Source organism: Bos taurus, chromosome 28 (genome assembly GCF_002263795.3).
Source record: "Bos taurus isolate L1 Dominette 01449 registration number 42190680 breed Hereford chromosome 28, ARS-UCD2.0, whole genome shotgun sequence".
NCBI classification, from domain to species: domain Eukaryota; kingdom Metazoa; phylum Chordata; class Mammalia; order Artiodactyla; family Bovidae; genus Bos; species Bos taurus.
Window position 1 is genome coordinate 9,043,082 of NC_037355.1, and position 109,478 is coordinate 9,152,559.

General features: G+C 42.8%; 1 protein-coding gene and 1 long non-coding RNA gene across 3 annotated transcripts; one reads left to right on the forward strand and one right to left on the reverse strand.

The window, feature by feature from the left end:
- Window positions 1-21,563: 21,563 nt before the first annotated feature.
- EDARADD (EDAR associated death domain) lies at window positions 21,564-104,390 on the forward strand. 2 transcript variants are annotated; one of them, XM_059882646.1, is made up of 7 exons: window positions 21,564-22,002; window positions 30,586-30,687; window positions 52,349-52,407; window positions 57,185-57,224; window positions 64,215-64,273; window positions 89,380-89,425; window positions 103,555-104,390. In XM_059882646.1, the coding sequence occupies exons 2-7, from the start codon at window positions 30,672-30,674 to the stop codon at window positions 103,935-103,937; spliced, it is 603 nt and encodes a 200-aa protein (XP_059738629.1). In that variant the 5' UTR covers window positions 21,564-22,002; window positions 30,586-30,671; the 3' UTR covers window positions 103,938-104,390. The 2 variants fall into 2 exon arrangements, with proteins under 2 accessions (XP_059738629.1, XP_010818747.1); XM_010820445.4 differs by lacking the exons at window positions 21,564-22,002; window positions 30,586-30,687 and adding an exon at window positions 37,657-38,554.
- On the reverse strand, window positions 72,017-86,670 carry LOC112444739 (uncharacterized). Its single transcript, XR_009493238.1, has 3 exons — window positions 85,669-86,670; window positions 82,802-82,896; window positions 72,017-72,994 (listed from the first exon to the last, which is right to left on the reverse strand). It is a non-coding gene; the product is annotated as an uncharacterized lncRNA (long non-coding RNA).
- Window positions 104,391-109,478: the final 5,088 nt, after the last annotated feature.

Consider the following 109,478-nt stretch of genomic DNA (forward strand, 5'->3'; position numbering starts at 1 on the left):
GACAAGTATAAATTGCAATTTGTGCTTTGTAATAAGACTTTTGATACTTACTATCTCCTTTCTTTGGCATATCAACAGGATTAAAAAGTAACTAGAATGAATCTATTGTTTTTCTTAAATGTTTATGGAGTTATAAAACTCTCAAGTTTTCTTTACTAGACAGTATTAGGTATTTGGAGATAAAGCTAGAATGATTCACACTGCTCAAAGAGGTTACAAATGATAAATACCAGTTAGAAGAAAGCTTATTTTTATAACCAACAGATTGACTGGACTAGAGATTAATGAGCGCTGAGCCCAGGATGGAAAGATGCAATAAATTCAATGACTGGTAAAACTTCCTTTCTAAAGCTGCCCCTCTGTCCCACACATTGTCTTCTGCTAGCACAAGGCGCTTCCCATAAATGCACTCAGAAAATCAGGTCATAGAACCGGGCTGTTAGTGCTGTCTCTTATCTCCCACCCACTCCACATAGCACACCTGCCATCCTCAGGTCACTGATCAAGTTCCTGGAATCTACTTCTCTCCCGTGAGTGCAAGGGACCCCTCATGGACTGCTCTTCTTCCACAATATCTATCTTCCAACACTCTTATCTTGCACTTAAAAACGTGACCACACCAGATAATGTCCCCATCTTGCAGCAACCAGAAACCACCACCAGATGATAAAATCACTAACAAACATGAGGAAGAAATGCCCTGCATCTTCTCCCATGGTTCAAAGGCAGAGCCATCCTGGGACTTCCCTGGTAGTCCAGTGGTTATGATTCCATACTTCCAATACAGGGGGGCACAGGTTCAATCCCTGATTGGCGAACTATGATCCTGCATGCCTCAGGGTGCAGTCGGAAAAAAAAAAAAAAAAAAAAGAACCAAGGCAGAGCCATCCTTGTGAACACACTCGGGACAGTGAAATCCTTTTGCAGAATCAGGCACTTCACCCCTGTAAGTGCTTAGTGGGGCTACACAGTGCCCACAGAAGACCAGGAGAGAATGGACAGTAAAAAATAAAAATAAAAAAACAGATGGGTTTCAGCTTCACTGGGAGCAGAGCCCACATCTATTTTTATTTCTGCTTTTATTTCACCTCTATAAACCCAGGTCATAGCACAGTGCCTGGAAAAGAGGACTTGTTGTCGTTGTTCAGTCACTCAGTCGTGTCTGACTCCTTGCGAACCATGTGCTGCAGCATGCCGGGCTTCCCTGTCCTTTACCATTTCCTGGAGCTTGCTCAAACTCATGTCCATTGAGTCCATGATGCCATCCAACCATCTCATCCTCTGTCATCCCCTTCTCCTCCTGCCTTCAATCTTTCCCAGCATCAGGGTCTTTTCTAATGAGTCAGTCTCTTCAGATCAGGTGGCCAAAGTATTGGAGCTTCAGCTTCATCATCAGTTCTTCCAATGAATATTCAGGGTTGATTTCCTTTAGGTCATAGAAAACATCCTCTTCCAACAACACAAGAGACGACTCTACACATGGACATCACCAGACGGTCAATACCGAAATCAGATTGATTATATTCTTTGCAGCTGAAGATAGAGAAGCTCTATACAGTCAGCAAAAACAAGATCAGGAGCTGACTGGGGCTCATATCATGAACTCCTTATTATAAAATTCAGACTTAAGTTGAAGAAAGTAGGGAAAACCACTAGACCATTCAGGTATGACTTAAATCAAATCCCTTATGATTATACAGTGCCGTGCTTAGTTGCTCACTGTGTCCGACACTTTGAGACCCCATGGACTATTGCCCACCAGGCTCCCCTGTCTATGGGGATTATCCAGGCAAGAATACTGGAATGCGTTGCCACACCCTTCTTCAGGGGATCTTCCCAACCCAGGTTTAAAACCCAGGTCTCCACCATTGCAGGCAGAGTCTTTACTTTGAGCCACCAGGGATTATACAATGGAAGTTACAAATAGATTCAAGGGATTAGATCTGATAGAGTGCCTAAAGAACTATAAACAGAGGTGATGATCAAAATCATCCCCAAGAAGAAGAAATGCAACAAGGCAAAATGGTTGTCTGAGTAGCCCTTTCAGATAGCTAAGAGAAGAAGAGAAGTGAAAGGCAAAGGAGAAGGAAAAATATACCCACCTGAATGTAGAGTTCCAAAGAATAGAAAGGAGCGATAAGAAAGCCTTCCTCAGTGATCAATGCAAAGAAACAGAGGAAAACAACAGAATGGGAAAGACTAGAGATCTCTTCAAGAAAATTAGAGATACCAAGGGAACATTTCATGCAAAGATGGGCACAATAAAGGACAGAAATGGTTATGGACCTAACAGAAGCAGAAGATATTAAGAAGAGGTGGCAAGAATACACAGAAGAACTATACAAAAAAGATCTCAAAAGCCCAGAAACCACGATGGTGTGATCACTTACCTAGAGTCAGACATCTTGGAGTGTGAAGTCAAGTGGGCCTCAGGAAGTACCACAACAAACAAAGCTACTGGAGGTGATGGAATTCCAGCTGAGCTATTTCAAATCCTGAAAGATGATGCTGTGAAAGTGCTGCACTCAATACGCCAGCAAATTTGGAAAACTCAGCAGTGGCCATAGGACTGAAAAGTTCACTTTTCATTCCAATCCCAAAGAAAGGCAGTGCAAAAGGAAAAGAGGAGAGTACCTCCAAAACTGATAATGCTGCTGTTTGTATTATAAAGTATTTTCCACAAAGGTCTCTGTGGCACAGCTGCCCCTGGTTCCCTCACTCCACTGCAGCAAGGTCCGTTATACTTAACACAATGAAGAATGATATGCTTAGATTAGAAACAGCCAGACCTGTGTAACAAGGTCCAGATGACATCAGTCATGTAGGACCTCTGATCTTACTGTGACTAGCGTTTACCTCTCTTATTAAGAGAACGGCTCTCTAGATATATATATAAATTAGGTAAACAACAGGGACCTACTGTAAAGCATGGGGAACTCCAATATTTTGTAATAACCTATGAGGGAAAAGCAAAGAAGGCAATGGCCCCCCACTCCAGAGCTCTTGCCTGGAAAATCCCATGGATGGAGGAGCCTGGTAGGCTGCAGTCCATGGGATCGCAAAGAGTCGGACACGACTGAACGACTTCACTTTCACTTTTCACTTTCATGCACTGGAGAAGGAAATGGCAACCCACTCCAGTGTTCTTGCCTGGAGAATCCCAGGGATGGGGGAGTCTGGTGGGCTGCCGTCTATGGGGTCGCACAGAGTCGGACACGACTGACACGACTTGGCAGCAGCAGCAGTGGCAGCAGGGAACTATGATCCCACGTGCTGTATTAAAAATAAAAATCAAAATAAAACAAAACTAAAATTTTTAAAGAAGAGAATGACTCCCCAGATGTCCCTCTTCCAACTCTGAAACTGTGAATGAGGTCCAGCACCAGCACTCCACTTACAGTCATATGAATTTCTTATTATCACAGAAAAGATCTTAGCAGAAACAAAAGTAAATATCACCTATCTCTCTTGTTTAAAACGTAACACATTCTCCTCTCGCTCACACACACATATTCATACTCATAAAATCAAAAATGATAACAAGACATTTCCCTTCTAATTACTCAGCTAAGTCATTCTGCATGCCTGATGCTGTTCCATCCCCTCACTCCTCCCCGTTCTGCCCCCAACCCCCGTTCTGTGACTGCAGTGAAACCAGTGGTGTTCCTTCCTGCCCTCCTTCCTGTGTTTATTGTCAGCACACCCTTCCCTGTGCCCCCAGGAGCTGGCTGGATTTCCCCTTGTGGTCTGACCTCTCTTTGAGCTTGTCCACTCTCCTCAAGGGGAAGTGAACCATTTCTTCTCACCCGCACCTTCTGCACAGAGATGGTCAGTCCAGTTAACAGATTAGGGACCAAAGGACTGCACTGGGTTACAGATAAAATGGACCCTGGGGCTTGGGACACAGGACCTTATCATATTGTGATAGAATCAGGGGTCGAGGAATCGCCTGAGGTCTCACGTTTGGTTGAGAGCAGAACAAAGTCCAGACATGAGGAAGGTTGGAAGTGGAATCTGTAACCATCCAACACAGCACCCTCAGCTATGAAGAGTTAACACATAGACACACCCTGCAAATGGGATTCTCTGGCTAAATTACTTTGATGTTTTCTTTTCTCTTTTTTCTCTTTAATCTTTTAGGCCTTTCCTCACAGCCAGTGGGACTTCAGTTCCCTCACAAGGATCGAATCTGCACCCCCTGCATTGGAAACTCAAAGTGTTAACCACTGGGCAGCCCAGGGAAGTTTCTTTTGTTTCTTTTTACTTTTCTTCTTTGATTGTTTCTTGATACCAAACCCAAATGGTGATTCCCCTGTGTAGTTACTTCACCATCTCCCCATGGTCGACTCACTTTAATGCAGCCCCAGGACACTCTTATACCTCAACTCCTGCCAAGACAACAGCAAAAGTTCATGATTCCAAGCCTACCTCTCGTGTTTTATTCATTACCTCCTAAATCTGGTAATCCTACTCTCATCTTCTTTCCCCCTAAACCATTACTTCCTGAGAACCTTCCAGATGTTTCTCACCCCTACAATCTAGTGGACAACAACTTACTGAAACCACTGAGCGAATTCTAATGTCATTTTTTCACATAATGTATGCTACATAATACCCTGTTCTATGTTCTTAACAGCCAGGACTGTACCTGGTTTCAAAGGTCTCTGAAGGTCCAGTGCCTGTAATAATTTGTAAATAGCTGGTGGCGGATTTTAACTAGAGTCTATCGTGCAAAGGTAAGTCTCATTCACTACTGAATGAGATAGGCACACCTCCAGAGTCTTGGATCTCCTTGAGGGAAAGGATGGCCATCCAGAATCAGAATGTGACCTCAGAAGGTTGCTGCTACACTCTGCAGGCAGTATTAAGGAACCCGTTTCCTCGCCCTCACTCAATGCCAAAAACCATCCTATTCTATACACTAGCTTCCTTTCAAAATTCCAACCGATGGCAAGTGGATAATTTTCTATATGATAACAAAAGTTCAAGGGTATTCATTTGGGAACAAATAAATCTGTACTCTATTGGTTTTGCTATTTTAATATAATTATTTATAAGAGGCATTTAGAAAGGGCTTTTGATTTTCCAACATAAGTTTGAACTTATTCTAAGTTGGTCATTTATTCTCTCTCCTCTCTCTCTCACATCAGAATAATCTAACCTCAAAGAAATTCCTTCTGAATGGGAAATTTGATGGCATTTTCTCTTCTCTCATTGTTCATTGAAAGAAAGTGAAAGTGAAGTCGCTTAGTCCTGTCCGACTCTTTGTGACCCCATGGACTATAGTCCACCAGGCTCCTCTGTCCATGGGATTCTCCAGGCAAGAATATTGGAGTGGGTTGCCATTTCCTTCTCCAGGGAATCTTCCCAACCCAGGGATCGAACCCAGGTCTCCCTCATTGCAGGCAGACGCTTTAACCTCTGAGCCACCAGGGAGGCCCCATTAATTTTACATTAATGAACAACTTCTCAGTAATTAGTTTAAATAGAATAATTTCAAGAGAAGTTTCACCTGCAAAGCAATATACTTTTGATTTTCTACTCTTAGATTGACAACAAAAATTTTAGAAAGAGAGCATAAGTTAGTGGACAGTTCTCAAATTCAACTACAAGTAAAACTACATAAATCATATAATATGAATGTGGAATCTAGAAAGAAAACGCCAATTACCTGAAACAAGAGTTTAATTTGTTTGCAGAATGTTAGGGCAACTTTTACCTTTTTAAGACTTCTGTTAATGTGGCCATATAATCTGTAAAATAAAAATGCAATAAAATCTAAAATCAGGGTTTCTGCTTGATATCTGTGAGCTAGAGAGATGAGGAAGCTTGTAGGTGAGGGAGTGTGTGGTGGGCTATATTACCAAACTCTGCTCCTTAGAACATGATCTGTTCGGGAATGAAGCATTCTTATCACCATTTGTGCTTTCTTTCATCCCCACTCTAGGAAGTGTGCTAACAAATTGCTAGGATGAAATCCTAAATTTAGGCTTTTCTAAAATAATATTCAGAAAAGAGCACATTATGCAAAATGCTCGACTGGATGAAGCACAAGCTGGAATCAAGATTGCCCAGAGAAATATCAATGACCTCAGATATGCAAATGACACCACCCTAATGGCAGAAAGGGAAGAGGAATTAAACAGCCCCTCGATGAAGGTGAAAGAGGAGAGTGATCTGGTTTAAAGCTCAACATTTAAAAAACTAAGATTATGTTTTTAACATTTAAAAACTAAGATCATGGCATCCAGTCCCATCACTTCATGGCAAATAGATGAGGAAACAATGGAAACAGTGACAGACTTTATTTTCTTGGACTCCAAAATCACTAAGGACAGTGACTACATCCATAAAATTAAAAGACGCTTGCTCCTTGGAAGAAAAGCTATGACAAACCTAGACAGCATATTAAAAAGCAGAGACATTACTTTGCCAACAAAGGTCCATCTAGTCAAAGCTATGATTTTTCCAGGAGTCATGTACAGATGTGAGATCTAGACAATAAAAAAGGCTGAGTACTGAAGAATTGATGCCTTCACACTGTAGTTTTGATGCCTTCAAACAGTCCCTTGGACAGCAAGGAAATCAAACCAGCCAAACCTGAATATTCATTGGAAGGACTGTTGCTGAAGCTGAGGCTCCAATGTTTTGGCCACCTGATGTGAAGAACTGACTCATTGGAAAAGACCCTGACGCTGGGAAAGACTGAAGGCAGGACGAGAAGGGGATGACAGAAGATGAGATGGTTGGATGGCATCACCAACTCAATGGACATGAGTTTGAGCAAGCTCCAGGAGATACTAATGATACTATGCATAAAATAGGTCTTTCCTCATGGCTCAGACGGTAAATGCAATGCAATGCAGGCGACCTGGGTTCAGTCCCTGGTTTGGGAAGATCCTCTGGAGAAGGGTGTGCCAATCCACTCCAGTATTCTTGCCTGGAAAATTCCATGGACAGAGGAGCCTGGAGCGATACAGTCCATGGGGTTGCAAAGAGTTGGACATGACTGAGTGACTAACATGAACATGATAAAATAGATAACTAATGAGAACCTACTGTTTAGCTTGGGCTTCCCTTGTGGTTCAGATGGTAAAGAGTCCCTTTAGAAGCTCTAAATACTGTACTTCTGCCCTGAACTTGCACAGCCCTGAGGGCCCAGGATTTGGCCTGATCTTTTGGAAAATAGGATTGTCCTCCGGTCCTTTGTCTTACTGTAAACAGAGGCTGCTTTCAGAAACCGGGCACCTGCGTAGTCCATATTTGCAAGCCCAAGGACCAAGACCTACTTACAAGTTGCCTGGCTCACACGACTGCCGGATCTAACTGCCACACGTGAACCTCCTGTAAGGAAGCTGTCTGCCCCGTTCTGTAGTCTTTCACTTGATAACATCCTTGAATGAACCGAGTTCAAGTTTAGGTTGTGACAAAGTATTCCAATTTCAAGTTCTGGTTGCTGACAACTTTCTACTGATTTTGTTAAGGCGCCAAACTTGGTCCCCTAGCCTGCAGGAGCTTAGCAGTAAAGTCAATCTACTGACACCTAGTGGTGATGAAGGAAAGTGCAGTGTTTATATAAGGTGCTTATTAGGAAGGATGTGAGAGTTGGACTGTGAAGAAGGCTGAGCGCCGAAGAATGGATGCTTTTGAACTGTGGTATTGGAGAAGACTCTTGAGAGTCCCTTGGACTGCAAGGAGATCCAACCAGTCCATTCTGAAGGAGATCAGCCCTGTGATTTCTTTGGAAGGAATGATGCTAAAGCTGAAACTTCAGTACTTTGGCCACCTCATGTGAAGAGTTGACTCATTGGAAAAGACTCTGATGCTGGGAGGGATTGGGGGCAGGAGGAGAAGGGGACGACAGAGGATGAGATGGCTGGATGGCATCACCGACTCGATGGACTTGAGTCTGAGTGAACTCCGGGAGTTGATGATGGACAGGGAGGCCTGGCGTGCTGCGATTCATGGGCTCGCAGAGAGTCGGACACGACTGAGCGACTTATCTGATCTGATCTGATCTGATTAGGAAGGAGTCCGGGACCTCTAGTGCTTAAAAGACCCAAACTCCCTGCAGGCTTTTGGCCAAAGGTTTTTAAAGACTGGGTGAGGGAGAGGGGTTGTGGGGTTTGTGATTGGCTCCTGTACATTCTTCTGATTGGTTGATAGTGAGGAAACTGGGAGTTACCGTCATCAGCCTTCTGGTTCCAACCAGTCTGGGGTCTATGTGCTTGTTGGCAGCATATGGTTAACTTCTACCTGGTAAGGATTTCAGTATCCGCAAGATAAAGTGTATGGCTCAGGATAGTATCTGTAGCCCTTGACCTTGACTTTATTTAATGGCTAAACTATTATTATTTTGTCTTGTTTGACTGTTTTCCTTTTTCTGTATTTTCTCACTTCTCTGATTAAATTCACTCTTTGAAACTTAGGGAAGGCCTAGGAAGCTAAAGTTTCTCTACAGATAAGAAGTAGGCAGAGGACATGGGGGAGTGGGCGGTCCTCTTCCAGGAGGGTCCCACAGGGTCCTGCTAGGTTACAAGTTTGGCAGGAGTATTTAAAAAGAACCCAGAATTTTCTCCTTAATAGGTGAGCCCAACAAATACTTTATTTCAAGCAGACCATACAGGAGGCAAAACCTTTTTCTTCTACCCAGCTAGGTTCTCCAGCTGTGTGTGTGTGTGTGTGTGTGTTAAGTTGCTCAGTCATGTCTACCTCTTTGTGACCCTATGGACTATAGCCTGCCAGGCTCCTCTGTCCACAGGATTCTCCAGGCAAGAGTACTGGAGTGGGTTGCCATTTCCTATTCCAGGGGATTTTCCCAGCCCAGGGATCAAACCTATGACTTTTGGGTCTCCTGCATTGGCAGGTGAATTCTTTACCTCTGTGCTACCTGAGAAGGGCCTTGGGAATTAAACTGACAAAAGACTTGTAGGAATTAAGATGTGTTTGAGTTTCACAAGGAAAATATACTCGAGATTGTGGCCAAGTGTTGTTGCTGCTGCTGCTAAGTCGCTTCAGCCATGGCCAAGTGATTGAGGCTTAAATACTGTTTTAGACTAAAGTTAGGAAAAAAGTTCAGCACTTCTGGGAGAGTAAAGGCAAACTAGGAGAAGTTGAAGGGAGAAAATATATTGTGCAGTTAAAGGTCTCAGATGATCAGAGTTGTGTCTGGGGGTGGACATCTTCCTGACACTGAAGCAACTTTACAAATGGAAATTTCCTCTTTTATTTTTTAATTAATTAATTAATTAATTTTAATTGTAGGCTAATTACTTTACAGTATTGTGGTGGGTTTTCCATACATTGACGTGAATCAGCCATGGGTTAACATGGGTCCCCCATCCTGAACCCCTCTCCCATCTTCCTCCCCATCCCATCCTTCTGGATTGTCCCAGTGCACTGGCTTTGAGCGTCCTGTCTCATGCATTGAACTTGGACTGGTCATCTATTTCACATATGGTAATATACACGTTTCAGTGCTATTCTCTCAAATCATCCCACCATCACCTTCTCCCACAGAGTCCAAAAGTCTATTATTTATATCTGCATCTCTTTTGCTGTCTTGCATATAGAGTCGTCATTACCATCTTTCTAAATTCCATATATATGTATTTTTCTCTTTTCTTTTTATTTTTTTGCCCCACCACGTGGCATGTGGGATCTTAGTTCCCTAACCAGGGATGGAACACTTTTGCCCTGCATTTGAATTGTAGAGTCTTAAGCACTGGACTGAAAAGAAGTCCCAGAAATTTCCTTTATGAAGAAATGTATACTCTATTTTAGTCAGTTAAGGGGAGGTAAGGAACTTTTCCTACATCTGTTGGCTCTTAAGTCCCTGTGAAAGTTTCTCGTGTCCGACACTTTGTGACCCGATGGACTATACAGTTCATGGAATTCTTCAGGCCAGAATACTGGAGTGGGTAGCCGTTCCCTTCTCCAGGGGATCTTCCCAACCCAGGGATTGAACCCAGGTCTCCCGCATTGCAGGTGGATTCTTTACAAGCTGAGCCACAAGGGCAGCCCAAGAATACTAGAGTGGGTAGCCTATCCCTTCTTCAGTGGATCTTCCTGACCCAGGAATTGAACCAGGGTCTCCTGCATTGCAGGTGGATTCTTTACCACCTGAGCTGTGAGGGAAGCCCCCTGTAGTTCAAAATAATCCATGTGCCAAATAGTCATACTTTGGAGTGGCTAGTCTGGTAGCCTTCAAGACATTATTGAAAGAGCTGTCATGGGACTTCCCCGGTGGTCCGGTGGTAAAGGCCTCACCTTTCAATGCAAGGGGTGCAGGTTCAATCCTGAGTCAGGGAGCTAAGATCCCACACGCCTTGAAGCTAAAAAACCAGAGCGTAAAAAAAAAAAAAAAAAAAACAGAAGCAATATTGTAACAAATTCAGTAAAGACTTTAAAAATCATCCACATAAAACAAAAAAAAAAAATCTGTAAAAAAAGAAAGAGCTGTCAAGCTGTGTGGAGCTGTCAAGCTGTGTGGCAGAGGGTGCTCAGAGAATCTGGTCAGTAATAATGGCATTAAGGGTAGTGAATTTACAGAGAGCTCATGTACCACGTGGCTAGTCTTTCCTTTGTATTATCACAGGACCCTTCACTATAACTCTATACGTCAGGCATGATCAAGTACACTGGCCTGGGTAACTATCACTAAATGTAAGAGCTGAACCCTCAACTCTTAAATTTGCCTCAATTGATTGAGGCAGTCTGACTTCGGAGTCCAGGGTTGTTACCTACCACAGACCTAGGCTGTTTCAGCTCTACTGAAAAGAACTGCGTAACCTCGGGCCAGTTGTTCATCTCTTGGCCTTGCTTTCTCATCTGTATTTGTACACAGCTATGTTAGGTGGTGATAAAAATTATTCTGAGACTGTGGGTCTGTTAGCACCCAGCATGCATGAGACACTTGATGTTCAACTAAGATTAGTGTTTAAAATGGAGACTATTTTAGGTAAAGTAGCATGTGTGATTAAGCTTTAAGTGCCTGTTAAATGAGGTGGTATCTTTTCATCACTTGGTTTTTCTGCCTTTTGCCCAGAGAGAAAGCACTAAATAATCAGCTTTTGGTGTTGCTAAGCAAAAGGACAGGCTCTTTCCTTTGGAGCTCATTAGTTGGAAACATTTTTTCTCTTCTGCTGTCTGTGTTCTGAGGCTTAAAGATTCTAAGACACTAAGCTCTGCACTGATAATCCTGTTTTACAAGGCTGTTATTTTTCCCCTTTGAAGACAAACTCTCAGTCATTTAGATACTTAAAAGCCTAGACACAAGCACAATTTATTCCTACAATGTACTGACCTCAAATGCCAAGTAAGTTTTGCATTTCCTACCCAGGAAACACATCCTGGATTGTGCACAAATGACTCACACACATTAAAGTGTCATGAGAAACCCAGGGATTTTTAGTTGAAAATGTCAGAGTAAGAGAGAAGGCTAGAATGTTGGAAGCCATACTTAGGGCCAAACCCCAGCATTATCACTTGTTGGGTGTGTGACCTTGGACAAATTAATTAACCCCTTTAAGCCCAAGTTCCCCATCTATAAAATTATAATAAATTATACAGTTTTTTTTAAGGACCAAGTGAAGAACAATGCAATATACATTTAGTGTAATACATTGCCAATTGGAGACTGTCACTCACCATTCAGCTCTATAAGGACCAGGTCATTAGTCACTGACCTTCAACACCCCTGGATCGGGAATGAGGCTCTCTTGTGCACTGGGAAAAGTATCAGAAAAGGCTACAGATAGTCAGATATTTTCAAGAGAAAATGTTACGAACCCAATTTTTTTTTTTTTATATTCCCATACTTAGAAAGCACTAAAATCATTAACTGAGATCTTTGTGCCCCATGACTAGCAGTAGTGTTTACTGAGACATGTGTTTAATTGCATATACCCCTTCTCCAAAATCACGAATATACTAACCTCTCCCCTTACCTCTTCGGAGCAGTGCCTGAAACCTATCTGAGAGGCTGTATCCTGGGCTATATCCCTCAGTAAGTTCCTCAATGAAACTGAAACTCGCAGCTTCATGTTGTGCATTTTTATTTCAGTTGACAAGTTTCGGCAACTGTGAAGGGACCTAGAGCAGACTTCTCTCCTTTGCCTGAACTCTACAAGGTACCAGTAGGCTCTTTCGCCCATCTGACTCCTTGGCAAGTCCAGATGAACTTGGATGAGTCTTCCCTGGTTCTCTGATCTCCCAACTATTGTTCATGATCTTATTTGGTGATGTAACACAAGTACTTGACTCCCCAGTTGAAAGATACTGGGAGAACCCAGTTGAAAGACACTAGGGAAAAATGCCTCCCATTTCAGTTGACAAGTTTCGGCAACTGTGAAGGGACCTAGAGCAGACTTCTCTCCTTTGCCTGAACTCTACAAGGTACCAGTAGGCTCTTTCGCCCATCTGACTCCTTGGCAAGTCCAGATGAACTTGGATGAGTCTTCCCTGGTTCTCTGATCTCCCAACTATTGTTCATGATCTTATTTGGTGATGTAACACAAGTACTTGACTCCCCAGTTGAAAGATACTGGGAGAACCCAGTTGAAAGACACTAGGGAAAAATGCCTCCCAGTTGAAAAAAATACTGAGGGAACCTGGTTGGAATACTCTGGGATTTGCTCAACTGAAACACAATGAGAGGTCTGGACTGGGTTGATTAGGTGGGAGGCTGGCCTAATATCTTTCATAAACAGTTCAGTTCAGTTCAGTCTCTCAGTTGTGTCTGACTCTTTGCGACTCCATGAACCACAGCACGCCAGGCCTCCCTGTCCATCACCAACTCTCGGAGTCTACCCAAACCTATGTCCATTGAGTCGGTAATGCCATCCAACCATCTCATCCTCCGTCGTCCCCTTCTCCTCATACCCTCGATCTTTCCCAGCATCAGGGTCTTTTCAATGAGTCGGCTCTTCACATCAGGTGGCCAAAGTATTGGAGTTTCAGCTTCAACATCAGTCCTTCCAATGAACACCCAGGACTGATCTCCTTTAGGATGGACTGGTTGGATCTCCTTGCAGTCCAAGGGACTCTCAAGAGTCTTCTCCAACACCACAGTTCAAAAGCATCAATTCTTCAGTGCTCAGCTTTCTTTATAGTCCAACTCTCACATCCATACATGACCACTGGAAAAACCATAGCCTTGACTAGATGGACCTTTGTTGGCAAAGTAATGTTTCTGCTTTTTAATATGCTGTCTAGGTTGGGAAGCGTCTTTTAATTTCATGGCTGAAATCACCATCTGCAGTGATTTTGGAGCCCCCAAAAATAAAGTCAGCCACTGTTTCCCCATCTATTTGCCATGAAGTGATGGGACCAGATGCCACGATTTTAGTTTTCTGAATGTTGAGCTTTGGGACATCAGAAAGCCAGTCTCCAACTAACACCCCTGCCAGGTTCATGTACAAGGGAAACTTATACTTATAAGTACTTAATTAGGAGTTAAAGAAAATCTTGCTCTGAAAGTGGCTAAAATAGGGATCTTTTGACATTCCAATACCAGTTTTTTGTATATGCAGTTAGAATTAGAAAGCCAGCTTGTTATAACATTTTTTCAGAACTCTGACCCTAAGAGAACAAGTCCTTTTAGTGGAGCTTGCATTTTTCTTTCTATGCCTTGAGATGTAAATGTTCTACTAGGGTTCTCAGGAATTTTTATCCTGTCTAGACCATCTCTAATTCCTGAGACTGGGGGAAAAAAAAAAAAAGGAAAAAGAATTCCTTTTGGAACTCAAATGAGTAAACTGAACTTATTCCAACTGTTATAAACTAGTGAGTTTTATATTGTAATACCTGATTCATGACAGTTTTAGAAATGAAGCTAATGAGATCTCTGATTGTGTCTGTCTATATGTCTATGTGTACATTATAGGCCTGATATATATTTACCTATGAATGGTATTACCAAAATTTATTTATAAATGAACATGGTTTAATTAATGTAAAGGAATATATAAATTCTCAGAAATATAAAAGAAATTAACCCCAATACATTTCAGGTTCACATAAACTGGGAAATATTCAACATTAAATTAATATTTGATATTAAAGTTCAGTTCAGTTCAGTCGCTCGGTCGTGTCTGACTCTTTGCAACTCCATGGACTGCAGCATGCTAGGCTTCCCTGTCCATCACCAACTCTCAGAGTTTACCCAAACTCATGTCCACTGAGTTGGTAATGCCATCCAACCATCTCATCCTCTGTCATTCCCTTCTCCTCCTGACTTCAATCTTTCCCAGCATCAGTACCTTTTCCAATGAGTCAGTTCTTCACACCAGGTGGCCAAAGTATCAGCTTCAGCATCAGTCCTTCCAATGAATATTCAGGACTGATCTCCTTTAGGATGGACTGGTTTGATCTCCTTGCAGTCTAAGGGACTCTCAAGCGTCTTCTTCAACACCACAGTTCAAAAGCATCAATTCGTTGGTGCAATTGGTGCTCACCTTTCTTTATAGTCCAACTCTCACATCCATACATGACTATTGGAAAAACCATAGCTTTGACTAGATGGAACTTTGGTAGTAAAGTTATGTCTCTGCTTTTTAATATGCTGTCTAGGTTGGTCATAGTTTTTCTTCCAAGGAGTAAGTGTCTTTTAATTTCATGGCTGCAGTCATTGTCATCAATGATTTTGGAGCCCCACAAAATAAAGTCTCTCACTGTTTCCATTGTTTCCACATCAGTTTGTCATGAAGTGATGGGACTGGATGCCATGATCTTAGTTTTCTGAATGTTCAGTTTTAAGCCAACTTTTTCACTCTCCTCTTTCACTTTCAACAAGAGGCTCTTCGGTTCTTCTTCCCTTTCTGCCATAAGGGTGGTGTCATAAGGGTGCGTATCTGAGGTTATTGATATTTCTCCCAGCAGTCTTTATTCTGGATTATGCTTCATCCAGCCTGGCATTTTGCATGATGTACTCTGCGTAGAAGTTAAATAAGCAGGGTGATAATATACAGCCTTGACGTACTCCTTTCCTGACTTGGAACCAGTCTGTTGTTCCATGTCCAATTCAAACTGTTGCTTCTTGACCGGCATATAGTTTTCTCAGGAGGCAGGTAAGGTGGTCTGGTATTCCCATTTCTTCCAGAATTTTCCACAGTTTGTTGTGATCCACACAGTTAAAGGCATTGGCATAGTCAATAAAACAGAAGTAGATGTTTTTCTGGAACTCTCTTGCTTTTTCTATGATCCAGCTGATGTTGGCAATTTAATCCCTGGTCCCTCTGCCTTTTCCAAATCCAGGTTGAACATCTGGAGCTTCACGATTCACGTACTGTTGAAGTCTGGCTTGGAGAATTTTGAGCATTACTTTGCTAGTGTGTGAGATGAATGCAATTGTGCAGTAATTTGAGCATTCTTTGGTATTGCCTTTCTTTCAGATTGGACGGAAAACTGATCTTTTCCAGTCTTGTGGACACTGCTGAGTTTTCCAGATTTGCTGGCATATTGATGGATGATTTCTGGATGATTCACAGCATCATCTTTTAGGATTTAAAATAGCTCAGCTGCAATTCCATCACCTCTACCAGCTTTGTTCGTAGTGATGCTTCCTAAGGCACACTTGACTTCACATTCCAGGATGTCTGGCTCTAGGTGAGTGATCACACCATCGTGATTATCTGGATCATGAAGATCTTTTTTGTATAGTTCTGTGTATTCTTGCCCCCTTTTCTTAATATCTTCTGCTTCTGTTAGGTCTGTACCATTTCTGTGCTTTATTGTTCCTATCTTTGCATGAAATTTTCCCTTGGTATCTCTAATTTTCTTGAAGCGATCTCTGGTCTTTCCCATTATATTGTTTTCCTCTATTTGTTTGCATTGATCACTGAGGAATTCTTCCTTATTTCTCCGTGCTATTCTTTGGAACTCTGATTCAAAAGGGTATTCCTTTCCTTTCCTCCTTTGCCTTTCACTTCTCTTCTTTTCTCAGCTATTTGTGAGGCCTCCTCAGACAACCATTTTGCCTTTTTGCATTTCTTTTTCTTGGGGATGGTCTTGATCACTGCCTCCTGAACAATGTCACCAACCTCCATTCATAGTTCTTCAGGGGCTCTATCAGATCTAATCCCTTGAATCTATTTGTCACTTCCACTGCATAATCATAAGGGATTTGATTTAGGTCATACCTGAATGGTCTAGTGCTTTTCCCTACTTTCTTCAGTTTGAGTCTGAATTTGGCAATAAGGAGTTGATGACCTGAGCCACAGTCAACTCCCAGTCTCATTTTTGCTGACTAATAGAGCTTCTCCCTCTTTGGCTGCAAAGAATACAATCAATCTGATTTCGGTATTGATCGTTTGGTGATGTCCTTGTGTAGAGTCTTCTCTTGTGTTGTTGGAAGAGGGTGTTTGCTATGACCAGTGCCTTCTCTTGGCAAAACTCTGTTTTAGCCTTTGTCTGCTTCATTTTGTACACCAAGGTCAAATTTTCCTGTTACTCCAGGTATCTCTTGACTTCCTACTTTTGCATTCCTGTCCCCTATGATGAAGAAGACATCTTTTTTGGTTGTTATTTCCAGAAGGTCTTGCAGGTCTTCATAGAACTGTTCAACTTCAGCTTCTTCAGCATTACTGATCAGGGCATAGATTTGGATAACCGTGATATTGAATGGTTTGCCTTGGAAACAAACAGAGATCATACTGCCGTTTTTGAGATTGCGCCCAAGTACTGCATTTCAGACTCTTTTGTTGACTCTGAAGGCTACTCCATTTCTTCTAAGGAATTCTTGCCCACAGTAGTAGATAAAATGGTCATCTGAGTTAAATTCACCCATTCCAGTCCATTTTAGTTCACTGATTCCTAAAATGTCGATGCTCACTCTTGCCATCTCCTGTTTGACCACTTCCAATTTACATTGATTCATCGACCTAACATTTGAGGTTCCTTTGCAATATTGCTCTTTACAGCATCAGACTTTACTTCCATCACCAGTCACATCCACAACTGGGTGTTGTTTTTGCTTCAGCTCTGTCTCTTCATTTTTTCTGTAGTTATTTCTCTACTCTTCTCCAGTAGCATATTGGGCACCTACCGATCTGGGGAGTTCATCTTTCAGTGTCTTTTCTTTTTGCCTTTCATACTGTTCATGGGGTTCTCAAGGCAATAATACTGTAGTGGTTTGCCATTCCCTTCTCCAGTGGACCACATTTTGTCAGAACCTTCTGCCATGACCTGTCCATCTTGGGCGGCCCTATATGGCATGGCTCATAGTTTTGTTGAGCTAGACAAGGCTGTGGTCCACGTGATCAGTTTGGTTAGTTTTCTGTGATTGTAGTTTTCATTCTGTCTGCCCTCTGATGGAGAAGGATAAGAGTCTTATGGAAGCTTTCTGATGGGAGAGACTGACTGAGGGGGAAACTGGGTCTTGTTCCGATGGGGGGGCCATGTTTAGTATTAAAGTTAGTTTAAGTTTGTTGCTTTAATTATTACAGACATTAAGCATAATACTTTTAGGTTCTAGAAGCCAAATAAGATCTTATTATATCTGTTGCAAAATTTGTCAGCAAGAAAAATAACTTATATAGGTGAATGGAAGCACAAAATGTGTGTATACATACAATGGAATATTATTCACCCCTTAAAAGGAATGAAATTATGACATATATTACAACTTGGGTAAACCTTGAGGACTTTATACTAAGTGAAATAAGCTAGTTACAAAAAAGACACTTGTATGATTCTACTTATGTGAGAAACTTATAGAGTCACTTACAGTCAAGATCACGAGGCATAAAGTATCAATATGGTGGTTGCCAGGGGCTGGAGGGAGGACAGAATAAACAGTTATTGTTTAATGAGCATAGAATTTCAATTTTGCAAGATGAAAAGGCTTCTGTAGATGAATGGTAGTGGTGACTACCCATCAATATGAATGTACCATTGAATTGTACACTTATAAGTGGTTATAATGGTAAAATTTAATGTTACTTGTAGTTTACTACAATAAAAAAAAATGATTGGTCTTAAACAAAGAAAAAAATTGGTATAATGAAATTTTTATAAGTAAATTAATATAAATGACATAAAAGCTTTTAGGTAAACTGGTTGGGAATAATTATGTTTTAGGAATATCTACTTAAAAATAGTCTCTCCAGGGAATTCTGTGGGGTCCAGAGATTAGGACTCAGTGCTCTCATTGCCAGGGCCTGGTGTTCAATTCCTAGTCAGGGAACTATAATCCCACAAGCCACATGGCCAAAAATAAAAATTAAAAAATCATCTCTCCAGATTTTGATAGCTTGAAACTTTAGAGTTCACTAAATTCTAAAGGAGATCAGTCCTGGGTGTTCTTTGGAAGGAATGATGCTAAAGCTGAAACTCCAGTACTTTGGCCACCTCATGTGAAGAGTTGACTCATTGGAAAAGACTCTGATGCTGGGAGGGATTGGGGGCAGGAGAAGGGGATGACAGAGGATGAGATGGCTGGATGGCATCACTGACTCGATGGACGTGAGTTTGAGTGAAATCCAGGAGTTGGTGATGGACAGGGAGGGCTGGCGTGCTGCAGTTCATGGGGTCGCAGAGTTGGACACGACCGAGCAACTGAACTGAACTGAACTGAAATTAAGCTAAATGGTAGAAGTTTATTAAATAGCTAGGTCATTCCCAAATAAAATAAGATACTGTAACATTAATTACTGAACATAGGCTTCTTTTTACAAGTTCTGATCTGGTATCAAAAAAGAGTATTCAAAACTGTTTTAGAATACAATTAAAATAACCCTTCATTTTGCTACCATACATCTATGTGAAGCTGGGTTTTCCTCATAAATTTACATTGAAACATATCACAAGAGATTAAATACACGGGCAAATACAAGAATTCTGCTGTCTTAAGCCAGGCACAAGGAGATTTGTAAACATTTAAAACATTGCTACACTTCTACGACTTCTTTTGTTTTAGAAAAAAGTAGTTGTTTTTTGCAAAATGTATATTATTTATGTTAACACGCAGGAATTTATTTTTCATTTTTAAAAATGAGTTAATAAATGGCTCTGAGCCATTTAAACTGTTGAACTTATTGGCATAAAATTATTCACATTTTCCTTTTACTATATGTGGAATCTGTAATGATGTCACTTCTGTCATTCCTGATACTGGCAATTTATATCTTCAGAGAGAAGATAATTTTTCCTAGTTATTCAGCCTACAGGTTTGTCAATTTTATTGATCTTCTCAAAGAACCAGCTTTTGGTTTCACTGATTTTCTCTGCTGTTTTTTTTTTTTTTTTCTATTTCATTAATTTCATTAATTTCCATTCCAATCTTTATTATTTCCTTTTTCTGCTTATTTATTTTATTTGTTCCTTTTTTCTGGTTTTTAAAGTCATAGATTTGAGACATTTTTCTTTTCTGATTTAGGTGTTAGTAGTATAAAACTCTCCCTAACAACTGCTTTAATGGCATCCCATAAATTTTGATACGTTACATTTTCAATTTAACTTAGTTCAAAATGTTTTAATTTTCCCCTTTTGATGTCTGTTTTGTACCTTAGGTTATTTAGGAGTATGTTCTTTAATGTCTAAGTATTTGGCGACTTTCCAGTGATGTCTTTGTTGTTTTTTAGTCATGTCTGACTCTTTTGCGACCCTATGGATTGTAGCCTGCCAGGCTCCTTTGTCCATGGGATTTTCCAGGCAAGAATACTGGAGTGGGTTGCCATTTCCTTCTCCAGGGAATCTTCCTGACCCAGGGATTACACCTGAGTCTCCCTGCTGCATAGGCAGGCAGATTCTTTACTACTGAGCCACCAGGTAAGCCTGATGTTTTTCGTTTTGATTTGTAACTTAATCTAATTGTTGTCAAAGCATCTGCTTCATATGACTTGAATCTTTTAAAATTTATTTTATGGGACACAATGTGATCCACTTGGGAAAATATTCTGTGTGGATTTGAGAGGACTGTGTGTTCTGCTGTCAGGAAGTGGAGTGTTCTATAAATGTCAGTTAGGTCAAGATGGTGAGTAGTGCTGTTCCAGTCTACAGGATTGTTGCTGATATTCTGCTTGCTTTAACTTACCACAGTCTTCCTTCAAGTGATACACCATTTTATGCACAGTATATTTTACAGTAATGTATTTCCACTTTCCTCCTGGCCTACATGACAAGAGACATCGTTGTCATTTATTTTACTTATCCATATTTGTACATTGTATTATCATAATGTGCTCGGTTACGTCTGACTCTTTTGCAGCCCCGTGGACTGTAGCTGCCAGGCTCCTTTGTCCACAGGATTTCCCGGGCAAGAGTGGGTTGCCATTTCCTTCTCCAGGGGAACTCCCCAACCTGAGGACCGAACCCACACCTCCTGTGTCTCCTGCATTGTCAAGTGGGTTCTTTACTGCTGTGCCACCATTATCATAATACTTTGTTGTAAGTTTTATTTAACAGCCAATTATATTTTTAAAGGATTTAAATCATAAGGAAAAGGTTTTATATATTTACCCATGTAGTTGTCATTTCCACTGATTTTCATTCTTTGTATAGATCTAAATTTCCAACCATAGTTGCTTTCCTTCTATGTAAAGGATTTCTTTTAACATTCCTTAGAGTATGGGTCTCTTGCTACTGATTTCTTTCAACTTTTTGTACGACTGAAAATGTCTTTATTTCATTTTCATTTTTGAAAGATATTTTCCCGGACATAGAATTTTAATTATAAAGCATTCATAATCCAAACAAAATTAATTTCTGTCACATTAAAACTTTATCATATAACCCATAATATTTACCATCTTCAAAAAGACAAACAAGTCTCCAGCTGACATTTAAAGTCTTCTCGGACTCTTCCACTCCTTTCCAACCTTACCTCCTATAAAAATCTTTACTTGTTATTAATTTTTACAAGCATTTATTTGCTTGTCTCTGCTAGGTTCTAGTTGCAGCAGGCAGGATCTTTGATCTTTATGGTGGCATGTGGGACCTCTTAAGTATGGCATGGAAACTCTTTGGTTGTGACATGTGGAATCTAGTTCCTTGACCAGGCATCAAACCCCGGCCCCCCACACTGGGAGTGCAGAATCTTAGCCACTGAACCACCAGGGAAGTCCCGAGAACCTTTACTTTAATAGGCATCTGCCCTCATTGTTTGATTTCTCACTATATGATGATCCACACTGTATTCTCGTCTGTATATTTGCTCCCACCTCTCCTCACCCCAGCTCCCATTCATTTAAGGGCTAACAATACTTTTGTTAGTTTTGTGAACTTTACAACTCAAAAGGATCTCTTCCTGTCATATTTCTATTTTCTCTAAACTTTTTATAGCACTTACTGTCTGTATCAATCATTTGACAATCCATTATCCAGCTTTATATATTTTTCACTTCACCATCTGTACATATCTTCCCAAGAATATGTTAGTTTTTTGAGGTAAGGGATATGCCTCTTTAATGAAATGATATTTAAATTTAAAATTATCACTCATTTTATAAACAAAAAGATTTGCTAATTAATTTCTTAGGCATTGTCATCATCATCATGCTTAGTTCATATGGCCTTCCATCATTAAGATTTTGATAGCAAGAAGCAGCTCTGGTGGATTTTGTTGATAGTTTGGAGTTGGGTATTTCCTTTCCCTCATGTGGAAGGTTAGAGGCAGCCTGACTTGGGCATTTCTTCTCCCAGGCTGGTGAGGCTCTCATAAAACCCCAGTAGTTTAGGCTTTCTAAATAGTTTCTCTGGAGGGCAGGTCTTGCTAAAAACAGAATGTTCAGGGCTTCCCTGGTGGCTCAGCTGGTAAAGAATCTGCCTGCAATTCAGGAGACCTATGTTTGATCCCTGGGTTGGAAAGATCCTCTGGAGAAGGGAACGGCTACCCACTCCAGTATTCTGGCCTGGAGAATTCCATGGATTGTATAGTCCACGAGGTCACAAAGAGTCAGACACAACCGAGTGACTTTTACTCACTCACTCTGGGTATCTCAAATCATTCCTTTTCCTGCTTCCCCTGCTTATATTCATTGTAAGAACCTGGCCAAAATCCTGAAGGTAAGGTAATTCCCTGATGGTCCGGTGGTTAGGACTCGGTACCCTCACTGCCGAGGATCTGGTTTCAACCCCTGAATGGGGAACTAAGTTCTTGCAATCTGTGAAGTGCAGCAAAAAGAAAAAAAAATCTTGGAGGTAAAACTCATAAATGTGCCCCCTGACCACCTCCCCAGAGTTTTTATCTCTCAGACTGGTCTACACTGAGACCTTCAGGATTTTTGTCAGTTGCGGTTCAGGTTTTCCTGTCCTGGTACTGGCTTATGGAGGTGTCTGCTTATGTGCTTCTGTTCTGGTAAATTGTGATTCTCTGTATTGACCCATTGGTCTCTCCAGTTGCTCCCTGACATCACTCCTTTGATCAATTAAAGGATAATTGTTGATGTTTCAGTTTGTTGCACTCTCTGTTAGGAAAGAGTGGTGACTTCCAAGTTCTTTACATGCTCGCCATTATAAAGTTTTACATAACTGAAGGCAAAATAACTATTTTATTGTTGTATTGACCTACTTTTGTGGTCATCATTGATGGATCATAATTCAACCACTCTCTTATCATTGAACATTTAGGTGCTATGCCTGGAGAATCCCAGGGACGGGGTGGAGGGGGTGGGGTGGGGAGGGGGTGGGGCCTCGGGCGGGGAGAGGGGGGAAGTGGGGGAGCGGGGGTGTGGGGGGTGTGGGGGGGCCTCGTGGGCTGCCTTCTCTGGGGTCGCATAGAGTCGGACACAACTGAAGCGACTTAGCAGCAGCAGCATTTTCCTTTATCTCTTTTTTATACTTCAGCTGAAATGATTATCTTCCTGCACTGAAAATTACTTTTTTGTATAGTTTTCTTCTTAGATTCAAAATTCACATCCATAATCCTCAATCCCAAACTCTATTTTTAAAAAATGACTAAAGTATTCATAATCGATTGGATCCGGGGTGGGGGTGGGGGGCGGCGTGGAGAGAGATGGGTACTGGTCTCTTTCGGCAGTTGCACGAATTAAGATGAAAAATCTCTGAACATCACAAGAAGTTGCCTTTTCAACAACTCTCTCTACAAAAAAAAAAAAAAAAAAAGAGAAGGTGTGAAACTGAGAGAGCTTTTATTAAATTACTGGTGATGGGCATCTCCAAGATGCAAGCAAGGTCCATCCATTTCTATTAACCTATGAGAAATTCTATTCTGTAGTGTTCAACCTAAACTTCCCCTTCTGTTTTAACCGATTTAAACCTCTCTTCATGCTGATGGTGCCCAGTGTCATTTACTGATGAGGAAGTACCGGTTTTTTCCACTGAGACTGCTATGTCCCGGCGTTGGTTCTGGTAATTTACACAGAGGTCCTCTGCACTTGTGTTTGCCTCTGGCGCCCCCTGCCTTCCCTCTCTATGAACTTCCATCTCCTGACTCCTCTTCAGTCTTTGCTCCTTTCACAATGTTCCCATTATCCCCAGAGAAAAACCTGGTTGGATAAAACTAATCGGTAACAGCATAAAACTGTTTGCCTTTGAAAAGGGATAAAAATAATATAACACAAAGGAACAAAATGCCAATGGTGTAACTGAAGGAAGGAAGAATCTAAAGTCGAATATGCTGCTGCTGCTGCTGCTAAGTCGCTTCAGTCGTGTCCGACTCTGTGCGACCCCATAGATGGCAGCCCACCAGGCTCCCCTGTCCCTGGGATTCTCCAGGCAAGAACACTGGAGTGGGTTGCCATTTCCTTCTCCATCAAATATGCTAACCACCACTTATTCTGTAAAATGGATTTAAAAAATCAACTACTACTTATTTATTTGAACATTTCATAGTCTGGAAAATGAGAAGAATGAGAACCTTTCAGGTGACTGAAGCTTAGCAAATAGATCAGCCTGTGGAACAGTGTGTGGAGGGGCAAGAGTATCAGGGGGCTTTCCAGGTGGTGCTAGTAGTAAGCAACCTGCCTGCCAATGCAGGAGAAGTAAGAGATGTGCGTTTGAGGAAGCCCAGGTTTCCCTGGGTTGGGAAGATCCCCTAGAGGAGGGCATGGCAGCCCACTCCAGTATCCTTGCCTGGAGAATCCCATGGACAGAGGAGCCTGGGGGGCTACAGCCCATAAGATCGCAAAGAGTCAGAAACAACTGAAGTAACTGAACATTCCCTTGGATCAAAATTGATTTTGTTAAGCAGGTACCTTTATGAAAATCATTTCCAAATTTTCTATTTAAAATTTTTAATTAAATGAGGTATATATAAATTAATATTTATACTATAAAATTAGAACATTACAGGCAAAGCTAAAATCTCCTTTTAATTATTACTTTTTCTCATGCCTGGTCATTTTCCTGTTGCCCAGATATAGTCATTATCAGCCATTGTTATGAGTTTGACACATATCCATTCTTTAAATAAAAACCAGCTTTACTGAGGAATAATTGCCTGATAATCAAGTGTACAAATTTAAAATATACAATTTTATAAGTTTTGACATATGCATATACCTATGAAACCATCACCACAAATACCATGATGCAAGCATATCCATCATGCCCAAAGTCAACTCATTTTCCTTTATAATCTATTCTTCCTTCCCATCCTTAGGCCCAGTAATCCATTGGTCAGCTTTCTGTCACTATAGATAGATTGAATTTCAATAGGTTTATATAAATGGAGTCATATAGCATATACTCTTTTCTTTTTTTTTCCTGGCCTCTCTCACTGAGCATGACCATTTGAAGGTGCATCCATGTTGTTATGTGTATCAAGAGTCCATTCCTTTTATTGCTGAATAGTATTTCATTATGGTGGCACCTGGAGAATCCCAGGGACAGGGGAGCCTGGTGGGCTGCCGTCTATGAGGTCACACAGAGTCGGACACAACTGAAGTGACTTAGCAGCAGCAACAGTGGTAAAGAATCCCCCTGCCAATGCAGGAGATGCCAGAGATTTGGGTTCAGTCCTGGGTCGGGAAGATCCCCCGGGGTATGAAGTGGCAACCCACTCCAGTATTCTTGCCTGGAAAATTCAATGGACAGAGGAGCCAAGTGGGCTACAGTCCATGGGATCACAAAGAACTGAGCATGCACATACATATTTCATTATAAAGATAAGCCTCAATATTTTTACCCATTCACTTGTTAATGAACCTTTGAGTTGTTTCCAGTTTAGAGCTATTACAAATAAAGCTGCAGTAAACATTTGTATTCAAGTTGTTGTCTAGACATGTACTTCTTAAAAACTTGGGTAAATATCATACATGGAACAGCAAGATCATGTGGTAGGTGTATATGTAAAATTTTAAGAAACTGCCAGATGGTTTTCTGAAGAGATCGTACCCCTTAACATGGCAGCCATCAGGGAAGGATGGTTCCAGTTTCTCCCCATCCTTGCCACCACATGATATCGTCAGTCTTTTAAATTTTAGCCATTCTAGCAAGGGTTAAGTCGTATCTCATTATGCATTTAATTAGAATTTCTCAAAAGACTAGTGACGTGACCATCTATTCATGTACTTACTTGCCATCTTCTTTGGTGAAGTATTTCTTTGTATGTCTTGTCCAGTCTCTTTTTTGTTTTGGGGTTGTATGTTTCCTTATGTGTTGAGGGTTCTTTTTATTTTTGAATAAAAGCCCTTTGTCAACTACGTTCTTGAAAATATTTTCTCCCAGAAGTTGCTGGTCTTTGCATTATTCTAACTTTCTATAGAAGAGCAAAAGTTCTGAAATTGGATGAAGCTCAATAATTCAGTTTTTTAATTGATGTTGTATTTTTGGTATTGTACTTAAGAAATCTTTGCTTAACCCAAAGCCACAAAAATTTCTTCTGCTTTCTTCTAGACATTTTACAGTTAGCTTTTATATTTATGAACACCTCTTTTAAATATGCTTTAATTAGGTGAATAACTAAAGGTGGAATAACTGGATCATATAGTAGTGGATCATATGGTAGATGTACATTTAATTTTTAGGAAACTGCAAAACTATATTATATCTGAACTTCATTTTACCTCCTTTATTGGCTTTATTAGCCATAAATCTTATCTGTGTTATTTTGGTGGTTGCTTTAGAGTTTATTGTACACATCTTTAACATGTCACAGTATATCTTTAAATGACATAACAATTCTAAGAACCTTAGAAGAATATACTTCTACTTATTTCTTCCAGGTTTTTGAGCCATTGTTGATATTAATTTTACCTCTACACATGGTATAAATTCCACATACATTGTTACTTTTTTGCTTTAAAAATCTATAAACCTTTAAATACTCTTAATAAGATGAAAATTCCTTTTCTTATTAACCATATATTCATCACGTCTGGTGCTCGTCACTCTTTGCATAGATCCAAATTCCCATCTAGTGCCATTCTGTCTGCCTGAGGGATTTTCTTTAACAATTTCTGTAATGCAGGTCTGCCAGAGATAAACTAACTTAACTTTTGTATGTCTGAAAAAGTTTATTTTGTCTTCATTTTTGAAAAGCATTTCTACTGGGTATAAACTTCTATTGGCAATTTTTTCTTTCAATTATTTAAAGATGTTCCACTGTCTCCTGGGTTGCATGGATGAGAAATATGTTGTTATCCTTATTTTTATCTCTCTGTAATGCATATTGTTTTCCTGTGTCTGCTTTAAGATTTTTATCTTTGTCAGGGGCTTTGAGTAAGTTGATTATGCTGTGCCTTGGTGAAGTCATGTTTATATTTCTGGGGCTTGGGATTCCCTGAGATTTAGTTTAAGATTTTCATCAGATTTGGGAAACATTCAGCCGTTATTTCTTAAACATTTTTGGTCCCCCTTCTTCTTTCCATTTCAGGTATTTCAGTTATATATTTACTAGGTGACTTGAAGCTGTCCCATAGTTAATTTTCACTTTTTAAAAGAATTATTTTTTCTCTCTGAGTTTCATTTTCAGTATTTTCAGTTGCTATGTTTTCAAGTCACTAAGGGCTTCCCAGGTAGCTCAGTGGTAAAGAACCCGCTTGTCAATGCAGGAGACATAGATTTGACATCTGGGTCAGGAATATACCTTGGAGGAGGAAATGGCAACCTACTCTGGTATTGTTGCCTGAAAAATCCCATGGACAGAGGAGCCTGGCAGGCTACAGTCCATGAGATTGCAAGGAGTCAGACACAAATCATTGACTGAGCACATACATAAGTCACTAATCTTTCTTTTGCAATGTCTTATCTGCTGTTAATCCCAGTCAGTGTATACTTCATTTTAGGTATTACAGCTTTAATCTCTGAAAGTTCTATTTTGGGTTTTTAATATTTTCTGTGCACCACCACATCTGATTAGCTTGTTGAACCTGTAGAATACAGTTATGATAAAAGTACTAATGCCCTTCTCTGTGAATTCTAACATCTGTGTCAATTTTGGTTCTGTTGCAATTGACTAATTTTTCTTCTGGGTATGAGCCTGTATTTTCCTTCTTCTTGCAAACCTGGCCATCTGTGTACTCCAGATATCATGCACATACCTGTCTGGGTATAAAACCCTTCATGGCTATAAAACCACCACATAACCCAGCAATCCCACTCCTAGGCATATACCCTGAGGAAATCAAAACTGAAAAAGACACATGTACCTCAATGTTCACTGAGCACTATTTACAATAGCTAGAACATGGAAGCAACCTAGATGTCCATTGACAGATGAATGGATAAGAAGCTGTGGTACATATACAGAATGGAATACTACTCAGCCATAAAAAGGAACACATTTGAATCTGTTCTAATGAGGTAGATGAAACTAGAGCCTATTTTACAGAGTGAAGTAAGTCTAAAAGAGAAAAATGAATGTTGTATGCTGACACATATAATACGGAATCTGAAGAGAGGGCACTGATGAATTTATTTTCAGGGCAGCAATGGAGAAACAGACATACAGAACACACCTATGGACACGGTGGCAGGAGAGGAGGCAGAAGGGGAGATGTATGGAGAGAGTAACATAGAAATTTACAATACCATATGTAAAAGACATAGCCAATGGGAATTTGCTGTGTGACTCGGGGAACTCAAACAGGGGCTCTGTGACAGGCTGAAGGGTGGGATGTGGGGGAGATGGGAGGGAGGTTTTGGAGGGAGGGGACATGGGTGTACCTATGGCTGATTCTTATTGATGTATGACAGAAAGCCACAAAATTCTGTAAAGAAATTATCCTTCAATTAAATTTTTTTTTTAAGTTTTATCCTTTTGGGTCTTACTTTTAAGCTCTGTTAGCTGAACTGAGACCGTGTTTGCTTAGTCTAGGGACTAGGTTTTGCCCTGCTACTGAAGCAAAACATCTGTGCACTCTACCAAACGCCCATGAAATGTAAGGTTTTTTCTCAGTCTCACTGGTACGAACAGCACTATTACTGGCCCTGGGTGAGCACCAGGTACTGCTCCCTCTAATCCTCTCACATATTCCCTCTAACGGTCCTTTCCTGAGTTTGGGGTCACTTCCAACACGATTGTACCTACCATCAGTCAATGTTAAGGAGTCAAGGGGGACTTGCCATGATCTCCCAGCATCTTTCTGTGCAGTCTCTATAGAACTCTGTTCTGTGAGTTAGACAGGACAGCCTTGGTCTCCTCAGACTTCTAGCTGCATCTCTTCAAATCAGGGAGTCCACTGGGCTCTGCCTGGGTTCCCTTTCTCTGCACTGCAACCTGGAAATCCTCTCAAGGCAGTAAGCTGTGGCAGTCTTAGGAATCACCATGTTTATATGCCAGCTCCTGTGGATCACTTTCCTTCTTTGTCTGATGTGCAGTACCTTAAAAACCTGTCATTTCATATATTTTGTCTGTTTTGTTGCTGTTGTTGTTGCTTCAGACAAGAAGGTAAATCAGCATCCTCTTACTCTATCTTGGCTGTAAGGCAAAGGTGGTGTGTATCCGTTTAAAAATTTTTATCTGTTGTTATAGAAAACGAGATTGCTTTGCGTCTACCCCTCATCATTCTGCGAGTTGTTGTTTTCATTTTTTAAAAAAATTAAGCTTATTTTTGGTAACTTCTGTAAAATATTCATTGCACGATTATATCGTATTTATCCATTCTCCTGTTGATGGACATTTAGGTTGTTTCTGATCTTTGCTATTACAAACAATGCTGCAACCAGCAATCTCATGCATGTCTCCTTGCATCATGTGTAAGAGTGCCTTTAGGGAATGTACAGAGGTCAAATTGCTCTCCAGTGTGATCATATGAATTTACATTCCTACAGTGTATGAAGACTTGTTTCTCTACAGTCTTACCAATAATTTATATTAGCAGCCTTTTAAGTTTAAGCCAACCTGCTAGTGCATTATTGTTTTCTTTTGTATTTCTCTTATTTTTAGAAAGTTGAGTCCCTTTTCATAGTTTTACTGACCATTTTTGTTTCTTCTAGGAATTTTCTATTTAGTCTTTGCTTAACCTTACATTGTATTTTATTTTATTGTATTGTATTGTAACTTGTTTGAATAAATTCTTAAAATTTTAGATAATAATCTTATTTTATATGTGACATTATATATTATATAATATTCTATTTTATAATTACAAATAAAATATTTTATAATTACATTTTATTTTGTATCTTATAATTTTAAAATAGAACATTATTTATAGAATTAGCTTCTCTGAGTTTATACCCTGTTTTATGATTTTCTATTGTCTTAATGGCACAGAATTTGAATTTTATGTGTTCAGGTTTATCAGAATTTTATGTCTTATGATTTTTCTCCTTAAAGAAAGCTTTTTCTGTTACAAAAGTTATTCAGAGATTCTCACATATTCTGTCTTAATAATTTTAAAAATGTTTTAAAGTGAGATATTTAATCTATTTGAATTTTACTTTTGTATATACAGTGAGGCAGGAATACAAATTGTATTGTCCCTATAAATAGCAAAATATCCTCCTAATACTGTTTCTTGAACTGTCCATCTTTTCACCATTTAACTGTCTCTATCATATAGCAGGTTTCATTAATCCACTGTTAGTATTGATGTATAAGATCTTGCCATCTTTGAAGGACATTCCCTCTCTTTGCTATTCTTTTTCAATGTGATCTTGACTTTACCTTTCCATATGAATTTGCAATCAGGGTCATGTTCCAGGAAAAGGTCTTGTTAGTGTGATTCAGTTTATATAGAACCTTTAGATTCCTTGCAGGCATGCTAAATCCCTTCAGTCATGAATTTGTTCCTAGTTATTCTATAGCTTTCATTTCTGCTGTAAATGAGATCATTCCTGCCTGGCTGGTTATCCTTGGTGTACAAGAAAGCTGTTGTGGAACTTTCTCTCTCCTCTGACCTAGATTGACTTATTAGTTCTGAAAGTTCTCAACTGACTCACTTGGATCCACCTTTGTGTTTTAGCTTAGAATAAATTCTAAAGTACAAGTTGTTACATTAATTTTTAAAATGATTGGTGATTTTGTAGATTCCAGAGTCACCAATTTGAGCCTGTGTTCTATATTCTCAGGGCACAAAACACAGGAAATTATGCACTCAGGTGCTGACTGTGCAATTTTTAGTTGATCTCTGATAATGCTCATTTGCCCTTCTCACAGCAAAAACAAAACAAAATCTCCTCTAGCTGATTTTTGTTAGTTGGGTTTGAGGTTTTAACATATCTGTTCATCTCTTTGTATAGACTTTCTCTCAAAATCTGGAGCATGAAATACATTGTTATATATAAAGATAAGAAACCAGCTGGAAATCATACCATGTCAAGGCACCATGACACATGTGTGTGGTGAGTAAGGATTTCTAGAACAAATTTTAGTGCTCGCTGCCCAGTCTCAGCTTTTCTCCTTGTCCCTCTTTTTCTCTTCCCATCTCTCATACCCCACCCATGGCATTCTAAATGTTTTAGCTAAATACCATACTAAGAATCACCCACACTGTGTTGTTCCCTTTTGGGGAAACCAAACACAGCACAAAAACTGTGGTTTTCTAGCTCAAGCATCTTGATGTATAGATAATTCAAAGTAAGCTTATAGGTGTAGATAAGAGAGATTTAATCTTGTGTATGTAGAAGGGCAGGCATTGCATAAGGGAAAAGTAGAAGAACCTTTAAAAATGATTCATGCATAAATCAAAGCTACAGTGAGGTAGCACCTCACATTGGTCAGAATGGTCATCATTAAAAAGTCTACAGACAAGAAATGCTGGAGAGGGTGTGGAGAAAATGGAACCCCCTTATACTGTTGGTGGGGATGTAAGCTGGTACAGTCACTATGGAGAACAGTAGATAGGTTCCTTAAAAAATTAAAAATAGAAATATAGGATCCAGCAATCCCACTCCTGGGCATATATCTGGACAAAACTATAATTCAAAGGGAATTCCAGCAAAACATCTACTTCTGCTTCACTGACTACACTAAAGCCTTTGATTACGTGGATCACAACAAACTGTGGAAAATTCTTAGAGATGGGAATACCAGAGCACCTCACCTGTCTGCTGAGGAACCTGTATGCAGGTCAAGAAGCAACAGTTAGAACCTGACATAGAACAACAGACTGTTTCAAAATTGGGAAAGGACTACAACAAACTGGTATATTTTCACCCTGATTATTTAACTTCTATGGAGAATACATCATATGAGATGCTGAGCTGGATGACGCACAAGCTGGAATTAAGATTTCTGGGAGAAATATTAACAACCTCAGATACGCAGATGATATTATGATTGGCAGGAAGCTAAGAGGGGCTAAAGAGCCTCTTGATGAAGGTAAAAGAGGAGAGTGAAAAAGCTGGCTTAAAACTCAACATTCAAAAGATGAAGATCATGGCATCTGGTCCCATCACTTCATGGAAAATAAAAGGGGAAAAAGTAGAAGCAATGACAGACTTTATTTCCTTGGGCTCCAAAATCATTGCTGACAGTGACTGCAGCCATGAAATTAAAAGATGCTTTCTCCTTGGAAGGAAAACTATGACTAACCTAGACAGCGTATTAAAAAGCAGAGACATCACTTTGCCAACAAAGGTCCACATAGTCAAACCTATGGTTTTTCCATTAGTCATGTATGGATGTGAGAGTTGGACCATAAAGAATGTTGAACTCCAAAGAATTGATGCTTTTGAATTGTGGTGCTGGAGAAGACTCTTGAGAGTCCCTTGGGACTGCAAGGAGATCAAATCATTCAATCCTAAAGGAAATCAACCCTGGATATTCATTGGAAGGACTGATGCTGAAGCTTCAATACTTTGACGCACCTGATGCGAAGAGCCAACTCCTTGGAAAAGACCTTGAGGCTGGGAGAGATTGAAGGCAAAAGAAGAGGGTGGCAGAGGATGAGATGGTTAGATAGCATTACTAACTCAATGGACAGACAGGAATTTGAGCAAACTCAAGGAGATGGTGAAGGACAGGGGAGCCTGGTGTGCTGCAGTCCATAGAGTCAAAATGAGTTGGACACAACTTAGTGACTGAACAACAACAACATAATTCAAAAAGATACACGCAGCTGTATGTTAATAGCAGCATTATTCACAATAGCCAAGACATGGAAACAACCTAAATGTCCATTGACAGAGGAATGGATAAAGCAGAGGTGGCACATATATACAATGGCATACTAACTACTCAGCCATAAAAAGAAGAAAATGCCATTTGCAGCAACATGGATGCACCAGAGATTATTATACTAAGTGAAATAAGTCAGAAAAAGAAAGGTAAATACCACATGGTATCCCTTATATGTAGAATCTAAAATATGACACAAATGAATCTAACTATGAAACAGAAACTGACTCATAGACAATAGAACAGACCTGTGGTCGCCAAGAGGGAGGGTTTAGGGGAGGGACGGACTAGGAGCTTGGCGTTGGTAGATACAAACTATTACATACAGAATGGATAAACAAAGTCCTGCTGAATAGCACGGGCTTCCCTGATGGTTCAGACAGCAAAGAAGCTGCCTGCAATGTAGGAGACCTGGGTTCTATCCCTGGATTGGGAAGATTGCCTGGAGAAGGGAATGGCTACCAACTACAGCGTTCTTGCCTGGAGAATTCCATGGACAGAGGAGCCTGGCTATGGTTCATAGGGTTGCAAAGAGTCAGATACAACTGAGGGACTAACACACACCTACACTGTATAGCACAGGGAACTATATTTAGTATCCTGAGATAAACCATAATGGAAAAGAATATAAAAAAGAGTATATATGTGTATAACTGAATCACTTTGCTGTACAGCAGAAGTTAACACAACATTGTACATAACTGTATTCCAATAAAAAAGAACTATTTCTGCTTTAACATATGCAGCAGGACATTGCGTCCCTGTCAAACAGTATTCACATCAGCAAAAATGATAATATTGTCCTTATTTAAGTTTTTCAGTCCCTCTGTTAACATTTTGGAATACATCATTTTTATGCATATATGCAAACCTACAAGGGAATCAAATGGTGTGAGACAATGAATGTTTAAAAAGGTCACCAAAAATAAAGGGCCATTTTAAAATTTCAAATGTAAATTTCACTCACATTTGGACAAGGATGTAAATTCACCACTGTAGTAAATTACAGTGTATTGTAAAGATGAAATGGTTCTTGGCCTGCATTCTCTCCTCACCCCATCCTATCCTCCACACAGCTGCCAGACTAATCCTCTAAAAACACCAATTTTCACATGCAACTTTTTTTTTTTTTTAATCATTTATTTATTTTAATTTGGCTGCACTGGGTCTTAGTTGCTGCATGTGGGATCTAGCTCCGTGTCCAGGGATCGAACTCAGGCCCCCTGCATTGGGAGCGGAGTCTTAGCCACTGGACCACCAAGGAAGTCCCACACATGCAACTTTTCAAAAACTAGCTTCCTGGCTTCCTGTTGCTGAAAAATAGTTTCAGGTGCTTTTGTCTGGCATTCAAGGCTCTCTCCCTCCCAAACATTTCACTCCTGCTTATTTCTTCCACTGCATACAGGCTCTGTGATCTTGGGGTATGTAAAGACCCATCTTGAGAATTCCATGGAGGTCCAGTGGTGAAGACTCTGTACTTCCAGTGAACGGGGCTGGGGTTTGATTCCTCGTCTGAGAACTAAGGTTCCACATGCTGTGTGGCCAAAAAAAAAAAACAAAACCCGTCTCCCAGCTGTCCCACTGAGGGCCCCATGCATCTTCCAGGCTTGTTGGCTCATTCAGCAATGCTTAGAAAGGCTATTCCTGGGTCATGTGCCAACCCTTAGAGTCAGGAGGCAGGGCTGATGGTGCCATTGCCTGATCACATGGATTGACTGTGGAATGATGGTTCTCCAGGAGAAAACTGACATTCCTATGAGAAGTTTTATAGCAAAAACAACAGAGACCCATTACCACTGCCTTAACATACTCTAGTCAAACACCAGCAAATACCTGTTCAAATGAACTTACTAACACTCATTTGGGCCTCTTCCACCACACATACAAATATCAAATCAATTCAACTGAGGGATTGTCCCATTCTGGAATGTAAGGAGTCTCCTATGGTCCTAAATCCACATGCTGTCATTGCAGGTCTAACCAGTTTACTGGGTTCATTTGTTCACAATATGCATACCTTTTGAAATAAGGAAGTATAACTTTTTATCTCAGGTTGCATAAATTTAATAACATCCAAAATAATGTAAAATGAGAAAAAGCAACATATTTCAGTGATGAATCAAATAAGCTATATTTTGAATTGCTGTTTTCCCCTTTTGAAGATAACATTTCTGATCACTGTCATTGTCTGTGCAAAGACACAAGACCAGCAGTTTTCCCTCCACTCAAAGCTTTATAAATGAAAGTCTCAAAATTTGCCTGAAAGCTTCCATGGCAAACTGTCAGTCTGAGGGTGGTAACCACCAAGCCACTTGGGCTTACATATGTCTTCAGTCCCTTTTTTTATACACATGTCATTTCCTGTTTTAAACTTTCATCATCTCAGTTCTAATGTGGATGAGTATTTGCAAATCTGACTCCTAAAATTTCAGGGCTTTCTTACTTTGGTTTCCCAGGGCTTGGCATTTTCTTTGGTGCATACAGAGCTATCAATCAATCCATTGATCCATGTTATGTGTGAACACTATAACAAATATTGGTTCATTTCTTGTAACAAAGGGAATAGGAGCTTCTCACAGTAAAGTTAAATTCCAAGGAAAGAATGAAGGCGGGAAGGTAGCTGGTTTATTTGTACCTACTATAAGCAAGGCACTTTTAGGTATTTTTATGTATTTGTTTGTTATTCTTGTTCAGTTGCTAAGTTGTGTCTGACTCTTGGCAACTCCATGAACTGCAGCACGCCAGGCTCCTCTGTCCTCCACCATCTCCTGGAGTTTGCTCAAATTCTGTCCATTGAGTTGGTGATGCTGTCTAATTATCTTATACTCTGCCACCCCCTTCTCCTTTTCCCTTCAGGGTCTTTTCCAATGAGTTGGCTCTTCGAATCAAGTGGCCAAAGTATTGGAGCTTCAGCAACAGTCCTTCCAATGAATATCCAAGGTTGATTTCCTTTAGAATTGACTGGTTTGATCTCCTTGCACTCTAAGGGACTCCCAAGAGTCTTCTCCAGCACCACAGTTTGAAGGCATCAATTCTTTGGTACTCAGCCTTCTTCATAGTCCATCTTGGGTGGATTTATAACTTCACTGAGTTACAAATTATAATTACAAGCCATGAAATTAAAAGACGATTACTCCTTGGAAGGAAAGTTATGACCAACCTAGATAGCATATTCAAAAGCAGAGGCATTACTTTGCCAACAAAGGTTCGTCTAGTCAAGGCTATGGTTTTTCCTGTGGTCATGTATGGATGTGAGAGTTGGACTGTGAAGAAGGCTGAGCACCGAAGAATTAATGCTTTTGAACTGCGGTGTTGGAGAAGACTCTTGAGAGTCCCTTGGACTGCAAGGAGATCCAACCAGTCCATTCTGAAGGAGATCAGCCCTGGGATTTCTTTGGAAGGAATGATGCTAAAGCTGAAACTCCAGTACTTTGGCCACCTCATGTGAAGAGTTGACTCATTGGAAAAGACTCTGATGCTGGGAGGGATTGGGGGCAGAAGGAGAAGGGGACAACAGAGGATGAGATGGCTGGATGGCATCACTGACTCAATGGACGTGAGTCGGAGTGAACTCCGGGAGTTGGTGATGGACGGGGAGGGCTGGCATGCTATGATTCATGGGGTCGCAAAGAGTAGGACATGACTGAGCGACTGATCTGATCTGATCTGATCTGAGTTACAAAAGCCCTTTCACCATGACAAGGCTGTGATCCATGGCGGGGATTTTTATATATACATGATTTCATTTCACTTTCACAAGCCTACACATTCTTACAGATTTGGAGTTTCGATTACTTGCTAAAGTAACACAAACTCTTGGTGAGAGACCCATGAGTCAAACCCAGCATGTCTGACTCTTCGTGATTTATTGTGATTCTGAGATTCATGAGTTAATTTAGGTGCTATTAAGAAAAGTAAAAAATGTCTATTTTAAAGAATGTTTTAAAACACTCTGCAGGCATCAGTAGAAGCCAAAGCAGGACAGTGTGACAACAAATAGATTGTATGGGAGCACTTTGGGAACTCTGGTGGATGATAGTTATTCTTTAGTTAGTTTTTTGTAAATTAAAAAAAATAGTTCCATTTGCATTAGCCTTTAGAGTTCACAAAACACATGGGAAAAATAAGGTAATGAGGGGTTATGGTTGCAATTCATAAGATCAGGTACAAGGAAATAGAATGAAAAGGAATAATAACCTTTATTACATATAGTGCATTTTCTTTTAAAAAATTAACCTTAAAGTGTGTTTCTGCGACCCGTCTTCTATTTGATATAATAAGACTGGGAGTAATAAAACAATGAATTCAGAGTTTTGAAAAGCAAACCAGCTTTAGAGCAACGCTTGAGGTTGTGTTCCTGACTTGATATGTGGTTGTTGACAACCAACCTCAGAAATAATTCCACCTTCATGAGAAGTAAAGAACCACAAACCAAACCTCAGAATGGATGCTAAAACACCCTTTAAAAAAATTTCCCTTCCTATCAGAAGGCAGACCAAAAGGAAGTTCATCCTCCCACCCACAAATTCCCCAGCAAGCTCTCCATCAGAAGGTCCACATTCAGCTTGACCCTCTTCTCTGAGCCTCTAGTTCCGCCCATGGCATATTCTAGAGAATAAGGCAACGATCTGGAGAGTGCCATGGGCCTCAGGACCACTAAACAGATGGGGAGAGGCACTAAGCAGGCCTCTGGTCGCCAAGAGGGTATGTATGATAGATACTTTCTGCTTTCCCACATTTTTAGAGCTGGGTTTTAGCTAGATGCTACTCCTTTCTGATAAATTGACTAAAAGCTATTAGTTATCTCTTTCCAGTTAATTTCTACCTTTCAATTCTTACCTGTGAAGAAAGACAGAGATTATTTTAAACCCTTAAGAGATTCCTTTTAAATTACCTGTAACCACTGTATAATAAAAGATTTATGATTGATGCTAAATTTAGTTAAAATATAACCATCATATATATTCTGAGTAAGCGATTCCAGTCGTGCGCACGTAACTGGAATAAAATGAAATGAAAATTAAAATTTTAAAAGACCTTTTTTTTTTTTGCTTTTAAATATTTTTTAATACAAAAATACCCATACACAATCTTCCAAACACAAAGGCCACTCTCGGCCTTTGGGGTACCATGTGCTACCGCCAGTTTTGAGACAAAAACGTGAAATTCACTTCTGGGGGGATATACTGAAATGTAGATTTAAGAGCTGCCGGTCGGGGGCGAGGGGGGCGGGGGTGGAAATAGCATTTAAGTTCAGAAGTTGTATTTAGACTTTGGTTTACTAAAGAACCGATTCGGCATTTCTAAGGGAGTGCTAAGCTATTTTTCTAGCGAGGCTGTGCGACCGTGTATCAGGCTTCTTTTCACTCCTTTTGTGTTGCACTTAACCTGGAGGTCACGCAATAACCAATGCCAAAGAAAAATCAAAACAGAAATTATTAGCGTGTGCCATCATGCAGCGGCGTTCTCTGCCTAAAGATCAGGAAATGGTTTAAATATCAGATCGCCGCCAGGCATCTCAGCCCAGGCCTGTGCGCGGAGGGAAAGTTGCGTCCCGATTCAGGGCGAGATGAGGAGCCCGTAGGGCTACCTGTGACTGCAGCCAGGTTTTAAGGCTAATTAATAATTGCTTCGCCGCCGGTGCCGGGCAGCAGACACGCGAGCTCCGCGGCGGGACCTGCCGGGGGGACCTGGACGCGGGACTGGAAGGGAGCCCGTGGCGGGCGCTGGGAGTCCCGGGCAGCCGGGGACTCCTCCCCACGCCCGGCCTGTGGGACCCGGGTTCCCTCCTGCGCCTCCGGAGGGTTGCGGGGGGGGATCGGGACGCGCGGGCAGGGGCTTTGCTAATTGCCAAGCAGGAAGTGAGCGCGGGGAAGAGCTGCGGAGAGAGGGAGGAGGAGACGCAGGAGGCGCTGGAGGAGGAGGGGCGCGCGGAGTCACTGAGATTTGCTCCCCGCGCGTCGGGACTGCAGGGCTCCCTGGCTCAGCACCCGGCTCTCCTCCCCAGTCCCGGAGGCCGCCCAGGCCCCTCGGGAGCCCGTCGGCCCCACCCCGCCCCCATGGCTTCTCCGGACGACCCTCTGCGCGCAGGTAAGGTGACATCGCGCCGCGCCCTCACCTGGAGCGGGGACCGCGGGTCGCGAGATCTGGAGGTGCCAGCGGCTGCGGCAGGGTTGTCGGGGCCGAGCTCCCTGCGAGCCCTGAGGGGCGACCTGGGACCACCCTGGACCGCGGCGCCCCACCCAGGGTCGTTCAGGTCGGATCAGGAGACGCCGGAGGCGCCCGGGCCCCGAGAGAGCGGCTGCTGGTGGCACCCGCCTCCTGCGCCCCCCGCAGCCCCCGCCAATCCCTCGGATGCCTGAGACTCCCCTTTCCTCTTCCCACTCTGTGGCCCCAGCCGCTTTGTTCTGGACCCAGGGTGCCAGGTTGAAACAAGCCTCTCAAACCTCTCAGGCAGAGGAGAGCGCAAGGGGTGGGTGGGGGTGCTTTTCTTCCTCCCGAGCTCGTTCTTTCTCCCCACTCACGTGCTTTTTCATTTCTCCTCCTCTCTCCTCGTTTCACTTTTATTAAATGCTTTGAGTTCTAAATTTTGGCTCTTGGAGCTATTTCGTAAACCGCAAAACCAAGAGGTGGCTCCCACCTGTGGGATCCCACCTGTAGAGGCCTTGGATTAGAACGGCCGCTAGTTCTGTCCTTATCGTTAAACATTGTTTGTACCTGAAGCCAGAATCCATCCTTTTCTTCCATCTGACTTGAAGTTAAGAACCGTAAAACACTGTGTTGTACCTGAGGTCAAGATCTAGCTGTTAATCTCACTTGAATTTAGAATCTTTCTCAGACTTCACCTTCGAGAATTATCTGACCTTCCTCTCCCATAACCTTGGCTAATCCTCAATGAATGTTTGTTGAACACCCAAATGAATGAATGATGTATTCCCCAGAGCACACTGGGGCTGTTTCTAGTCTCCTTGAGGCAGGAAAGGTTAGAGAGAAACCCAGGTATATGGAACTGCTTAAAGACGTGTTTCCTGTTTTATTTCTTGGGCAGCATGGGCGCTTGACTGTTTCATTGTTCACTTGGGGCTTGAGCAGTTAGGAGGAGACAGACAGTACCTGGAGGTGAGTCAGAAGATCACTAAATTGGCATTGTGATGTGCTAGATCTGGGAGGGCTTCCTGGAGATCTTGAAGGAAGATCTAAATTCTTCTTCAAGTGGGGAATGGTAAACATTTTATCCATAAGAAATGGAAAATAAATGTTTGGATATCCTTCTCCTCCCTCATTTTCATTGTTTGAAAAAACAAGAGAAAATTGAGGGAGAAATTCTGCCCTTGTCCCCCAGCTCTCGCCTCCACATCCACCTCCTCTTCTGAAAACCTGACTAGGTATAAGAGATGTTAAGCTAGATTTTATGAATGGTGGTTTCAGATCTTATTAAATGATGATGGTGAGGGAGATTAAAAAATATCTTTATAGGAACCCGTTGAATGGGGATATATAGGAAGTCTGCTTGGGCCCCCCACTCCCCCCCAGTCAGTGGCACCGGAGAAGGTGGGGGCTGGGACACAGCATCACGTATAAAAGCGTCAGTGAGTCAAAAGTATGATGAGGCCACCGGGGCAACTAGTGGGATCTTAGATGGCAGCAATAGCATCGCAGGATCTAGAGTTTCAGTCATGGTATTTAGTCTGTGTGGCCCAGCCAAGATGGAAGCATACAACCGGAAACAAAGGGGCTTGGAAATCCCAGCACACGTGGTAGGACGAGAGAGCCAAGGATGTCGTTCGGTATGAACCTGTCTCTTTTAAAAGGTAGAACCTAAACTTATAGTGGACTCTTTTTGGCTTCCTACAAGGGATGGGGAGCCCTCCTAAGTAGAGATGTCTCTGTCACTTGCAGAGATGCTTGAGAACATCTTCAGGCATCTGAATATACCCTCATGTCCATTCCCACTCTGGAATTCTACCAATTAGATAGAGTTCTTCCATTAAAAAGAAAGATTAAAAAATGACTTCTTTCTGACATCTCATTTCATTTCTATAACCACCAGGACACACCCACTTGCCCCTTTCATTTCTGTAGTGAAGCCACAAGTGGTGATAATGTGGAACTTGTTAAATGGAATTTTCCCGTCTCTACCCCAAACCTAGTTACCATGCTCTCTCACCTGATTTCCTGCACTGACCTCCCAACTTGTGTTTCCACACCCACTCTTGCTTTCCATCAACCTGATCACCTGAAAGTGGCTAGAGTGACGCTTTAATATCAACTCAGACCTGTCCTTCCTCTACTTAGAAACCTGAGCTGACTTTCCCATCTATCTCAGTCCTTTAACAGTGTACTCTGTACATGGACCTCTAGGTCTCACTTCTGTTGGTGAGCCTGCTCTGTCTCTCTGCGTTGCAGCCATGCCACCTCCTCTGTTTCCTCGAGAGCCCTGGACCACCTGCCTCCTGGCCTTTGCACATAGAAGTGAAAGTGAAAGTGAAGTGGCTCAGTCGTGTCCGACTCTTTGCGATCGGTGTACTGTAGCCCACAAAGCTCCTCCGTCCATGGGATTCTCCAGGCAAGAATCTGGAGTGGGTTGCCATTTCCTTCTCCTGTCCGCTCATCACCCGACTCCAGTTATCTCCTGCTTACCATTCAGATTTCAGATCAAAATGGATATAGATCTGGCTCCATGTTACACACTCTTGGTGCACCCTTCCAGCGCTTGTCACCATTTCTAGCCGTGAAATTTCACCATTGTCTTTCTCCCCCATTAAACTATGAGTTCTTAGACAGAAGGCTCGACAGTTTATCTCCAACACCCGGGCCCATACACAGCACATAGTAAGCCTTGGCTAAACACTTATCATCTCAGTAAATGAATTGTTGTTCAGTCGCTCAGTCATGTCCGACTCTGCAACCCCATGAACTGCAGCACACCAGGCTTCCCTGTCCTTCAACGTCTCCCAGAGTTTGATCACACTCATGTCCATTGAGTTGGTGATGCCATCCTACCATCTCACCATCTCATCTTCTGTCATCTCCTTCTCCTCCTGCCTTCAATCTTTCCCAGCATCAGGGTCTTTTCCAATGATTTGGTTCTTTCCATCAAGTGGTGAAAGTATTGGAGCTTCAGCTTCAGCATCAGTCCTTCCAGTGAATATTCAGGGTTGATTTTCTTTAGGATTGACTGGTTTGATCTCCCTGCAGTTCAAGGGACTCTTAGGAGTCTTCTCCCGAACCACAGTTTGTGGGGATCAATTCTTTGGTGCTCAACCTTTTTTATTGTACAGTTTTTAACATCCATACATGACTACTGGAAAAACCATAGCTTTGGCTATACGGACCTTTGTAGGCAAATGAGTGGAAAATATAAAATGTCACTACCTATGCCTCAAACAGTGACAAACTTAGCATATTAAAAAGCAGAGACGTTACTTTGCCAACAAAGGTCCCTATAGTCAAAGTTATGGTTTTTCCAGTAGTCATGTATGGATGTGAGAGTTGGACCATAAAGAAGGCTGAGTGCTGAAGAATTGATGCATTTGAACTGTAGTGTTGGAGAAGACTCTTGAGAGTCCCTTGGACTGCAGGGAGATCAAACCAGTCAATGCTAAAGAAAATCAACCCTGAATATTCACTGGAAGGATTGATGCTGAAGCTGAAGCTCCAATACTTGGGCTACCTCATGCGAAGAGCCGACTCATTGGAAAAGACCCCAATGCTGGGAAAGATTGAAGGCAGGAGGATAAGGGGATGACAGAGGATGAGATGGATAGATGGCATCACCGACTCAATGGACATGAGTTTGAGCAAACTCTGGAAGATGTTGAAGGACAGGGAAGCCTGGCGTGATACAATCTGTAGGATTTCAAAGAATCATGCACAACTTAGCAACTGCACAATGCCTCAAACTGTGGGCAGCAAAAGCTCTTCCCATGTTGGCATCTTAGAAACTGATTCATCGAGTTAGATATATTAACTGGGTCACCTTGTAAAGTTGAAAAATAATAAAAATCTTTGTATATCCACATGCATATAACAAAGGTGAATAGTATTATACTGTATGATCTTAATTTAAAAAACAACTCTTTACACTAAAAAAATTTACATTGGAAGGAAAATAGTCATGCTGGTTACAGTGTAGTCAGTCTCTATCTCTACCACTAATAAACCATCCAACGTGGAATGAGTCAGAATTGCCTGCCAAATGTGAATAAAATCTGGTTTGCGTTCATACAGATATTAAGGAGAGAAAGAAGGAGGCTTTGAAAGTCAAGGGAGTTGGGGAGGTAGAAGAGTTCATTGCTTCGTTGCAGTGAGTTAAGTGCCCTGGGCCACAGCACACCAGGGTACGTTCTACCTTTGCTCGTTCTCTGGATCTTGTTTGCACTGCACAGTGGAGCTGCTCTCTGGGAGCCCTGGCCCTAGAGACTGGCTCAGCACAGCCCTGTAGGTGGCCTCTCACCTCTCTTGCACCCCTCTGAGCCTTCCTGGCTTGGATGGGTCTGAGGTGGCACCCTGTCCTTCTGGCAAACACCAGTAGCACTAAACCAGGGCTAAAGTGGGAGCATCCTTGTTATCAAAGCTAGGCCAGTCGGTTCCTCCACATCCACCAGAAAGTGGTGACAGGCTGCGATTTTCCTTCCTTCTTCTTTTTTCCTTCCCCTTCCTATGGGTTTTTCCAATGCCCACTTCATTTCTTTCCCTTTCTCACCATGCCTCTAAGTTTTCTTCTCTCTACCCAAGTGTTTTCCCCTCGTCTGTGTCTCCTTTCCGTCCCTTGGTTCATCTCTTCCTCTCCTCTCGCTTCCCTTGCCCTCTTCGATTGGACCCCCTCAGCTTGGCCACCATCCAGAGGCACACCTTCTTGATCCCTGGCTCTTTCTCAGCTTGTTCAGCCCCTGCTCTGAGGCCCAAGGATGACAGAGCAGGGCTGCCTAAGACGGGGAAGAAGATTACACAGCTCTCCTACCCTGAGAGCTTCTGTAATCCCGAATACGGTTAGGGCTCTAGGGCTCCTTTAGACTCAGGAGTGAAAACAGCTGTAGGTCAAAAGAAAAGCTTAGGTACGAAAATAATAACAAAGGAAAAATAAATTAACTCTGATATCACAGGTTCAAAGAATTGCCTTTAATTCTTCCCTAAGAAGTGTAAGAGGCCCCACTGTCTTGGCTCCTGAGAATTGAGAAAGCCAGTAAGCTGTGACACGCTTTCCTCTTTGTTTCCCTGAAAGAACATCTTTAGAGGAGATCTTTGAACTTCCTCTGAAAATCTGTCTCGAGGAACTTTTGGCCCTTATCTAATGTGATTCATAAGGGGAGATGTCTGGACATGACCGGGCTGCTCTTGGGCAACTCACCCGTGTCTGTGTTTCTGTGTTGGGCAGCTCTCCTCCATCATTCCTGGTGGAGAGGCTGCCAGCTGCAGTCCACAGGCTCCAGGGCTCCTGGGAATTCTCATCTGGAAGCTGATGAGAGCTGGGTCTTTGAGTGGATGATGGGTAGATGGGATTTTGCATTTAGAGTTGATGCTGGAATGATGACCGCTTTGGGGAATGTTGGGTGAGTGTATTTTGCACATGGGAAGGACATGAATTTGAGGGCCCGAGAGTGAATCGTTACAGGTTGAACTCTTCCCTGCACCCCGCAAATTTTGTTGGCATCCAAACCCCCAATAACTTAGAGTGTGACTTTATTTGGGAATAGAGTCTTTACAGAAGCAGTCAAAATGAAGTCATTAGAGTGGGCTCTCATGGAATGTGACTGGTACCCTTATAAGAAGGGAAATTCTGGGCACAGAGATCACCCTCCCCCTCCCCCCAGGAAAGCGTGTCATCAGGTGGTCAGTGCATGGACCACTTCTGGTACCCTGAAGGTAGTGGAAAACAGGCAGATTTTGAAGTCAGAAAGTCCCAGATCCAAATTCTGGCTTTTCCTTTGCCCTGTGACTTTGGGCACTGAGTATGGATAAAGGAGAGGCATGGTCCTTTCTCAGAGTGGCTCTGAGAATGAACTGGGACTCTGTGTAAACCAGGCAGCCTCAGGGGGCACTGTATAAGAGGGAGCTGTAATTGTAACTGGGCTTCCTGTGACCGTCACCTGAAGATGCTCCTTTTCCTGTGGGGCCTGTACTTCTCACTACTCATGGACTTAAAAAAAAATTATATACATATATGTAGAATATTTATTTATTAGCATGCAGGATCCTAGTTCCCCAACTAGAGATCGAACCCATGCCCCCTACATTGGGAATGTGGAGTCTTAACCCCTGGGCCACCAGGGAAGTCCCCACTCATGGACTCAGAAAGCTGGAAGAGCATATGGAGGCTCTCTGTTCACCCCTGAATAGTGAAGATTGGGATTTTGAGGCTCAGAGAAGTAAGTGACAGCCTCACTTGCTCTCATGTGGGGCTCTGGGAGCCAGGCTGGGTGTCCCTCCAGCTGCCCAGTGACATCAGTTCACCATTGGGTTTCGCTCATACCTTTTGAGGAGCTCCCCAGGAGATGCTCATATGAATGAAACATCTTCTCACTGCCAGCAGTGAAATCCACTTTGGTCAGTTACCAGCTCATTTGGGGTGATCTCTGCTTTGTGTGGGGTGCTAGTGGTAAAGAACCTGCCTGCAGGAGATGTAAGAGATGGGGTTCAATCCTTAGGTTGGAGAGATCCCCTGGAGGAGGAAATGGCAACCCACTGCAGTATTCTTGCCTGAAGAATCCCACTGACAGAGGAGCCTCATGGGCTATGGTCCATAAGGGTTGCAAAGAATTGGACATGACTGAAGCGACTTAGCATGCACTGCCTCGTGTAGAGTCACCGATCCAGGAGAGTGGAGGCAACTTTGGGAGAGTATAGTGACAGCCAGGAGCAGCAGAAAGGTCCCACCAGCCCCTACTGACCTGCTGGCCTTGCACCTTGGAGCTCATGTGGTCCTTCTTTTTGTGTCAACTCCTTTGTGCTCTTGTCTTGTCTGATATCAGAACCGTGTCTGGGGGCCCAGCCTGCTGTTACCTGGGGCCTGTAAAAATAAACATTTTAAAGCTTCAAAGTAAACTATTTTATTTTATACTTAATAATATTGTCAACATGTGGGTCCAAGAGCTCTAAGAAAATACTTTAGGACAAACGCTTACTGCTAGACTGGTCTCAAATAACCAGGATCAGTCCTCCTCCAGATAATCTTTGGGCACACAACACGGGCCTGGGAGAACAAGCACAAAGGGGGCCCCCTCGGGCCGGGTTCTGGGTCTGTGGGCAGATTTGACACTAACACTTTAGGAAGAACTTGGACCCAGCCTGGTCCAAGTCAGAGGCTGGTATAGTTACCACCATTTGAGTGAAAATAATAAAAAACAGAAACAAAAATGGAACTTCCCTGGTGGTCCAGTGGTTAAGAATCTGCTTTCCAATGTAGGGGGTGCAATTTTGACCCCTGGCTGGGGAACTAAGATCCCACATGCCAAGAGGCACTTAAGCCCACTTGCTGTAACTGTTGAGCCCATGTACTGCAACTGGAGAACCCCCAGCCCACAATGAAAGACCCCGTGTGCCACAACTAAGACCTGAGGCAGCCAAATAAATAAATTAAAATAATAATAATAATAAAAGACCTCAAAGGGCTTCAAAGACTAGTTCTAAACCCGTTGTGGATGTGACTGCTGATAGAAGCAAGGTCCGATGCTGTAAAGAGCAATATTGCAAAGGAACCTGGAATGTTAGGTCCATGATTCAAGGCAAATTGGAAGTGGTCAAACAGGAGATGGCGAGAGTGAATGTCGACATTCAGCGAACTAAAATGGACTGGAATGGGTGACTTTAACTCAGATGACATCTGCTACTGTGGGCAGGAATCCCTTAGAAGAAATAGAGTAGCCATCACAGTGAACAAAAGAGTCCAAAATGCAGTACTTGGGTGCAATCTCAAAAACAACAGAATGATCTCTGTTTGTTTCCAAGGCAAACCATTCAATATCACAGTAATCCAAGTCTATGCCCCAACCAGTAATGCTGAAGAAGCTGAAGTTGAATGGTTCTATGAACGCCTACAAGACCTTTTAGAACTAACACCCGAAAAAGATGTCCTTTTCATTATAGGGGACTGGAATGCAAAAGTAGGAAGTCAAGAAACACCTGGAGTAACAGGCAAATTTGGCCTTGGAGTACGGAATGAAGCAGGGCAAAGGCTAATAGAGTTTTGCCAAGAGAACGCACTGGTCAGAGCAAACACCTTCTTCTAACAACGCAAGGGAAGACTCTACACATGGACATCACCAGATGGTCAACACCAAAATCAGATTGATTATATTATTTGCAGCCAAAGATGGAGAAGCTCTATACAGTCTGCAAAAACAAGACCAGAAGCTGACTGTGGCTCAGATCATGAACTTTTTATTGCCAAATTCAGACTTAAATTGAAGAAAGTGGGAAAAACCACTAGACCATTCAGGTATGACCTAAATCAAATCCCTTATGATTATACAGTGGAAGTGAGAGATAGATTTAAGGGCCTAGATCTGATAGATAGAGTGCCTGATAAACTATGGATGGAGGTTCGTGACATTGTACAGGAGACAAGGAGCAAGACCATCCCCAAGAAAAAGAAATGCAAAAAAGCAAAATGGCTGTCTGGGGAGGCCTTACAAATAGCTGTGAAAAGAAGAGAAGGGAAAAGCAAAGAAGAAAAGGAAAGATATACCCATTTGAATGCAGAGTTCCAAAGAATAGCAAGGAGAGATAAGAAAGCCTTCCTCAGTGATCAGTGCAAAGAAATAGAGGAAAATAATAGAATATGAAAGACTAGAGATCTCTTCAAGACTATTAGAGATATTAAGGGAACATTTCTTGCACAGATGGGCTCAATAAAGGACAGAAATGGTATGGACCTAACAGAAGCAGAAGATATTAAGAAGAGGTGGCAAGAATACACAGGAGAACTACACAAAAAAGATCTTCATGATCCAAAAAATCATGATGGTGTGATCACTCACCTACAGCCAAACATCCTGGAATGTGAAGTCAAGTGGGCCTTAGGAAGCATCACTATGAACAATGCTAGTGGAGGTGATGGAATTCCAGCTGAGCTATTTCAAATCCTGAAAGATGATGCTGTGAAAGTGCTGCACTCAATATGCCAGCAAATTTGGAAAACTCAGCATTCACCACCTGACTGGAAAAGTCAGTTTTCATTCCAATCCTAAAGAAAGGCAATGCCAAAGAATGCTCAAACTACTGCACATTTGCACCCATCTCAGACACTAGCAAAGTAATGCTCAAAATTCTCCAAGCCAAGCTTCAGTAATACGTGAACCGTGAACTTCCAGGTGTTCAAGCTGATGTTAGAAAAGGCAGAGGAACTAGAGATCAAATAGCCAACATCTGCTGGATCATCGAAAAAGCAAGAGAGTTCCAGAAAAACATCTATTTCTGCTTTATTGACTATGCCGAAGCCTTTGACTGTGTGGATCACAGTAAACTGTGGAAAATTCTGAAAGAGAAGAGAATACCAGACCACCTGACCTGCCTCTTGAGAAATCTGTATGCAGGTCAAGAAGCAACAGTTAGAACTGGACATGGAACAGACTGGTTCCAAATAGGAATAGGAGTACGTCAAAGCTGTACATTGTCACCCTGCTTATTTAACTTATATGCAGAGTACATCTTAAGAAATGCTGGGCTGGAGGAAGCACAAGCTGGAATCAAGATTGCCGGGAGAAATATCAATAACCTCAGATATGCAGATGACACCACCCTTATGGCAGAAAGTGAAGAGGAACTAAAAAGCCTCTTGATGAAAGTGAAAGAGGAGAGTGAAAAAGTTGGCTTGAAGCTCAACATTCAGAAAACTAAGATCACGGCATCCAGTCCCATTACTTCATGGGAAATAGATGGGGAAACAGCGAAAACAGTGGCTGACTTTATATTTTTGGGCTCCAAAATCACTGCAGATGGTGACTGCAGCCATGAAATTAAAAGATGCTTGTTCCTTGGAAGCAAAGTTATGACCAACCTAGACAGCATATTGAAAAGCAGAGACATTACTTTGCCAACAAAGGTCCATCTAGTCAAGGCTATGGTTTTTCCAGTAGTCATGTATGGATGTGAGAGTTCAGTTCATTTCAGTCGCTCAGTCATGTCCAACTCTTTGTGACCCCATGAATCGCAGCACGCCAGGCCTCCCTGTCCATCGCCAACTCCTGTAAAGAAAGGTGAGCACTGAAGAATTGATGCTTTTGAACTGTGGAGTTGGAGAAGACTCTTGAGAGTCTGTTGGACAGCAAGGAGATGCAACCGGTCCATCTTAAAGGAGATCAGTTCTGGGTGTTCATTGGAAGGACTGATATTGAAGCTGAAACTCCAATACTTTGGCCACCTGATGGGAAGAGCTGACTCATTGGAAAAGACCCTGATGCTGGGAAAGATTGAGGGCAAGAGAAGGGGACAACAGAGGATGAGATGGTTGGATGGTATCACCAACACAATGGACATGGGTCTGGGTGTACTCTGGGGGTTGGTGATGGACAGGGAGGCCTGGCGTGCAGCGGTTCATAGAGTTGCAAAGAGTCAGACATGACCAAGTGAGTGAACTGAACTGAACTGAAACCCATTGCCTTGCTGGATTGCCCTCTCGCTCTGCTGTTGTCCTTCCGAAAACAACAACGACAAAAATTAAATTCTCCTTGCCCTTCTCATCTTAAATTTCATTTATTCTCAGAGATTTCAGACCAAAGCAAGAGCCTTTGGGCTTCCAAACACTTGTTGTTGGCAATCCATATTTTCCTGTTCACCCCATCACCCTCTGAGGCGCAGATTCTCAAGGGGAATCATTCCCAAACCTGGACCAGAGTAATGCTGATCAGCTGGGTGTGGAAACCAGCTACCTGGACCCCCTCGTGTTACAGGGGAAGAGCCTGAGGCTGAGAACAATTATGCGAGTCATGCAGGGTCACCGTGTTACTCAGATTACTAGGTCTCAGTGGTGTGGTGGCGAGACCCATGCCTTCTCCCAGAGCTCTGTGCGCCTTCCCTTTAACTGTTTCACTTGCATCCTCACTGCTGCTTTGTGGGTATTTCTGCCTTTTCCCAGCTGTCTCCTCCATTTTCTTCTTTATTTTTTTCCTTTTACTTCCTCTCACATTAATGTCTCTATAGGAAAGAAACCCTACGTGTCATAGGATACCTGCACAGGATACCTGCTAAAATTCCACACCCGTGGTGGAGATAATCATTTAAAGTATTATCATCCAAGGACTTCCCTGGCCATCCAGTGGTTGAGACTCTGTGCTCCCACTGCAGGGGGCACAGATTTGATCTCTGATCAGGGAACTAAGATCCCACAAGCCACTCAGCCAAAAAAAAAAAAAAAGGTATTGTCATTCAGATACACTTTAGGGAAAATGAAATGGTTGAGACTAGGCTGTGATTGGAGGAGGGAAGAAGGGACTTGAGGCTCCTCAGTGTGCCTTCTGCTACCCACTCCCTATCCAAGAGCCAGAACATGAGAAGGATGGAAAAACAAAACTGGAAAAGCAAATTCAAGTGTCTGGCTAGACCTAGTTGAAGTCCACTAATGTGTCATGTTCTGTTTCATCTCTAAGCCTTCGCCTATGCTTCGCCCTCTAGACAAGAATGCTTTCCCCTCCCTGACTCTTTCTCCTGGCTAGCTTCAACTCAACCTTCCAGACTCTGGAATCACTTCCTGTGCAGGCTCTTCTCTCTCCACCGGGCACCCCAGGTCAGGCTTGTGTTCCTCCCACGTGTTTCCATGTCCTTCTGCATTTCTACTGTCTTCACACCATGTGCTCTGTGTTGTAACTATCTGTTGTTTGGGCAGCAGGAGTCCTGTAAACTCAGACGGAGTTAGCAACACAGTTTCTTCTTACTGTCTTTATATCCATTTAAACACAAGTCTGAGTCTGTCTGCTGGGCTTGCAGGAAATTCCATTTCAGTCTGAACTGGGCACCTTCCTTAGTGTAACACAGGACTCTAAGAGGATGATATGGCGCTTGGAAAAGGAGGGGCCTTTAATTTTTTGTGCATCAGAGTCCAAGCCTGAGAAGACTCTGAGATCTAGGAACGCTCTGTTTCTGTGCCAGACCCACATCACGGGATTTCTTTGCTGGGGCTGGAAGCCCTGGGACCCAGGGGCTAGCCCCCTCTGTGCATTCTGTGATGTGATCTTGCCAGGGACAAGGGCACAGTCCCTACTTGTGGAGTTGCAGGGGTCTGTCCCCTGCTCCATGGGGGGACACTGGGAAAAGCTCTCTCCGTCTGCACCCACTCCTCTGGGCCACCTCCTTTAATCTCTTCATTGACTGTAGCCTATCATAAAACAGGTAAAGAGATGTTCCCTTCACATGACTTTTCCTTTGGGCATTGTCAACACCCACAGGGAGAAGAATGTGAAAAGTACAGACACATTCTCAATGAAAGACATCTAGGGAGAAGGAGCAAACCTCCACAGGTTGTCCAGTCCTGTTTGGATGCCCCAAGGCGTTCCCAGGACCTAGGACCTGGGCCACATTATGTACTTCATGATGATTTGGGAGAAAAATGAAAGTTGAATCTGGACTGGTCTAAGGCTGCCGCTTAGGGTTTTGCAGCTTGTGTGCTGACTGCACCAATACTGAGTATCCCACTCAGATATGGTTATTGAGCAAGATAGTTTCCAGGCAGATGCTTCCTGAAGTGTCTAGTAAAGGGGGAGCTTTTCTCTCTCTAATTTTCTTTCTCAAAGTTATAAGCAAATCGTTGCTGACCTGGGTCCTCGGACTCTTTAATCAGTTGTTGTTATTCAGTCACTCAGTCGTGTCTGGAGTCTCTGGGACCACGTGGACTGCAGCGCGCAAGGCTTCCTTGTCTTTTAATCAATAGAAACTGGTAAGAGACCAGATGAGGAATTCAGGCAAGGCTTTCTTTACTTGGAGTGAAAACAAGAAAACAGGTGCCCTTGCTCTCTACAGAGGGCAGGCTAGTTCCTTAAGTGGGGCGAGGGTGGGGATGGACCAGAGGGCTGGCTTCAGTGATCTGCCCGCCCCCGTGGTGGTGCTGTGTGCAGGGATCATATGCAGTTCCCTGCCTTGTTCCCAGCGCCTCAGAAATGGCCGTTGGTTTCTGCCCTTTTTGTGTTCCTTATTGTATGCTGTTCATAATTTGCCCCAACTGCACATACACACAGTTATTTTCAGGCCCTTATAGTTTCTTTGTATTTGTTGCTCAAGGAGATATTTGTCAGGTGTGAGCACTGCAGTAAAGAGTCCTAGGTCCCAGCCTGTCTCAAAATCCAAAGTGTAAAAGAGTCATTAATTAATATCATGTGTGCATCATCTGTAGTTATTTGTACCTCTGAGTGTTTGTAGACATTTGTAAGTAAACTGTTACAAAATATGTTTTTTTTACTATTATTTATTTTTGGCTGTGCTGGATCTTCACTGCTGCTGGTGGGCTTTCAGTGGATACAGTGGATTGTGGCAAGCAGTGGATACTCTCTAGTTGCGGTGTCCCGGCTACTCATTGCAGTGGCCTCTCTTGTTCTAGAGCGCAGGCTCTAGGGCACGTGGGCTCAGCAGTTGTGGCTCACAAGCTTAGGTGCCCTGCGGCATGTGAGATCTTCCAGGACCAGCGATCAAACCTGTGTTCTCTGCATTGGCAGATGGACTCTTCACCACTGGACCACCAACGAAATCCAAATTTTTTTTTTTAATGTAGTTTGTCTTAATCACTTTCTTGATGCAGACTGAACCCATTCTTTCTTATTTTGTCTCTACTAATGATCGAAAGTAAGTTTCTCTCCAAACTGACGGGGGGTAGCTTGCATTTATATGAAGACAGTTATCAAAGGATACATTTGTGCTTTATAAGTTATAGAAAATTCTCTCACTGTGTTTTGTTTACAGATCATTTGGCAAAGGAACCAGTGGAAGACACGGACCCTAGCACTACATCCCTTAATACGGTAGGTTACGCATTTTACATTAATGGTGATGACTTTGATCCCCCCACCGCCCCCCCCGCTTTGTTATTGGTGTTAGACTCTGTTCTTGTTTTGCACATGTCAGGAATGTTCTTCTTAGATTATGTGAGGTCTTTATCTACTTGTCTTTTTAAATATGTATTTTTATTTATTTTAAATTTATAATTTTTTTTGGCCACACCATGTGGCATGTGAATTCTTAGTTCCCCCACCAGGGATGGAACCTGTGTCCCCTGCAATGGAAGGCGAGTTCTTAACCACTGGACCACCAGAGAAGTCTCTGCTTGTCTAATTTTAATACTATTTTTAATGACCCCCTTCTTCAGAAATCAAAATATATAGCTTGAGATTGAAAGAAAAAATATGAACACCTTACAGTAATGGAGAGCTGCCCATATGTAGGTGGGCATACATTGTCAATTACCTCTTTTACCCCTGAAACAGTCCTGAAAGGTAAGCATTGCCTGCTTCGTAGATGAAAAACTGAGACTCAAGGGGTGAGGCAGTTGCCAAACTTGGAAGCAGGCCAGGTGGGATTCGAACCCGTCAGCTGGCTTCGGATCCCTGCCCCACCATCCCATAACCACTCTGTGGTGTGTCTGCTGTGATAAAAGATTTTATTATTCTACTGGAGATGAGGATATGGCAATTAGCTGATTTGTAGAAAGTCAGCCAGACTGAAGAAGCCCTGCTCCCCTACTCGATATTGCCTCCTACTTATGACCAAATAAATGCCTTTGACAGCATCACGTGTGTTACTGTGCATGCAGTGTGAGATACATTCCTGTTTTTCAAAGTATCCGGAGGATGCGATCTGTTGAGTCATGAAGAATTTGTATTAATTTAGTTAGAATGGCATAAAATGCTCTCAAGATATTTCAGTTCAGTGTCTTTAAGTCTTTGGTGGAGACTTCCCTGGTGGTGCAGTGGCTAAGACTCCGTGCTCCCAATGCACGCGGGCTGGGTTCAAGCCTTGATCAGGGAACTAGATCCTGCACTCCTCTGCTAAGACCCAGCACAGCCAAAAAACAGGGGTGATTCACAAGGCACCTTAATGCCTTAGAGACCTGAAATGTTTGTCTTCATGGCCTTATATTATAACTACAGCCCAGTTTAATAAGTGTGGACAGCGTAGGGAATCAAACTTTGAGACACTGCAATTATGAACTCCTGTAAAAGCAGAGTACACAATGACCCCGTGGCCAGGTCTTATGATCCTCTCAGGCGTAGCCTGTTACTAAAGCCATGGGTTCTATAGAGCAGTGGTCCCCAACTTTTTTGGCACCAGGGATCGGTTTCATTGCAGACAAATTTTCCACAGACCAGGTGGGGATGGGTGGTGTGGGGATGATTCAAGTGCATTATATTTATTGTGCACTTTATTTCTGTTATTATTACATCAGCTCCACTTCAGATCATCAGGCATCAGATCCCAGAGGTTGGGGACCCCTGCCAAAGGGTTACTTAATCCACCCTTCACAGTGCCTGACCTGTGGTTGTCTTGCTGTCCACTCGATCCCCTGACACCAGGGTCTGCCTTCCTTGGGGGCCCCCTCCTTATGGCTCACCTTGAGTCCTGGCTGCCTCTCCTCACTCCTCTTTGACTCCAGGACAAATTACCTTTACTGCAGCTTCCCTGTATTCGTTTGTTGGGGCTGCCTGACAAGGTCCTGCAAATGGACTAAAAATCAAGGGCTGTGCTCCCTCTGAAAGCTGCAGGGAAGAATCCTGCCTTGTGTCTCTGGCTTCTGGCGGTTGTCAGAAGTTCGTGGTGTCCCTGGGCTTGTAGATGCTCCCCTCCTCTCTCTTCCTTCAGTGGCACGTGGCCATCTTCTCGCTGTGTGTCTGTGTCTCTTCTCTTCTTGCAAGAATGTCTGTCCTGTTAGATGAAGGGCCCACCCTACACCAGTGTGACCTCATCTTAACTAATTCTGTCTACATTGACTCTGTTTCCAATAAGGTCACAGTCTGAGGGACTAGGGGTTAGGACTTCGACATATACGGGGTGTGCACAGATTTCAGCCACAACATTCCTGCTGCTTTCAGGATTAAATTTATAGTCCTTGACATGGCACATGAGGTCCTCTTGTCTCAGCATCCCAGTCGTGTGCAGCTATTTGCTGCTCCTCAGATGCCCCACGTCCTCTTGCCATCCTGGGATACCCCTAATGCTGGCCCTTGCCTGCTTCCTCATGTAGTGAGCTCCTATGCACCCTGCTACTCAACTTAAGCATTCCTTACCTGGAAAGCCTTCTCTGCCTTATCCTGGGGCATTCAGCTATTGTCTTCTCTATTTTTTTATGCTATTGTGTGGGGATGATTTGCTTGCCTGGCTTTCTGCAAGGCTGTGCCGACCATGTTCTTGTATGCAGATGTGGGCACCAAGCAGGCAGCAGTGTTTGGTGAGTCAAGCTTCCTGAGATCCTAGAATGGCACCTCAGTCCCTTCACCTCACTTCCAGGGTCTTCCATGGAAACCAGCTCCATTATTTCATATCCACCTGTGTCTTCCTTTTCCACCCCCAGCCTCGTCTCTGCTGCAGGCTGACCAGTCTTCCAACCACCTGGCCTTGATCCTCTATGTCCACCATCTGCAATGGCCATGCTGAGTCCTGAGCACCCTCTAGGCCCGCTCAACTGTCAGTCTGTCTGGGGAACCCACACTTGTTTGTTCTTGTAGACTGAACTTAGTCAAAACCTTGGGATGGTCCCTTCTCTTGAAACACTCACAGTCTGAGACAGATACTTTGAAAAGAGTCTGAGAAGTACTACAGTATAGGTGTGTTTTCCACGTTGTAGGGGGCAGAGTACGGGGAAGGATTTAGTCTTTTAAGTTCTTTCTGACTGATGTTTATTTTTTCTCCACTCAAGATTGTGGTGTATTATAGCAAAAGGATTCAGATTAAAGTCAGCCAAAGGAGGAGGAGCATAGGTCAGGGCCCAGGAGAGTTGTAAGCAGGTGGCTTTCAGTTCCCCTCTCAGCTGTATGGACAGTGTTTACAGGTCTCAGTAAGGGTGTGTGATGATACACACAGAGTACTGAAAGCCAGGGAAGCTTATCCTGCCTTTGGTGTCCAAAGTGTTCTTGGGGCTCAGTTGTATAGACATGCTTGACCACCAGTGTGTCTGACCTTAAACCCCAGGCCCTTCAAAGGTTGAATTGATAACATAAAGATTAATTTCTTTTGTGGAAAGAGGTTGGAGGCTTCTGCTCCAAAGAAACTCCAAAGAAAGGCATTTAAAACAGAGTCTCTGGATGCCCAAGTCCCTTCCATAAAATGGAATAGGACTTTTCTGGTGGTCCAGTGGTTAAGACTGCTGCTGCTAAGTCATTCAGTCGTGTCCGACTCTGTGCAACCCCATAGATGGCAGCCCACCAGGCTCCCCCATCCCTGGGATTCTCCAGGCAAGAACACTGGAGTGGGTTGCCATTTCCTTCTCCAATGCATGAAAGTGAAAAGTGAAAGTGAAGTCGCTCAGTCGTATCCGACTCTTAGCGACCCTATAGACTGCAGCCTTCCAGGCTCCTCCATCCATGGGATTTTCCAGGCAAGAGTACTGGAGTGGGGTACAATTGCCTTCTCCATGGTTAAGACTACACGATCCCAATACAAGGGGCACAGGTTCCATCCCTGGTCGGGGAACTAAAATCCCACTCGGGCATCCAAAGTTTGGTATTCATGGAAGGTCTTAGAATCAGCCCCTCAAGGATACTGAGTGACGACTGTATGTCAGCCTTCTTTTAACTCCTGATCAATAAGCAAAATTAAATACATAGATGACAACCATGTAAACTCGAACATCCATAGAATATTGGACTATGTTAAGGAAGTCATGTTAATTTTAAAGCTTAATAATGTTAATAAACTCAGTTTGTTTGTTTGTTTTTTTTCCATTAAAAAAATAATCCCTGGTTCTGCATTTCTCTTCTTCCTCTGTCCAAGGAAGACAGTGGTGAGACCTACAGGAGAGTTGGGAGGTGCAGCTTTGTTTAAGCTGGAGAGCCGTGGACCCAAAGGCCCAGAGGAGATGATGGTGGAACTGAGGCAGGGTCAGAGGCAGGCTAGGGAAATTGGGTACATTCAAGCTTCTCTCATAGAAATCTACAGAAAACAACTATATTGTGTAATCTGAAGTAGAAGTTTCCAGAAGCTTAGATACCTGCATATTTATCAGTACCAACAAAGACATACGTGATTGCAAGAGCATTTGCTCTTTTGAATTCCCTGTGACAGTACTGCCGTCAACGAAAGCATTGAGGAACTGTGCATAATTGTGCATAATAGGTGACTGATCTTCGTGCAACTTACGGGATACTTACCTTTTCGATCCTGTCAACCCAGGACAGAGTTCTCCAGCTGTGAGAGCTGCCCAGAATACATGCTTGTTGACCCAAATGCATGTCACACAAATGGTGAGAAAAGATATGACAGTCCCTCAATTTTGAGCTGCAGGAAGTAAAATAACACTGCAGACAAGAGAGGAAGTGTGGTTTAGTGGTCAGAGCTGAAGGCTTGTTCTGTTTCATGTTCTACCACTGACATCTCATCAAATTTGATTTCATCTCTATAAAATTGAGAATCAAAACAAGCCATGGGTCAGGCTTGATATGGATATGGATAAATTCAAGGCTAAAAACTTGCAAGGTTTTAAATGAAAATCATGATTTTCCCAAGACAAAGCTTTCTTTTCACTTTGATCTTATAATTGACTATGGTGTTTAAAAAAAATAACTTTCCCCTTTTGTTGGTTTTCTACAGTCAGACAAGTATCCCATTCAAGACACAGGACTCCCTAAAGGTATGTACAGTGAATGCAACAACTTGTGCTTGTGATTATTCTCCTTTCCTGAACAAAGCACTAGTCAGAGTTAAGTTTTCATTTGTTAAAATTGTGGAACAGAAACATACGGATAATTTAGTGCCTGATTTGATCATCTGTAGTATGGATTTTTTAATTAAAATCTAGAAGTGATTTTAGATCAAATGATACCTCAAGTTCCTACGGTGTTTTTAGCATGCTTAAAATGAAGACAACCAGGACTGTGGGTTGCAAGTGACAGAAATATAACTCAAATTAGTTTAAAAAGGTGGCGGAGCAGGGACTTCCCTGGTGGTTAAGACCCTGAACTTCCAATGCAGGGGACACAGGTTTGATCCCTGGTTGGGGAACTAAGGTTCTGCATGCTGCATGGTGCGGCCCCAAACCAATAAAAACGAAAAAGGGGAGAGGAAGGATTTGGTGGTTTAGTGTCTTTGAGTCTGTTAAATCCAAACATTTAAAATGGTATCTCAGGCTCTCTCTCTTTTTCTTTTCCTCATCTCCTGCTTCTTCTTCTTTCTCTCCCCACCCCTCTCTCTGACTCTCATGGCTCAGTCTTCTGTGTTGACTCAATTCTCGGGCCAGTTTTCCCCACGTGGTGGGAAAGATGGTCTCTGCCACCTCCAGCTTCAGCTGGTGCTGCTTACGACAGTGGAACAAGAGGGGGCCTTTCCCCCGGCACACACGGCTCAGTTTTAGGGGCAGTTGAGACAGGAGCAGCTTCGTCACGTGGCGATCATATTGATTGTGGTCCAGGAGGGTGGAGGGCTGACCAGGTCTGAGCCTTGAGGTGAGATGGTGGGTGTGGAGGGCATGGAGACAGTTCTACTCAAACCACAGGTTCCACTACCAGACAAGGGGAAGGGGATGCTTGTCAGGTCCCAAAGCAAGAAGAGCTTTCTTTCATGATCCACAGAGTAACATCTCAGGTGTGGTGCAGACGCATCTGAAAGGCGCCTGAGCCTGTCCAAGGCTATAGTCTGCAAGGCTGTATCCAGTAAGGAGAACGGGCTGGTGGCCATCACACTGGAGCACTTACCTTATGTTCTGCTGACAACCCAGGGTGAAGGGGTGGGGTGGGGAGCAAGCAGACCTGACCAGCGTCAGAGTTGGCAGGGCCTCCCCAGCTTCCTGGAGAGAGAGGACTTCCCAGCACAGCCTGCTGTGGGTTTCCGCAGCCTCCTTGCGGTGATGGGTATCACAAGACTGCCAGATTGCAGGTCGGAAGGGAGTTCCCTGCCAGGGCCCATCTGTGGTCAAGTCTGTGGTTCTGCTGAGTCCCCTTCTCTCATTCTCTACTCACCAGACTCGTCCCCCTGCTTCCTGAAATGACATCAACACAATTTCACCCAGGAATGGCAGTGGTATAAGGAAAAGAGCCTGAAGGCCACCTTTGAGCCCAATTCCTGCTTGTTCTAGGGGAGGCTGGCTCCCTGCCTGTTTCCTTTCCCTGCCTCTTCTCCCTGAATGACTTCTCAGCATCCTGAGTTCCCCACCCTGTGACTGTCTAGTTCAGCAAGAAAGTGAGAGGTTCAGGCCAAGACACCAGCATAGATAGGAAACTGTCCTGGGCAGTAAGTATTCATTGGACTTCAGGGAGGGTGCAGTGAAGAATTATCTGGGGAACTAGTTTAAAAGGCAGATTCTGAGCCCTGCTTCTCCAAAATCATCGTGTGGTGGGTCTAGGATCAGGCCCAGAAATCTGTAGGGTTTTTTTTTGTTTTTCACGTGTTTGTTGTTTTTTTAATTGGAAGATAATTGCTTTACAATGTTGGATTAGTTTCTGCTGTACAACGGATCAAATCAGCTATATGTATACATATATCCTCTCCCTCTTGAACCTCCCTCCCAAACCACCCCAATCCCACCCATCTAGGCCATCACAAAGCACTGAGCTGTCTTCCCTATGCTATACTGCAGCTTCCCCACTAGCTAGCTATTTTACACATGGGTGTGGGGTAGGGGAGGGTGAGACACGTGGGAGATTAGGGTTAAAACCTGTGTTTTAATGCATACCTGAGTGAGTGGGTCTCAGACCTCCCTTTGAGAGCCTGCCTAAGAAGCTTCAAGAATGTGGTGTACCCTCCAATGGGACGTGTAGGAGAGAACTGTCTGGTAAAACTCGCCAGCTCTGAGAGGACTTAGCAGGTGACTTCACAGCTTAGGATATGATAGATCCCACCTCCCAGGGTGCTCATGAGAATTAAACACAAGAATAGCGCCTGGCACCCAGGAGCTTCAGACAGGGTGGAGGGAAGTCTGGCAAGAGGACTGTGATCAATCAGGGTTGAGGACTGTGGAAAGCTCTCAGAGCAGAGGTGAGAGTGGAACCACTGTTTTAAGCACAAACCGAGCCACAGGGACTCTGGGAATGCATTGCCATGGTTTGATCCATCTGAAATCTTTTTTTTTGTTTTTATCATCTTGAGTGTGATTTCCTGTTTTAAAAGAAAAAGATTGTTGCTTAGCAGCCTGATAATACAGTAACTGTACTATAACTGTTTCTTCAATAATTTAAGTTTTACAAAACCTCAGTTAAAACAATGGTGAGTTGACAAGTAACATGACTATTAAAAACCATACTCTAGACCTTTCCTCTGTCTTTATTCATGGGGTCGAAGAGCATTATTAAGCACATAATTTTTCTCCAAGAAATACATGATCTTAAATGTAATGAACCATGTCTGGAAGTTTGATAACTTACTCCAACATTTGCATTTGATAATACAACAATTTAATATCTGCAGTATTTTGTTAAAGATATCTTTTGTTAAAGATAATGGAGCCAATATCAGTGTTAAATGATTATGGTAATGTTCTTGTTGTTTTTAGGAACACAAAGCCCACATAAATTAGTGAAGAGGCTAGTTTATAGATTAAAAGTAAATGTAATCGAATTATATTAAGTACAGATTCAGATTCTGACACATAAGTGAATTCTAGGGGGCTACTATATTTAAAGAGATCCAACCAGTTCATTCTAAAGGAAATCAGTCCTGGGTGTTCATTGGAAGGACTGATGCTAAAGCTGAAACTCCAATACTTTGGCCACCTCATGCGAAGAGTTGACTCATTGGAAAAGACTCTGATGCTGGGAGGGATTGGGGGCAGAAGGAGAAGGGGACGACAGAGGATGAGATGGCTGGATGGCATCACGGACTCGATGCACATGAGTTTGAGTGAATTCCGGGAGTTGGTGAAAGACAGGGAGGCCTGGCGTGCTGCGATTCATGGGGTCACAAAGAGTCGGACACGACTGAGCAACTGAACTGAACTATATTTAATAGAGGAGTCATTTGTAATTAGCTTGAACCATTTCCGTATGATTAAAAAGTCCTCAAAATATATTTTCTTAAGAAAAGAAGCATGTTTCACAAAATCTTCATCCTAATTCTAGTATATTCCTAGTTTCCCTACGGACAATATAACACTGTTCCTCAACATGGTCCAAACAAAAATGGGTCTGAATTTTGTGCTTTTTACCGTAAGTCAACTGTAGGCATCCAGTGTAATTTCAGTGATCAGCATATTTTTGAGGTAAAACATGTGATAATACTTGTTTTCTTGGGAACAAATGTGTAGCTTCTGCCTCCCCTGATTTTAGAGATTTCAGGCGGTTCATTATGTCAAGTGTCTGCTATAGGTTCTCTGTGAGAGTCTTTGGAGAAGGCAATGGCACCCCACTCCAGTACTCTTGCCTGGAAAATCCTATGGACAGAGGAGCCTGGTGGGCTTCAGTCCATGGGGTCGCTACAAGTAGGACATGACTGAGCGACTTCACTTTCACTTTTCACTTTCATGCATTGGAGAAGGAAATGGCAACCCACTCCAGTGTTCTTGCCTGGAGAATCCCAGGAACGGGGGGGCCTGGTGGGCTGCCGTCTGTGGGGTCGCACAGAGTCGGACATGACTGAAGTGACTTAGCAGCATGAGACTCTTTAGGCACTAAATTCAGGACTCATTTAAGATTGGGGTTCAGTTTATTTCATGAATTCCTATATCTTATAGAAACTACTGGCTTGAGAATTCTAGAAGGAATGTGGCTCTTCACATTTTGAAAGAAAAATGTCTTTTGAAAAAAAATTCTGATATTTCAGCGGCTATTCCTAGTGAGGGGAAATTGCACAAAAATATATTTGATTTAATCAAAATTTTATCACCTTCATTTTTCTCTGAGTTTCATTGTTCAAAAAAAATTATATAGCGAATGTAAAGTGAAAGAGAAATAGACTGATTTTATTGTTAATAATTTTGTGTAATTTGAACTTCTACATGGGTGATATTTGGAAATTTTTGTTAACAAAATGTAGCAGTTCAGTTTGGAAAAGTTAGGAGAAAATATACAAGTACTGAGGAAATCATTAAAATAATTGGAAGTGTTGGGTTGGCCAGTAAGTTTGTTCGGGTTTGTCCATAGCCTGTAACAAAAAAAATCCAAACGAACTTTATGGCCAACCCAATAAAAATGTCTGCCCCGAAACCAGCAAGCCAATGTATTGTATTTTATGATTTCTCATTTTGCCGATTAATTGATGGTATTTTGCTATTAAGTTTGTTTTAAAATGAAACTAAAAACCTCTCTCGTCTGCGTGATATGATGTTACCTGGTCCCACTCATCCCACCAGCTCACTGCCTCCCACCCAACCTTGACCCAGACTCTTGGCAGTCTCCTGTTACAGCAAACCAACAGTTAAAGCCCCTCCCCCAAATTATAATCCCCTCCCCCAGTACAAAGGTGGCCATTCTAGAAACTTCTTTACTGGAGGGTGGATGGGAGTGAGAAGGATACGACCACAGGAGTGTTTGGGAGGCCATGTAAGAAAAGTTGCCTTTTAATTTCAAGTTAACATTGTGTTGGGAAATAAAAAGCCCTGCCTTTTCAAAAGTGCTCGGGTAACAGTGATGACACTGGCCGTTGTGAGGGGCTTCCCAGGTGGCGCTAGTGGTAGAGAACCCACCTGCCAATGCAGGAGATATAAGAGACCTGGGTTTGATCACTGGGTTGGGAAGATCTCCTGGAGAAGGGCATGGCAATCCACTCCAGTATTCTTGCCTGGAGAATCCCATGGACCTGGCAGGCTACAGTGCATAGGGTCACGTAGAGTTGGACACAACTGAAGCAACTGAGCATGCCCAGCACGCACGGCCATTGCAAGAATTAATATGACTGAAATCAAATGTCTGTCACTGTGAAAAATCACTTTAGTAGGATGCATCTGAATTCTATGGGGTGCTTGTTAGGTGTCAGATTTCTGGACTCCCCGAAGTTCCAAACCAGAAAGTCTGGAGGTAGAGCCCAGGAATCTGTATTGTTAACAGACAGTCAAGTGATTCTCATGCAAGAGAACTGGAACTGTATCATGAGGAACACAAGCCTAGGTGAGATCTCCATTGCTCCAGCTTAGAAAGATATGGTGTAGGGATTTCCCTGGTGGCCCAGTGGCTAAGACCCTGCCCTCCCAACGCACAGGGGCCGAGTACTATGCCTGATCAGGGAACTAAATCTCTCATGCTGCAACCAAAGATCCTGCATACTGCAACTAAGAACCAGTGCAGCCAAATAAATTTAAAAAAGAAAAAGATACCATATGGAATCTTAGTAAAAGACCGTGCTTTTAGTTTAAATTTCACAGATAATAATATTAAGGGAAAATGACCTTTGAGTCAGAATCATGTCGGCAGCAATAAATATAGCCCCTTACATGAACAAATCTATCAGCTCAGTCTGTAGTAGGTCAATGCATGTTACAGAATGTGAAAATAAATAATGGATGAATCAATCAATCTGTCATTCAGTCCTAACTTTTGAACCTTGAGTTAAGTGATTCTCTGTGTAAGGCTTTATAACTCTAAAATTTTACATGCCACTAAACTTTTGTTTCATAGTATACTGTATTTCTGTCAGCTTTCAAGGTTAATATGATACTGAATTCTATGGTTAAAGAGTAAAATCTAATGGAAAAATTCAGCTTTTTTTTTTTTTTTGCCATACCACATGACATGTGGGATCTTAGTTCCCCGACCAGGGAAGGAACCTGTTCCCCCTGTAGTGAAAGTGCAGAATCTTAACCACTGAACGACCAGGGAAGTCCCCCAGATCAGCTTTTAATGTATTTGTCTTCACCACAAATTGGGGAGCTGTGAAGTTAACACATACGTAAGACAGCGTAAGAATGGAATTTCCTTCCTCACAATTAATTATGAGAAGTATTAGATGTTTCACATGTCTATCATGTTCCTTTGACTTTCACTGGCAATCCCCACTTTAGAACTGAAATGGTTTCAGTTTGACTTTTAGGAGGCTGAGCTATCAAGATAAGTATTATCCCACTCCCTGATCTCTGAAGGGCTTAGTAAACTGTCAGTCAAACAGCCAACACCATGGAACCTGATGTAAAATGATCAGAGGGGAAAGTTTGAATCACCTCCTGTTCACTACGTTGGCCAGGGAGGGATCCTGCCATGGGGTTGTGAGGATGGCCACGCACAGGACATCTGGCAGGTGAGACTGACAGCAGCTTATGAGTCACGGAGCCTCGTGGCCTGGGGGAGGACGATGCTGCACGCCATGCAGGGTCATACAGGGGCTGCGCTTGGGAACAGAGTGAGCAACCAGGGGCTGCGGGCGACAAGGCTGTCCTGTAAACGGGTGTGTGCCCCAGGGCTCCTGGGGAAGGATGTAATTGTCTGAATAACTCAGTGGTCTGGCAGGGAACCGAAACCCACAGCTCAGGAATAAGCAAGGGTTGTGCCTGATCCCCTTGAGAAGGAGAATTGTTTAGCTGGGGTCTTGTCCACAGGAGCAGAGCGAGGAGGGGAACTTGTAACTGGGCCGCTCAAGGTCCTCCTGGTTTTACCAGATGTAAACAGAACGTAATATTAAGTCTTCATTTTAGGCCTTATACTACAGAGCATGTGCTTTCTTCATCAAGCTGAGCATCTTTTTTTTTTTTTTTTTTAATCCATAGAAGAGGAGTGTGATCCAATTACTTTGAACTGCCCAGCAAATTCCGATGTGCAGCACCAGGTAAGAATAATGCCAGTTATATTTTTACCCCTAGGCACATGGTAATCCAACTAGAATTTATTTAGTAATTATCTTCTAGAGCTTTAAAAATAAAGAACAGGATTTTTGGATAATAAGTGTGGAAATGATCTTTAAGCATCCCAGTAATATGGTGTGTCTATATAGCTTCTGTGACTTTTAGTAACTGGGTAGCTTTACTCTACTCTTTGAAATAAATATTATCCATATGCCAACAACAGACCATCGGTGTTATTGAGTTAGAAAGGAAAGTTGCTTTCTTTTGCCTGTCATTGGTATGCAGTGGACGGGAACTTTTTCTTAAAGCCTCAACAAAACTGGGTAGTTTCAAGACATTTTTGTAATGTTTTATAAAACTTTTACTTCATTCAGATACCAAGTTTTAACATATTATTTAATTGTCCTTTTACAAAATACAGCTGTTGTTTTCTGCTTTTAGAAGAGTGCTTGTTTTTTGAAACTTCAGATCAGACAAAAATGTACCAAAATGTTGAGAATCACTTGGCACCTTCTACTATTCACCTTGCGAAGGACAGTAAGTCTCCTACATAGGAATGAGATCTGTTCTGAGAGCGGTTTGTAAGTCTGATTTGTTCATAAGTCCAGCAAAGTTAGCCTAGGTACCCAAATAACATAATCGGCTGTATAGTACTGTACTGTAATAGTTTTATAATACTTTTCATGCAAATAATATATAACAAAGCAAACATGAAAAATAAAACATTTTTAACCTTACAGTATGGAGAAGGCAATGGCACCCCACTCCAGTACTCTTGCCTGGAAAATCCCATGGACAGAGGAGCCTGGTAGGCTGCAGTCCATGAGGTCACTAAGAGTCAGACACGACTGAGCGACTTCACTTTCACTTTCCACTTTCATGCATTGGAGAAGGAAATGGCAACCCACTCCAGTGTTCTTTCCTGGAGAATCCCAGGGACAGGGGAGCCTGGTGGGCTGCCGTCTATGGGGTCGCACAGAGTCGGACTCGACTGAAGCGACTTAGCAGCAGCAACCTTACAATATAGTACTTTGAAAAGTACTGCAGTATATAGTACAACAGCTGGCGCTTCTTAGCACTACCAGCTGTATCACCGCTGCTTTTACGTTTGCTTCCGACATCCTGGGCTTGAAATAAAGGTACTGTACTCCTGACTGCATACAGTCCCGTACAGTAAAGCACACAAAAGCACAGCCCCTTATAGAAGATGCACACACGTGACCATGTACATCAGACACGTGAACTAATTTATGTGATTGGACATGTGAACGCACATTCACATCTTTGAAAGTTCTCAACTTGAAGGTTTGTATGTAGGGGACTTACTGTACATCCTTCCAGAAGCGTCTTTGGGTCACCGTGTGCTTCAGTTGCTTCTGATACTTTCCAGTCTATCTCTGTTTACTCATTCAAAGCTCATTGGCAAAACTACACAATTCCTCACATCCGCCTAACTATAGTTAGGACATTAAAAGTCTCCAAAAGGATGTCTTGCCTCAAGACAGACTGGCTGGGTCCTGCTCTCTCTGCAATACCAAGTTAATTGTTAACAAGACTGATTTGAAGCTTGCCTTGCCTGGAGAATCCTCTGGACAGAGGAGCCTGGCAGGCTGTGGTCCATGGGGTTGCAAAGAGTCGAACACGACTGAGTGATTAACTTTTTTTTTTTAGTCTTGCTGTTAAAGCATCAGCCAGTAATAAATCAATAATAGTGATATTCTTAGATAATCAAGTCACTTTTGTCATAGACTTATACAGTAGTTGATAAGATAAGCAATTTTAACCATAAACACAGTTCTCTTGAAAATTGTCAGTGGTGCTACTTCTAACTTTAACTTGGCAGTCTTTAGTCACCAATTGGAAATACCATTTTCTTATTTATTAATCCTGATACTCAGCATTTTCCTTGGAATTATAACCTGATGCTGGACTTCGACAGTGACTGAATTTCAACTATTTTAGTGAACTTAAATGGCAACCCACTCCAGTGTTCTTGCCTTGAGAATTCCAGGGACAGGGGAGCCTGGTGGACTGCCGTCTATGGGGTCGTACAGAGTCGGACACGACTGAAGCGACTTAGCAGCAGGTTCACTGAAAACTTAGTATAAGTTTTTCCTTTCTTACAATCCTTAATTTGTTTAACAAAGTTTTGCTCCTCACATTTTTTTGCGACAAGATACAAGAATGTTATGTTGTTTGTTTAGCATTAGGGATTTTCCAAAATCATATAAGATTAGATACAGAATATGTTTTAGGGCACTGTTCAGTATATTTTCTAATTTTAGTATTATAGTTCTGGTTTGATCAAGTATAGACTATCTTCAAAGATGGAAAAAAGATTTTTCAACTAAAAAAGCAGGGTGCGTGCTCAGTCACTTCAGTCGTGTCTGATTCTTTGCAACCCTGTGGACTGTAGCCCACCAGGCTCCTCTCTCCATGGGATTTTCCAGGCAAGAATACTGGAGTGGGTTGCCATGCACTCCTTCAGGGGATCTTCCTGACCTGAGGATCAAACTCATATCTGCCTGCGTCTCCTGGATTGCAGGCAAATTCTCTACCCACTGAACCACATGGGAAGGTCCCCCACCCCAAATAGGGGGACTTATTTGAGATTTTTATTTAAGTTCTGTTTTAAAACAGGATGTCATATATTCCTATAAAAAGTAGCACTTTTTATTTCCTATAGAAAGTACTACTTCAGTTGGTTATTTCTTTGAATAATCTGTAGGACTTGTTCTAACCGCTAGGTATCCAGAAAGAATCTTTGAAACCAACTTGGCAGTTAGAACAAAGAAAACTCACTAGGGGAGAAATGTTAAAAAAAACAACACAACACTTCATTTTCTGTAGCTCAGACTTTAAAAGCAAGTTGAAAATACATTCTTTAGAATATTTATCATTTGCTGTTTCTTTGATTTTTCTAATTTATAAACTAAAATCCATTTCCATGTAAGATCTAAATTTTAACCAGGTTTTTTGAATGATGTCAAGGGAAGACATTGTGATGTCCTGTTTATCAAAAATGGAAAACTGACATCTCATAAAATTTCATAAAGAATCCTTTTCTTTTAGTAAATTGAAATCAATACCCCAGCAATTAGAATTATCCTACTTGTCCAGTTTGTTACAGTTGGTACTTACCAAGTCTGTGTCCTGAGCTTGGGTGTTCTTAGATGTGTAATACTCAGGGTGGGGGTTGAGGCAATGGGGGGAATAAGGAGGAGACCAGACCCAAGCAGAGCTTCTAGACTTGTTGAACAGCAGTGTACACAGCTTAGATTCTAGATGTGGCTCTGGTTCAGCTGTTTAAAAAAAATTTCATGGTTCTTTATGTTTATAGAAAATATTTCCCAGAACCTTTAAATCAAATAATAAAATTTTAACTACAGGCACACATGTGTGGCAAATGATAGCAGAGCAAAATTTGTTTCAGTTTTTAGTTAAGAATCCATGCCAAGAGGAGACCAAGATAATAAGAAAAATAGTAACTATGAGGATGCTAAGTTGGAGTTAGAGGTTATGAAAAAATTACTTTTTCCTCTGTTTATGCTGGTTATTTGGTTTTACCAAACTGTAATTTTTTTAAGTTTTAAAAACCACATTAAATTATTGATATTGGTAGGGTATTATTGATATTATATTGATACCATACCATATTGATATGGTATTATTAGTGTGATACTAATATACGATGTTGCTAATAAGGAAAACCACCGTAAGGTATATAGGAATGCTCTATATTATCTTCTCAAATTTTCTGTAAATCTAAAATTATTTTGAAACATACATACACACACACATATAATATTTTTTTTTAATTTATTTTTCTTTTTTGGCTGTGCTGCACAGCATGTGGTATCTTATTCCCCTGATGAGGGATGGAAACCCCACCCCTTGCAGGGGAAGTACAGAATCTTAACCACTGGACCTCCAGGGAAGTCCTGAAACATACACATATTTTAAAAACCAAACTAAATAGAATTTGGAATCTAGAAAAATGAAAAAACTCATCCAACATTCCACCACTCTAATATAATTATTTTTGTCATTTTGATATATTCCTTATATATTTTTATCTGGATAATTATTTTTAAAAAAACCTGTTCGCAGACAATTTTGCATCTTGCTTTTGTTGTATAATATGATCTCACAAGTTTTCATCCAGTTTGAAAACTGGATCTCATTTCATCCAGTTTGCTGCACGGCCTTACCGTCCATCAATGGCTGCATGATACTGTCACCTCTGATATTTACTGATCACAGAAATAGACTTGAGGATGTGTGCCTAGGGGCAGGGTGAGAGCAGGCCTCATAGAAGGAATGCTCTGAGGAGAGTCAGCGACAACTAACTTTGCCTGGTGCTGAAGTATTGGCAGATTGAGGCAGTGAGGCTGGAAGATCATTTGGATCCAGGACCCTAGAACCTTAAATGCCAGAAGGAGGCAGATGGAAGTATTGGTGGCTTTCAGGGATGGTTATGTGACCAAATCTGGGACCCTCGGGAACTGGAGAGAGATGAGACTCGGCCTGTGAGCAGAGAGGGTGCTACTAACAATTTCAGTAGAGGATTAAGGGGGAAGATAAGATTTGTGTGTTGTTAGGATTGAGAGTGGGAGATGGGTCAGATGGTAAAGAATCTGCCTGCAATGCAGGAGACCTGGGTTTGATCTCAGAATCAGGATCCCTTGAAGAAGGGAATGGCTACCCACTCCAGTATGCTTGCCTGGAGAATCCCATCTACAGAGGAGCCTGGCCGGCTACAGTGCATGGGGTCGCAAAGAGTTGGAAATGACTGAGCGACTTTCACTTTTCAGGATTGAGAGTTGTCTGTTTATGGACTGCAGAAAAAGGAGATTGAAGTCTGTAGAGTTGAGATGTGTGGCAGGAAGTGATTGGTTTAAGATGCCTGCTTCAGGAGGTTGCAGTTGAAGCCCGAGAGGAGGATGGGACTGTCAAGGAGAGAGTCCTTGTTGAAAAGCAAAGAGAGGTGCCAAGGATGGAGCCTTGAGGAACACTTCCATCTGGAGTCCAGAGGAAGAAAAGGAGCTGAGAGGCAGAAAGAGGAGTGGCCAGAGAAGAACGCTGTCTTTGGTGGAGGCATCTGTACTTTGCAACACTTTCCTGGTTTATACTCAAATGTTTGCTGATGGTCTCATTGTCTCTCCCCACAAGCCAGGGACTCCTATGTCTTTTGGCTCATAAGTGTATCCTCAATGCCTAGCACATAGTAAGTCTCAATATATGTACGTTGAATAAAGACAGAAAAAGGTCAGGGTTGGATGTTGCTTCAATGCCAAGGAAAGTAGTGTCAGCAGCATCTTGTAGTCAAGGGCAGGCCCTACAAAGACACATTTGCATTTGTCCTTACTTTCAGGAAGGACCTTTTAGGAAGGAACTCAGTTATAGGGACAAAAACATAATTACAAAAGGCTTGAGGAGTGAGTGGGTGATAAAGTGTCAGATTTACTAAGGTAGCAAGGAAAAGTAGTAAGCTTTTATTTAAAGCTGTTGGAAAACATGGCAAAAGTTTCTTTTTCTAAGGGTGGGGAACAACAGATTTTAAAGGATATGGTGTCACCAGGAGTGTAGAGATTAAATGTTAAGAGGGAAAAGAGAGAGAAGTGGAATAATTAATGGGATTTGTTTTCCCTGGGAAGGCAGAGAGGATTAATTTTCTTAGCAACTATCTACCAATAAGTCCTTAGCATTTTCTATTGGAGAAGACACAGCACATTGATTTCCCTAAAGGAATTTGTAATCTGGCAAATGAGATATATGTACACCTATGTTAGATAAATAAAGATACCAAAAACACAGAGAGAGGAGTTGTATTTTAAAAGTAAGAACTTCAACTCTTTTTCAGAGGTAAGATGAAAAGAAGGATTAGATGGGAGAAAGATAGAAACTTCTTTTTTAGATGTAAAGGCAAGTGGTTGAGTTGAGTTCAGTTCAGTTCTGTCACTCAGTCGTGTCCGACTCTTTGCGACCCCATGAATCGCAGCATGTCAGGCCTCCCTGTCCATCATCATCTTCTGGAGTTCACTCAGACTCACGTCCATCGAATCGGTGATGCCACCCAGTCATCTCATCCTCTGTCATCCCCTCCTGCCCCCAATCCCTCCCAGCATCAGAGTCTTTTCCAATGAGTCAACTCTTCGCATGAGGTGGCCAAAGTATTGGAGTTTCAGCTTTAGCATCATTCCTTCCAAAGAACACCCAGGACTGATCTCCTCTAGAAAGGACTGGTTGGATCTCCTTGTAGTCCAAGGGACTCTCAAGAGTCTTCTCCAACACCACAGTTCAAAAGCATCAATTCTTCAGCGCTCAGCCTTCTTCACAGTCCAACTCTCACATCCGTACATGACCACAGGAAAAACCATAGCCTTGACTAGACCAACTTTTGTTGGCAAAGCAATGTCTCTGCTTTTCAGTATGCTGTCTAGATTGGTCATAACTTTTCTTCCAAGGAGTAAGCGTCTTTTATTTCATGGCTGCAGTCACCATCTGCAGTGATTTTGGAGCACCCAAAAATAAAGTCAGCCACTGTTTCCACTGTTTCCCCATCTATTTGCCATGAAGTGATGGGACCAGATGCCATGATCTTTGTTTTCTGAATGTTGAGCTTTTAGCCAACTTTTTCACTCTCCTCTTTCACCTTCATCAAGAGGCTTTTTAGTTCCTCTTCACTTTCTGCCATAAGGGAGGTGTCATCTGCATATCTGAGGTTATTGATATTTCTCCCGGCAATCTTGATTCCAGCTTGTGCTTCTTCCAGCCCAGCATTTCTCATGATGTACTCTGCATATAAGTTAAATAAGCAGGGTAACAATATACAGTCTTGACGTACTCCTTTTCCTATTTGGAACCAGTCTGTGGTTCCATGTCCAGTTCTAACTGTTGCTTCCTGACCTGCATGTAGGTTTCTCAAGAGGCAGGTCAGGTGGTCTGGTATTCCCATCTCTTTCAGAATTTTCCACAGTTTATTGTGATCCATACAGTCAAAGGCTTTGGCATAGTCAATAAAGCAGAAATAGATGTTTTTCTGGAACTTTCTTGCTTTTTCGATGATCCAACGGATGTTGGCAATTTGATCTCTGGTTCCTCTGCTTTTAGTCAATGTCAAATTTGAGTTGTGCCTTGAATGATGACATGTGGATGGAGCAGGAAGAAAGGAAATCCAGCAAAGATATCAGGTTCTAAAGAGTTTGTTCCATTCATATAGCACTGAGGCCATAGGCCTTCTTGAACTTGGTAGTGGTGTGACAGTGTTTGATAAATGGGAAATAGATTGCAAGAGGGTAGATGATGACACTTCCATCCATCCATCCACCCACCCACCCATCCATCCACCCACCCACCCACCCACCCATCCATCCAGCCAACCAGCCACCCACCCATCTATCCACCCACCCATCCATCCATCCATCCATCCATCCACCCATCCATCCATCCATCCATCCATCCACCCATCCATCCATCCATCCACCCACCCATCCATCCATCCATCCATCCACCCACCCACCCATCCATCCATCCATCCACCCACCCACCCATCCATCCACCCACCCACCCACCCACCCATCCATCCATCCATCCACCCACCCATCCATCCATCCATCCATCCACCCATCCATCCATCTATCCACCCACCCATCCATCCATCCATCCACCCACCCACCCACCCACCCATCCATCCATCCACCCATCCATCCAGTATTTGAGTCCAAGAATGTATCACCACTACTGTTAAGTGCTAGGGGTGTACAGTGATGCACACTTAGAGCTTTCAGTGAAATTGAGCGTTTTTAAATCTCCCACATGGAAAGCTGAATCAGAATGTTTAAGCTAAGAGCCTCTCCCTTAGATTCTCAGAGCATCTCAGCACAGGACTATAGAGAGAAAAGAACAGAGAGAAGACACTGATTGAACTCGTTCAATAGGTAAGCAAGCTTCTTACCTGTTCAAGAGGGACAGACTTGTTTCTCCCACTTCAGCATACCTGTCTCTCATGGTCCATGTTTTCTCTAACTGCTACCATAGGAGGTGCTGCTCCAGAGGAGGTCTGGAGGACCCAGATCTCCCAGGCACTTGGAAGGTCCCGGAAGAGTCTTCCTGTGAAATGATGGGATGGAAATAGACTCTTAGAAACGTTATTCTCATAAGTGGCTTGTCCAAGGGGTGGGTAGGAAGAAAGACTGAGGCCAGGAGACACCAAGGGGCTATTGCAGTCACCCAGGAAGATCATTTGCCTAAGGGCCTGGGTGTGGTTGTGGAGGGAAGAATGGAGAGTGGGGAGTGTAATTCCAAGACATCCGTGTTCACTTGCTGGGGCTGCTGTCATGAAGCACCACAGAGAGGGTGGCAGTAACAGCAGAAATGTTTCACCGTGTGAAACCTGTAAGTCTGAAATCAAGCTGTGGGCAGGGTTGGTTCCTTCTGAGAGCCATGAGGATGTGCCAAGTCTGTCTCCTGGGTTTGTAGCCAGTGTCTGTTCCCTGTCTTCCCCCTGGGTGTGGCTCTCTCCTTTCACATTTCCCCATTTGGTAAAGACACCAGTCATACTGATTTAGCACTTACTTTCATGACCTCGTTTGACTTAATTACCTCTATGAAGAGTTGTCTCCAAATACAATCACACTCTGAGGTGCTGGAGTTCGGACTCCACTCTATATCTTTTAAGGGACATCATTCAACCTCTAAGAATCCTTGGGGGAAGAAAGAACAAAATAATACATTTTGGAGATGTCAGGGGTTCAGTGTCTGATAGGACTTGAGACTGCAGAGGAGGAAAGGATTATAGATCTGCTTCAGAGAGTCCCAGCAGGTGAGCAGTGTCTAGTAGGGCCACTGTTGAAAACTAAGAAAACAGCTTCTCTGGGAACTAGGAAAAAAAGTGAATTCGTGTTTTTGTAAGCTCTTAAAATATCCCCAAGGGACTTCCCTGGCAGTCCAGTGGTTAAGACTTCGCCTTCCAATGCCCGGGGTATGCGTTCTATCCCTGGTCCAGAGCGAAGATCCCACTTGCCTTGCAGCCAAAAAGCCAAAACTTAAAACAGAAACAATGTTGTAACAAATTCAATAAAGACTTTTAAAAAAATCTTTAAAAGATGCCATCAAGCACATCATAAATGCTTTATGGGTATGTAACAAATAAATAAGATTTACTGTGAATGAATCTATACAATACAGAACCTTTCTACTGAAAATGGTGTGGCCGAGAAAAAAATCACATAGGGAAAGAAAATCACTGGAAGGGGAGTGTCCAGATTGGGTGGGAGTTGCCATTTGTAACAGGGAATCAGAAACAAGCTATGTTGTGTTCAGGGTGCCAGAGCACATGGTGAATTTTTGAGAAGTGTTACAGGAAGCAGCATGAAAGGCTGTAGATGTGAAGTCCCCAGGGACGGAGAGCATGTGCTAGTCCAGATTCATGGCCTGCCCTCCTTCACGGCCCCAGAGGCCACGGTGTATCCGTGTGATCTACAGAGGACTCTCCAGCAAGGTTCCTCCCTCCAGAAACCACATAGGGACTGAGCGGGCTGGACATGCCCACGGGCATCTAGGCTGTTGGGGGTTCCCAGGACTCTCTTCTGTACAAAATCAGTCCTGTTATTTTGGGGGCATTAGCAAGACCATCAGGAGAAGGCAATGGCACCCCATTCCAGTACTCTTGCCCGGAAAATCCCATGGACAGAGCAGCCTGGTAGGCTGCAGTCCATGGGGTTGAGAAGAGTTGAACACAACTGAGCGACTTCACTTTCACTTTTCACTTTCATGCATTGGAGAAGGACATGGCAACCCACTCCAGTGTTCATGCCTGGAGAATCCCAGGGACAGAGGAGCCTGGTGGGCTGCCATCTATGGGGTCGCAGAGTCGGACACAACTGAAGCGACTTAGCAGCAGCAGCAAGACCATCCTGCCAGCCATCATGAAATAGAGAGGCAGGTGAGGGAAGGAAGGGAACTGGGCCGTGTTGCAGGAGCTCTGAGCTTCCAAAACAGCACAAGGAAAAGCAGAACCTTCCCAAACCCAGAAGTAGTTTCTACAAGCCTCATAGGTGATTCTGATGTGCCAACTGCCTCCATCCAAATGAAATCATTGAATGGAAGGGAGAAAGTGTCTGGCCATGGGTTAAGCTCACCTATTGCACAACTAGGTTGATGTCCGAATAATTTTAATTTACATAACACAAATCTGTAGTTGCAGTTATCATGAGAATAGTCTCAAATGACCCTCTTATCCTTCATTTGGTTTATTCTCTCACCACCCTACCCTTCTTGGCCATTTGTGGGTAACCTATGAGCATGGCATGGAGCTTCCCTGGTGGTTTAGATGGTAAACCGTCTGGCTGCAATGCAGGAGGCCCAGGTTCGATCCCTGGGTCAGGAAGATCCCCTGGAGAAGGAAATGGCAACCCACTCCAGTACTCTTGCCTGGAAAATCTCAGGGACAGAGGAACCTAGTAGGCTACAGTCCATAGGGTCACAAAGAGTTGGACATGACTGAGCGACTTCACATGAGCATGGCACATCACTTTGCACATAGAAAGTACTTCAAACATTGGCTCTGGAAAGGGGCAGGGTCTTATACCGTCCATTGGCTGCTATTTGATCCAGCACTATAGGCAGCAAATTTGAGGACAGATTTCAAAACTTAGAAGAGGGACTTCCCTGGTGGCCAAGTGGTTCACACTGGGGGTGGGGGCCGGGGGTGGGGCTGTTTCCAATGCAGGGGGCATGGGTTTGATTCTTTGTTGGGAAACTAAGATCCCACGTGCTGCAAGGCCAAAAAATTCAAACAAACAAACAAAAAACTTGGAAGAAAGCTCCCACAAAAAACAGATTTAAATTTACTTTTCTCACTAAAAGCTATCTATAGCGTGCATGCTGTCGCTTCAGTCACATCTGGCACTTTGTGACCCTATGGACTGTAGCCCACCAGGCTCCTCTGTGCATGGGATTCTCCAGGCAAGAATACTGGAGAGGATTTCCATGGCCTCCTCCAGGCGATCTTTCTGACCCAGGGATCAAACCTGCATCTCCTGTGTCTCCTGCATTGGCAGGTGGGTTCTTTACCACTAGCACCACCTAGGAAGCCCAAAACTTATTAGTGCCCACCTGTGATCTGCATAGACAAAGGTCCTGGACCCTGACTGCACATCAGAATCACTTGGAGAACTTTTACAGAATATCGATGGCTGGCTCTTATCTTGCAGAATCTTGCTGAAGTGGTCTGGAGTGGGCTCCAACCTCTGATATTTCTCAGTGTTCCAGGACTTTGTGTAACTGGGGTGAGAAGGGCTGGGGTGGAACATGTGTCCACAGGGTAAAACAACCCAGACACGTCTTCAGCATCACCTCTGCATTTGGCACAGATGCAGACTGCTCCTTCCTGCCAGCAGGTGTGGCTGGTTAGCTGAGATAGAATTGGGGCAGCCTGAGCGGGTGGGGGGTGGTGCTGATCCTTGAGTCGGTCCCCTCACAGTGGCTGGTCAGCGCAGCTGAAGGGGACAGTTCACTGCATGTGGAGAGCGTGAGGAAGAGGGTTCTTTGACTGTTTAAACCTGTTATCCAACTCTTAGGCCCAATAATCCAAGAAACACACATTGGAAATGCTGATGTGCTGTATTTATGAATAAGAGTTTAGGTTATTTTAGATGTATTCTTCACCTAAATATATGTATTTCTGATGGAGAGATTATGCAGATGTTCCTGACAGAGATGGAAGAAGCTGTATCTGGGATCCATTTCTCACTTTGCTGCTATCAGAAAACAGAGGTCCCAAAAGTTGTTTTTTTCCATTTCAGAAGCAATGAACATATCACATGTGTATTAGTTTCCTAGGGCTGTCGTAACAAAATCCTGCAGACTGAGTGGCTTAAACAGAAATGTGTGACCTGTCAGCCTGGAGGCAGAAGTCCACGTGTCATCAGGATTGGCTCCTTCTAGGCCAAAAGACAGAATCTGTCCCAGCTGTCTCCCTTAGCTTCTGGTGGGTGACGCCATCTTCAGCATTCTTAGCCTTAAAGAAGCATCACCATTAACATTTTTAAGGTCAAGTGCTGTTCCAAGCACTCACCTGCATGAACTCTTTTTCTTTTTTTATAGTAATAATTAAAAAAAAATTCTAACAGCTGGAGAGGGGAATATCTCTTTTTTAACTTTTTATTGTGGAGTACAGCTGATTAGCAACATTGTGATGGTTTCACGTGTACAACTAAGGGCCTCAGCCATGTGTATACGAGTATCCATTCTCCCCCAAACGCTCCTCCCGTCCAGGCTGCCACATAACATTGAGCAGAGTTCTCTGCACTATACATAGGACCTTGTTGGTTATCCATGTTAAATACAGCAGTGTGAACTTTCATTTTCAAAATGACCCTATGTGGGATACACTGTTATTCTGCCCATTTTACTGTGGCACAGAGAGGTTAAATCATTTGTTTAAGATCACACAGCTATTGCATAGTAGAGCCATAGGTGACTCTGCTGCTGCTGCTGCTGCTGCTAAGTCGCTTCAGTCGTGTCCGACTCTGTGCGACCCCATAGACGGCAGCCCACCAGGCTCCTCCGTCCATGGGATTTTCCAGGCAAGAGTACTGGAGTGGGGTGCCATTGCCTTCTCTGAGTCTGACTCTAGAATCCATATTTGGAACTGTAACCAGCCTTACCATGGTCTTTGGAGCTAGACAGACCTACCAGGTCCCTAACTCTGCCACTGAGCTATATCACTTTAAACAGTTAGTTCACCTCTAACCTCTAACAGTTCACCTCTCTGTTAGTTTCCACCTCTGAAAAATGAGGATAGTAATACGTCTCCTAGCATCCAGTAGTCTGCATCCTGCAGCAGCAGCAGCAGAAGCATCCTGCAGCAGCAGCAGCAGCAGCAGCAGCAGCATCCCAATAGTCTGGTTAGTATATTTAAATATCTGGTTAGTATATTTAAATGAAGTGAACTCCATACAGTAGTTAAATCTCTCATCCAATTCAAACCTTTTCTCTTCACTTCCAACTCAAGCCTGATTTGAAATGTTGAGGTCCCCAAAGAGGGGCAAGTGGCCTTGGTTCTCCCCCGCTTCTGCAGCAAGTGGGAACTCAACCCTGCAGTTACCTGATATGGGCAAACCATCCCCAGCTGAATGTTCACACATGCCTCCAGCAGCTCACCCCAGGTCCTTCTGTCTCAGGAGTGTTCTGCACCTCTTACCTTGGGCAAGGTCCCACACAGGGCAGGTGTCCCAGTGGCAGAGCGGTTGGGACTGTGAGCATCTACCGATCGACAGGCACCAGGCTAAGAGTGAGAGAACATCTCCTCCTTTTGGCAAGCACCTCTGACAAGCGGTGATCTTGAGGCCCCCTTCACTTGGCTTGGGGATGGGACAGAGAGCCGTACACATAGAGGAAGGAAAGCAGCCCCAGCTCTCAGTTCTTCTACTGATTCCTTCAAAGAAATCTCTCCCTCTTCTATCAGCTGAAGGCTGGTCCTTCGGGATTAACCAGGCACCTCTCTGTGGGAGGTGCTTCCCATCCTCCATCCTGTTACATTCCATGCCATAGAGCTACTTGAGTTTCCTGATTATGGTACTTTGAGGTTGTTTTACTCTTCTCAGTACTGCTGTGGTGGATGTCCATGTGTCAGTCCCCACCTTGAAGGCTATATATTTCCTTAGACTCCATTTACATATCTCTGTTAGGTTAGACCTAATAGACCACACTGCCAGTTCTTCCACTAAGCAAGCTATAAGGGCTCGAAGTCTATTTTTAGTCGTAAATACCACCAAATTTTTAAAAACATGCTGTCTTCTCTATGGAAAGCCTAACAACAGCTAACTGATTTCTTCAAAATTAAACAAGCCTTTCAAAGTTAATGTTCCTCAGAGTCAGTGGAGGGGGTGGGGGCACAGGGAACATCCACCCAGTTTTAAAGCACAGAAACTCCAAGCATGCTAGCCCGCTGAGAGTGTTACACAGAGTATAATACGATGGCCAAGACACTGAAGCCTAAAAACTCTCAGTTATTGATTGATGCTAGAGTAGCAAGCAGCCCCTAGAGATGATGATTAATTTTGTATCTTATTAATTTACCAAGCAAACAGAAGTCTTTTATTTCTAAGGACACATGCTTTGTTATCTTAGGCAGGACTCTCCCCCCACCCCATAGCCTTGACCCTTCATAATACCCTCCGGACTCCCCGCTTCCTCCCAGGCCTTCCACACACCCTCCACTGTGACAGAGGCTGGAGTCCTGTCTATGTTATACCTTATGTCCTGAGCTTTTTGCTACCTGATACTAAATCAGAGAGAAGGCTTGGCCTTGCTAATCCTGACCATTTAGATAGCGGGTTTGGACTTAGATGCCCAAATCGACAACTTGGCATCGTTAGAGCTAAAGGGGGTGGGAGGGCATAGAAATCACATTGTTTCGCAGAGGGGACTTGAGCCAGCGGCTGAGTGGCAGAGTTGGGACCTGGAGCCTCCCTCATCAGGGCCCCTATGCCTAGCATTTCTCAGCAGCAGCAGTTGGTGTTATCAGTTGTGACTGGGCCTCTTTCCTGGCTTAAACCAGGGGAGATTTTAGGCTTTTCCGCAGTTCTCAGTGCTGTCAGTCTGGCAGACCACTAGTGAAAAACTTCGGGAACAAAACTGGTAAATGGAGGAGTTGCTCTTTTCTTGAAATTAGGCTGAGAGGTGGCTGGCAGAATCCCATCCAGCAGCCTCACTGCCTTGGCAGAGGTAGCAGCCCATCAGACCATCTGCAAACCTGAAGCAATTACATGTGTTTTAATAACAGGGAACGGGCCCACCAGCACTTGCCCTGGATGGTGTCTTCTGTGAGTCAGCCCAGCAGGCCCCTACCTGCCCTCCTTGATACGCAGCAATCCTTTCAAGCTCCAACAAGATCTGTTTGATCGATTGGCGAGTCCTTTTGTTTGTTCTTTAGGGGAAAATCAGATCATTCTGCATTTAGAAAATATTCAGTAGTTCCTTACTTCACCCTGATGTGAGGTTTAGAGATGTGGAACCAGAAAAAACTAGAGAACTTTGTCCAGAACCTACATTTGGCATTTTTCAGGTTTTTTTTTTAAATTGTCCGATATTGTCTCCTGGTTATTAATCAGGTTTTCCTATTCTTTGTATGATTTTTAAATTCTTTTAAAGATTTTTTTTTTATGTAGACCATTTTTAAAGTCTTTATTGAATTTATTACAATGTTGTTTGTTTTATGTGTTGATTTGTTGGCCTGGAGGCATATGAGATCTTACTGCCGGACCAGAGATCAAACCTGCACCCCTCTGCATTGAAAGGGAAGTCCTAACCACTGGACTACCAGAGAAGTCCCCTGTTTGTTTACTAACTTTTTTATTGGATCGCAAACACTGAATTTTGCATTATTGATCTGGATTTTCTTTCTTTTTTTTCCCAGTTCCTCTGTTTTATTTTTGGCTGTCCTGCTCAGCTTTCAGGGTCTTATTTCCCCGACCAGGGATTGAACCTGGGCCCTTGGCAGTAGAAGCATGGAGTTGCAACCACTGGACTGCCCAGGGGGACCCTTACACTTGGTGTTTTTAACTCTCATGAGAGGGACTCCCTTTAGCTTTACAATCACCATCTGCCAGTCCAAACAGATTGCACTTTCTTGAACCAGTAATTTATTTATCCTGGATGGTGACCTGCTTGCCTCCTCACTGTGCTCGGCCATCCATGGGAACCATTGCATCTGTGGTGGATTATCCCCGAGGATAATCCCTCCCACATCTCTGACCCAGCCTGGTCTCTTTTTCTTTTTACCTCCCCCTTGCTGCTTCTATCCATCAACTTGGCTAGCAACAGTCTCAACTCATCAGGCATTTTGGTGATGCTCTTGCTAATTTGGGGTGGAACCTGTCTGGCCCAGTCCTAGGTTGGCTGAACCAGGACCACCTCCTCTCTCTGTCTTTGATTCCTGGAAAGTGATGAAATGTGAACTATTCCTCCCACCACAAATCCATGCCACCCAACCGCAGTCATCATCTCAGAACCTTGAGTCCTTTTGTCTCTAGTGAATATTCCAGATATGACATTTTAAAAGAAAAATCATAGTACTCTAATTTGATAGAACCTATGAATATCTGTGTCTTTGATTTATTTATAGTTTGGTACCAAGTCAAAAGAAAATATTTGTGATAAGACAGGTACATGCTAAAGAGCAAACATGCCTACTTTCTAGCTTCATAGTTATTATCCTGAGAGCAGCATAAAGAGTTTCCTAACCATTAAAATTGTACAGCCTTTTACTTTTCTTAATTTATTTTTTATTTATTTTTATCTTTTGGCCGAGCTACACAGCATGTAGGATCTTAGGAACTTGTGCCCCCTGCATTGGGAACATGGCATCTTAACCACTCAACCACCAGGGAAGTCCCTAGTTCTTTACTTTATCCGCTCTAATTGACTTAGTGGCTTCTATTCTCATTATCATTCAGTGCTCTGTGAACTATAATGACTTTAAATCTCACAAGTGTGCTAAATTTCACTTAAACTTCCAGTTGGTGTGGAGGCTGCCCTCATACACAGTTGAGAGTGTAAACTGATGGAATTTTCAGGAAATTATTGGCAGCGTCTGTTACTCATTGATCCAGTGATCCCCCTTTAAGGACTTGATACTGGAGACATCTTTGCAGAGTGTGTTTGAAGCAGAGAAGAGTTGCTGGTAGCGTACATGCACATAGGTAGGAGGTGGTTGATGAATGATGGTACTTTGACACAGAGTAATATTAAGCCATTGGAAAGAGGAGAGGCTACTGACCTTCAAAGATATTCACAATATAATGTTAAATAAATGAAATTGTAGACTAATATGGTTTTGGGCTAAACAACATCTCTAGGTAGGTTTTGAGTGTGGCTATCAATAAGGAATGAGGAAGGAGGCACTCCAGATTGTAACTAATGGTCTCTGGGCAAGGAGCTGGGATGAGAGATTAGGGAACAAAAAATTTTCGTTTCACTTATTGCTGTTTTGAAAAATAGTGTAGTTTTGAATACTTGTTATTCGTGTTTTCGGAATTTTCTTCAAAGAAAAGTGATGGGTTATATCATATACACATTTAGATGGTATTTTGGTTCAGTAACCTTTTCATATTTGGCCCTGCATATGAAGCCAAGCAGTCTTTCTTCAGCTAGCAATGTAATTATGCAGGAGAGGAAAATCAGAGACTGAAACGAGGAGTTCTCAAATGCACTTCCTCGTCTCGAACCTTCAACTGGTCTGTGCTCCAGCATCCTCCAACCCAGGATTTGTGAATGAAAGAAACACAGGCAGAACCTCCCTGCCTCGAAGTAATATCCATATCTTCATTGTCCGCTGGCATTTGCACATGCAAGCCATAATCTCCTGTAAAATACTTCGTGATATTTCTCAACGGTAATCATCTAATGCTTTATACACAAAGGGAAAACCCCTTCCTCTTTATCTCTGAAACCAGAGCCGAGGTATGAAATTACACCTGAGTATCCCCGCCTTGAAGTCATGGAAAGAGCCGCTGCAGTCTCTGACCTTCACTTCAACTCCACAAGTAGCAGGTCTTCCTTGTCATTCGATAGAGATCCCCTTGAAGAGAAGAAAGAACTAAATGTACACAAACCCACAGATCTGTTCTCATCCCAGCAAAGCGCTGTAACGTTCATTTCAAAATCCCTTTCTTCCAGATTCAGTTCTTTCATCCTTTGCGAAACTTGCCCTGTTCCTGGAGGTCTCACTTGAGTTCCTGCCCACCTTTGTGTTCCCTTGGCACTCGCACTGCATGTATATTTTTCACACCTTTTTCCTTGTGGTTTGGATGTTTATGTGTGTCTTGGTCGCATTACTGGATCGTAACCAGCAGCATCAGGGATTTGTTTCCAGCACTGAGTAGGTGCTTGATGAACATATCGACTGAAACGCATTTCTAAAAGCCGGTTCTGAAGTACAGGCGAACCTCGTTTTATTGTGCTTTGCCTTTACTGCCTCTTTGCCTTTGCAGAGATTGCATTTTTCACAAATTGGGGCAACCACGTGTCCAGGAAGTCTGTTGCTACCATTTTCCCTACTGCATTTACTCGCTTCATGTTTCCGTGTCATGTTCTGTAATTCTTGCAATATTTCAAACTTTTCCATTTTTATTATATGTGTTATGATGATCTGGGAGCAGCGATCTTTGATGCCACTGGTGCAAAAAGAATATGACTTGCTGAAGGCTCCGATAACGTTTAGTATGTTTTAGCAATAAAGTATTTACAAAATTTTTATTTTTACATTCTGGCACACCATGAGGCACATGGGATCTTGTTCCCCAACCAGGGGTCGAACCCACACCTCCTGCATTTGGAAGTGCAGAGTCTTAACCACTGGACCAGGGAATTCCCTAGCAATAAAGTATTTTTGAATTAAGGTATGTAGATTGTTTTTTAGATAGAATGCCTATTTAATAGACTACAGGATGGTATAGACATAACTTTTATATGCACTGAGAAACCAAAAAATTCATGTGACTTACCTTATTGAGGGAGTGTCCTTGGTGGCTTTTAGTTGTAAAGAATCCGCCTGCCAGTGCAGGAGATGTGGGTTTGATCCCTGGGTCTAGAAGATCCCCTAGAGAAGGAAATGGCAACCACTTCAGTAACCTTGCCTGGGAAATCCTATGAACAGAGGAGCTTGGTGGGCTACAGTCCATGGGGTTGCCAAGAGTCAGGCAGGACTTAGTGACTAAACGATAACAACCACCTTATTGAGTTATTCAATGTATTGTGGTGGCCTAGAACTAAACCTGCAATATCTTCAGACTATGCTTGTATACTTTCAAATAGATATGTCCAGCTTTCCATATGTTTATTATACTTCAGTAAGAAATAAAAATAAATCTAAACAATTATTACAATTGTAATTAGTTTGCAGAAAAAGAATTGAGTATAAACTGCTTTAGAAAAACCCAACAGGAGACTGATAGTCTAGTCCTAATGTTTAGAGGTGAATAATCAGTAAATGCATTCAGAAGAGTTACACAGAACACAGGTCTGTCTTGGGAATTCATAGCACCAAAAGGCGCTTGCTTGCAGTGGCAAGCGATGAGAGAAAATTTAGAACAGTCTAAACCCATGCTATATAAGCCCTATTTCACTGGCACACTCAGGCATTTAAAATCACATTTTCAAAGCCATTTACTAAAATACTTTCATGAAGCAGAGACATCAAGCTTTAGCATTGGTTGTTCTCCCAAAGAAGTTAGTTAATTCAAAGGAGGCGTTTCTTAGGTCCTTTGCCTGTAGTGTAGGTTGCTGCCAACAGGTAGACAATGACTACTTTGGTCTTTATGGTGGTTTCCAATCAGACTTAGGCTACAACTGGATTAACCAACCTGTTAAGGGCTTTCCCACTCAGTTATCTTCTCCTTAGTTTTACAAGTCATAAAGATGGGACTCTTTATTAGTGAGCTAAGCATAGACACATAAAGATGGGCCAAACTGGGATTTCCCAGATAGTCAAGTGGTTTAGACTCCTTGCTTCCAGTGTAGGGGGCTCGGGTTGAATCCTTGGCCTGGGAACTAAGATTCCACATGCTGTGCAGTGCTGTGGAAGGAAATAAGGGAGGAAAGGAAAGAAAAGAAAGAAAGGAAAGGAAGAAAGATGGACGAAACAGATCGTGTTTCCCTGAAAACTGGTACCTAGCTCCTAGGTGCTGGTTTGTATCTTCCTCATCAATCTGTCAGCATCTTCAGCCCATCTGTCCATCTCCATGTGTGGATGGCACATGGATCGTGTGTTCATCTCTCCTTCCCCCCAGTGTCTTCTTGGCCCCGGGGTTGCTGCTGCTTGGAGCCTGGTGTGAAGTCACCACGTGTAAGTCCCCAGGGCAGACTCTTGTTCGTTACCTGCAGCTAGCTCCCTAAGCAGACATGGGACCCAACGACTAGGGTATAAACTCACCCAAGTGCAAAATTGATGTCACCTAGCCAACTTTCTTTCTACTCAAAGAATTCTTGGCAGCAGTTAACACATTTGCCCAAATATAAGGTAATTTCCACATATTCACAATGGAAAGGGTTTGCAAAATGGGTGTTTTCTTTAGCCGGCTTGAATTTATACAACACTGGTGTTCAGTTTTGTGGTTACCTTCAGATTTCCTAAGGAGATATTTTAAAAATTTTAAGTGGTAAAATACACATACGATGTTTGCCATCTTGACCAGTTTTAGGTGTATGGTTCAAAGGCTTTAAGTACAATGACACTGTTGTGCAGCCATCACCACCACCCATCTTAGGAGCTTTTTCATCTTGCCAAACTGAAACTCTATACCTGTTAAACACTAACTCTCCATTCGCCCTTGCTCCACTCTCGGGTAATCATTATTTTACTGTCTGTCTCTTTGAATTTAACTCCTCTAGGTGACCCATATAAATGGAACCATATAGTATTGTCCACCTGTGACTGGCTTATTTCACTTAGCATGCAATAAAGGTTCATCTTTATTCTAGCATGTCAGAATTCCCTTCCTTTTTAAGGCTGAATAATATTCCACATTTTGTTAATCCAGTCATCTGTCAATGGACATTTAGGTCATTTCTACCTTTTTTCTTATCTAGACCATTTCCCTTTGGCACACAGACCCAATGGTATCCAGAAACTATTCTCTTCCACAAAACCAATGCATTGCATTTGAACTTCACTCAGATTTAAAACAAGTCCTCCCAACAGAAATCTGCAGTGTTTCATCATTTGTGTGTGGTGGTTCTCAGCTCCTCGGCATCTCGAGGAGGAAATGAGCTAACCCAATCAAGATTATCGGCCTGGGGATGACTTCCCTGGTGGTGCAGTGGTTAAGACTCCACAGTCTGAATGCAGAGAGCATGAGTTCGATCCCTGGTCAGGGAACTACAGTCCCGCATGCCTCATGCCCCCACCCCCCCCCAAAAAAAAAGTGTCATCTGCCTGGGACATAGTATGTACTCAGCAAAAGTCAGCCATAGAGAAGTTCGGAAGGAGGAAGGAGCAGGATGGAGGAACTGGTTTTGGGAGTTGGCTCAGAAAAGACCCAGGGGTAGGATCCCTTGGAGGGGAAGGGACAGACATGAAAAGGAGAGGATTAGCCTTTGTGTCATGTCCCCTGCCATCCTGTGTGGCTCACAGCTAAGCCCACTGCTGCTCTGACCCACGACTCTGTCCTCTGTTCCTGGATCAGTTTTAACGGAGCAGCAAGTGCTCAATCGCACTCATACCCTCCGACCTGGATTCAGCGCCCCCAGGACGCTGCAGGGCTGGCCTCCGTGCCGGAGTCACAGCTCCTCAGCCCTGGACTCCTGTCCCCAGAGCTGCACTTTGGTTAGGTTCCCACCACCAGGCTTCCCCCTGAGGATTATTGGTACTGACCTTACATGTCACCAAGTGTCATTCAGGTCCAGAAGGCTGTAGGAGCACCCAGGGCACATCACCCTGAATGTGAGCTTGGACAGCTTCCCAGAGCTGGTGATGCCTAAGCTGAGGCCTTAAAGGGAAGAGAAAGCGAAGTAGCAAGGAGGGGTGGGGGAGAGGATTCCCCACATCCTCACCGCCCGCCTGGCAGAAGCTACTAGAGCTGCTCTCAGAACCTGCTCCTCTCCTTGCCAGACCACGTCTTCATGTGGCCCTTGACCTTTTCTCTCCTCCCCTCCGACTTCCCTCCTTTCTCATTCCCGCCCTTGCTACTGAAATGTAGGCCCTGGGCGTTCCTCGAAGTTGAGACTTGACCACATGCCCTCCACTGCCCGACTTTTCTCCCAGCGTCCGTGTCTTAGTCTCGTAACCCAGCCTCTCCCGAGGACCAGCACTGTCTTCAGTTTCCGCCAAGCTCTGTGGTCTCATCCGTCATCTTCTGGACTCACTCTTTGTCTCACTTCCCCTCACCCGCCCCCATGCTGGCTGTATCCTCACCATGGCTCTAGCTTTATCCCTTCCTCTCCCAAAGCAGTGGTATGGAGACTTCCTAATCCTTGCCTTTGAGCCAGTCATGCTTCCCCTCATCAGATTGCCTGGCTGCCCCATTCTCCCTGGCCACCTGTGTGTCCCAACCTCCTACAGTCGGGTAGGTGTTCCCGCTCTGATCCTTGACAGCTCCAAGGATGCCCAGGTTCTGATGACAGCCTCTTAGTGGCTCCCATTGCCTGAAACCAGGTCTCAGACCTCAGCCCATTTTCCCATCTCATCTCCCTCCATCACACCCTCAAGCCTTTGCTTCAGACAAAATGCCCTGCAGGAGCCCCGTGTGTTTTCACTTCCTTTTGGGCTCCCATTGACCTCTAGCTCAATGCCCTTTCCTCCTCTCCAGGCCCTCAAAAAGGCTTATCTCAGACATCTCTGATTTGAAGAATCGAATGTGTTTTGGTTGGAAGAAACCTCTCCCCTCTGACTTGATCTTTTCCTCCCTATCAGAACACACCATCTTCTACTTTAGTTTTAGTTAGTCTGGCGTGTCTCTATTTCCCCAGCATCTCTGAGCCTTGCGGTCAGGGTTCAGGTCCCTTTACCTTTGTAGATGGGTTCCCCCACAGGAGCTGGTACCTATTAGTTAGTCAGAAAAGAGGTGCCGAATGAGGTTTCAGTAAGACCCTGGAAACCACCAAATATAAGTCTCTTCTGACTTCACTCTTAGGAAACCATCTTTAAAAGTAGCACAACATATTAATCAAGACCAAGAACAAAAATCTAAATTGTGTCCCCATCGACTGTCACAAGTAATTCCGAGTCTTGTCCCTCATCTACATCAATGGGGTGAGGCTAGCCGGACACTGATTTTGGTAACATTTTCTCCAGATGATGAGAAATCAAATCAGCTATGCCACGTAACATCATCTTTACTTAAAGAACAGCCCATGCTTTAGCAGGACTCGGCAGTACCACAAAAATCTGTCCAGTGCTAATGTTTGTGTCTCTTGATACTACCTGAAGGTCCGGTTTCTGCTTCCCCCACGAAAGTTTCCAATTCAGTGAGCATAACTGTGACTGTGCCAGTGGGAGGGCGAGCCTGCCCGGTCCTGCTGGAGCTGCACAGATGGGAAAAGGCAGGTCCCCACACGACCCGGTGAACAGTGAATAGTGGCCTTAACGTTGTGGAGCTCCTGGGTTTTGTCTTGCAGAAGTAAAAAGTTGCAGAGAGAGGAATTTTTGTTCTTTTAAAGACTGCCCCTAACTCTTATAAACTGTATGTACGGTATGGTGAACAGGTTGCTTTTTGTTCTAGTGAGGACAGTGAGAAAGAGTAGGATTCAAATAAAGCAAGAAATAGATGAGTTAGGGGACAAAATCTAGTTGGTAAGGCATAGGGATGCTTCTTGTGTAAAAAAAAATATATTAGGCTTGTAATTAGACCACTCTCTGTATTCTGCAGAAACATGGGCATTTATTTTTGGATAAAATTTGTTTGTGGCCACACCCTGTGGCATGCGGGATCTTAGTTCCCAGACCAGAGATTGAACCCGTGACCCTTGCAGTAGAAGCTAGGAGTCTTAACTGCTGGACCACCAGGAAAACCCTGGAACATGGGAATTTATGAACTCAAGAGCAAGGAGAAAGGATTCTTAGGGGATTAAGAGGAAAAGACTGTTTAAAATGTTTGACACTAGGGAGCTAGCACATCTTTAAGGGAAACTCTCAGAGACCTGAGAATGTAGAGCCTCTTAGGGATAAGGTCATCTATCAGCCCCCTCAGCATGCAAATGAGAAATCAGAGGCCAGGGCTCTGACTCCAGGTGAGTGAGGTCCCTGTGGTTATGAACGCAGGTGGACTCACACCCGGGGCCTTGACCCAACTCTTAGTGCTTCTTCTGAAGTACTGTGGATGGAAGGGGTACCGTTAGCTGCTGAGAGAGATTTAGTTGTATGTAGATAGAGTTAATGTGGGCTTTCCCTGGGGGTTCAGTAGTTAAGACTCTGCCCTTCCACTGCAGGGGATGCAGGTTCGATCCCTGATCAGGGAACTAAGGTACCACATGCTGCATAGCACAGCCAAAATAAATAAATAAATAAAAATTTAAAAAATAACATAGAGATAACATGAACAGATATACAGTGGGGTCGTTCTTCTCTGCTGACTCCACTGAAAACACACACCGACACATACCCTACGAGGAGATCAGGTAACTCGCTCCAGGTAGCACAGCCTTGGTAAAAATAGAACCTCAAGTAGATGGGCAGAAACACATTGCTTCTAAAGGGAATTAGTCACTGTTTTTAACAGTTTTTCTTTGCTTCTGTGACTTAGCAACTGAACAACAACAATAAAAAAAAGTATAATAGATGCAGGCAAGAATTATAACTTGGACTGACAAACAACAAGCCCGACAAAAAGCAGATAGAGAATAAAATAAGAGAAATAGTCCATAGTGTAAAATTAAAAACAAAGAAGAAATGGCATCTTGTATGCATTTATACTTTAAAAAAATGACAGTAATTTAACAAACATCTGTGGAGTGTCTGCTGTGTGCTGGGCATTGTTCTGACCGCTGAGGACCCAGCACGGAGAAGAAATAGACAAGGGTTCCTGCCCTCTGGGAGTTTATATTCTAGGGAGAGACACATCATTCACTACCCATTTTTTTTTTTTTTAATTGGAGGATAGTTGATTTACAACATTATGTTAGTTTCTACTGTACAGCAAAGTGAAGTGACACATATACATATATCCACTCTTTTAAAAATTCTTTTCCTGTGTAAATCATTACCGAATATTGAATAGAGTTCCCTGTGCTATACAGTAGGTCCTTATCAGTTATCCATTTTATATTTAGTAGTGTAAACATGTCAATTCCAATCTCCTAATCTGTCCCTTCTCTCTTTCCCCCCAGTAACTGTAAGTTTGTTTTCTATGTCTCCGACTCTCTATTTTGTAAATAAGTTCATTTGTACCTTTTTTTTATACCACATACAAGCAATATCATATGATATTTGTCTTTCTCTGTCTGACTTACTACTCAGTAAAGTACCATTCTTAAGATCCATACCCCTCTCCGAGGCTCTGGTGGAAATTTAACTACATTGGAAAATTGATAACATCTCTAATCACATATGGGTATGGTTTTAATGAAGATTGCATTTTTGTTTTTTAAGGGAGAAGAAAATGGCTTTCGAGACAGTACTGGAGACCCCCTTTCAGGTAAATGATTGACTTTAAAGGTATCTGGGCATCAGTGCTAGCTAGCATGGCTAAATTCAAGATCATTTGAGAAGGTGTTTATCATTAACTTTCAAAATCTGTATTACCGACTAGAGAAACTTTCCAACCACACGCCATGGTGAACTGCAAAGAAATCTTGCAGGATTTCACAAAAGCCTACAAGGAGTATTTTCTCATGTTAACCCTCCTTTGCTTGTGCAAGGCACAGCAGGGGTTTTAACTGGATGGCTTTAGGATCTGATGAGCGTCAGAACCGATCCTCCCTCCAAGTTCCAGGGGCCACAGTGTTGGTAGAGAACTTTGCCAGGAGGAAGCAAATGATGGGAGGTAGGCAAACCCAGTCACGGTAAGAAGGGCCGCTCAGACACCCACTGCCTCCCTTCCGTCTCCGCACCTTAGGGAGCCAGGCTACGTGCTGGTTCCCACCGTTTTCTGCTTCTAATGTGTTTCACCAAAAAACATTTTAAAATTAATTTTTATTAGAGTATAGTTGCTTTACAATGTTGCATTAGTTTCTACTGCACAACAAAGTGAATCATATACATGTATATACATATACATGTATAGGTATATACATATACATATGTATATGTAGGTTGTCCCCGAGCACTGAGTAGAGTATAGTTGCTTTACAATGTTGTATTAGTTTCTACTGCACAACAAAGTGAATCATATACATATATATACATATACATGTATAGGTATATACATATACATATGTATATGTAGGTCGTCCCCGAGCACTGAGTAGAGTTCCCTGAGCATACAGTATGTTCTCATTAGTTATCTATTTTATATGTAGTATCAATAATGTATATAAATCAATCCCAATCTCCCAATTCCTCCCACCTCTCCCCTTCCCCTCCTTGATGTCCACACATGTGTTCTCTATGTCTCTGTCTCTATTTCTGCAAATAAGATCATCTATACCATTTTTCTAGATTCCACATATATGCATTAATACACAGGAAACATTTAATTTGTCTCCACTGCCTCGTCCCCCACCACCTTTTTTGTTTCTTCATTGTAAGACAGAAACTCTGGCAGTGTTAAGGGCCTTCCTTGGTGGTCCAGGGGTTGGTACTTCGCACTTTAGTGCAGGGTTGCTGGTTTGATCCCTGGTCAGAGAATTTAGATCCCTATGTGCCATGTGCCATGGCCAAAAAAATGAAAAAACAAAAACAAAAAAAAATTGGCAATATTTAGATTTCTCATTAATTAATCATGGGGAAAATATGGAGTGAGCATTAAAATAAGCTACTAAAATAATAATTAGGGGAAAAAAAACCTCACCAACATTTTAAAATATCTTTTAAAACACATATTGAATGACCCAAATCATCAGGGGTTTGTTCATTTCTTTTTTAAAGAAGGATGGGGATACTCATAAAAGTCTTAGATATATTCTAACATCAATCCCAAGCTGTGCCCAGGTAACCATGCTGAAAATCAGAACTTGCGATGCATAATCAACTTTTGATACATGATGTTAGGAGCAGTTTTATCTCTGGGTGGTGAGATTCCAGGTGGGTTTTTTTTGTTTGTTTTTTTATTCAACCGATTTTCATTTCTTAAAGACCCACTGTGTGCCAGGCTCTGAGGAAGCCAGGTGGCAGAGGTACAGTTCTGAAAGACCCAAGTTGGGACGCTGGTTCCTGTTCAGCCACTATCCTGCTCACCACTGTCCTACTGTGATGGGAGAAATCAGGGAGAAATTGGGCCAGGAGAACGTCCGGTGGCACCTACCCACCAGCTTTCCTGGCACAGGCCCAACATCTGGGGTCCCAACCAGGAACCCATGGAACTTGTCTTCCTTGGACCACAGTCCGCCCCTGCTGGAGGCTAAGACCACGGCTCAGGATTATCCTCTTCCACAAATGCTCCAGTGGACACAGGCTCACATTAGAAGCACCTCGCTGAGTGAGGTGGAGGAACGGAAAGTATCTTTTCATACAAGCAGAGGCAGTTTTAATTTTCTTTTCACTCCCCTGTATTTAAAAAATTTCTAGTATGAGTGGGTATCAGAAAAACCTACACCCAAAACTTTCATCTGTATATTCAAACATATATATAACCAATGATCTGGTGTAGGCACATACATATAATGAGTAGTAAAATAACCTAAAAGGTGAACTGTGATGAGCCTGAGTGGTGAGAATGTGAAAATTTTTTTCCTATACTCATGTGAGTTTTTAGATTTTCTGTGACAAGTACATATTTCTTTTCTAATTAAAAAAAACCTATAGTTAAACTTTTTAAAGACTAACATCCTGCCTACCAATGTGAAACGTCAGCTAAAATGAATATGAATCAAGTAAGTTGGTTAGTAATATCTGTAAACCCTTCCAAGACTCTTACGAGGTCAGGTCATTACTAGATTAATCAAATTACGGTTTGTCTCTAAATGTCTTTACCTGTGTCAAAATGAAATGAAAGATTTTCAGAGAGAACAAACTTTTCACAGTGATAGCAGGTAACATTACCTAGAGCAGAACCCATCCTGCTGAAGTCAACATCTTTGCCACCCAGCATGATGCTTTGCCCAGAGGAATGTTCAGGTGTTTGGTTGGGTGTTTTTTTTTTCCCCCCATAAATAAGCAAATGAGAGACATTGACTTCAGGGCTTTGCTCTTGGAAGATGGGGCAAAAGCAAATCCCCATTGTTTCCTCTTTTTTTTTTTTCCCTAAATATCTATTTATTTGGCCCCACCGGGTCTTAGTTGCAGCACACGGGGATACTTAGTTGTGGCATGCAAACTCTTTGTTGTGGCATATGGAATCTAGTTCCTTGATCGAACCCAGGACCCCAGCGTTGGGAGTCTTAGCCACTGGACCACCAGGTGAGTCCTGCCGTATTTCCCCTTTGAATGAGAGCAGCCACCTAAATAAGGTTTACTTACTGTTCCACTTGCACAAATTTAGCGTTTGCCAGGAACCAGGTCTCGTTCAAGTACTTTTGTTGTTCAGTCGCTAATTCATGTCTGACTCTTTGCGACCCCATGGACTTCAGCAGCCAGGTTTCCCTGTCCTTCACCATCTCCCGGAGTTTGCTCAAACTCTTGTCCATTGAGTCCGTAATGCCATCCATCCATCTCATCCTCTGTTGCCGCTTCTACTCTTGCCCTCAATCTTTTCCAGCATCAAGGTCTTTTCCAATGACTCTGCTCTTTTTAGAGATGCCCTTAGAAAAAAGTGTTAATGACAACTCTGTGGGTTCAGTTATTCACCAGGTGGATACAACAGAAGTAGCACTGGGTCACATGACTGGCACTGGTCATGTGACTGGTACTCCATCGCATAGGTCCTGAGTGGGATTCAAGCCCCAGGCCTGGCCTGACCGCCCACCCTACCGCCACCACCAGCACCACCCCACGCTGTCTCCCTATTGGTCAAACCCATCGCCTGTGAAGCACACATGTCAGATGCTTGAGTGTCATACCCAGGGGGTGAAGGTCAGACTTCCAGCTCAGAGTCTCAGGCTGGAACAAAGCCAAAGTCCACCCCCTTCCCCCGAGTCAGTCTTTGAGCCACTGAAACACTTTTTGCAGATGCTTGCTACTTTCCCATAATCAGGCCCTTGGTCTAGCCTTACTTAACGCAGAGCCTGGCTTTTATTTAATTCTTAAATAAAACCTTAGTTATCTGCCATCCAGTTTATATCTGGTAAAAGAAAGCAATGTACGCAGGATGGAGGGCTCTAAGATAAAAGGAGGGATTCAACCAGAGTGAGAAATGACAGCTGACAGTTTGTAATCAAGGGAAGAATAAGAATACAATTCAGAATCAGCTACTACCAGAAAAATAAAGCCCCCTCGTGGAACCATTGAATGCAGAAACCAGCCCCCAGGAGTCATAAAAGTTTTACAGTGTTTTCATGCAGTTTTTCAAAATGAAAACATTTGGGCATTAAAAGAGTATGACTCAGTTATAAAAACCAGACAAACAAAAAACTCCTCGCAAATTGGAAAGTTAGAAACCTTTTCTAGGGACTTACCTAGCAATCTAGTGGTTAAGACTCTGCACTCCTAACGCAAGGGGCACAGGTTCGATTCTTGATTGGAGAACAAGGATCCCACGTGCTGCAAGGGGCAGGTGATATAAAAAAGATACGTCAATTCTGTAAACTACAGAAATTAAAACAAATAAATAATTTTAAAAACTAAAAAAACAAATAATAACCTCTTGTTCTTGCCTCTGGTGGCGCTGTTTATCACTTGGACCATGACTCCCTCCCTACCTCTTCACAGTTGCCAGCTTTGCAAGACTTGACTTTCTGACCACCTTGCATAATTCAGCACTTGCCTCTTCCAAACCTAATTTCCCTGTAGAAGTGAATGTGCAAAAAGATTTTCTTTTTTTTCAACTGAGGTCTATACGGTGACTCAGTAATACGTGGTGTCACGTAATTCAGAATGCAAGCTCACGTAAAACTCTCTGCTAAACTTTAACCTCGGTCGTTTCTTATATGTGTGTTTTGTTTTGTTTTGTTTTTAAACATACCTTCTATGCCTCAGTTTGGTGAGATGACAGAGTGGCCCAGTGTGATTTACTTGCCAAGATCCATCCAATTTGTCAGTTAGATTTCCTAGTGCTGCTGCCAACTTGATGTCTTCTTAAAAGGGTGTTTCAGAGAGGGAAAATGAAATCATATTGTTTTTCCCTTTGGTTAAGAGATCAAACACCCACCGAAAGCCCTGGGGTCAGTTTCTTAGTAGATAAAAATAATTCTTCACCATTTTCGAGCTCAGAGCAAATAACTACCTCTGATGAGTCATGTGGTATGCACACACCCCACTGATCTCTCAAAGCCATAAACTGGCATTTTAAATATATTTATTTCCAGCCATGTTAGAAACCACACGCAGAAAAAAGCGTGAATTTACACCATTAACAAACACAGCTGTGGAAGTATTTGACAGTACTTTGACACTTGCTGGTATTTTCCAAATCTCATAATTTATAGACACCTAGGAGTTATTTTTTCCAATGAGTCAATTCTTCGCATGAGGTGGCCAAAGTACTGGAGTTTCAGCTTTAGCATCATTCCTTCCAAAGAAATCCCAACTGAGGAGTTATTTTAGTTATTTTAGAATAGAACATGTTTTGCTATTTGCGAAGCTGCCAATATAAAATGTTTACTATTTAATTGTTCGTGCCAACTGAAGACCTGGTTATCACGGGGAACATTATTGTAAATGATTTGAGAGCTCGCAGTGGCACTGAGCACTGTGGAGGGAAATACCCGTGTAGTAATAGCTCCCGAAAAGCCAGGGTGTACAAGATAAAACGGCACCTCCCCTGCAGGGAGACACATTAAGTCAATCTGTGATACACTGCCAGCACCCTGACTGGAGCTATTTTCCAGGCTCAGCCAGTCATGACCCTTGTGGGCTCTGCATCTTGTTCCAATTCACAATTAACTGTTAATTGACCAGCATTTCATGGTCTGCCAGCCGCCAGCTTGAGGGTTAGGCACTGCGTCTTTGGACGTGAGCTGTTTCTTACTGTGTTTGAAATGACATGCACATACCTTGTCACTGAGCATGTTTGATTTCTGAACTCTTCTTTAAGGTATGATGTAAAAGGTGTGTGAGATGAAGAATAGTGGAAGAAGGGCGAAAAAAAAAAAACCCTAGAAAACCCATTCTTCTGTTTGTGAGTGTGCGGAAATATTATCCACAAACTCCCAATCACCAAGCGCACACTGTATTCTTCAAAGAGAAGTAGGTGGCATTCCAAAACCTACTTTTGCTGGCCCATCTGATTGAGAACTTCCTCAGTAGATATGGTTTAAGGCAATGGTTTTCAACCCTGCTGCACATGAGAATTTCCAAGAGAGCTTAGAAAACTTCCCGTGTCTGGCCTGTACCCCAGACCAATTAAATAAGGATATTGGTGGTGGAACCAGACATCAGGATTTTGTAATCTCCCCAGGGGAGAGTGGGGGTAGGGAGGGGGTAGAGAGTTCCATTTTTAGCCAAGGTTTGAGAACTACTGCTTTATTTATTCATTCATGCCTGTCATGCATGGGATCTTAGTTCTTCAACCAGAGATCAAACTCGTACCCCCTGCATTGAAAACTCAGAATCTTAACCACTGAACCACCAGGAAAGTCCTGAGAACTGCTGCTGTTATGGTTCCTTACCCACAGCTACTAATGCTTTGTTGCATACATACCATGCACTGCTGCTGCTGCTAAGTCGCTTCAATCATGTCCAACTCTGTGTGACCCCATAGACAGCAGCCCACCAGGCTCCCCCGTCCCTGGGATTCTCCAGGCAAGAACACTGGAGTGGGTTGCCATTTCCTTCTCCAATGCATGAAAGTGAAAAGTCAAAGTGAAGTTGCTCAGTCCTGTCTGACTCTTCGAGACCCCATGGACTGCAGCCTACCAGGCTCCTCTGTCCATGGGATTTTCCAGGCAAGAGTACTGGAGTGGGGTGCCATTGCCTTCTCCAACTACCATGCACTAGGATAAGGCTTTAAGGGATGGTCTCACTTAATCCTCTCCACACCTTTATGAAAGTCAGTCCTCTCAATTGTTCAGAGAGGGAGGACATGGCTGTACAGGAGTACAGGAGTAACTCGTCCAAGCTGCATACCTGCACAATGTCAGCTTGTATCGATAGTTGGTCAGCATGCCTCTAAAGCTCATGTGGCTCTCTCTGTGGTACATGGTGTACTCCTTCTCCATAGCAACCAGTCATCCTTCTTCTGCCTTGTATATACTCAGCACAAGAAACCTTTCAGTTTGTCTGAAACTTTCTAGATAACTCTTCATATGCTGCTCAGAAGTTTCTGATTTGATTATTTCTCTGTGTCATGTTCTTCATTAAATAGATTTACTCAGCAGACATTAGTGAGTGCCTACTGTGTGCCTGGAATTAAGTGGAGACATTAGACATCTAAGTCCCTTTCCTCTTGGACCTTATATACTGGTTGGGAGTGACAGACAGTAAACACAAGTAGTTACATGTGGTGGTAGGTGCCTTGAGGAAAATAAATGAGTGTACAGTGGGGTTTGCCTGCAAGGAAAGGATGCTGTGTTAGCTACGAAGGTGCACCAAGATCTAAGGAGCAAAGGAGCCAGCCATGTGGAGATCTGAGAAAGGAGGACTTCAGAGGGAAGACCCAGCTGGTGCAAAAGTCCTGAGGCAGGGTTGAGTATATGTTCTAGGGACAAGGGTGGGCAGTGAAGGGCACTTGGAAAGGCAATGAGCTGGGAGGTGTCAGCAGAGGCCAGATGACACAATGACACACTCTCCCCGCCCCCCCCCCCCCGCCACATTCTACTTAAAAAAAGTTGTAAAACCTAACACCCTTAAATAACATTTACATAAGACTTGACAAAAATGCTTTCACACCATTCACCTCATTTAATTCATGAGATATAGGAATTATTATATTATCATCTCCACTTGATAGATGAGGACTCTGAAGTCCAGGGATGTTAAATGCCATTTAGCAGTCAAGCCCTGGAAAGCTGGGGCACCAGGGTTTGAGGAGCCGCATCTGATGCAGCTGACTCAGGATTGTGCATGTGAAGCAGCTGTCCCCAACCTTTTTGGCACCAGGGACTGGTTTTGTGAAAGAGTTTTTCCACCATCTGGGGGTGGGAGTGGGGGATGGTATCAGGATGTTTCAAGTGTGTTACATTTATTGTGCACTTTATTTCTATTATTATTCCATCAGCTCCACCTCAGATCACCAGGCATTAGATCCCAGAATTTGGGACTCCCGATATAAAAGGGCACAGTGCAGGGCTGGTTATATATTAAGCGTTTGATAAATGACAGTTACTGTGATGATAAAAACCACTGAGAAATTTGGCCCTTCTTCCACTGATAAATTCTTCCTTAGTTCAAGCCAGGACTCAGACTAAACTTATAGAAGGCAAATCCTTCCAGAGTTTTGGCCTCTAAGAAGTTATTATGAATTAATGGTGCAATCTGTTCTTGTTTTTCATCAGTGGAAAATATGCAAGTCAAGTGTCAAAATATGACAAGCAAGGACCCTACTTGTTAGAGAATCTAAGTGAATTTTTGTACATAACTGACTTCTCTCTCCTCAATAACACTCTCCTTTCCTTGCCCCAAATCTAGAATCAATCTGTTTTTTGTATTTTTCTGTTAACAGCCAACAGACACCAGTAAATTTCTCTTTCCTTTGCTAGTAATTATCTCTTCACATCCTAAAATGCATCACACAGTAATAAGAAACCTACCTTGTCTCCAGAGGAGAAAGAACAATTCTCATTCATTCATTTAGTAAACAGTTTTTGAGTTTCTCCTGTATAGATACCCTGAGCTTGCCACTGAGTAGCATCCAATAATAATCCCATTTTCCCCCCATTTCTTAGGAAAACGTCTTTGGTTCTAAATGTTTATCTTCTCATGATTTTTCTCACCCCAAAGCTTTAGCCATCCTTTCCTTGCATGCACACGAATACATGATAGGTGTTTACAGGAGGGCAGGACAAAATATATTTCGTAGGGGAAAAAAAAGTTTGTCTGCTTAAGTCCTCAGAGAACTAATTATAGTTTATGATTCAAAAGGCAACTTTAAATTCATGACTGTTGGCAGTTTGTATAGATTCCAGTTGGGAAAATGGCTTAGTGTGTGTGTTATTGAAAATAAAAAAGGAAACAATAGACTTTTGACACATCATATGTTTTAAAACAAACTGATAAATGGATGGTGGTGATGTTCAAAGAAATAGAAGTTTCTCATACACTAGAAGGCTTAGAGGAGCTTCACAGAAACATTCACGATTTTCATTTTCTTGACACTAAAGGAGAAAACATCGCTAAAACCCTGAGTCTTACGGAGGTAATACAGGGCAGACCTTCAGAAAGCAATACATTTCATTCTGGACTTAGAGATATAAATCGTTTATTTTTTTGTGACATTTAAAAAATATATTTTAAGTATCCAAATAAACATTGTAACTATAGAAAATTAGGACCATCCATTGTTAATGTTTTTATGCATACTTCTAGATTTTTCCTATGCCCATGAATGTGTGTATAATATATGCTTTATGTGGATAAAAATGACTATATTATTTTGTTTTTACAAAAACTGAATTACACATACCCTTTGGTAAACTGCTTGTTTTCCTACGTGACAGATTTTTATTTTGACTCTACTTTTTTTCCGTATACCCACCTTTATTTTTTTAATTTATTTATTTTTAATTGAAGGATAATTGCTTTACAGTATTAATGTTGGTTTCTGCCCTACATCAACATGAATCAGCCATAGGTGTACATATGTCCCCTCCCTCTTGCACCTCTGTCCCACTTCCCAGCCCCACCCCACCTCTCTAGGTTTTTACAGAGCCCCGATTTGAGTTCCCTGGATTTTGACTCTACTTTTAAATAAGGGCAAAGAAAATTGCACAGTTTCCCCCTTGTACTGCAAAAGCCACCTTCAATGTTAGAAAGCTCTTTATAAATAAATTTCTGTCCCATCATGGAGCTAAAGTCTTACTTCCATATACACCACACCATTATTAATGGAGCGGAAGAATAACTCTCACTATATTACACAGAAATGTAATTCAACATTTTAGAACTCTAAGATGTGTACACATTGCAGGAGGATATGGATCTTTTCTCAGGGCCCTGAAGGTGCAACAACAAAGATCATACGGAATATCTCACTGCAAGGCAAAGTCAGGAGATGCAAACACAATGATGAGACTGTGGGTGAGATGGCATTGCAGGCAGAGCAGGGGGATTTCATGAAGGGGTGTTTCTGAGGTGGGTTTCATAGGATAGATAAGTTCAGTAGCTGAGGGGAATTTCAATGAGAGGAGTTCAGTGAGAGGGAGAGAGAAAGAAGAGAGATGACTGACAGAGAGAAAACATCAGAAAAGTCATGGAGGAAATCTTTATTTTCCACCTATGCAATTGACAAAGATCTTTTTAAAAGTGTTACTTGGTGCTGCTGCTGCTAAGTCGCTTCAGTCGTGTCCGACTCTGTGTGACCCCATAGATGTCAGCCCACCAGACTCCCCTGTCCCTGGGATTCTCCAGGCTAGAACACTGGAGTGGGTTGCCATTTCCTTCTCTAACGCATGAAAGTGAAAAGTGAAAGTGAAGTCGCTCAGTCGTGTCCGACCCTCATCGACCCCATGGACTGCAGCCTTCCAGGCTCCTCCGTCCATGGGATTTTCCAGGCAAAAGTACTGGAGTGGGGTGCCATTGCTAACAAAGGTCAACTGAGATATGCACCATCACTATTCTCTGTTTGGAGTGTAAATTGGCACAATATTTTTCTGGAAAGCAATTTAGGGTATATGCACTGATAGCCTTAAAATGGTCATACTTTTCAGCCTAATAGTCCCATTACTGGAGAGATAATTAAAGAGGTGGCCAAAAATTTAGATGTAAGGGTCTGCATCAAATTGTTACTCATAGTCATGCAACTATGGGGAAACCCTGGATGTTCAAGTTTACACAAAATTCATAACTGAATATAATTTTAATGTTCTACCCTGAGCTTATATTTTTTCCTTTTCATTTTATTAAACTTTGAAACAAAGAAAATACAGGTTGTCTATTCAGGAAGTCAGTAGTCCCCCTTCTCTGGAGCCCAGATTATATTCAAGGAAGTCATGGGAAATAAGATGGGAAGAGAGGTATGGAGAGCTTCCAGGGGAGATTGGGACCCTGGTAACTGGTTGGATAGAGAAAAAAAGTCTGTAAGGATGCTGAAGAATTGCAGGTGCCATTAGGGGACTTGAGGTGCTTTGTGTGCACAGTATATAAGAAATATATAAGTACTGTATTGGGCCCTTTGAGTTGGAGATGTCATCTGAACATCGAGAGACGCTTTCTCGTAGTCAGTTCTGGGGCCCAGGTGAGCTGGCAGGGTTGGCCATTCATTTATTCACTCAATCCACATTGGTTAAGTGTTTGCTGTGTGTCAAGGGCTGTATTAGATCCTGCAGATGCAAAAAGAAAGGGTCTTCCATTCTAGTGGGAGATCTTTGTAGAGGCTGTTGGGAGTGGAGAAGACCAAAGGGACGCAGTGCAGAAGAGGAAAGCTTTGGGCTAAGAACAGGACTAGAGCACCTCCTTGTAACTCCCAGGGACTTGGCATGAGACAGGCTGGGATCACAGTGTCTCAGGCAGACAAGAAAAGGGATGTGGCCAGGACAAGGTAGGATGTGCCTGGGGATAAGGGGCTTGAGTTCTGGGAAAAGAGTCTTCAGTGCAATAGACAGTGTTCAAAGGGGCACAAGAGTCTTGGGCTCAGTTCTAGAGGCAGGCAGGCCCAAGGGGAGTGATGTGATGGGGGCATTAGCAGCAGCAGGGGGTCCAGGTGATCCTCCAAGCCAGGTGGGGATCTGCTTGTCTGGATTTATCTACCCCATCAGAACTGGACTGTGGTCCGCAGGTGGGGCATGGGGAACTGGGTCTGGTCTCTACAGGGCTGGTAAGAATGGGGCTGGTCAGATGCTGCTCGCCAAAGAAGGTGAAGGTTAATAACATGGTGAGGCATTGTAGGCAACAGGTTTTGATTTCTCCTTTTAGAAGTTTAATAGTAAATTGGGACTTGCCCAGCAGTCCAGTGGTTAAGACTCTGAGCTTTTACTGCAGGTTGTATGGGTTCCATCCTGGTTGGGGAACTAAGATCCCACATGCCATGTAGTATAACCCAAAAAATAATAACAAATATTTTTAAAACAGTAAGGAAATGAAGAGTAAGAGAAAGGCCTTCAGTGAATTATAAACCAGAGAGTGGCAGTTTGAGGTTCTTATTTTTTATGATAGAGGAGTTATATACCTATCTGTGGATAAAGGAAAGAGAATCAATAGAGATGGTGTCTGGAGGTGAGGGGAAAGAAAGGAGGTATTTGATGAAACAAATCATGGGGAAGGTGGGAAGAGGTGGCCTCAAAGCGGTAAGTGAAGCTTGGCAAAGAGGAGGGATGCTGCACTGATACGTTGGCTCAGTGCTGAACAATATGTTTGTTAATGTAATACATGATTTTCATTATCGTAGAAATATAAACACCACTAGAGAAAGTTTGGAAAATAGAAGCATAATCCCAGGTGGTGCAGTGGTAAAGACTCTGCCTGCCAATGCAAGGACACAAGTTCAATCCCTGGATCAGGAAGATCCCCTGGAGGAGGGCATGGTAACACACTCCAGTATTCTTACCCGGAGAATCCCATGGACAGAGGAGCCTGGTGGGCTACCGTCCATGGGGTCACAAAGAGTCGGACACGACTGAGCACACAGCTCACACCTGAGCACACCCCGACATGCACACTGAGAAAGTTTGGAAAATAAAAACATAATCCTACATTAACCACAGAAGCTATGATTATTTTTGTACATTTCCTTCCATGGTAATATTAACAGAGACTTTTCCCATAGTTTTAATCAGAGTACATAAATTCCTTACTTCTTGCATTTTTCACTTAACATGACAGCACACACATTTTCTAGGTTGCTATATAGTCTTCATAATTTCTTAAATAATATTCCTTCAAATAGTAACAATAATTTATTTCACTAGTCCCCTTTGATTTTAAGTTTTTTTTAATATATAATAAGAGTAAGACTATAATAAAAAATGTTCAAGTACATACCTATTTTAAATGATCTCCTTTGGCTGGATTCTCAGAAGTTATATTAGTAGGTCAGAGTATGAGCATCATTTTCATGGCTTTTGTTATCTTTTACTTTGTATTTGCCTCAAATTTTCTAGTTCTCAATTTTATAATAGCCAGAGTGACTCCTTTTTTTTTTTTTTTTCTCCAAATTTTTTACTTTCCTAAGTTGGGCAGTCCACACAGTTCAGTGTAGAAAAAGGCATCATAACCTCCCAGAATTTTCCAAGCCAGTGATCTTTAGTGTTGCCTTTGGTGGTTAAATATACCCGGTGAGAGGGGCTAGGAAATTCAGTGCAGTTGCAGAGTTTTAATTCACTTGGGTTGCTTCACCCACTTACACCTGTACTCTGAGTTGTCTCTTGCCTACTAACCTCTTCCCTCTAACCTATTTACTGCTTACCTACTAGCTTCATCCTCTGCTAACATGCTGGCAGATACTGCAGGGAGGCCAGAGATGATGGATGGGAAGGTGGCCCTTCCTCTGTGCTGGGGCAGCTCTTCTTGGTGAAAGCAAAAGTGTTAGTCGCTCAGTCATGTCTGACCCTTTGTGACCCCATAGACTGCAGCCTGCCAGGCTCCTCTGTCCATGGAATTCTCCAGGCAAGAATACTAGAGTGGGTAGCCATTCCCTTCTCCAGGGGATCTTCCCAACCCAGGGATCGAACCTGGGTCTCCAGCATTGCAGGCAGATTCTTTATCATCTGAGCCACCAAGGAAGCCCCCTTCTTGGGGAGGCTGAGCTCAAAGCCACCCACTCACCCAGCCCACTGCACACTCCTCAGGGTATTGGCTCCACTTCAAAGGCAGCCCTATGTGTTAAAAAAAAAAAAAAAAAAAAAAAAAAACACACATAAATAAAGGCAAAGCCATGATAAGGTGGCCATAAATCTGAAAAGTCTGGCATTATCAGTTATCACTTATTTTCAAATATGTGTGTGGAGTGGATATTCCAGTTTTGGGTTTTGCATGTATTTTTTTTTTTTTTTTTAATAAAGACCTTTTGAAGAATTGTGTAATACTTTACACTCTGACATTCTATGCTTGACTTTAAAAAGCTGACAAGGCTGACTTGTAATATGGAAGGGGCGAGAGGGTTGAGGAGCAGGTGAGAATGGGCTGGTTTCTCCTGGGATGGCTGACCACCCCCCCCTCCACTGGCTATCTGCCCATGGAGAGAGCTCTGCTCTTTGGAGCCCTCATCTGGCCAGCAGGCTCACAAACGTGCAGCCCTGGGGGACAGAGAGTCTCAGAAAGGAACACTGGCTTTATAAAGTCTTGCCACGCTTCCAACAGAGCAGCTCTTCGTGACCGCAAAGAACAGGGGGTTATTGGTGAATATGTAGAAGTGAGTATCCTGAAATAGGTGCTGTGCTTACCCTGATGCTATGAGCAATTCAGTAGGAGAATAAAGGACCAGAGATAAGCATGTGTCTGGGGCCTCTTGCTGACATATGCACCCTGTGGTTTACCCTGCAGATGTGAGCAAGGACGCGTCCTGCACGGAGACCTGTTCCTGTCCCTCCTGTTCGCTCCAAGTCCCCACCATCAGCGACTTGCTCAATGACCAGGACTTACTAGATGTGATCAGGATAAAGCTGGATCCCTGTCACCCAACAGTCAAAAACTGGAGAAATTTTGCAAGCAAGTGGGGCATGCCCTACGACGAGCTGTGCTTCCTGGAGCAGCGACCGCAGAGCCCCACCCTGGAGTTCTTGCTCCGGAACAGTCAGAGGACGGTGGGCCAGCTGATGGAGCTCTGCCGGCTGTACCACCGCGCCGACGTGGAGAAGGTGCTGCGCAGGTGGGTGGACGAGGAGTGGCCCAAGCGGGGGCGTGGAGAGCACCCCAGGAACTTCTAGACCTCCGCTCCTTCTCATTGGCCTCTCGGACATTGAAACAAGCGCAAGTTAAGGAGCAATGTGAATCTGTTCTTTTTTTTTCTCTTTCCCCACATTGTGCTGCACGCAGGATTTTAGCTCCCTAACCAGGGATCGAACCCATGGAGCCTGCACTGGGAACGTGGAGTCTTAACCACTGGACCTCTGGGAAAGTCCTGACTCTGTTCTTTTTCAGGTTTAGGAGAAGGGCCCAGAATCATGGACACTGGTTTTCCCTAGAGCTGGCAATTTTGTGGAGAGGTTGGGTATGTTTTTGGTGGTGGAATTTCCTTTAGTTTTGCACATCTGTTTTAATTTAATATTTGAATCTGGAATTGGGGAAAATGCGTTGTAAGCTCCTACGGGGACCAGGGCCAAATCTATAATCAGAATGGATTCATGCCATGATGAAAATAAAAGTTCCCCTCCTTTAAATACTGAAGATTGAGATTGGAACTAAGATGGTTGATGGCCCCCCAAAGTCATCCACAAGATCCCTGATGAGTAATGACACTCCCACAGCTTAGAAGAAACCCACAGAGAGCAGTCACCCTTTAGTCTATTACTCTTTTTGTTATAAAGTGCTCAAGTGAATTTACAGGTTACTGGCATTATGTTGTGATACACTCTAGGACACAGGTGCCGTCTTTCTTATTCAAACACTTGCATAATCTGGGCGCTGTCAAAGGGGTCTTTGCTCGAGTGTTTTCGAAAGAAATGTTTATAAAAACAATTGGTTATTGGGAAGACAAAGTCAGGAGTTAGCAGGGTAATAAGGACCACCACGGGAAAGGTATTGACAAAGAGTTGGCCCTTCCAGTATCCTTGACTTTTCAAAAGTTAATTTAATATTTACGTCTTTTCTATCGGGTCAAGTGTTTTGCCCCAGAGAGAAAGCTCAGTTGAGAAATAAAAATCTGGGGAGGGAGGAGGGGGGAGGGGTTCAGGATAGAGGGGACACATGTATGCCTATGGCCAGTTCATATTGATGTATGGCAAAATCCATCTCAATATTCAGATATTGTACATCACAATTCAGCCCATGGGTGAAAGGCAACCCCCTCTAAAACCTACTATCTCAGCTTAAGACAGAGCCTCAGTATTACCCAGCACATTAGCCAAGAAAGAGAAATATTTAATGATGATATTGTAAGGGGAACTGTGCTTTAAAATCCAAATTTTAGAGGATTTAAAACCAAATGAAAGATTAGATCCAAAGAATATCCAGAATTCTTGTTTGATGGTTTACTGTGGAAGGTGTGGAGGATGGGAGCCTTGGTTTACTTGACAGTTTCATAAAAGTGCTATTTGGTTTTGGCTGTAGGCTTAGAAAATTAAGGTACTTCATCTAGTTTGAGAGGATTCTGTATAAATCCCTGACTAAAAGAAGCAAAAATGATGACTAACATTGATAGGAGTTCAAGAAAGATTAGGATTAATTCAAAAAGTTATTTTCTAAACCGCTGACATTTTTTCCCCACTGTTTACAGCAGTTACAGAGGTTGCTGGTATGTAGTCATCAAATGTTATCTCTAAACTTGCAAAATTACTGTAGAGACCTACTGATCTCTTCTGATTTAGTCGGTGTTAGTCACATCTAGCTCGCCAGATTTAGCAGATAAATGCCATGTTTATCAAAAGATGTACCCAAAGCAGCAGTCAGAGATAAAAGGTAAGTTTTAAAAACTGGGTTCTTTTGCAACTTGATGTCCAATGGGGCGGTTGTTACATGTTGATTGTCTGCTGTGTTCTCGGCACTGTACAGAACATTTGATTTTGCACCATGTTCGGGATCCCAGGTGGAGCGATGGTAAAGGATCTGCCTACCAGCGCAGGAGACGCAAGAACTCGGGTTCTATCCCTGTGTTGGGAAGATCCCCTGGAGTACGAAATGGCAGCCCTCTCCAGTATTCTTGCCTGGAGAATCCCATGGACAGAGGAGCCTGGTGGGCTACAGTCCATAGTGTGACAAGGAGTCAGACACAACTGAGCGTGCACAAGCATGTACACACGGTGTTTTCATTAGGCTGCGTGTGACGTGTTCTCATACGTTAGCCCAAAATGTACTATGGGAAAGTGCAGATGAGCCTTTCACATTTATTATGGACATTTAGGGAAATGGAACCAAAAGGGTGTGCTTATTTAGTGTTTTGTGGTTCCAGACCCTCAAGTCAGAGGGTCATCTCTCCTTGGATCCTGACACCCCTTCGTGATAGAAGGAGGGGGTCCCAGCATGACAAATGTCCCGTGGGACATGTTTCCAAATTTCCAAACTGCAGATTTCAATGTCAAAGCTGACATTTTTTCAAGTTTTTTTTTTTAATGTGGACCATTTTTAAAGCATTTTGAATTTAAAATTTGTTTTTATTGAATTTGTTATGATATTGTTCTGTTTTATATTTTGGTTTCTTGGCCAAGCAGTGTGTGGGATCTTAGTTCCCTGATCAGGGATTGAACCCGTACTCCCTGCATTGGGAGGCGAAGTCTCAACCACTGGACCACCAGGGAATTCCCCCCAAGCTTAGACAGAACTTACCCTCATAGATACCTGAATGTGGCTATGGTTCATAAATGTCAGCTGAAATTACCTTTGAGTTGGATCAGAAATGTTAAGACACAAGAGTGCAGATGGTTCAGCTATGGGCAGAGCTAAGAATGCTCCTTTATCTTTATGTTCAGGAATTACAGAGAAACCACGAGACCACAGAGCACCACCCACTCATCTCTCCATTTGGCAGCATTACTTCCAAAGCCCTGATGGCTAATAATTTCCATCACTGGCTATAAAAGCTTAAGTGTCTTTTATAATTGCATAGCGGAAGTGCCAGGGTAGAAGGGATTAAAAAAAAATTGGAGTTGATATAAGTATGTTGTTTTAATTTCACTCTATCATTATTTGCACACATCAACATCTACATTCATTGGCATTTACCTTAGGAAAAGTTGTAATTATTAACAGTATGATATTAGCAGAGAGAGATTTAACCAAAAATTGTTTTTAATTAAAGTTCATTCAGATTCTAGACTTTGACCAAATGAAGGATGACTTTCATCTGTGTTACATACAGAAACAGCAAAAGTAAATCTCAACTGAAATAGAACTATAACACAATTCTGTAATAATCCCAAATAATTTTCTTTAAAGTTTATTTTTAGTAGATAAATACTGTATTAGCCTGACTATGATGATACTTTACAAAGGTCAAAGTGGAAAGGAAGAGAATTACTTTATGCCTGATTGATCAAATAATTGTTAAACTGTATTCATTAATACTTAAAAGCTTTGTTCTGTAGGAATCCATGTTGAATTGACCACACTATGAACTAATCTGCTTTTGATGAGGTCCTTTCGCTATTAGAAGGATGAATTCTTTTTAGCTAAGTTCCAAGGTACACTCTTTTAAACAAAACTCTCACCTGAAATGTCATGGTGTTATGTGTGGCAATATGCATTTTAGTTGGTTGCAATAGAAAATTACTACTTGCAAGGGAATGGAAAGCAAAGTAGACACCACACACACACCCAGGACGTATGCACACAGAGGAAGACTCACGTGGAAGGAAGAAATGGCAGCCACTCCAGTAAGCTCGCCTGGAAAATCCCGTGGACCGCGGAGCCTGGTAGGCTACCGTCCATGGGGTCGCAAAGAGTCGGACACGACTGAGTGACAAATAAAGCACAGAGTTATTTAAATTATTAAATAACTTAATTTAAATTAAGTTAAATTTAAATGACTTAAAGTAATCTTAAAATTATAAGATTTTAAATAGGGCTTAAATTGTTTGCCTGGATCGCCCATCAGTATTCAAGATGACTTGTATGAACAAGTCTTCCATTTTTGTGACACTAAATAATAAATATTCAATAATATAGAGGGACTTCCCTGGCGATCCAGTGGTCAGACTCTGTGCTTCCACTGCAGGGGACCCAGGTTCAACTCCTGGTTGGGAAACTAAGGTCCCACAAGCTACATGGCCATAAAATAATAACCGAAAATGCATGGTCATAGACGAAGATGCTGCGCCTCTGTTACCCTGTAGGGTAATTTTTATGTGGTGCTGCCCTCTGCTGGAGAATGAAATGTATTTGCATTCTTACAGGCTTGGTTAAGACCAGCCTGTGTGTGTGTCAGTCGCTAAGCTGTGATTCCATGGACGGTAGCCCACCAGGCTCCGGCTCCTCTGTCCATGGAATTCTCCATGGCAAGAATACTAGAGTGGGTAACCATTCCCTTCTCCAGGGGTCTTCCTGACCCAGGGATCAAACCCCTGTCTCTTGCGTCTCCTGCACTGGCAGGCAGATTCTTTGCCTTCTGAGCCACCGGGGACCACCTAGCCCCAAGACCAGCCTAGAACCAACCTTCTATTGATTATTGGTTGTATGTTAGAACCCTTAGAAGTAGCCCACTAAAAAATCGGAAGAGTGCAATCATTTTACAGACTGACAAATATTAATGGAATGAGGCTGGCATAATTGAGATAAGGGTTCCTGTCCCCTGAAGGTATCCCCATCATGACAACATCCATCACTCAGATGAAACGTGGAACAGTCAACCCTAGTTCCTCACTCTGGGAATTCTCCCTAAACACTCAGTAGGACTTTTCCTCTGTGGAAATTTAAGGTTAGCTGTCTGTGGTCTCTCTTGCTTTCAGTTTAATGATGCTTCGTCTTGAACATCACAAGAATAGTGGCTTCTGTGTAAAAAGGCAAAGGGATTGATCTCCCTCAATTACAGCAGACTTCAAGGCAGAGTGCTAGCTGTGTCTTCCTCTGTGATACATAAAAGAAACACAGTATTTTAAATACAATCCTAATAACTAAGATCTAGCAAATTTTCTTTCTCTTTCAGATGAGTGAATATATTTCATTTAGTTTTGAGGCAAGACTATCCTCCTTATATTAATAACATTTTCCCACTTCTGTCCTCCCTGTTCTAGAATCTTCCTCTCCTCTGGGGTCATGTTTCTGCTCTCTGTATTGCTTGTTTTAGGGCCAGTTCCTCAGTCTTTGAATCAGATTTCTTCTATATGCCTGTGGCCTTCTTAATCCCGGTGACCTGCTAACATTAACCTCCTTTTTTTTGCTTATACATATAGAGGATTATCTTTCATATTTAATGACACTTTGGACCTAAGAACATTGAAACTGTTTTCTACCCTTGTAACCAAAACATCTGCAACTGCGTGTAGAGGAAGTGACTGAGAAACAGTCTCCCTCCTGATTCTGTGATTTCTTGCCTGGGAGTTCCAGCTCCACCTTCTGAAATGTGTGCACTTGTGTATAAATGGACAAGGGCAAATCTTGCTTCCCATTTGTTTGGAGGGTTGCGGCCGTGATGCTGAACCAAGTGCCGGGCAAGTGGGGTCCCATTGCCTAGAGGAAGACTCAGAGCAGAGGAGGGGAGGCTGTTCCCTTTGTCCCCATGGCCATCTTAGCCAAGGACACCCCTGAAATCAACTCCACGGTTGAAGAGATCAAAGCAGTCAACAGCGCAACTCAAAATGAAATGATTGAGTTTATCA

Bases quoted from the DNA above. Each gene is read 5' to 3' on its own strand.
- EDARADD (XM_010820445.4), top strand. From the start codon at position 38,524: ATGGCTTCTCCGGACGACCCTCTGCGCGCAG. The intron at 38,555-52,348 runs GTAAGGTGACAT...TTTTGTTTACAG, and splicing joins GGACGACCCTCTGCGCGCAG to ATCATTTGGCAAAGGAACCA. The intron at 57,225-64,214 runs GTATGTACAGTG...TTTAATCCATAG, and splicing joins AGACACAGGACTCCCTAAAG to AAGAGGAGTGTGATCCAATT.